Genomic DNA, 144,179 nt, shown 5'->3' on the forward strand with positions numbered 1-144,179 from the left:
CGTCGGGCATGCATGTGTGTAATGTCCTTAGGTTAGTTAGGTTTCAGTAGTTCTAAGTTCTAGGGGACTGATGACCTCAGCAGTTAAGTCCCATAGTGCTCAGAGCCATTTGAACCATTTGTGTTGACAGCGCTGTGTAGCACTATGCATTGGATCTCTGACTGCACTTTCTTTGCAAAAGATTCTGTGGCTGGTTGGACTCGCTGTTGGAAGTTAATCGGCAGTAGTGTTGGGCAGTTGGAAGTTAGTCACCAACAGTGATGGAAGTACTGTTGGGCAGTTGGAGGTGATGGATGTTAGATGTGAGAAGTTAGCACTGATGGAGGCTAAAGGTCTGAAGTGTTAGCGTAGGCTAACGATCTGGAAGTATCCGTCTTGGAGATTGAAAATTATTCATAACTATATATCATTGTAGTGGATGTCAGCGACAATTTATATTCGTGTTTGAACTGGATGTCACATTATTTAGGTAAAAAAATACATTATTTGGTCTGCAACAAAATCTTTCCTTTGCTAACCACATGCCTATTAGTAGTTAGTGGCTTTAGTAGTTAGAATTTTTTATTTAGCTGTCAGTATCGACCCTCGCTGTGTAGCAGTAGTTCGCGTAATGAAGATTTTTGTTAGGTAAGTGCTTAATGAAATGTATAGGTTGTTGTTAAGATTTCTTTTTAGTTAGGGCCATTCTTTTTAATTAATTTATTTGAAGTCAGGCTGTAATTTCTTTGAGCAGTCAGACTACGTTCACTAGAATATTGTGACTCAGTGTTGACATGATAAGAAAAAGTAGTGGGAAAGTAGGTTCAGTACGTTCAGTTTTACTCAGCTGTTTCAGAATCAAATAACGTAGAAGTTTCATTTTCTCAGTCATTCAGCAATTTAAGCACAGACACACACATTTAAATGAAGAAATTTCACCACCTCTGCAGTACGTGAAACAGAATACAGCGTTAGGTACCGGCTTCTCATAAATTCTTCTCCTTCAGACACTGAATTTCACTCCCATGGGAAACACATTAAGTCACAGCCAGCTGTGATCATAACTTACACCCTCTTGTCTCATAATACTGCCCATACACTAACCCATGAGTTACAAGGACAATTGTAATACCTTCTCATCACGCATAGGACAGTTAAAGAAACCCAGGACTGCAGATGAGGAAGAAGAAAGGAACCCACAGCCAGCCCTAAAATGTCATACTGGCTAAGAATGAATCTATGGAGCGGCAAATTCACTAGTGATTCTGTCTTTCTATTTATAAGGCTTCAGATCTGTTACGTTTCTGAGACTGAGCTCTTTCCCAGAGCTGCGATACGTCAGCCTTTGGATACTGTCATGTGGTTTACTATGACCTCGAAGATACCGTGATAAATCACCTACAATTTCTTTATTTCAGCATTTATATGGTTCGATGTCTCTTTGATATTTACCAAATCTTACTTCAAAGCTGATGGGCTTGTCTTTATTTTTTCTCTCATCAACTTTGCAAGACGTGTATATTTGTATTGTTTATTGTCAGATCGCAATTTATGAAAGATGTTTATATTTTATTAATAGGATTAAGTAGGAATAATTTGTATTTGTCATGCTGGAAATAATTGTGGTAGCAGGGAATGTCTGCACCAAAGTATTATTGACAAGAGAGACCGCAAATTGATATAATTTTAAAAAGGGCGGGAGAGACCGCGTATGGATACATTTTAAGAAAAGAGCGGGAAAGACATCGCATTTATACATTTTGTAATGGTAGCAGGGATTGTTTGCACCAGAAAGCATTGTTGGCAGGAGAAACGGCACTTTAGCGTTCGTAGGAGGTCAGTAGTAAGCGAGAAGTGAAGCGAGTCGGTAGCAGGTCTGAAGCGAGAAGTTGCGAGGAGCAGTGTGCCTGCCAGCCACTAGCTATGATTTACAAGAGATTATAAACGGATGTACAGAGACATCAGCTAACTACTATAATAAGAGGAACTAATATTATTGAATTAATTTTTTGAGAAACTCAAGACTACAGAAGGTATGTTTGCACATTGCTAGTTGTAAGATTATTGTAAAATGCAAGTCCCATTTGAACGTTTGTAAAATCACTTCATTCACAATATAATTAACTTTTGCCAGCAATATTGCATTTCTAATTATAATCCATCCCAAAAACCATCAACGTAAAACTTTGCAAAATTTTATTGTTGTCAAGAAAAAGTTTAACTATGAATTATGTAATTTCAGTCAAATTAATTATAGAATAATGTCAGCTTTGCTATTAAAGAATAACGTCAGCTTTGGTAGTAAATATAGCCACTTATTATGAAAGCCCACCAGCAGCTAATAGAGTATAGTAAAACAGAGTAAGTATATTCATGTCGCAGTTCGATGTAGCAGTCAGATGGCGATCCAGTAACAGTAAAAAAGGTAAGGAACAGTTTTGGGTTATTGCAGATAACGACTGAGGGCCACGAGGACGACACATTCTATGTTTCGTCGAAATAATCAGAAAATCACTTTTAATAAGCAGCAATTAAATTTGTGTGCGAAGATAGAGAAAGAGAATAAATTTCAAAGGGAAGATTTCATTTGTTATTATTAAGCAAGAGATAGAAATCCTAAGGAAAGGTTTCATAGGTTATTGAAGAAAGGAAAGTTGGCGAACACAAGAGGTATAGAGGAGACGGGAAGGTTTCAACTTTCGTTTTCAAAATTTCCTTAACCAACCTGTTCTCTTGCTGTAAATTCAGTTCTCTAATAACTGGAAACTGTGCTTTCTCAATTTTCTGGAACAAGCGAATATGACTGGCGCAAAAGAAATGATTTTCATAACAATGTGTATTGCACAAACTGTTTAATTCTTCCATTATTGTTTCAATAATGTTTCTTTGCATAAAGTACCCAGAAGTCTGAACACAGTTGTGTTACTTCTTTCCAAATGTCTCTGGAATATTATAGAAACGATGATGGTGGGTATTCATCAGAAACAAGGGTATCGTTATGAGCGCTACAGGGAAGTGTGATAGGACCGCGCTTATTCCCTAATGATCTGTTGCACAGGGTGAGCAGGAATCTGAGGCTGTTTCCTGATGATGCAGTGGTGTTCATGGAGGTTCCGTCGTTGAGTGACTGTAGGAGGACACAAGATGACTTACACAAAATTTCTATTTGGTGTGATGAATGGTATCTATCTCCAAATGTAGAAAAATGTAAGTTAATGCAGGTAAGCAGGATATACAAACCCATAATATCCGAATACAGCATAAGTAGTGCGTTAGTTGACCTAGGCATAACGCTGCAAAACGATATAAATTCGAACGAGCTTGTAAGGATTGTATTAGGAAAGGCGAATCGTTGACTTCGGTTTGTTGGAAGAATAATCGGAAAATATGGTTCATCTTTAAAGAATGCCGCCTATAGAAAAATAGTGCGATCCATTCTTGAGCATTACTCGAGTGTTCGGAATCGAGAGCAGGTTGGATTAAAGGAAGATGTTGAAGCAGTTAAGAAATGAGCTGGTGGATTTGTTACCAGTGGGTTCGACAACTCGCAAATATCACGGAGATGCTTCGGGAACTCGAGTGGAAATCCCTGGAAGGAAAACGACGTTCTTCTCGAAGAACATTACTGAGAAAATTTGAAGAACTGGTATTGGAAGCTGACTGCAGGGCGAGTCTGTTGGAGCCAACGTACATCTCTCATACAGATCACAAAGATAAGAAAAAGTAGGGCTCCTACAGAGGCATATACACAGTCGTTTTACATCCCTCTATTTGCGAATGGAACAGGAAAGGAAATATACACAGTCGTTTTTCCTCCCTCTATTTGCAAATGGAACTGCAAAGAAAATGTCTAGTAGTGGTAAAAGGTACGCTATGGTACGTACCACATGGTGACTTGCGGGGTATCCATGTAGATGCAGAGTTGTGTCCCATAACAGGACAACAGTATTGTTGCACTCCATAATGTTCGAATACTCGTATACCTGGATACGACCTGCTGACACTTCTTTGACCATTTCAATGTATTGAATTGTATGGAACTGGGGACCTAGAAACGACAGAGACTCTTCGTCCCCGCCGTAGCCCTCAGTGGTACACAATCCCGCAACAGGCTACAGCAGTCCACTCACCCCACCGCCGCCACACACTGAACCCAGGGTTATTGTGCGGTGCAGTCCCCAGTGAAGCCCACCAGGAACGTCTCACACCAGATGAGTGTAACCCCAATGTTGCGTGGTAGAGTAATGATGGTGAACGCGTACGTGGAGAAAGTGTTTGCGCAGCAATCGCCGACACATATGGAAAACCGCCTTAAAACCATCCACAGACTGGCCGGCACACCCGACCTCGACATTAATCCGCCGGGCGGATTTATGCCTGGGACCAACACATCTTCCTGTCCAGAAAGCAGTGAGTTGGACCGCACAGCTAACCGGGTGGGCTCTTTGACCATTACTCTAACAAAACTCTAGCTTCGAACTTCTTAATTGTCTGCCAGACCTCTGCAGCTTGTGCTCCCCATAAAAAGGATTTACGAGTTAGTGCCTTCAGTTAAACGATATCTTCTCCTTTTCATTACAATATCTAGGTAAAACATCTCTAAAATCTTTCAAAAAATCCGCGGGGTAAATTAGTCATGCTGGATCAAACTTCAGAAAATTCTGAAGTTCAGCTAGACTGCTTTCCACCGTCACAGTCACTGACCCAAATGTGAAAACTCAGACACACTGCTCTACATTTCGGTTAACGTCTTTCAGACTATCTACTTAGTTCCGGTTCTTCACATGTTGCCACTTACCGCAACCTACGGCTGAATTAATCAATTCTTTCAATTAATTCTAAAGATTAATTAATTCCTGTACAATCCTTCCCTATCTGTCTGTGATTCCTACTACAATTACAGCCAACCTTTCTCATCTGTTCATTACAATGATTCTCCGTAACCTGAACCGTAACGTTACAATCACTTTCGTTTACTAAATTTAATTTATTAACTTTTTCCTCCGATTGCGAAAATACTTTTTGTATCCCCACCTACATGGCTAGAAATGAGAAAAGAATAGAAGAGCTCGCAAAGAAACACTGAGGAGCTCATCTTTTCCACATACCGTTCGAGCGTCGTTGAATGGCTAAGAAATAGTCTGTCTCTCGTTCTGTGTACCCTCTGCCAAGCACTTAAGTTAAAACTACACCGCACACTGCGCATCACAACTAAAGGGTCACTTTAGAAATCCCGTAATTGTCTGCCGTTGGGAAGCATAAGTTCGAAATTTGCTCGAAGGTGTCAGCAGACTTCCTCTGTAATGGTGCATAGACCTGGCACCCTGCGTCGTCACTCCCAGGCTCGACAAAGCTTCAAACAGCGCAAGTTCGACGGTTACACACACAAAAAAACCAGAACTCAGAAGTTAATGTGACATGTAAGGTGGGTTAATGATATCACATTGGCATCAAGTTACACCACAATTCTACCCAACGCTGACGTGGTCGTGCCACACGATTGGAATGTCGTCACAACTTTGCTTGCCCACATTTCACCCCCTCTTTAGCCGCATCTGCGCTGGAGATCAGAATAGCAACAACCACCATTGAAATCACACGGGTGGCAGAAGAAAAGATTTCACACGCTCCGCCACTCAGAATCGACACGAAAAGGCCGCAGGGCATAAAGAGTGTCAGTGGAACCACCCTTTCGTTGGGGCGTTGACTGCCGCACAATTTTCGCTCGGAAACGACGGTTCTTAGAGCGATGAGCAACGGAATGACGTTCTTGACAACCTTTGACGCTGTTGACACACCTGGACGTTTCAGCCCCTCTCTAAGGACATTTTCGGGCGTCAACTCCATCGAATGCCATCGCATCACTTTGGAGGCAGTGCGACCGCTATTTTTGCTGTTGTGTACATGTTGAAACCGCTATTGACCGTTCAAAAATCATTCGACGAGATTCTAATTTGATACAAAGCAGCAGAGGGTACCTCTGCTTTTTCAGCCCTTCGGTTTCGCGCCCTCCTGTAATGTGATCGTGGAGGGGTGCGACACTGACACCTGCATGAATACACTTGACCACTTTACTTTCCCTCCCCCCTTTCCCAAAGCTAGTTGTCTGTAGGCGTCTAGGACTACTCCAAAAATTTTATCTGTAAAGGTGCATTTTCAAAATTATTAATAAATGTGGGTGGCTTCTCACAAGGGTGTTTTCGAACTGAATGTCTTAGAGGATCCCTTTGCCGCTTAATTCACACATGTGTCAATGTCGCATCCATCCTTGATCAATCATGAGGGCTGAAAAGAATAAGCATCCTTTGGTGTTTTGGATCACGTTCAAATTTCATCAAACGATTTTGAATGCTCCCTATTAATTCCAAGTAGTAACTGAGAGCAAAAACTGCAGTCACACTGCTCTCTAAAGGGCTGTGATCACGTTCAGTGTGGTTGCAGCCTCATAATATTCTTACAGAGGATTGAATCGATTGGGGTGTCAAAGATCGTCGTCCTGTTGCCCACTGCACTGATAACTGTCGTTTTCGATGGAAAAATTTGAGATAATCAACGCCCCAACGAAAGGATTTTTCACTGACACCATTTATTCCAGCCCCTTAGCCCATTTAGTGTCAGTTCTGAGTAGCAGTGTGTCGGAAATCTGTTCCTTGGCCATGCATAAGAAAAACGCGTAATTTTATCGCTGGGTGTCAGTAGGGGGACAAAGCTGCCATGAGCGCCTTTTGTTGGTGCGGGTCGCCTGCATCAGGGGCAAGTTTGCCCCTGAGTGCATACCTGCCCCAGATGCAGGCAACCCGCACTAACAAAACGCTCTCGTGGCGGCTTTTTCCCCCTACTGGTGTCGCCATTGTGACCTGCATCGCAGAAGTGTCAAAAGAAGGAGTGAATTGGCGGTACAAGGGGATGTGACGACCTTTCTGTCACATGACATGTCCACAGTGTCACTGGGCAGAATTGTGGAGAAATTTGGTGCCGATATGATATTATTAACCTACCTTATACGTCACATGAACTTCTGAGCTCTGACCATTTTTGAATATGTCAATATCTTGTTGTTTGAGACGTCATCGAGCCCTAGGTCTACGGCGCAGGGCGCCACGCTTTTGCACCATTACAGAGGAAGGTTGGAGAGATGTTTGTGCCAAATTTCAGACTTATGCATCGCAAGAGGAAACAATTAATGCATTTTTAAAAACTGTTCCTTTAATTGTTTCCCACAGTATAGTTTGCATAGTAGGTTAGATAGAGATGCTTCTGAAAATGTATGTACATGTTGATAACCAATCGGTTTGTACTATCTTGTCTTCTCCTGTTTAATTAAAATCATAGAATACAACCCGCAATGCTGATATTTTGTCTAGCGATCAATAGGAATACTGCACAGTTGCTGTATTCGTCTCTTAATAAGAAGCCACCAGCTTCAGGTAAAGCACATTCTGCGATTATGATGAACACCGTGGTGATCAGTTATGTAAAGACACTATGTAACAAAGTTAAAACGGCTTCATTTATTAAAAATTCCTTTCAAGCTGTTCATGACAGTCTGAGATGGGTTCTATGGAAAATGCTTCAGGTAAAGTCATTTTTTTATCAGCTGATGGCTTCTTATTTAGTGACCAATGCAGCAGTTGCACAATGCTCCTATTGATATGGTTGCATTCCCCCCAAGCAACTTCGTGTCACAAGTTGTTTGAAGCCGTTTCTCTAGATACTTATGTTCTTTGAGTGTACTAAAGAAAAGCCCCTATCAGATGCTGTAATTAACATAAATAGTTAGATGTTTAATATCTGGTGGCCATATCGGCATACAACACCAGTGTCGCTGGCGTACATGGAGGTGGTCATTCACCAGGAGTTAGCTTGTCGCGTCTCTGTCATAGGGGTCGTCCAGCTACGGCAAAATATAAGAAAGGTCGCTGGCATAGTTCTTGCACGTGGCGGAAACATCCCCAAGCAGCTCGTCCCGATTAATATTTTTTTGTGTAGCGACTGCTGGGTTGCGAGTTGCGAGTGCCTGTGGAGTATTAGCGGGATTTTCACTGAAGATTGTCATTCCTGTGGTTGATAGGATAAGGACGTAAGAGCCTGTTTGGTGTTGCAAGTCTTTATTTCTGTTATGTCCTTTCCATGTAGAATCTGTATCATAAAGCTCGGTCCAGGGACACTTCTGTGTAGCTTCCTAATCGTATCCTGTTTCTAAAGTACAGTATATTGCCTTCTTAAATACTGTACGCTGATTGGCGGTTACTAAGGAACAGAAACATCAGTGGACAGGAATAATTACAGACAATGATAGACAACATGAGATATAGTATATACGTAACAGAAGTAAAGTGGCACATTTATAACGGAAAATGGAACGTATTTCACCACTTGGGAAACCAGGATAACAGATATAAATAATGTTCATGTTTGAAATGGATCAGACTCCCAACATAAAAGTGCCCTTCTCGGGCACTAATGCACATTTTGCACCTGGTATCCATGCTATCAAGCAGTTCCACTCCTCTCTCAAGGCAGTTTTCAGTTCTTGCGCGCTTCGGAGAGCGGGTGCTCGTTAAGAAACATGTCAGACAAGATCATCCCAGGCATGCTCTATTGGCTTTAGGTCCAGGAAATGTGCAGGCCATTCCACACTTTCAGGATCTTTACGTTCCAGTGCGTCCGATACCTCGGCGGTCTTGTGCGGGAGCGCATTGTCGTCCATAAACATAAAGTCGGGACCTACCGCACCCCTAAACAGACGGACATGATGCAGAACAAAGTCCTAGCAGTACCACTGTGCTGTAACGGTACGTGGCGCAAAGATTCGTAGCGAGTCCGGCCGCTGTGCGTAATGCGTGCCTATACCATAACGCCTAAGCCATATCGATGACTTTCATGAACATTCTGTTGTGTGTAACATGTTTCCCTCTCTCTCTCCACACGAACTGGTGGCTAGAATCAATTGCCGCAATGAAGCAGGATTCGTCGAAGAACATCGTTCTGGACCACTCTTGCTGGCCTCTATAAATATGCTCCCTACACCAACAAATTCTTTTTCGATGATAGTGTGGTTGAAGTGGGATGCATTTAACAAGTTTCGGAGCATACAAACTAGCTTAATGTAATAATCACGAAACGGTTTTGTCAGAGACATGTAGCAGCTGTAAGATCTGCAGGGATGTCTGTTCCTTTTCGCCACCAGAGCTACGTATCGATCCTCTTGGCCGTGTGGTGGCTCGTCTGTCACCATCGGCAGGCTTTCGCTTAGCAGTTCCATATTCAGTGGCCTTTTCTAATCGCGAGGTGACACTTCCGGACACAGCCATTACTTTGGCTACAGTAGTGAACTCTGATCGGCTTCGAACCGTCTCGCAGCTCGTCCACGTTCGTAAACGGTCAAATGATGTCTTGCTGACACGTTGCCATACCACATCGAATGCCGGACTAACCGTTTCCACAATAACCTTTGCCGAACAGCAAACTCCATGAACTGCCGAATGCATACACAGCGTACGAGAACAGGTTCCGCTGTAGTTAACACGTCTCGTCCTCTACATTTACTTTTTCTATATTTGGTCAGGTGTTCCGTAACAGTTATCGGTTGTTCAGTAGCAATTGGCAGTTGCTCCTTAGACTGTTTTAATGTAGATGGTGGCACCACTTTCTATAAAGTTAGCAACACGCCACATATTCTCACGGGTAACACTAAGTATCTACGGCGGGGCTGGTGGCTAAGTTCGTAGCATTTTTCCATAAGTTTAATAAAGACGACAGATGCACATAACAGAGACTTTAGTCATCAATAACATACTCTCCTTCACTGCTTACAACAGTCTGCCATCACTGGGTAACTTTTCGATTCCGTGACAACAGAAAGCACTTACTTTTGAGGCTAAAAACATGTCGAGCCATGTTCGCAGCTCATTTTCATTCGGCAGTGAATTTCCTTGAAGGTTGTTTAATAGAGAGCGGAAAAGGAGAAAATCTAAGTGCAAAAAATGAGGTGAATTACGTGGGTGGGGAGTGACTTCCCAATCGATCAACTGTATAGTGTTCTTTGTCAGGCTAGTCGTTTCACTCTCTGACAATAAATGTCGGCAATGGTGGTGACACCTCGTGGAAGCAGTTAGCAGTACACCGAACCGTCGCTGTTCCACCAGGTGCATAACATGACCTTCTTCTGATGCGCGTAGGTCTTCATACTGGGAGTTGTTGTTTGTGCTCAACAATTCCTTTCTTATCCTTACGTTAGCATAAAGACGCCATTTCTCGTCACCAATAAAGATACAGGAATGGTCGGTGATGCTCACGAGTCAATTGATGACCCGCTGATTTTTGTTATTTTGCCTTAGAGTATGCAGTACCCGTACATCCGATTTTTGAATCATCCCAGTTGCATGCTGATGTCTTACGAAAGTGGAATGACCTCAGTTGATGACATTTGCCAGGTCTGTAGTACTCTGAAGTGGATCATTGTGGATTAATTCGTTTAACCGAACTACACGGAAGCGCCAGAGAAACTGGTATAGGCATGCGTATTCAAATACAAAGTGCCGGCGGGTGTGGCCGTGTGGTTCTAGGCGCTTCAGTCTGGAACTGCGCGACCGCTACAGTAGCAGGTTCGAATCCTGCCTCGGGCATGGATGTGTGTGGTATCCTTAGGTTAGTTAGGTTTAAGTAGTTCTAAGTTCTAGGGGACTGATGACCACAGATGTTAAGTCCCATACTGCTCAGAGCTGTTTGAACCATTTTTCAACAAAGACAAGTAAACAGGTAGAATACGGCGCTGCGGTCGCCAACGCCTATATAGGACAACAAGCGTCTCGCGCAGTTGTTGGATAGGTTACTGCTGCTGCAATGGCAGGTTATCAAGTTTTAAAGGGAGACGGAAGGCAATTTTAATCCCTATTTTGCCAGTGCTGTTTTACTGCATATATATATATATATATATATATATATATATATATATATATATATATATATATGCCTCAAATTACAGGTAAAATGAACATAATACCGCTAATGGTTTTAATGAAAAAAAATTATTCTTTCACTAGTAAAATTTAACTTTTTTGTACATTAATTAGTATAAAACAGTTTCTGATTGTTTGGTGGTTCTCAATTTACTTGTGATAACTTATTAACATCTGCAGTACAAATTGATCAAATTTCTTGTTTCTAACCACATTAGTTTACTACATACTGGTACCTGAAAGTAGAAAAATGTAGTTTTGAGAAAAATCCATTTAAAGTTTAATACTGCAGTTCTAGTATAGTTATTGATCAGAATTACTTACCACTAATATTTTCCTGCACCATATTGAGCATCATCTCAATCATACTGATCTTCTTTTCTTCTCTTGGTCCCTCTTATTTTCTGTTTGGCTTCTTTTATGCATTTTAAATTAGCAATATCTGGTTTGAGGATTCTCTCTTTATCTATTTGCACCAAGGATTTTGCAGTATTTCCACTAGATTTTATGCCCAATAATGACAAAACATCCAGTTTTCTAATTACACCATCATTGAAACATAAAATAATATCATAAAAACCAAATTTGATGGTTGTAAGGTGAACAAATACAGTTTTCGGTAACCGGTTCCAAGTGACAGAATTCACACATTCATTTAAATTTTGGGTTTTCCCATGAAGACATTTCTTCAACAAGGTATCTTTACAAATGTCTCTAAATATAGGTTTAATTTAATTCATTACTGATGCAGGTAAGGAATGTTTGCGGTCATATCTGGCACTTCTCCTGTACTTGCACCAAGTGTCACGATCATTCGGGCAAAGAGCGTGCGTCAGGAAAACCATCATATCTCACGAAAAAATTGTCGTATTTATATAAAACAGAAACTGTTTCACACAAAAAACATCAGGCATTTCAAATATGCTAAAATCTAAAACTCGAATATTTGAAGCTCACTTGCCTTCCGTCTGACTGAAAGTGGTGTTACAGTCGGCGCAGAAGCGATGGGACACAGCATCTCAGAGGTAGCGATGAAGTGGGGATTTTCCAGTACGACCGTTTCACAAGTGTATCGCGAATATCAGGAATCCGGTTAAACATCAAATCTCTGACATCGCTGCGGCCGGGAAAGCATCCTGCAAGGATGGAACCAACGACGATCGAAGACAATCGTTCAACGTGACGGAAGTGCAACCCTTCCACAAAGTGCTCCAGATTTCAATGCCGGGCCGTCAGCAAGTGTCAGCGTGCGAACCATTCAACGAAACATCATCGATATGAAGTTTCGGAGCCGAAGGCCCACTCGTGTACCCTCGATAAATGCACGACACAAAGCTTTACACCTCGCCTGGGCCAGTCAATACCGACATTGGACTGTTGATGACTGGAAACATGTTGCCTGTTTGGACGAATCACGTTCCAGATTGTATCGAGCGGATGGAAGCGTACGGTACAGAGACAACCTCATGAATCAATGGACCCTGCATGACAGCAGAAGACTGTTCAAGCTGGTGGAGGCTCTGTAATGGTGTGCGGCGTGTGTAGTTGGAGTGATATGGGCCCGCTGATACGTCTAGATACGACTCTGACACGTGGCACATAAATAAGCATCCTGTCTAATCACCTGCATCCACTCATGTCCGTTGTGCATTCCGACGGACTTGGGAAATTTCAGCAGGACAATGCGACATCCCACACATCCAGAATTGCTACAGAGTGGCTCTAGGAACACTCTTATGAGTTTAAACACTTCCGCTGGCCACCAAACTATGATTCCATAATGCTGTTTCGTCGGCTGCGGAAATGTCCTGGTTCAACGCGTTTGCCTCATTTTTGGTGCTTCAGATACCATTTCTCTGAATGTGCTTCCTTCTTGATGTTTATACAAAAAAAAAGTAGTTGAATAACTCATTTTTGCTGGTCACTTGCAAATTATTATAACGGGGACCTATACATTGTTCCACCGTCACACACTGAGAGTTCACTGCCGACTGACTAAGGTCAAAGACGACTCCAGCGTCATAACATTTCACACAACACACAAGCTTCCACTTGTAACCAGTCTTTTTGATATTCTTCGTCATATCTACTAATATTAATCAATATACTGTCACTCTCGAACATATAAGCAAATTAGCATAAAATAAGGCAAATTACGATTCACAAAAAATTTACAACCTCTCTCATTAGATTTGGTATCGACAAATCCGGTAGAAAATAACACATCTCCCAGATCCATTACACTCTGTTGCTGACACCGCCCTATTGAACTCAGACAGAAGACCATATTGGAAATGTTCCGATCTCTCCATGTGGCATTCCATTTTTTGGCGTCTACAGTTGCACTTACTATCTCCAAATGACAAAATGACAAACTGTAAACTCAAATAGCAACGGTGAACTACAAAAAATATAAATAAATCGATAGCAACTGGAATAACAACATGCGAAACTGAAATGCTATTAATATGTAGTGATACAGAAAAACCTTACTCTTGCATCAGAGCAACACGGAATGAGATACCGTCATATCTATCACCCAGACTCAGTCAGGCGCTTTGACCAGCAAGGCTAGAGTCGCTTGTTTTAGCAGAGGTGTCAGTCCTATGTCCTACATTTCATTGTTTACATTCCCGCAAATGTAATAATATTGCACATGCATAATACGTAAAACTCAGGTATTTCCTAGTCTTTCCAGTGCTGCAGTTACGATGGTCAGCAATGCAGTTGCATGATTTGAAGACGTCGTTAGTTCCAGACAGAAGAGCGTCCTTATGGAAGAGCCGCCGGTGACTCGGTGGCGGTGGGGCGGCAGCAGCAGCCGCCTCCAGGCTGGGGTCCGCCGGCTGCGAGCCCCGGTGGTTTACCGGAGAGTCGGCCAGCGGCCGGCTGACTCGGCGCGGAGCGGAGTGGCGTCCTTCGGCGGACCGGTTCGGCTAGGCGCGGGCTATCGTCGTTAAACTGAAGAGATAATTCTCGGGGAGGCGATCCTTTACCTGGGAACCGGGAGTTAAGTTCCATACATTCCTCGGCAGACAAATTTGAGGAGCGCCGGCGAGGACTCGCCGACCGTTTTTCTGGCCCGGCCGGCCGCCGCTGTAGGGGCTGGGCTGCTCCCAGACGCCGCGGCTCCGCCAAGCGGCGTTCGCGGAGTGTTTGCGAGAGCCGCGCGTGGCCGCCGTTTCCACTTCTTTGTTACTCCCGAGAAGAAGACGTCAAGTGCTGTGACCCGATTTCCAGGCAACTTCCCTCAGCTGAAGAGGAGTCAAAATAACTGAAGACCCGTCTCGATTTTTCCACTGATACTCGATCGTTTCTGGCAAATGACGGTCGAAGTTTTCGAGGCACTGTGTGCGTCTGCTAGCGGATGATTTCGTCAACCTAAATGGTGACACAGTGGCGAACATCGAGTTCTCTCGATTTTCCACCCCGTGTTTGAAACTCGATTATAGATTGTTTTTCTATTTTATTTGTACTTTTTTTCATTTATCTTCGGAAGTCCGTAGAACGTCACTACTCGAATGTTTCTTATCATCTACATCTACATCTACATGGATAATCTGCAAATCACATTTAACTGCCTGGCGGAGGGTTCATCTACCCACCTTCACAATTCTCTATTATTCCACTCTCGTAAAGCGCGCGGAAATAATGAACATCTATATCTTTCCGTACGAGCTCTGATTTCCCTTATTTTATCGTGGTGATCGTTGCTCCCTATGTAGGTCGATGTCAACAAAATATTTTCGCATTCGGAGGAGAGAGTTGATGATTGGAATTTCGTGAGAAGATTCCGTCGCAACGAAAAACGCCTTTCTTTTAATGGATTCCATCCCAATCATGTATCATTTCTGTGACACTCTCTCCCATATTTCGCGATAATACAAAACGTGCTGCCTTTCTTTGACCTTGTTCGGTGTACTCCGTCAATCCTATCTGGTAAGGGTCCCACACCGCCGTCTCCTTAGTAGATCTGTTCCATTTTCTAAGTGTCCTGCCAATGAAGCACAGTCTCTGGTTAGCCTTCCCCACAACAGTTTCTATGGGTTGCTTCCAATTTAAGTTGTTCGTTATTGTAATACATAGGTATTTAGTTGAATTTATGGCTTTTAGATTAGACTGATTTATCGTGTAACCGAAGTTTAACGAGTTCCTTTTAGCACTCATGTGGATAACCTCAGACTTTTCGTTACTCAGGGTCAACTGCCACTTTTCGCACCATTCAGATATCTTTTCTAAATCGTTTTGCAGTTTATTTTGGTTTTCAGGTTAGGGACTGGACAGCGTTGTATTAATTGTTTAATTACTACTGGGTTTCACAACAAGTGTCATGCATTTATTATACAGGGTGTATGAAACAGAATCATCTGATTTGGCACGTCTATATTTCTGCAACTATAAACATGAACAATGAACTTTGTTTTTTGGTGAACGGAAAACTCAAAAAGTTTTTTTCATACCTTCTCACAGGTGTTCAATAGGTCCCCCTTGAGATGCACGGCATATGTAAATGCAATATTTAGATTGGTCCCACACTGCATAGTGCATGTCTTCAGTTACAGCTTCCACAGCTGCTCTTATGCAATTTATCGGTTCTTGCATTGTTGTTGATAACGGAGGCACGTAAACAGACTCTTTTATAAACGCCCACAAAAAATAATCACATACAGGATGTCCGGTGACCTCGGAGGCCAGTAATGTAAGGCTGAATCATTTGGTCCATTGCGATTGATCCATAGTTCAGTAATCCTTTCATTTAAAAATACCCACATTTCCAGATGCCATGCCGGACGGAGTGGGCGAGCCGTTCTACGCACTATAGTCTGGAAACGCGCGAACGCTACTATCGCAGGTTCGAATCCTATCTCGGGCATGGATATGTGTGATGTCCTTAAGTTAGTTAGGTTTAAGTAGTTCTAAGTTCTAGGGGACTGATGAGCTAGGAAGTTAAGTCCCATAGTGCTCAGAGCCATTTGAACCAGATGCCAGTGTTACGTTGCCCCATCCTGTTGGTAAATGAAGTCGTTCGAATCAGTCTCCAACTGTGGGAAAATAAAGTTCTCAAGTATTTCTAGATATGTGATTTCTGTAACAATGTTCTCGGCAAAGAAAAATGGACCATAAGCCTTTTCCCGTGATATTGCACAAAACACATTAAATTCTGTAGAGTCCCCCTCATGTAAAACTTCATGTAGCTGTTTCGTACCCCATATTCTCACACTATGACAGTTCACTTTTCCATTTAAATGGAATGTTGCCTCCTCACTAAACACTAAGCGTGGAAGAAAACTGTCATTCTCCATCACGCAAGAAACGAAATTACAGAACTCCACACGTTGCTGTTTGTCACCTTCACGAAGAGCTTGCAGTAGCTGAATTTTGCATGGTATCGTTTGTACACGTCGACGCAACACATGCCAGGCGGACACAGCTGACATCCTGAGGTGTCGACCTGCACGGCAACGGATTTCTGCGGACTCCTCGTGAAACTATGGCGCATGCGTTCGACGTCTGCCTCAGACACTCGGGGACGGCCCGGCGATTTGCCTTTATACAAACAACTTGTTTCTCGGAACTGTTTATGCCATCGTCTAACGCTCGTGCTGTAGGAGGATCCACATCATACCTAGTACGAAAGTCACGCTTAACAGTTATTACTCCTCCGCACTGCGCAAAACGTAGAACACAAAACGCTTTCTGTTGTCCCGACACCATTTGTGATGGAACTGAAGTGGGCGCACACTGCTGCTACCTAGCGGGAACCGTGTAAGACCCGAGATTTGCTGTTCCCAACGGTAAATCGTTCACGCACACATCTCAAATAACATGTTAAGATTTTCTTAAAGCTGATTATCGTTTTTGATCCACCCTGTACATATACAATATACCTGTGTCTGGCATTTGCAGGGGTTACAAACCTTTTAAAATCTCATATTCTTATATTTCATTCTTATTCTAATTCTTATATTTTATTCTTCTGTTTATTCTTCAGAAAGATTTGGTGCAATCCTCTGGCTGATACCGATCAGGGAAACATTGGAAACATAGGAATTCCAAACAACACGAGCGTCCCACCAAGGCGGGTTTCACGCAGTGACATTTCTTCGTATGAATGTCAGTCGGAAAAGAAACGTCGTAAATATTGCTGATGATTTCACAAGTTGGCAATAACTTAGTTGCAAGCCAAACATAACAGACCACTTAGTCGAAAACAGGCGCTTGCAACTAATAGTGAATAACGGTACATTACAGGAATTTCAAATAATTTTCTCGTTAATTCACTTTTTTAGCTCAATCACCAGACGTACAATTAAGAGACGAATAAAGACAATGTTTTTCAGAATACGTTCAACATTCGCGCAATAATGTTCAACGTACATGGGTAGTAGATAAATGAGAAAAAAACGAATAAAAATTATAATCGGCTTTAGAACGCGGGACACAAAACTGTGTCATCGCTTCAGCTGAACTACTTACTCGCTAAAAGACACATAAAATGCCTCGGAAACTTTGACCGTCGTTCGCTTATTTTGCCACCTTTTCCACTGAGCAAAGTTTCTGGGAACTCGGACTTGTTGTGTTCTTCTCGTCAGCACCAATGAAGCAACCACCGACTGTGTACCACGAACCTACTGCACAACAGAATTTCTCAGTAGATTTGCTTGCGTTCATGAGTCTGAATCACTATTCCAAATTACATTCGTAAAAACGTAAACGTAAACAGAAACATTTGTTTAATGATTTTTCATATATTCATATAGGCTACATACATAGACAAAAGTTTTGCATCTTCCGATATATTATGCAGGATTGTTACTACTTTGACTGTTCCTGTACCGATCTGAAAGTCAAATCCTGAAGTTATTTGTTAACATTCACACAGTTACCTACGAGTGAATATCCGCACCAGAGTGAGCAGCAACGTTTCTGTTGAAAGTAAAGCACCCGTAGGTAGCATCAGAAACGTCTGTGGATATGTAGAGAGAATGCGCCACGAAGGACAATCACGAACAATGATCGGATCTGTATCACCATGTTATACGGAAAAAGCTTTTCAGCCAGTTAAGTTACTCTACTTGTTCACCGGGGTCAAAATAATGTGGTGCGGAGATGGAATCGGTTCCAAATGACGGACAGTGTTGACGATTTGCACCGCGGAGGCCGTCCACCTTCGACACGTGCACAGGATGTTCGACATCTACGACTATTTGAATCAAAGGGACCACGAGCGGAGCGCTCCAGAACTGAATTGGGCGTTCGAAGAGGCTGCAGCGTGTCACGTATCGCATGATTCCATGATGCGAATATCCATTCCTGATGACCATGGCGAGCGCACCATAGACTCCGTTGCAAATGGGCAAGGAATCATGCGGAATGGACGCTCCAGGATTGGCGACATGTGTTATAAAAACTCTGATCTATCTGTACACAGATAATCGCAGACAGCGTGTGTGGAGACAACCCGGTAATATCGCACGCACCCAACACAGTGTCCAACATACGGAGATGGTATAGTAATCTTCTCGGATGAATTGCATGAGTCCGCCGTACATCCCTAATGGTTGCTGGCATTCTCAGTGTCCTACGATAAAGGGACGAAATCCCGCAACAAATAGGGGACCCTGTCGCCAACATTTTGATGAGAAATTCGGCTTGATGGATGATAACTCGCGTGCATGATGCTGATCTCTTGAACAAGTCCTTCAGCTCGCGAAGGTCACCACAATGGAGCTGTTTGCCCATTCCCCAGGCATGAATACCAATCGAACAAGATTGGAGTCGATGGTGCTGTTTTTGGATCTCCACATCGACCACGTATTCTGAGCGACTTGCGCAAAACCGCCGATGAAGAATGGAACACTTTAGACAAGGACTGGCTTGAAGACTTCATCGGTCATCTACCTTGACGGTGCCTGAATCCAAGCAAGGGGACGTTCCACCACGTACTGAGGTTGCTCAGGAGCGCTGTCCATGGGAGACTGGCGTTTTTGACTTTACGTGAATGTTTTTCCTTTTTTTCCTTGATTTTCTGATCTGGGCAAGCAGGAAATGAATATGTAGCGTGCATCTGAGTCAATATTTATTTTACGTGCCATGAATTTCCAAATAAACGTTTGATGCAAAACTTGGTGTGTATGCGCGCGCGCGCGCGCGCGCGCGTGTGTGTGTGTGTGTGTGTGTGTGTGTGTGTGTGTGCGCGTGTGTGTGTCTTTGTGTTTGTGTAGTCACTGTAAAAACATACCATTTTTATGCACCAGCAGACATGTTGCACACAATAACTGCAACGTTTTTATTATCCACAATTAGAGTGATGCATAAATGCTCAACAAATTGTGGTGGAAACGTACAAAGACGTCTTTGTCAATCGTGGAGATGCTTACTGACGAAATAGCAACACCACAAATTCCAAGACTACTTACGAAATGTTACTTCGTTGTTACACAGGATGTATAACAACATGCGTCAGAAACTTTAGCGGTTTATTCTTGTCGTCAAAACATTGCAACAAGTTCACAGAACGTGGGTCCGAAAATCTTTCGCTATGGGGATGTGCCAGATATTCCCTGTAGTGACACCTCGATGAGTATTTTACTTCAAATGTCCATCTTTACTCATTTTCTTATTTACTGTTACTCATGGCACTTGTTTTGTTTTGTCTGATTATCGTTTGTTCTGTTGTAGAGTAACTTCCATCACATCACAGCGATGTATTCAGTATCTCAAATATCGGATACGCTTTACGTGTACGGACTAGCAGATGCGAATGCCTACACAGCACGTCAGTTTTATGATCAAAGGTACACGTGGAGACTCTAACTTTGTGCAGGAACGTCTGTACGACTCCACCAAGCTTTCGAGAGACAGGATCATTTGAGTTGATTGTTGGAGACGGCGGGAGACCATGCGAAGTACGAATGCTTGAGCCTGAACAACAGGTTCTTTGTACTGTAGATAAAACTCCATCAACTAGTACAAGGAGAAATGAAAAAAGGAGAGGCATTAATCACATGACGATTTGAAACATTCTGCATGATAATCTTCTGTGCCCGTCTAGCCTTCAGCGGATGCAATGATAAAATGACGCAAAGTTTCACTCAAGAATAACTTCCAGTCAAGGCAAGTGTTGTATTTCTTGAGTTCTTAGCATGTATCTTATTCACGGATAATGCTGACTTTTCACACAAAGGGATCTCCACTTATCATAACTGTCGCATCTGGGCTCATGAAGTGCGAAAAGGCAGGCATCAACAGAGACTGCACAAGGGGTCATCAGGAACGCAAATAACAGATTTTGATGGGTCTCCGATATGTTGTAGAGGGACATTCCCTGAGTATGAGGCTATCCGCGTTTTTAGCGACGGTCTTGGTTTTCAAGAAAATTGATTTTGAAGTTCACTGCACGCTGTAATACACGTATCGTTCGCCATTTTCCAACAAAGAGAGCGTGGCTCAGCGGTTAAGGTCTACAGCTACCCCGCTGGATGTATTGTGTTCGGATCCTTTCCGTGTTTCTGCTTTTTTCTTTTTTAATCAGAATAGTCGGACATTTTTATATTTCATTTTACAGAATATCAACAAACAATGTACATTGTGTGAAATTATTAAGAAATATTAAATTTTGCCGCAGTAATTTAATTTTCGTGTCATTATTATAAAATCTTACTCGCAATCACCTGCATCGCTTGTTATGCCACAACAGAAATCCGGATGATATTTGTCGTTAACGCAAACGAAACACAATGTTTTACAGAACCAAGCACATTTCATAAAAGCTACTGTCTCGCATCTGCACGGAGTTTTTAAGAGTGATACCGGAAAACATTGTTCATTTACGTTCAAAAAGCTTACTCTTTCATCCGTTAACTTTGATGCGAACCATACGTATATGATCATATTCGAAAAAGGAGGTGCCCTACATTGATGTAAAATTAATGAATGTAGTTTTATGGAATCGACCTTCGACGCGTTTGCTCTGTTGGTCTTCAACATACTGGAAACATTCCGAATTTTCTTCGTGAAAATTTTAACCTGTCGGTAAAAATATACAAGGCTGACAAAGTGCAGTACACTTTGGTGGGATAACTTTTACGGTGCAGGTGCACGCTTTCCTCTCATCCACGAAGATGTGATCGTATACGGTCAGATCAGACTGCCCATCCCACGTACCAATGATGTATAAAAAATTTTCCTGTCCCACATACGGAAGAGTCACAGATTTTCAAAAGTTTGCGCACAACAGTTTCTTGAAATTCCCTAATTTCGTGCAGGACACAAATTTTCAAATTTGAGGGTTAATTCATCCACTCTTTTCCGAAAATTAGGGCCAAATTTTTCCGACGGTTCCTGCATACATAAAAAAAACGTACGGTATCATCTTTCCTGACGCAGTTAGAGTGTACTGTGCTGTGTACGAATGATATATCTTGATTAAATCTTTTCTCTGCACAAGAACGGTTCGGTTCTTGCCCCTTTCTCCGAGAGGGATCTATTGTACGATGATTGATACTGACAGCCCGTTTGATCTGTGCTGATTACCAATAATTATATTCATTTGTGTGCGGAATTCTGCCGCAGCCTCTAATACTTCTTCCATCGTTGTACATTCTTTGGAACTGATGAACTTCGTAATCTTCCTTTTTCTGATTTTATGCTTTTGTTTAAATTGTTCAACCCAAGCCGAGCTGGTCACGAAATTAAAGACTTCCGATAAGAGTGGAACAGCAGCGTTCATCGCCCATTGCTGTAAATTTCTGGTTATCACCTGCTCGCGGAAGAAATTATAATATTCTCATAAGCCAGTCTGCCGGCCAGTGTGGCCGAGCGGTTATAGGTGCTTCAGTCTGGAACCACGCGACCACTACGGTCGCACGTTCGAATCCTGCCTGGGACATGGATGTGTGCGATGTCCTTAAGTTAGTAAGGTTTAAGTAGTTCTAAGTTCTAGGGGACTGATGAACTCAGATGTTAAGTCCCATAGTGCTCAGAGCCATCACAAGCGAGTCTCTTTCTTACAACGTATTTTACATATACGAGGGCGGTTCAGAAAGTAACCTCCGATTGGTCACAGTGCGGGTTGTGGGGGGAGTAGCGACGCCATCTGTGCGTTCACGCACTCAACAGGTCAGTCGGCATCAAGCCGTGGTCGAGTGAACGTCGTACCTGCGCTAGTTTAGTTTTTGTGGCAGTTTGAAATGTGTGCTGCAATAGAAAACCCCGCCAAATGTGAAGTGCGTGCTGTCATAAGGTTTTCTACAGCCAAAGGATATTCTGCAGCAGCTATTCATCGTGAGCTTTGGGCCGTGTACGGACCAAGAGTTATGAGTGAAGGAGTTGTCCGTGAATGGGTACGTTTATTTAAAAGTGGACGAGAAAACGTTCATGATGAAGAGAGGAGTGGTAGACCATCATTGGTGACTGACGAACTCGTTGAGACAGTTGATGCAAAAGTTCGTGAAAATCGACGTTTCTCAATGTCGGAGTTGTCTACTGGTTTTCCACAGATTTCTAAGACTCTCTTGTACGAGATAGTGACAGCAAGATTGGGTTACCGTAAGTTCTGTGCACGATGGGTGCCCAAAATTCTTACCGACCACCACAAAACTCAAAGAATGGCCTCTGCATTAGACTTTCTGTCACGTTATGAGGACGAAGGAGAACCATTGTTAAACAGAATCGTGACCGGTGACGAAACCTGGATTAAGTACGTGAACCCTGAGACAAAAGAACAATCAAAGATGTGGGCACATTCAAATTCGCCTACCAAACCAAGAAAAGCCTCGCAAGATTTTTCTGCCAGAAAACTGATGGCAACGGTGTTTTGGGATGCCAAAGGGGTGTTGTTGGTTGAATTCATGGAAATTGGTACGACCATTAATCAAGACATGTACTGTGAAACAATAAAAAAGTTACGACGGGCTATACAAAACAAACGCCGTGGTATGCTGACTTCCGGTATCGTTTTTTTGCACGATAACGCCCGTCCTCACTCTGCTCGCAGAACAACGGCCCTTCTTGAGTCCTTCAAGTGGGACGTTATCAACCATCCACCTTACAGCCCAGACCTGGCGCCAAGTGATTATCACCTCTTCATGCATTTGAAGAAATGGCTCGGGTCACAGCGGTTTGATGACGACGAAGAGCTCAAAGATGCGGTCACAGGCTGGCTCCAGGAACAAGCGGGTGATTTTTATGCAGAAGGAATTTCAAAGCTTGTGAAGAGACACGATAAGTGCCTCAATCGCTATGGAGAATATGTAGAAAAATAGTGCAAAGATGTAGTTGTAAGATGTATATATTAAAATATTTTTATTTAACTTGGTGTATTTTTTTAAATCAACCGGAGGTTACTTTCTGAACGGCCCTCGTATTTTGATATGATATGGCTATTCCAGATTCTGTCCCGCTTCGACGAACCGTTCATACGCCTCACGATCGACAGTGTTCCATTTATCACGACGAGTTCCACCTCGTTTCACTTCCTCTTTGTATCGATATAGCACTGATTTGTGTTTTAATCGAGACACGCCGTGGGACTGCAAACTCTTTAGGCTCCATTTCAGATGAGCTACTACAAGAGCGACTGTTCGTTCTTTGTGGGATAAAGGCACATAATCTGATGGGTCATGTGCGAATTCGCTGGCGACGAAATCGCAGTCTCCCTCTACTCCCGTATACTGCAAAGTAAATAGATTTACGTTATGTCGATTCGTCCGCAAGAAAGAGAACATCCCCATAAAAATGAAACTTACCGCCTCATATTCATGCACCTCGTCTTCTTCATTGATGTTTATTAATTCATCGCCATCGATAATCCGTCTCTCGGCCAACAGGTCTTGTATTGCGATACATATTTCATTGGCAATTGCAATTGAACTAGCAGAAATCGTGCTGGGCTGTGCATTTGCTAGAAGATTTAAATCACGAAGCAACTTTTCGGCGTTTTTGATGGAGTTAGTGATTTCGCCTCTCGATTGTTCTTTCAGCTCCTCTACCTCTGATGTATCTTCTTATGGCTGCACTTCTGTAGACACTCTTGGTTCGCCTATTTCGCTGTATTCTTCGAACACGCACGGCACTAACAACGAGCTGCGAGCAACGGACGTTGAAGACAAATGCATACTAGTAGTTCAGGAGCTAGGTCACCGCCGTTTTTTGACCATTGCTGTACATGTTCGTATACACAGAAGACTGATCATGCGAACTCTGTGTAGTATGAAGTTATATCGCCGTAGCCAAATAAAAGGCGGTGACCAGAGCGATACACTGTCACAATACACAGAGCGCGCACCGTATGTCTGCACGGACAGTCCGCTTTCTGTTTGACCGAGCCTACACAATTTAAACTTCTTAATAATTTCACACAATTTACACTGTTTGTTGGTATTCTGTTAAATAAAATAGAAAAATTTCGGATTATTTTCATTAAAAAACAAAGCAAAAACATGGAATGGATGCGAACAAGGTACCTCCAATGTGGATCTTAATCACTGCACCACCCTCACTTGGTTGGAACATGACTAACGTTACGCGTATTACAGCGCGCAGTGAACTTCAAAATCAATTTTCTCGAAAACCAAGGCTCGTCGCAATAAAAGCAGATAACCTCATACTCGGGGTATGTCCCTCTACAACATGTCCGAGACCCATCAGAGTTCGTTATTTACACTTCTGATGGTCCCCTTGTCAGCCTCAACACGTGGTGGGGAATCATTCGAGATCATTTCAGTGCCCCTATTTTCTTCCACAAAATCTTACTGAACAAAAGTAACTAAAGGTCGAAAGAATGATGATATTGTGCTGAAAATCCCTACGACTTAACCAAAAATCGTTGATACGGCACGCGGATACAGTAAGAGAGTATTGGCTATCACTGTATAGACAGACAGACTGTTTACGAATTATTCGCAATGCACACCGAGCAAGTGGCTAGCAAGTTGGAGTCGCGTTTTCAGGACGACCGTGCAAATCCGCGTCCGGCCATCTTGATCTTGTTTTTCCGTGGTTTCCCGGATGGTCCTTTGAAAGAGCATCATTTTAAATGGCACAGTGGATAATCCTTCCTTAATGGGGGCTTGTGCCCCGCCCCTAATGGCCTCGTTATCAACAGGGCGATAACCTCCAATCCTCCTTCCTTTTCCTCCCAACACAGTAATATCATCTGTCATCTGTTCCCACTTTCACTCGATATGTCTTCAAATGAATATGTCCGAAACATTCTTGCTCAGAGGTTCGTAGCGAAGCACGATTACGGGAAACTGTCAACGAACCGTTGGTAGCCACTCACTGTTTTGCTAGGAAGTTAACAAATCTTTTTCAAGTCAGTTCTGCGTCGTTTAGAAGGTTGTGTCGCTTCTCTTAAGGTTCCACTCATGTTACTTAGCTGCAAATGAAATGAATCGGAGATTGTATCATGAGTACATTTATTCTGTGACTCCATTTTCTGCTGTAGCAAATTTTGAAAATCGGATTGTGTTTGCAATATGTACTATATTGTGTTTTGTTTTGGTACAAGCAACAGAGTTCCTTGTACGTGGATAGCCATTCTTTAAATACACCTCTTTGTACGTCGCTATCAATCTTTCCCCTCATGCCCACATTGAAATAGTCGCGCTATCTACTTGTATTCATTAATCTACAGCCTAGCTTTTTTTTTATTAATTCGGTACCTAAATATTCAAGTTCTTTCTGTAGTACATTCAAGTACGTGAGGCCACCAACATGTACGCCATTTGTGGTATTTATGTGTACAGTGCGTAAAGTTACGTTTGCTGCATCTAGTGGCTAATAAAGTGATCACTTTGCATCCTTAGTGTCTTTGAGGATGTTGCGTTTAATGAATTCGAAGGAAGTTCCAGGTCTGTGGGCAGACGTTTGTCTCGCAGTAAGTGCCGGACGGGTCCAAATAACTGTCAACGTAACGGCCCCCATAACAGTGTCATTACAGGGAGCAGCCTATTTTCAAATTACGAAGCGAGGTGGGGGGGCCGTATCTCACCTTCTGGGCTCTTTAGTGTGAACGGCGTTCACAGAAATGTTTGTTAAGAATGCCCATCTGCGGCTTCCCTTGTTGCGACCGTGTTTATGTGACAACTGCTTTGACAATTGCTGCATTCCTCACTATTCTTCCGTTCGTTACTACTGTAACCAGCTAAGGTACACACTGGGAAGTTACTGTCAAGTGGAGCTTCGCGTACGTACATGAACGATACGAGCTGACAGCGTAGAAAGGCTAGTTGACGTTCAGTCGTAAGTACAAATGACCATCGTAATTATACAAGAATCTCGTGAGCTATCATAGTATAGCGGATATTATAAATGTTACAGTTGAAACTCTTAGGATGGAACTTTGAAACTGCGTGTCAAACGAAAATCTTACTCAAAAATGTTTGTTATTACCGTTACTGTACAGCTTGTACACTATAGTGGTAATATGAACTTACATGTTTCTATAAGAATAAAGTGTCTCAGTTTATATCTACATCTACGGCTATACTCCGCAAGCCACCGTGCGGTGTGTGGTGGAGGGTACTTTGTGTACCAGTGTCACGTTCCCCCTTAGTTGTTCGCGAGAAGAACGATTACCGGCAAGCCTCCGTGTGGGCTCGAATTTCGTCTTCATGGCCTCTTTGCGAGATATACGTGGAATGAATCATTATATTTTTTGACTCTTCTAGGAACGGACGCTCTCGGAACTTTAGCAACACTTGACACCGTGATGCAGAACGCCTTTCTTGCAGCGTCTGCCATTGGAATCGGTTGACCAACTCCGTGACGCTTTCGTGCTTGCTAAATGAACCTGTAACGAAACGCGCCGCTCTTCTTCGCATCTTCTCTATTTCCTCTGTCAGTCCGATTTACCACGGATCCCCTACCGACGAGCAATATTCAAGTATTGGACGAACAAGTGTTTTGTAAGCCACTGCCTTTGTTGATGGATCACATTTCCGTGGAATTTTCCAATGAGTCTAAGTTTGGCATCTGCCTTATTCGCAATTCATTTTAGGTGGTCATTCCATTGCAAATCACTCCACATGCAAATCCGAGGCATTTCATGAAAAACAAGAGCTTCTAGTGATTGTTCTGCAATTTTCTAGCGAAATGAAAACAAGTGCTTTAAATTCCGATTACAGTGTCACATTGTATTATGATCAAGAACAGCTATTGCTACACTACTTTCGAGTACGAATGTTAACGATATAATATGCATTCAGTGTGTGCAACACCGGTTACTCCAGTCTGAATCTGAAAATCTACAAGTGAGAGTGACTATCAGTAATATACACAATAGCTTTCTGATCAAACAATCACTACAGATTGGGTAACTGTTGCTTATTAAACCTCTGTCTCGTTAAAAAATGTTACTCTTGAATTACGCGAAAAGTTTTCCAATGAACACTATTTCCTAACTCCAGCTCACGAAGTTCATTTAGTTCGAAGACTGATTCTTACCTGAGCAATGGACAACTCAGCTCTGCTCCGTCCTGCTTTAGTATATAATATGAAACACCTAACTACATGTTCCTGAAAGAAATCATTGTGCGGCTGACCGCCATCCAACTCATTTATGGCTCCTTTGCAAAATAAATTAATTTCTTATCAAAAAATCCAACTAGCTGTTGATGCAATATTGTTAGGCATGACAGCACAGTTGTGACAAGATTTAAACTGTGAGGAGAAACTTACTGAGATGATGGCAAATATATGAAAAGTTGATTTAAATTCAAATTGCATTACAACTTTTTATAACACTCGAATGCATCACATTAACTTAAAAACTATGCTCTACCTTCGGCTTTGTCACAAACAATGAAAAATTATTGAGACAAACAGTACTTAAGTTACATGATTATACGCCTTGCTTACAAAATACTTTTAACTGAAAGAGGGGGGGGGGGGGGGGGTTCAAAAATGGTTATAAAACTCAGACCACATCACCGATCATTCGCCATGGATACAAAAATGTAGATATCGTAGAACAAAAATGCAATCTTTACACTGCAATAACTCACGGTTAGCGCTTGCGGTAAATAACAAGTCTGTTCCAGATGCACCGCCACTATATGAAAGCACCTCAAAAACCATCCTGTGTTCTCCGTTACGCGGTGGAGCATCTCAAAGAAAAATCTCTGTTCAAGCATCCGTCATCGAGGCTCCTCGCTCACCGAACACTCGACTTTCTCTCGCAGGAGAATAACAGTGACGTCTTCTGTTCCTGACGAGGAAACACAACCTCTGATAGCCAAAGCGTAACGTGTCACTTACGTGTTCAGGTATCAAAGAAGCTCATGATGGCAAGCACAGCAAACACATCTACCATTACGCAGATGCTTCACGGTGACATAAATAATTTCAAACGCAGAAGCGGTTACCTTATTTACGAAGAACGCCAGTACGTTCTATAGTACACTGGGGAACAACTTCTCGGTAAAATACAAGTGCTTCAGGTCAGCGTTACGTGCTTCTCGCAGAACGAGTATTAAAATCCAAATAACTTATGTAAAAACGTGTTCTTGTATGTGAGCCCTTAATTTACTGCTATTTTATTTTTGTAAAAATTAATCTGTTCTCTATGGTGATAAAGGAAAAGCTACTGTTCCACCCGCAACGAAAAATATAGGGAAAAATATGAAGAGCATAACTAACTTATTATCTCTGTACTTACCTCTTAAGGGGACGACTTATGTGTCAAGTGAAGAAGCCAATCCAGAAAACTGTACTGATATAGCAGAACGTTATGAAGAAACACCGTTGCATTGTAACACACTTGAACCTGAATTGCAATTTGTGAGGACAAAGCGGACGGTGGGACCACGCAACTGCAGAAACTACGTAGTTTCAAGTTTCGGATCAAGTTTCTTGCAATGTGTATATTGTTTTCAGGCAGGCAGGTACTCTTCGCGCTGTTAATGGATGGGATTAGCTCCTCCTTAACACATTTCGACTGCGTACAGAAATCAAAAGCGACTGAATTTTGGCATTGGGGAAAAAATTAAGAAAATTAAAAAGAATTGGGGAACTCTTTGTGTTCGTCCAACCTCTCGAACCTAGACAGGGATTTAAAGTTTCCAGAGGAGACCAAACATTTAACTGGCGCACAGACTCGAGAGTTCCTTGAAGAGACGCCTCGTAGAAAGTGGGTTCAAGACAGTGCTAGAGTTTCAGAGAGAGTGTGGAACGAAGCCTTGAGGCCGGAGGCAGATGATTCTTTGCGAGCGAAGCACTGCTGAGACAATGCCAACGTTATCTTTGTCATGTTCGATCCTAGTACGTGTGACTGCCCGTCCAGAATTCCATAATGTGATAGTTACCTCATTCTCCTCAACCCGCGGGCGGAAATAATGTATGGAGGGTATTTATTATGGAATAGTAAATGTTGTAGGAGGTAACAGTATAAATTAATTCGAATAAAATATTCCATATAACGTATGTGCAACGTTTATTGATTTCAGAGATACAGCTGCTTAAAAAGGTAAGTTTCAAAAAATTCCTGGATATTAAAAGTGTATGCCGGTGCCCGACACGAACTCGGATCTTTTGTCTTTCCTAGGCAACTACTCTACCATCTGAGCTACCAAAGCACGACACACGACCTGTCCTTACAGCTTTACTTCCACCAATACCTCAGCTGGCAACGGCCTTGCCGCAGTGGTTACGCCGGTTCCCGTGAGATCACCGATGTTAAGCGCTGTCGGGCGTGGCCGGCACTTGGATGGGTCACCATCCAGGCCGCCATGTGCTGTTGCCATTTTTCGGGGTGCACTCAGCCTCGTGATGCCAATTGAGGAGCTACTTGAGGGAATCGTAGCGGCTCCGGTCAAAGAAAACCATCGTAATGACCGAGAGAGCGGTGTGCTGACCACACGCCCCTCCAATCCGCATCCTCACCTGAGGATGACACGGCGGTCGGATGGTCCCGATGGGCCACTTATGGCCTGAAGACGGAGTGCCTTTTTTAATACCTCAGCTATTTCTAAATTTCAAAGAAGCTCTTCTGCGAAACTTGCAAGGACTACCATTCCTGGACGAAAGGATATTGTTGAAATATGGCTTAGCCACAGCCTGGAATGTGCGCTGCTCTGAAACTTCCTGGAAGATTAAAGCCTTATGCCGGTACGAGACTCGAACTGGTTACCTTTGCCTCTCGTGGGCAATTTCATTCTAGAAAAAACCAACAGGATGGGGCTAAATCATGTCTCTGCAATGTCCTATCTTACAGGAGTGCTGATCCTGCAAGTTTCGTGGGAGAGCATTTGTGCAGTTTACAAGGTAGGAGTTGAGGTACAGGCGGATGGACAATTGTGAGGCAAATGAAGACATTGTGGATGACGTAGCAGATGTTATTCAGTTAGCAGAACGTAATCCACTAAGATGCACATGCATAATTTCTACACGTACCGGTGTTTGACAAACAAGAATGTGGTGGAGATTAAGGTATGCGCCAGATGCTGTCATTATTTACAGCGGATTCAGTAAATTCGAGAGGGAATGGAAGTAGATGACTGATATTTTGTCGTTGGCTTACTGTAAATTGTGGCTTTTACTGATGATACTACTCGCTTTTCCAAGATGACATGTGGTCAGTGGACACATTATCGAATCCTAACACTCTGCTGAAGACAAACCGTCAGAAAAGATTACGTTTCTTATCCACCAAAGTCCCCAGAAACTACCGCTTTAGATCCGCGCCTGTTGGATCGGATCAAGGACGACGTCTACAATGAGAAAGCAAACAGAAGAGATAAATCGATCTTTCGGATTACGTACAGTACTGCCCCCATAAAAGTATGCCAAGGCGACCTCAGGGAAGCCACACTTAATGTTGGCTAGAGAAATCGAAAATACTTTGAAGTTAGAGGTGAACTTAAGTATTTGCCTTTGCATTGCTTGTTCTGCATTTGGTTACGTTTGGAGTATGTGGGTTACATTTTAACAGCTGTATTTCTGTAAATAATAACAAATGGAAACGTCTTTTATGGATGTTTTACTCGAATAAGTGCGATCTGTCTCCTCCTAAATTATTGAGTGTTCTTCCTTAAACACTCTGTGGTTTTGTGCGTGTACTAATGGCATAGATGGCCTTCATGCATATTTCTTAAATTTTAGGAAACTGTACTAAAACTGTAACAGAAGCAGAGTTATATGATGTGAAACACGGCTATTTACTGCCCTTAAATAGTGACTGGAATTTTAAAAGAGAAAACGACTGTCTGGAATATCTCTTTCGGTGTAATATTACATGAAGTGAGTGGAAATTACGACACTTGGAAGGAATTTCCTAAAAAGCTGCTCTGTCTTATGATCAGAAAAGTCTATCTTATCCATAGATAAGTCAATGAAAAAGTGTCAAACGAAGTGGAAACGCAAAGGTAAGTAAGTACGCCCCATTGACGTCAAATAGCGCAAAATCAGCGAGTGGGTGGGTTACTGTCTAGGTAATAGATTTATCACACCAGTATGTTGTGCCTCGTTCTGGGCGTACTTCTATTGCTAAGAAAAACCGGACAAGTACGAGTTCGATTCGCGGTCTGAGGGTTCCGTACAAACATAATTATGTATATTAATAGTTCGTCTATAGGTTTTGATGAGAGAGTACGCAAGTATCAACATATGTGACATAGATGGCCGAACCTTTTAACTGCGGTGACTTAGAAGCTGAGCACTTCAAGACTAACAACCGACCGTAGACCTTAGTGTTTGACATAAATTTCGATATCTGCACCCATTCCTGAAAAACATAGTCTTAACAGATGGCCATTTCTTTTGATTGCATTCACTTAGAAGCTGTCCGAGCCGATAACTAAGTGGTCAGTGCGACGAAATGCCATGCATAGGGCCCCGGGTCGGATTCCCGGCTGGGTCGGACAATTTCTCTGCTCAGCGACTGGGTTTGGTGTTGACTTCCCCATCATCATTATCTCATCCCCATCGACGTGCAAATCGCAGAAGTGGCGTCAATTGAAAAGACTTACACCAGACAGCCTGTCTACCCGACGGGAGACCCTAGCCACATGATATTCCATTTTCACTTAGAAGCTGACTACCACCTTGTTGTCTCTGGCACTGGTGGCCAAATCGCTTCGCAAACATCATTGGTGAATTCTAGAGAACTGCAACGAGTGCTGACAGTTAGCTGCGTGCTGGAAGCTCCGTCGTGACAGTAATCCGCCAGGCTGCATTGTTGTGTGGAATAGCGGATAAAACTGCATTGAAGACAATCTGAACATAAATTCTTCACGCTACACCACATTCTGCTTTTAAGCTGGAATTTTCAACGTGTACCGTGCAAGGTGACGCAGTGGTGAGTCAGGCACACGCCAGAGGCAAAACTAGCGCAAACACGGCCGACACCAGCAAAGGTACCACGTGCGTACGGCACAGTAATTCTTCAAAAAACTATGGGTACAACTATGCATCAGGCTTACACTATCGGTCGGTATGTCGTCCACAGGATAACTACGACGTATGGTTGGCTGGCAATTTATTTGCTTATGAACGTCGAGTAACCGCTGTTGATTTTTGTGAACTCTTCAGCAAATCCCATGACATGTCATTAGGAACGACTCCAAGTTCTCTTTGATACCATGCCCCAAAGATTGGAGGCTCGGATTACAGCACTTGGATGCTTAACACCACAGAGATCTGAGAGCAGAACCTGGAACCAAGTTACAACAGAACATTCCATATTTGGGGTTTATGGAGTACTGACTTTTAATGCTTTATACTACGTAATTACCAGCACAGCTTCAATCTTAATCTACTTAAAGGAGCCCAGTGGTTGGATGAGGGTATAAAATGTAAACAGCGGGTAATCAGAGACTATATAAGGCATGTTAAAGGGATGGAAATCTGTCACTCGATGCTACCAGCACCTTTATTTAATTAAGCTCACGATACACGTGTCCGAAGCACACAAAAAATAAAAGATAAAATCGTGAAAATTACATCTAGCACAAATCTGGAATTTTTATTTTTTTGTTCTTGTTTACGTCCTCCTTGCTACCAAACGTCATTTTCTTTTTTTCTTTTTCTCTCTGCCAACGCTGCCGAAAATACTATTTTTAGGATTTCAGAGCTGACAGGGCGCGTCTCATGTATATAACTATTTACCGAGATTGGTTCCGTCTGCCGTAGTCATCTCGAGAAACAGAAATTGTCAACTACATCGAAACCTCTAGTGGCCTCCGAATTTATAGACGCATTATGTGCTGTGTATAGTGCACCACCATTCGTCACTTGAGCCCAAATGCACTGTTGTCTCTGACCGATAACCGCATTCTCGGTTGAAGGTAACTACAGATTGTTATTCTCTCAGTGCAAAGTCGAAATCCATATTTTATAATAGATCTTTACATCAGGAGAGTAACGATCTATTACTTCTAATCGACAATGATGTTATCAGTCAGTGACAAACATGCATTCTCCATCACACGACGAATTGTGGTGTCCTCCACAGAATGTATTATAGTTCATAGAGAAAACTGAGAGGCGTTAATCAAGAAGTTGATACTGGAAATGCCTTGCGCTTACTAGGACAATATTTCGTATTGAAGTCAGCGGTGGTTCTTAACTATAAATTCCCTAATTATGTGGCAAACAGCTCATTGGTGGACCTAAGTTTTCTAAAAATATGCATATGCTAGTCTAAGGTCAGCATAAACCGAGTTTTAGAATTGGTCAAATGGCTCTAAGCTTACCATCTAAGGTTATCAGTCCCCTAGACTTAGGGCTACTTAAACCTAACTAACCTAAGGACATCACACACACCCATGCCAGAGGCAGGATTCGAGCCTGCGACCGTACCAGCAGCGTGGTTCTGGACTGAAGAGCCTAGAATCGCTCGGCCACAGCGGCCGGCCCGAGGTTTAGACCGTATACCCTTTCCGCTAGAAGAATAAGGGACAAAAATACGAAGGTGGCTTGATGTGCCTATTTCGTTTCGCCATAAAAGATTGGAACTAAATATGAAAGACCTTAAGGTCTGGAACATCAGTGCACATGACTTCCATTTTTGCTGTACGTGACCCTGTTAACTACCAAGTAATGTATGTAATGTCTGAGTGATTGATTTAAAAGACCCTTCTGGCTCTTGTGATCAATTGGAAACAACAAAACGAACAAAGTAAATCAGTTTTCCGTGCAATACTTGTAACTGCATATCACTGTGCAATTCAGCACATCGGCGAATGTGCCAATCATGCCCTGGAAGACAAATGACAAACCACGCGGGTCAACCCTTCAGTCACGGATGGAAACGTCGAATAAAAAGAACGTTAATTTGACTGACTGCTTGAGAATGTAGGCACACCCGAGCAACAAACGATATTTTCCCTACATAGCTTAGCGTGAAAGAAACCCAAGGAATATCATTACACACATGCTGCATTTATCTTTCTTCCCCCCTTCCTGCCTTTTTCCAATTACTGCTCTTAGTGCCCTCTGTACACTGTTCAGATATAATATTTCCGCGTATTTTCTTTATAGATTCTGAATTTGCAATTGCGACTAGTGTATATGAAGTTCATTAATGAGTAGCTTCCACCAGTGGTCTGCAGAGGGTTAAACTGCCTAGTGTCCGAGGTAGAGAATGTACCTTGTGTTCTCAAGGTGCGATCCACAAATACCGTGTGGAAAGTACCAGCCCGAAGATGCAAAAATGCTCGTCTCCATATCGGCCGGCAACCCCTTATTACTACTTGACTCTTTGCCTGTCTCCCGTGTTTGGAGGTATTGTTATAAATACTGTGATAAGACTTGTAAACAGTCGCAATTAGAAATTCCAGCCTATAAAAGTTAAGACACTGTTGTGTTTTGTCCGGCCGAAGAGGTATTGCAAACGCCTGCAAATATTTTTCTTTAGTTCTTCATACAGTGTAAAACATTTGCTAGAGGTCTGAAGTGTTAATCTGGGCTGGAATAGCAGCAGCAATAAATTCAACATAAGATGAGACTTGATCCTGTCTTCAAGGAGAGAGAAAGAGAAAAAAAAACCGACTGCGACATAATCGCGTGTACAAACAGTGATCCAACACTGTAAAATCCTTTTTTATTCCAGTCTCTGATCACAAATGAATTCTTTAGACGATGACCGGTTTCAGTCTGTGATGACCATCTTCAGATCTGAAATATATAAATACATACATCTGGTGAGCAGTGTGTCTTTCAACATAAAACAGCAACATGTATCACAATATACTGTCATACACCAGAGAAATGTACAGATAAAATATGGTATAACGTACCTTTTTTACACCATGTCCTAAAGTGATACGGCCATAATGGCATCGTCAAAACATATAATCAGCATAGCATCGTCACATAGATTTAAAATATGGTGTAGAATAGGCCACATCGTCCACGCGAGGTAGCCGTGAGGCCTGAGGTGCCTTGCCACGGTTGGCTCCTCCCGTTGGAGGATCGAGTCCTTCCCCGGGCCTGGGCGTATGTGTCGTCCTTAGCGTAAGTTAGCTTAAGTTAGCTTAAGTAGTGTGTAAGCCTAGAGATCGATGACCTCAGCAGTTTGGTCCCATAGAACTTAGCGCAAATTTCCAAATTTAAGAAAAAATCTGTAAATGTAATTGCTATTTCTGCATTAACTGGCCGGCTGGAGTGGCCGAGCGGTTCTAGGCGCTACAGTCTGGAGCCACACGACCGCTATGGTCGCAGGTTCGAATCCTGCCTCGGGCATGGATGTGTGTGATGTCCTTAGGTTAGTTAGGTTTAAGTAGTTCTAAGTTCTAGGGGACTGATGACCTTAGAAGTTAACTCCCATAGTGCTCAGAGCCATTTCTTTGCATTAACTGCCGTTTTTATGACCTATATATCTTCCATATACATTATTTATTTATTTGTCGTATGACAATACAGACACATAAGAAACAGACAAATCACTAATATAACAAACGTTAATAATTGCAAACCAACATTACTAATATAACAAAGTTTACGGATTACAAACAAACATCAAGTCTATTAATATAATCTATCGACTCTGGAGTTGCGAGCAGGAATTCGTCGGGGCTGCCATTATAGGCTCTTCTGGAACACTCTTCAACAATGTGGCTGACGGTCTGACTTTCTCCGCAGTCACACTGAGGGGATGGTATTTTACCCCATTTATACAGGGAGTATGCACATCTGCCACGACGAGTTCTAATCCTATTTAGAGTGAACCACGTTTTGCGTGGTAGGTCAAAACCAGGTGGCTTTTGTGTGATGCAAGGCATGTTATGATTCTGCCATGCGTTCCGTTTTTCAGACCATGCGTTTGTGATACTGAAACCTTCTTGTACACAGTTCCTTGCTGTTCTTGTTGGCGGGTTCCTAGATCGAAGCCTATTAGTGTTTGCAGCCTCAATGTCTTGGTGGATTGGCAGGATTCGATGTCAACCTGAAGGGAACGGAAGAATTATGAAAGGTTCAGTTGAGTTCCGAGACATGTTGCTATTATAGCGAATAGGACTAATAAAGATGGTGTAGGCAGCAGTAAATATTCGCGTTTGAGCTTGACACTGGAAAGGAATTGTAACCTAATCCCACAGTAGTGTCTAGGTTTCCGCCTCGCTAGTACGAAAAAGCGTTCCTCCAGGCACTTTCCGAAGCTGCACAGAACTTGGTAGCTGAAGCGAAACACCGCAGAGTGCGGTCTAGTGCGGTCTGTGGCTCCCGCTAAACTCGCGCGTTAACGGACCCTCCTTTAGCGAAGCAGCTGGAGAACCTTGATGGCGATCCTCGGTTGCAATGCGACGCAGCTGTTTTGACGCGCGGCCCGCGGCGTGCACCTGAGCTGACGGACGCCGGCGCAGCTCGGCTGCCCGTGGCACGACCCACGACCGCTCAGCTCAGCTCAGCTTAGGCGGGCCGTGTTCAGCCAGCGGAACTGATCTGCATGGGGAGGCGCAGCCGGCCGGCCAGCCTTCTAACTTAACCAGAACGGCGCCGGTCATCGCCTGACTGGCTGTACGGAGTCCGTGGGAAAACGAAACCGGAGCGGCCTAATAACGCAACCGCCACGCGATGCCCAAGTGCAAAGGTAACGCCGGTCTCACCCGGCTGCAGAGCCGGAGCCAACAGGCTGCAAATGTAAGCAGCTGACTCTGGCACTTGTGCAGACTATCATTATGTTACTGCACCGAAGAGCCAAAGAAACTGGTACACCCGCCTAATATCGTGTAGCGACACAGCGAGCACGCAGATAGCCGAGCGGTCTAAGGCGCTGCAGTCATGGACTGTGCGGCTGGTCCCGGCGGAGGTTCGAGTCCTCCCTCGGGCATGGGTGTGTGTGTTGATCTTTAGGATAATTTAGGTTAAGTTGTCTGTAAGCTTAGGGGCTGATGACCTTAGCAGTCCCATAAGATTTCACACACAATTGAGCATTTTTGAGCATGCAGAAGAGCCGCAACACGACGTTGCATAGACACGACTAATGTCTGAGGTAGTGCTGGAGGGAACTGACACAATGAATCCTGCAGCGCTGTCCATAAATTTGTAAGAGTACGAGGGAGTGGAGATCTCTTCTGAACAGCGCGTTGCAAGGCATCGTAGATATTGTCAATAATGTTCATGTCTGGGGAGTTTGAGGGCCAGCGGAAGTGTTTAAACTCAGAAGAGTTTCCTAGAGCCGCTTTATAGCAATTCCGGACGTGTGCGGCGTCGCATTGTCCTGATGGAATTGCCCATGTCCGTCGGAATGCGCAACGTACATGAATGGAAGCAGGTGATCTGACAGGATGTTACGTACGTGTTGTAAGTAGGCTGTTTAGATTTTTATATTGGTTGCGGCACGTAGCGCTTTGTATGAAAATCAGTGACTGCTGTGTGCAGTCTGTGGCTGGTTGGACTCAGTTGGAATATTCGCTTGTGTAGTGTTGAGCAGTTGAATATGAACAGCGCGTAGCGTTGTGCAGTTGGATATGACCTGCCAGCAGTGGTGGTTGTGGAGAGAGAGATGCGAGGGTTTTGAGACGTTACTATAAGCGATCAGGACGAGTGTCCGCCAGAAAAAGGAAATTTGTAAAGATGGCTCAAAATGATTCAAATGGCTCTGGGCAAGATGCGACTTAACATCTCAGGTCATCAGTCCCCTAGAACTTAGAACTACGTAAACCTAACTAACCTAAGGACATCACACACATCCATTCCCGAAGCAGGATTCGAACCTGCGACCGTAGCGGTCACGCGGTTCCAGACTGAAGCGCCTAGAACCGCTCGGCAACCAGCGACCGGCCTTGTAAAGATGGCTGTAAAGAATTGTTAGATATATATGATCACTTTTGAACATTATTAACGTAAATAAATTGTTTGTTCTATATCAAAATCTTTCATTTGTTAGCTATGCCTAGCAGTAGTTAGTGCCTTCAGTAGGAATCTTTTATTTAGCTGGCAGTATTGGCGCTCGCTGTATTTCAGTAGTTCAAGTAACGAAGATGTTTGTGAGGTAACTGATTGATGAAAGGTATAGGTTATTGTTAGACAGGGCCATTCTTTTGTATCGATTTTTGGAAGTCAGATTGCGTTGCGCTGGAAAATATTGTGTGCCAGTGTAGTGATGATCAGAATAAATAAAGAGAGAACTGTCTGAGTACGTTCAGTTTTACTCAGCTTTGTATCAAATAACGTATAAGTTTATTAGCACGGTCACTCATAATTTTTCCAAGGGGACGTTACAGTCTCACCCGTCAGAGTCGTATCTAGACGTATCAGGGGTCCCACATCACTCCTACTGCACACGCCCCACACCATTACAGAGCCTCCACCAGCTTGAACAATCCCTGCTGTCATGCAGCGTCCATGGGTTTGTGAGGTTGTCTTCATACCCGAACACACCCATCTGCTCGGCCGGCCGGAGTGGCCGTGCGGTTCTAGGCGCTACAGTCTGGAGCCGAGCGACTGCTACGGTCGCAGGTTCGAATCCTGCCTCGGGCATGGATGTGTGTGATATCCTTAGGTTAGTTAGGTTTAATTAGTTCTAAGTTTTAGGCGACTGATGAGCTCAGAAGTTAAGTCGCATAATGTTCAGAGCCAGTTTTTGAAGCCATCTGCTCGATACAATTTGAAACGAGACTCGTTCGACCAGAAAACAAATTTCCAGTTATCAATAGTCCAATGTCGTTGTTGACGAGCCCTGGCGAGGCGTAAAGCTTTGTGTTGCGCTGTCATCAAGCGTACACGAGTGGGCCATGGGCTCCGAAAGCCCATATCGATGACGTGTCGTTGAATTGTTTGCAGGGTGCCACAGCACTAAAATCTGCAGCAATTTGCGGAAGGGTTGCAATTCCGTCACTTTGAACGATTCTCTTCAGTCGTCGTTGGTCCCGTTCTTGCAGGATCTTTTTTCGGCCGCAGCGATGTCGGAGATTTGATGTTTTACAGGATTCCTGATATTCACGATACATTCGTGAATAGTCGAACGGGAAAATCCCCACTTCATCGCTACCTTGCATATGCTGTGTCCCATCGCTCGTGCGCCGACTGTAACACGACGTTCAAACTCACTTAAATCTTGACAACCTGCCATTGTAGCAGCAATAACCGATCTAACACTTGTTCTCTTTTATAGGCGTTGCCAACCAGAGCGCCATATTCTGCCAGTTTACATATGTCTGTATTTGAATATATATGCATATACCAGTTTCTTTGGCATTTCAGTGTATATTCCACGTGTTACAAAACTTACCAGAATCGCCATGTGCCAAGACACACACTTCGGCTACCGCACGAGACCGAAAGCAAACAAAGGGTTGAGTAGGAATTAATACGTAATCAGTCGGGTGGCAAATTGGGGACCCTTTGGTAATCAACAACTCTCCTTCTGTGTGTTTGTGTGTGTGAATTCCTAAGGCACCAAACTGCTTGGGTCATCAGTCCCTAGACTTACACACTACTTAAACTAATTTATGCTAAGAGCAACACACACCATGCCCGAGGGAGGACTCGAACCTCCGGCGGGAGGGGCATCGCAGTCCGTGGCATGACGCATCTAACCGCTCGGCCACTCCGCGCGGCAAAAACTCTCCGATGTATCCGTAACGTACTTACCAATTTCATTTGAAAAATTCAATCGCATTTTAGTCTGTTAACGAAATTTCTGATAGAAACGATACTTTCTGTTAATATGTTGCGACATACGAGGAAAAAATTTACTCCAACTTGTAGCAACCGTCAAAAACCGCTCTAGATTTTAACGGCTGTCTTCTTCCTCATGGGAAAAGTAGTGAGAGAATAAAATCTGACTTTCCGACGGTTGTGACTGCACCACTATAGGAAGCCTTTGTGCGAAAAGACATGTGGTCCGTTACGGTGACTCAACGGGCAGGCTCTGTCTCCTTGGCATCTCTTGTATTTGATAACGGCTTTGTTTTTAGAAGTCGAAAGTCTGTCAGAATGTGGCGAAAACCAGGTCTGGCTGTCGCTGCGTCCAGCCACACAGTATGAGCTTTGAGGTGGACCAGCAGCTTCAGCCCTCGTCACTGTCGCAGGCGCGTCTTGCTATAGTCATACACCATCACGCAGTAGTAGTAGTTTAGTTCTCTAATACTTTTAAAAGAATACAGCAATGTCATTCTGTGGTGTCACCGCCAGACACCACACTTGCTAGGTGGTAGCCTTTAAATCGGCCGCGGTCCGTTAGTATACGTCGGACCCGCGTGTCGCCACTGTCAGTGATTGCAGACCGAGCGCCGCCACACGGCAGGTCTAGAGAGACGTTGTAGCACTCGCCCCAGTTGTACAGCCGACGTTCATAGCAAAGGTTCACTGACAAATACGCTCTCATTTGCCGAGACGATAGTTAGCATAGCCTTCAGCTACGTCATTTGTTACGACCTAGCAACGCGCCGTATTCATTTGATATTTATTATGTGAAGCATGTATCATCAAGAGCGATGTTCTACAATTGTGGATTAAAGTTAAGTACTCCCAGAACTACGTTCTTTTCTTTCTAGGATAATTACTTTACCTTGTTCCAGACCTCACGCCAATCTGCGTGAGCTTAACGCGTGCCTTTCAGCTATCTCCGAGTGGCTTGGCTGTCTTGCCACGCCACTACACATTCTAACACGCACTTTATTTTGTTTACTAGGCGAGCAAAAGAATCTCACGCTATGACTGAAGCTCAATGGTATCAGCCATGTGGTGAGATTCACCGAAACTTCTCCCTTCATCATCAAGATCTTCGAGTGGTTCAGCACTCTTTCTCGGTCTTCATCACAGTTCTGTGTACCTATCTATGGTCTTGTAGTGGCACTACCCAGTATTTTAGGTAAAACTATTAAATCTTCACTGTAAATGACTGAAAGTAGCTTGGACGCAACTTTGGAGAATTGCGGTAACAGTACTGGCCGTCAGCCATGGTATATCGACATCTATGGCTGTGGGCTGGAGTCCTGACGCAGCACCACCGGACACCGACCTGTCCAGAGCTCGAGGAGAGGCGTACCTGCCTCATGCTGAATTGAAGATAATTAAGCTATATTGTTTAACTGTCGACAGCGTTTCCACTCGTTCCCCACCACATACGGCATCATCACAAACACACTTCTGCCTACGCAGGTGCCACTACAGAGTGGTCCATACAGAGTGGTGTCAGGAGAGCCGATGTCGTAGCAATCAATAGCGGAGAGTGTGCCACTCCACAGCACGTCGTTCGAGCCACAGCCCGAAGGGTCGTTGTTGGGGCGAGTGAGACTGTTTTGTTCTTGTGTAGTTTTAATCTTGGGGTCGAAGTTCACAGGACACGATTTGACGAAGTTACATTTACGAAACCAAAGGAACATGTGGAATTGTCGCAATTTAGGGGAAATTGTAAAGATGAATTGTCAGTACCTGTGCATTGCACTCACTGTAATTTATTCTGGCTTTCTACACCTTGTGCTGAATCAGAAGTGGAACTGCTTTACGTCTAACCATCCGGTGGCTCATGATTACAGAGAAGAAATAACTCGGACGGAAACTTGGGGACTAACTGTTCTGCGCGTATTGTTTCGTTCCAGGGTAATTTTTATCGTGGATAATGGACGCAGAGGAAAAATAAGAGACACGAGGTGTCACCAGTGAAGAAGCGAAGCGGTCATTAGCGGATCAGGCGGTGAGAGCAGATAATGTGGTTATGTTTAATGATCGAGCAGGAAAGAATCACGAGGTAGAAGTGTTGAAGTCGCAAATTCTAGGAGTGGATCCGACTATGAAGAATCTTGTTCCTTCTTTCTCTGGTAGAGTGCCTGAGGATGTGCTGTCATTTATAGAGGATCTTAAGTCACCAACTGACATAGGGGTTTTTCGGAGACACAGGTGTCGCAGATCGCAACGTTGCGTTTGTCAGGAGAAGCAAAATTATTTCTTAGGCTGCACAGAAGCACTACGAAACGCAGAAACTTTTGACCAGTTGAGACAGGGGTTCGAACAACAACGAGACGCATAATGGTGCACGGTTTTTTCGCGAACAGTGAGTGATGGTATCTGGCAGACATAATGAGGCAGCAGAAGACTTTTGTGGATAGAATTAGGGAAATGAACGTTAACGCGTACAACATTTCATTAAACGAGGGAATAAATAAAGTGGTGCTGTAAGAGGCAGAGCAACGAGTGTTCTATACTTTTTTGTAAGGTCTGACACCGGAAATGTCTAGGAGAAAAAAAATGGTTCAAATGGCTCTGAGCACTATGGGACTTAACATCTGAGGTCATCAGTCCCCTAGAACTTAGAACTACTTAACCTAACTAACCTAAGAACATCACACACATCCATGCCCGAGGCAGGATTCGAACCAGCGACCGTAGCGGTCGCGCGGTTCCAGACTGAAGCGCCTAGAACCGCTCGGCCACACCGGCCGGCTGTTTATGAGAGTGCGCACGGGACTACCTTAGGATCTTCATGAAGGGGTTATGTTTGCTTCGGAATACGAAGAAATCGATAGGTCGACAAGGATAAGAGAGTAGAAATAGCTACTTATATAGAATATTAAGTCTTTTAATTGGGGTCGAATGGGACATGTAAAAAGACAATGTTACCTAAAACGGAACCCACAGCACAACTGAAGTAACAGGGATCGCAAACAAATGGCAGTAGAGGAGATTTTGGTCCACGTTTAGGTTTTCGGGGTAATGGTAGAGGTAGTCCAAGGAATAGAAAGGGTCCATTAAAGTTAAGCCGGCCGTTGTGGCCGTGCGGTTCTAGGCGCTTCAGTTTGGAACCGCGTGACCGCTACGGTCGCAGGTTCGAATCCTGCCTCGGGCATGGATGTGTGTGATGTCCTTAGGTTAGTTAGGTTTAAGTAGTTCTAAGTTCTAGGGGACTGATGACCTCAGAAGTTAAGTCCCATAGTGCTCAGAGCCATTTGAATCATTTGAACGATTAAACTTGGAAGTGAGACCCAGGGCTGCTGACAGAAGTTCCTGGTAGGAATATCAATCAGTACGAATGCAGAGGCGGAATGTGTTGTAATGGGTGTCGTGGATGGAAGAAAGTACAAGGTATTGTGGGACACAGGATCATATGTGTCAGTAGCCTCGAGAGAATTAGTGGGTAAGAGGCAGTGGGCAGTGGAACCCACCACGAGTTACGTGGGATAGGGGATAATGATATATGACCATTGCGGTCAGCGGTTGTGCATTTTTCGATAGGGACAATCAAGTTTAGGCAGTGTGTGGAAGTGGTGTCTCATGTAAGTGAGGGGTACAGCATGATCCTAGGGTCAGAGTTTCTGCATCAACATCATGCCATAACCGATCTTCGACCACTTATAGTGGAACTCAGTTGGAGGACATTCTAACTAGGTGAAAATGTTCTTAACGTTAACAGGCCACGAGGAGTGCCTAGTATACAAGACGGTCCAATTCAACCATGTGCAATAGCATTAAGGCTTGATATGCATGGTTGTGTGCCGAAAGGCACAGAGAGTTTGTAGAACATCTGGGGAAATGCTTAGTTACTAAGTGCATTCAAATAATTCAAATTGGGATACATGTCTAGCTTTTGTCGCAAACGCATATAACTCTAACGTACATATTACCACTTTGTTATCACCATTCGAGGTAGTGTAAGGCAAAAGATGCCATCAGCCTTCGACATAACTGACCAGAAGAATGGCAGAAAGGGAGAAAGAGTCCGCGATTTTGCAAGAGGGTTGGGTGGGGTTGTTTGGGGGAAGAGATCAAACTACGGGGTCATCGGTCTCATCGGATTAGGGAAGGACGGGAAGGAAGTCGGCCGCGCCCTTTCAAAGGAACCATCCCGGCATTTGCCTGGAGCGATATAGGGAAATCAAGGAAAGCCTGAATCAGGATGGTGGGACGATTTTGCAAGAAACGTAAAGGAGTTACGGAACAGGATACAAAGAGTACAAAGCCTTTGGAGAAACAGGAAGAGACAGTGAGCCTCGCGGAGACGTTACCAAAAAATGGTTCAAATGGCTCTGAGCACTATGGGACTCAACTGCTGTGGTCATTAGTCCCCTAGAACTTAGAACTACTTAAACCTAACTAACCTAAGGACATCACACACATCCATGCCCGAGGCAGGATTCGAACCTGCGACCGTAGCAGTCGCAAGGTTCCGGACTGCGCGCCTAGAACCGCGAGACCACCGCGGCCGGCGAGACGTTACCGCAGTATGAGGTGCGCCAGTGGGTGATGTCGAGTGCACATACGCCGAAGTTGTCGAGTCCATATACGCCGAAGCGAAAGACAAAGAAGTTTTTAACATGGTACCACGGCCCATACTAAGTAGTCGAAACTACGTCACCGGTGAATGTGAAACTGCAATTATCACAAGCACGGCGATTGTGCATGTGGAACGTCTGCGACCATTCATGAGCGCGCCAGAAATGATTCCATCAGGACGCTACTAAAGGCAAGGAAGGATATTACGACGAAAAAGCGAAACGATGTGCAACGGGAGAGGGAAGTCCGGATACCTCAGACTCCTTATACGTTAAGATGAAGAGAGTAGTTATATGTATCGATTTGTATGTGTAGTGCAGGACGTAATGTTGACTGTAGTAGGGGTAGCCTATATATTTATTTGTGGTAGTCTTATCAGCAGAACAGTAAGACGATAGTTGTTCAGAACACCAACCTTCTTGGTGGAGGGAAGGTGATACAGGATCCCTGTCCTCAAGTTACCAGGCGAAGGAGAAGAAGAATGCTAGTTTTGGCAGTACTTTAACTCGTCGCCGAGGGCAGAGCACCATCACTGCAAGAGCATCACCTGAACGGTGGAGTGTTGTTTTTCAGACAACCATATGTGCTACTCTCTAGCCATAAATTATCTTTAAATATAGTATTTAATATATAAGAGTTACGAAATGAAATCAGGAGGCTGAAAGGAGTATTTTCAGAGGTGCTAGAATTGGCTATTACTAGTGGGAAGCAGGGAATGGTCTCAAAGAAACTTAGGAACCTGCTCAGGGCATATTCACGTATAAGGAGCAGATGCAAGATGTGATTAAAGTAGTTCCGTACGAGCTTAGGAGAGTAAAAAGGGGATGGATAGATGCTAGGAGTAGAAAATTGATCTTCAGGATAGCAGAAGGAAGCGACATGAGCAAGGGGGTGAATGCAGCGGCAGAAGCCGCAACAGCGTTAGTAGAAGCGAATAAGGTGACTGTAAAGTGACATTCCAATCAAATTACAAACTTGGAGAGCAGCGTGCTGAAGAACACACGCATGCTCCGCCAGCTGACTAAGAAATTCATCGATTGTGCCAGGACCTTGGCTAGTACCCTGAACCACGATTTGGAGGCAGTGCGAGCACGTATGCAGGTATTAGATGCAAGGTTAACCTTGGAAATGTTATTGCGGTAACTAGGTAATAATATCTGAGATGCAAGGGTGGAGGTAACAAACTTAGAGGAGGCAGTCCATCAGGCGCTAAAAGGTCAATTAAGTCCTGTCTTGCTGTCATCCGACCACCTTCTGAACGGATTGAGGAAGGTGCAAGAAGAGTTCCCATCGCAATTGCAACTAGTAGTGGAACCGAATAGTCAGAACTTACCATTTCATTTTACTTTCATAGTGCAGCTGTGGGTGTAGTAATAGACAGCACGTGATAGTACATGTTGGTAAAAATGCCAGTAGCTGGGAAACATTAAGTATTTGGATGTTGCACAGTGCACACTTATCTTGTGAAGCTAGTGGCAGTTGGGAAATGTATGAAAGTAAGCGAAAAGTCGTGTTTCTACTAGCAGAAGACGGACATCGACACTTGGAGATGAGCGAAGGCAAGTTCCAGGAATGTCAGAATGTGGTGGTCACCATATGCTCAACTTGTGAGGTTATAATGAACCGGTATATACACAGCCTGCAACTATTTAAGGGAAAACCGGGCGAACATCTTCGCTCAAACCTTATTTGCGGAGAGCAGGGTTCCACTGGGTTTATTCAGTGTACAATGACACGGTGGTGGTCGCTAGTTGTTATGAGTTGGGGAAACTCAAGGTGTCAAAACGTTTGGAATCCCGAGGCAGCGGACTACTAATTAACGGGACTAAGTGTGATATAGTAGGACCTACATTTCACGGCGACTCTATTTAATGTGACAGAGCCACAGCTGTACTGGCCAAACGAAACACTAGAGATCTTAGCCAAACAGGACCTTACCTTTCTAAACGATACTTGAGAGCGAGGCCTGAACCGTTCCTTAAGCCAAATGATATCAGCCCAAGAAGGGCGGGTAACTGCCGAATAAAAGCTACAACATGTAAAGCAGTATTGGAATAGGAGACGTCAAGTAACAGTGGCTTTAAGCGTCATAATTCCTAACACCATAGTGATTCTGATTTTGTTCTGCTTAATTTTTTTTTTTATTTCAGGCGATGTAGCATGAGGAAACATGATCCTGGGATATTATATGTTGTGATAGACTGGACTCCCAGGGCAAGAGATGGCAGATAGATCGACTTATTTCATTTAGTATTTACGTAATAGACAGGGATGGACAAGTTGTGGTAAAGTACAGTTAAAGAATATAGTTGTAATTAGAGTATTGAGTCAGAATATGACCCAAGGGATCGGGTCTTCTGCATGGAATGAGGCAGTTTAGTGGCATTACCCAGTATTTTAGGTAAAAGTATTAAATCTTTACTGAAAGTAACATGGAGGCCGCCGCGGAGTATTGCGGTAACAGCGTTGGTTGTCAGCCCTTGTAGGGCACAATAACAGATGCGCAAGAGAGCTGCGAAGCTAGGAAGCTGAACACAGCAGCAAAGAACGATGTAGTAGGCCGGTCTTGCCACCACACTAGAGCGAGTCTGTTTGTTATGGGCAATGTGACTAGGCACCAGGTTTCAGAGAAATAGCTGGACAGCAACGAAGTATAAATGAGGCTGAATTTGAGGACAGAACGTCATTCGATTTGGGGACTTGGTCACTGCTGACTAGCCACACCACGACTCTGGAACATCGTCGAACAGTGAGATGACAGGGCAACGCCAGCAACAGTCTGCGGTTCGAAGGCAGGCTGCGTCTTCTGCCGTACTTGGTCCTGCACGGGACTTCACGCCATAGCTCAGCCGGCCTGCTGTCCGCGGCTGTTGCCGCTGACGTTGAAGCGCAGGGAGGGACTCGGCGTCACAGTGCCAGCCACCATCCGCCGCCTGTCCGAGGAGCGCGCCATATCATGGAGAGAAGAGCAACGGGGCCGCAGCCTGGCGTGTCGCTCCACGGGGAAGCGCCGCTGTGGCAACTGGATGTGACCTTGCCTTCGCCGCTGGGCCGGAGTCCTGACACAGCATCGCCGTGCGCCATCCTAGAAGCCGACGCCAGCTGCAGTGTCCAGAGCTCACGAGGAGAGGCGTGCCTGCCCCGTGTGGAACTGAAGATATAATAAAGTTATACTGTTAAATTGTCCATAGTGTTCCCACTGGTTTTCCACACACGCACCACCTCCTACAGGGGTGTCAGTACAGAGTGGTCCATACAGTCTCAATACATGTTCTCTGTGTCATCTGTCATTTTGTAACTTCAATAGAAATTGCCCACGGCTTAACAGACCTAAGACCAAAACACTGACACTCAACGTAGGAATTATCTAAGTGACATGGATATTGGTAGGCGTGATGAACATACTGAGCGGTGGTAAAATTTGCTGCTTTGAAGAGCGCGCCGCAGGGCGTAGTGTGAAGCAGTCGCCCTCCGTTTCTGGCGGTGGCGCCGCTGTGGCAATCGCAGCTTTGGTGTCTGGTGGGAAAGAGGGAAATGTTGCTGTTCACGTGCATTTAAGGGGTCGGGGTCAATCTCTCGTCCCCAGCTTGCTAGCCTGTATCCTGTCCGATTTTGTTAGGCAGTTAGCGTCTGTCTGTCGTTCGGAGTGCTAGTATGTCTGTCGTTCGGATCAACCTTTAAAGCCGGCAAAATGAGAGTCTTTCCACTCCGCCAGTAAGAGAACTCAGCGAGTGGTCGCCCGGTCGGGGCTTAGTTCCTGCATCTGAGTCTGCGCGCTAGGCCGCTAGTCTGCTCGAGTTTCCTCAGGAAATGGTCATTGGTGGTTGGATCGATCGGTTGGTCGGCCGCGCACTGAGACTCAATTTGACCTGTCGGTCTTGAGCGTCGGCGCATTTGAGGTCGCCACGTCAGTCCTGTGGGCCACGCCGTATAGCGAGGGGTAGTGGCATCGCGGTCGACACGAGAGCAACAGGAGTCAACCCACGACATCAGTCTGGCCCGTGAGAGCTGCGACGCCGTGGTGTAACTGATTCTCCGAGCGCATCTGGGTCCCTTCAGTTACCATCTTGTGGAGCTAGGCTCGGTCCTTTCCTGGTGCAGGAATGTCGTTTTGCCAGTGGGCGTGTTTCCTCTGCATTGTTGGGTCCGAGGCAGTGTTTCCGCCGTCGTGTGTTTGGAAGTGAGTTGGAGACGCACCAGCAGGGCAGTCGCGACGGAGCAGCAGTCGCGGACGGAGCAGCGGGCAGTTGGTCGGTTGGTGTGGACCAGGAAAGACGGGAGATCGGCGCGCCTTCCTGCGTCCGTTGAAGCGGCTGGCAGCGGACGGTTCGGGAGAGCGATTTGGGGGTGCTGCCCCAAGTCTTCTTGAGAAATCGCAGTTTATTAGAGGGTAAGTGATGGTGATATGTTGTGTGATTTACTCTTGTTAAATTTTGTTTTCTTGGTCAGTCTCTCGTCCCTAGCTTGCTCGTCTGTCTCTCGTCCGCATTTGTTGGGCAGTTAGTGTCTGTCTGTCGTTCGGAGCTGGCTGTGTCATGTTTGTCGGAGTTGGAGTTAACGAATTTATTGCTTGGAGTGTAAAACATATACAGACAGACAATTTATTATAATTTCAGAAAATTGGATGATTTACTCAAGAGAAAGGGATTCACAAACTGAGCAACCCTTAATGCCCTTATACAAGGAGTTACTAGGCTTGGCATTGACTGACAGAGTTATTAGATATCCTCCTTAGGAATATTGTGCCACATTCCGCCCATTAGAAGTGATAAATCTTCGAAATATCGAGCTGATTTGGGGACCGCACCCATAATGCTCCAGACGTTCTCAGATGGGGCGAGATCTGGCGACCTCGCTGGCCAGTACGCTGGTAAGCACGAAAACAAGCAGTAGAAACTCTCGCCAAGGTTGGCTTGTCATGAAGGGCAACAATACAGGGTGTAGAATATTGTCGACGTACCGTTGTGCCGCAACGATGCTGCGGATGACAACCAGAGAGGTCCTGCTATGAACATTGATACACTACTGGCCATTAAAATTGCTACACCACGAAGATGACGTGCTACAGACGCGAAATTTAACCGACACGAAGAAGATGCTGTGATATGCAAACGATTAGCTTTTCAGAGCATTCACACAGGGTTGGCGCCAGTGACGAAACCTACAACGTGCTGACATGAGGAAAGTTTCCAACCGATTTCTCATACACAAACAGAAGTTGACTGGCGTTGCCTGGTGAAACGTTGTTGTAATGCCACGTGCAAGGAGGAGAAATGCGTACCATCACGTTTCAGACTTTGATAAAGGTCGGATTGTGGCCTATCGCGATTGCGGTTTACCGTATCGCGACATTGCTGCTCGCGTTGGTCGAGATCCAATGACTGTTAGTCGAATATGGAATCGATGGGTTCAGGAGGGTAATACGGAACGCCGTGCTGGATCCCGACGGCCTCGTATCACTAGCAGTCAAGATTAAAGGCATCTTATCCGCATGGCTGTAACGGATCGTGCAGCCACGTCTCGATCCCTGAGTCAACAGATGGGGACGTCTGCAAAACAACAACCATCTGCACGAACAGTTCGACGACGTTCGCAGCAGCATGGACTATCAGCTCGGAGACCATGGCTGCGGTTACCCTTGACGCTGCATCACAGACAGGAGCCCATGCAATGGTGTACTCGACGACGAACCTGCCTGCACGAATGGCAAAACGTCATTTTTTCGGACGAATCCACGTTCTGTTTACAGCATCATGATAGTCGCATCCGTGTTTGGCGACATCGCGGTGAACGCACGTTGGAAGCGTGTATTTGTCATCGCCATACTGGCGTATCACCCGGTGTGATGGTATAGGGTGCCATTGGTTACACGTCTCGGTCACCCCTGGTTCTCATTGACGGCACTTTGAATAGTGGACGTTACATTTCAGATGTGTTACGACCCGTGGCTCCACCCTTCACGCGATCCCTGAGAAACCCTACATTTCAGCAGGATAATGCACGACCGCATGTTGCATGTCCTGTACGTGCCTTTCTGAATACATAAAATGTTCGACTACTGCCCTGGCCAGCACATTCCCCAGATCTCTCACTAATTGAAAACGCCTGGTCAATGGTGGCCGAGCAACTGGCTCTCACAATACGCCAGTCACTACTCTTGATGAACTACGGTATCGTATTGAAGCTGCATGGGCAGCTGTACCTGAACATGCCATCCAAGCTCTGTTCGGCTCAATGCCCAGGCGTATCAAGGCCGTTATTACGGCCAGACGTGGTTGTTCTGGGTACTGATTTCTCAGGATCAATGCACCCAAATTAAGTGAAAATGTAATCTCATGTCAGTTCTAGTATAATATATTTGTCTAATGAGTACCCGTTTATCATCTGCATTTCTTCTTGGTGTAGCAATTTCAATGACCAGTAGTATAGCATACCAGACCATCATTCTTGACCGATGGGTCGTATGGCGAGCGACAGTTAGGCTGATAAACCATCGCTGTCCGGGGCGTCTCTAACCGCGTCTTGAGTTGCAGTCTCATTGACAAGAGAAGAAACGTCTTCATTGACGACTCTCGCCCTTAAATGAACCCCGACAACCAGCGAGGACGCGTCTGGAGGCGTGCCAGAGACGCCCCAGGTAGCTGTTGGATAGAAACCAGTCTGTTGCCCTCCATAGAGCTCGACAACCAGCAGTGATGGTCTAGGGTGTCACTTCTTTTCATAGCCGGATATCTTTGATTGTCGTCCGCGGCACATTTACAGCAGAGCGATACGTCAACGATATTCTGTACCCTGTATTGTAGTCCTTCATGGCAAGCAATTCTAGGATTTCATTTCAGAAAGATAATGGCCGCCCGCACTGGACGAGATTTCCACTGCTTGTCTTCTTGCTTGTCAAACCCTATCTTGGCGTCACCGGATCTCTCTCCAGCTGAGAACGTTTGGAGCATAATGCGCCGAACCTTCGAGCCAGCCTGGTTCTAACTCACTAATTTGACATAATTTGGTATGATATCCCTCAGGAGGACATCCAACAACTACATCAAAAAATGGTTCAAAGGGCTCTGGGCACTATGGGATTCAACATCTGAGGTCATCAGTCCCCGAGAACTTAGAACTACTTAAACCTAACTAACCTAAGGGCATCACACACATCCGTGGTCGAAGCAGGATTCGAACCTCCGACCGGCGCGTCGCGCGGTTCCAGACTGTAGCGCCTAGAATTGCTCGGCCACCCCAACCGGCAACAACTACATCAAACAATACCAAGCCGAATAACTGCTTGCATAAGAGTCAGAGGTGGACCAACACGTTACTGACTTGCTCGATTTTTTAAGCTCTTTCACTTGAATAAATCACCGAATTTTTCGGAGATTTTAGTCATTTGTTTGTATATGTACATCAAATTTACCAATTCCCCTCCCATTCGGATAATTGCTTCGTGCTGCGTCATCTTTGTGCTAGTGTTTTCTGTTTTGCTCAATCCTGAGTTCAGCATATATCTATTTATTACTCCATAACCCTTTCCTTATTGGTGTTGTAATATCCTCTCACTTTGTCAGTATCAAAAAAAAAAAAAAAAAAAAAAAGAAAAAAGAAAACAGTGGCCCATTGCATTAACAACGTTGGCGACGCCTTACACAGTCGCATAATGGATACGAAATCAATTTAAAATGCCATCGGCCTCTTAATGTATACCGCACGTGCAAACCGGGGCAAGAGCATTTAATTTTTTCCGCCTGTAGCTGCAAGAGCTGTAGAAAACTTTGGGTGAGGTAACGCAAGCAATCCATCTTATTCATTCGACTTTGTCAGTGAGACAGATCCAGTCACATGGGCATTTACGGCTTCTGTTCGTATTGTCCGTTGGCGTTCGTCTCAGAATCTTCAGCCTACGATCGTTCAGCAATTTTCCTGACGTTCCGCCAGCACGCTCTCTCCCGCCACCTCTCTCAGATGAAGATCCAGCGTCTTATCCAATCCAGCATCTTCACTGGTTGGAAGCCTGCATTGCAGAACACTAGGCCTTACCGCGAGGTTCGCATTCTTGGTTTAACTTCCTCTAAAACCTATCTGGGAACGAAACGTTTGAAGCCTTTTTACGCCCACAAGCCTGTATAAGTGCAGTACCTCGACATGGTAGACAGAGGAAGACAGTCTATACAATATGGTAATTCGCGTGGAGAACACTGCAAAGAGCTTCGAGTTCGCGCATTTATCAGAGATGTAGCACAGGTGTTAGACGAGTTTGGGTCCACTATTACTGTATTATTAAGCTGAGGAAACGGCAGGGAAGCAAAGAACCGTATTGTAACTCTGTAATACTAAAAAAATTCACCGCCAGGTACCGACGAACTTTCACGTTTACGGAATGAGCCAGTCATCAGGTATCCTGCGTGGACAAAGCGTGCGCATGGAAAACGGTAATTAATGATCATGTTGTGATGACACTGAAATTCGGTGAAGGGTCTTGATCCACGATTTCTTTTTCGCACTGGTGAATTGAAGAGCAGTGTAAACAGAAACGCTTTGGACAACACTATGATCTTCACACACCGGCCTTAGTCTGAAACTGTGTTTTCTCTGTATGATAATCTCACCACCCGAAGAGCAATGATCATTTGCACTGCAGTTCAAAAAAATCAGATGGACCTGCCGAACTGATATCAAAACTTCGAACTGAATCCCTGTCGACGTTTTGGAAACCACTGGAGATGTCTGAAGACTGGTTTGATGCAGTTCTCCACGCCACTCTATCCTGTGAAAGCCTAATCATCTCTGAACAACTACTGTAACTTACAGCTTTCTGAATCGCTTACTGTATTCATCTCTTCGTCTCCCTCTACAATTTTTACCCTCCTCACTTCCCTCCAGTACCACATTGGTGATCCATTGATGTCTCAGAATGTTTGCTGTCAAGCAATCCCTTCATCTAGTCGAATTGTGCCATAAATTTCTTTCCTCCCTAGGTAGATTCACTAGCTTTTCTTTAGTTACGTGATCTACTGCTCTAATCTTCAGCATTTGTTGGTATTACCACATTTCAAAAGCTTCTATTCTCTTCTTATCTAAATTACTTATCGTCCACGTTTCTCTTCCATACATGGGTACACTCCTTACGAATACTTCTTAGCACTTAAATCTGTATTCGATGTTAACTCTCTTCCTCAAAAACGCTTTTCTTGATTGCGATTCTACTTATTACATCCTTCTACTTCGGCAGACATCATTTATTTTCCTGCCCAAGTAACAAAATTCGTCTACTACTGTAAGTGTTTTGTTGCCTAATCTAATTCGCTCAGCATCATCTGATTTAATTTGACTAAGGGAATAATCGAACAAATTTCAGTTCTAGAGTATTTGCCGTGACAGTAGCAAAAGGAAACGTTACACGTTTCTGGTTATGTTGCTGGTGTCTTTGAAACGAATGACAATAAGTGTCTTTTATTCTTGCGCACATACTACAAAGGCTTTCAGAAATTCCCGTCACAAAGATCTAGGACTTCTAGAGGGGAGCTAGTAGATAATACACTCCTGGAAATGGAAAAAAGAACACATTGACACCGGTGTGTCAGACCCACCATACTTGCTCCGGACACTGCAGGAGGGCTGTACAAGCAATGATCACACGCACGGCACAGCGGACACACCAGGAACCGCGGTGTTGGACGTCGAATGGCGCTAGCTGCGCAGCATTTGTGCACCGCCGCCGTCAGTGTCAGCCAGTTTGCCGTGGCATACGGAGCTCCATCGCAGTCTTTAACACTGGTAGCATGCCGCGACAGTGTGGACGTGAACCGTATGTGCAGTTGACGGACTTTGAGCGAGGGCGTATAGTGGGCATGCGGGAGGCCGGGTGGACGTACCGCCGAATTGCTCAACACGTGGGGCGTGAGGTCTCCACAGTACATCGATGTTGTCGCCAGTGGTCGGCGGAAGGTGCACGTGCCCGTCGACCTGGGACCGGACCGCAGTGACGCACGGATGCACGCCAAGACCGTAGGATCCTACGCAGTGCCGTAGGGGACCGCACCGCCACTTCCCAGCAAATTAGGGACACTGTTGCTCCTGGGGTATCGGCGAGGACCATTCGCAACCGTCTCCATGAAGCTGGGCTACGGTCCCGCACACCGTTAGGCCTTCTTCCGCTCACGCCCCAACATCGTGCAGCCCGCCTCCAGTGGTGTCGCGACAGGCGTGAATGGAGGGACGAATGGAGACGTGTCGTCTTCAGCGATGAGAGTCGCTTCTGCCTTGGTGCCAATGTTGGTCGTATGCGTGTTTGGCGCCGTGCAGGTGAGCGCCACAATCAGGAATGCATACGACCGAGGCACACAGGGCCAACACCCGGCATCATGGTGTGGGGAGCGATCTCCTACACTGGCCGTACACCACTGGTGATCGTCGAGGGGACACTGAATAGTGCACGGTACATCCAAACCGTCATCGAACCCATCGTTCTACCATTCCTAGACCGGCAAGGGAACTTGCTGTCCCGAAAGGACAATGCGCGTCCGCATGTATCCCGTGCCACCCAACGTGCTCTAGAAGGTGTAAGTCAACTACCCTGGCCAGCAAGATCTCCGGATCTGTCCCCCATTGAGCATGTTTGGGACTGGATGAAGCGTCGTCTCACGCGGTCTGCACGTCCAGCACGAACGCTGGTCCAACTGAGGCGCCAGGTGGAAATGGCATGGCAAGCCGTTCCACAGGACTACATCCAGCATCTCTACGATCGTCTCCATGGGAGAATAGCAGCCTGCATTGCTGCGAAAGGTGGATATACACTGTACTAGTGCCGACATTGTGCATGATCTGTTGCCTGTGTCTATGTGCCTGTGGTTCTGTCGGTGTGATCATGTGATGTATCTGACCCCAGGAATGTGTCAATAAAGTTTCCCCTTCCTGGGACAATGAATTCACGGTGTTCTTATTTCAATTTCCAGGAGTGTATTTTGAACTCGAACTGAAGTCTGGAAACGCGCCGTTTCCGTACTACAACAGAAATTGTTGATAACGCTACTACTTTCATAAGTTAATTATTAGTCGTGATGCCATACATCATTTGTTTTACGGTTACACTCATCAATAGGCAGAGAAATTGCTTGTGCACCCGTAGACGGGTTCTCTTCAATACAGCACGGGTTGTTACAGTACGGCTGTCCGCCGTATCCTTGGAGCACGAGTCACGCCTGTTGACGGTAAAGGTAGCCTTTTCCCTAGGCTGTTGCGTAACTGTGACGAAATGGGTATGCCATGGGGTCGGACATCATGGAGATCGATCCTGATAAAGGCGACGACCAGGTCTTCCATTATCTTGATATTTGCCATTCAGAAGGACCTCAGATTATCGTTGGGCCTGAGAGCTGGCTAAAACCCGCAGTAAAAAGCTCTGAGATATTTAGTGAGTCTTGGAATGTCTATCCGCAAGACTGATTAGACGTAACAGGAGGGGAGTCGACAAAAATATTGTCTCTACTGAGGTTGGAATTGAGTCTGATAGTAAAGTTATCTGGTCGCGCATAACTGGCCTAGATGAAACCAAGTTAATTGTTGGATTTTTTTGCCGAGCACCGTACTCCGCTGTGACAGTTGTAGAGCCATCCAAAGGAAGTACATGGTCAGATGTGCATAAACACCCAAATCACGCAATAGTTATTGGTGGTGACTTTAACCTACCGAGTGTAGACTGAGACATGCATAGATTCGTTGCGTGGAGTACAGGCAGACAGTCTCGAGAAGTACTTTTGAACACTTTTTTCGAAAACTGTCTTGAACAGCTAGTTCGTCAGCCAACAGCAATAGAACCATCTTGGACCTTGTAACTACAAACTGGCTCTACCTAATCGATGGCGTCAGTGTAGAGACGAGGATTAGCGATCATGATGTCATCATTGCGACTATGATTAAGAGGGCTAGGAGAGTGTATCTGCTACAAAGATCAGATAAACCATTGTTAGCATCTCACTTAAACAATGAACTGCAATCATTTAGTTACAGAATGATGGCCGTAGAAGAATTTAAACAGACTGTAAATCGTGCCCTGGACAAGTATCCACCGTGGTTTATTAACGAAATTCGGCAAATGCTGACGAAGCAAAGGTTGTTGCACTTCCGGCTCAAAAGAGGACGCGCAAATGACGACAGGCAAAGTTTAGTAGAGATTCGTGGGTCTGTGAACAGATCTATGCGGGAAGCATACAACAACTACCACCGTCACACCTTAGCAAAAGATCCGGCAGAGAACCCGAGAAAATTCTGGTCCTATGTAAGACCGGTAAGCGGGTCCAGAGCTTCCATTCAGTCACTCGTTGGCCCGTTTGGTTTGGCAGTGGGAGATAGCAACGCGAAAATCGAAGTTTTAAATTGAACGTTCAAGAAACCTTTCACGCAGGATACTCGCACAAACGTACCGTCGTTTGAGCATCCCGTATGGATGCCATAGTAACAAGCGTCCCTGGAGTAGCGAAGCAACTGAAAGAGTTGAAAACTAACAAGTCGCCGGATCCGAATGAAATCATAATTCGGTTTTGCGAAGAATACTCTACGTCGTTGACCCCTTTCTTAGTTTGCATTTATCACTTATGACCAGAGCAAAGTGTCAAGCGACTCGAAAAAAGCGCAGGTGACTCCTGTGTATCAGAAGGGTATAAAAATGGACCCGCAAAATTACAGACCAATATCCATAATATCGGTTTTCTGCAGAATTCTAGAGAATATAATAAATATCCTTGAGAGCGAAAAGCTCATGTCCACGAATCAGCATAGCTTTAGAAAGCATCGTGCATGCGAAATCCAGCTAGCTCTTTTCTCACATGGTATACTGCGAAGTATGGATGAAGGGCCACAGGCAGATTCAGTATTTCTAGATTTTCGAAAGGCATTCAACACGGACTCCACTGCAGACTGTTAACGAAGGGGCGTGCATACACAATAGCCTCCCAGATATGTGAGTAGCTCGAAGACTTCTTAAGCAATAGAACCCAGTATGTTGACCTCGACGGCGAGTGTTCATCAGAGACAAGGGTATCGTCACAAGTGCCGCAGAGAAGTGTAACGCGTGAGCTGTTATCCTCTACATATGAGGGCTATTCGGAAGGTGAGGAACGATCGGTCGTGAAATGGAAACCACTGTGAAAATCTGGCGATTCTTTTCACAGACTTTTAGGGCAGCGTCATTAGTATGTCCGTCGATCGCATCAAGACTCTCTTTTCAGTTGTGAGCCGGTAAAGGTGCCTAGAACAACGATGTCTCCCGCCAAGTAGGAGGGCCCGCTGAGAGGCTTCACCTTAATGAATGTAGCCCACCTAACTCATCTGCCACGCACTTCATTGGCCTCTGAGCACTATGAGACTTAACATCTGAAGTCATCAGTCCCCTAGACGTAGAACTACTCAAACCTAAATAACATAAGGACAGCACACACATCCATGCCCGAGGCAGGATTCGAATCTGCGACCGTAGCAACAACGCGGTTCCGGACTGAAGCGCCTACGCACTTCATTCTTAATGGCAATTCTCAGCCGCACTCATCAGGGGCAGTGAAGACGCTCCTGCAGCCTTGTCGATGGAAAGTGTTCGATCACCCACAACACAGCCATAATTGGCTCGTCCTGAGTGTCATCTCTGTTCACATGAAACGCTGGATATGAAGACAACACTAGGGCCCAGGCTACGGGCTATAGACCAGCGTAGAGAATTATCAGACAGCACAGGCGGCTGCCTGCTATGACGATGGTGTTGGAAATTTGGTATAACGCTCCGACAAATGTCTAGGTCGGAGCAGAGAATATGTAGAGAAGTACCTGGAAGGTGCAGCTAAATGTCCGAAGAAAACAGTTTTGATTTTCACTGTGGTTTCCATTTCAAGACCGATCGTTCCTTACTTTCCAAACAATCCTCGTATATAAATGGCTTGGCAGATAGGATAGGCAGCAATCTGCAGTTGTTTGCTGATGATGCTGTACTGTACGGTAAAGTGTCGGAGTTGAGTGACTGTAGGAGGACACAAGATGACCCAGAAAAAATTTCTAGTTATTGTCATGAATGGCAGCTAGCTTTAAATGTAGAAAAATGTGTGTTAATGCTGATGAGTAGGGGAAACAAAACCGGATAGATCATTAGTAGTGTCCCGCTTGACACAGTCACGTCATTTAAATATCTGGACGCAACGTTGCGAGGCGATATGAAATGGAAAGTGCATGTGAGGATTGTGGTAGGGAAGACTCTGTTTATTGGAGGAATTTTACGAAAGTGTGGTTCATCTGTGCTGGAGACAGCATATAGAACGCTAGTGAGATCTATTTTTGAGTACTGCTCGAGTATTTGGGATCCGCATCAGGTAGGATTCAAAGAATATATCGAAGCAATTCAGAGGCTAGCTGCTCGATTTGTTACCGGAAGGTTCGATCAGCATGCAATTGTTACGGATATGCTTCGAGAGCTCAAGTGGAAATTCCAGGACGGGATATGACGTTCATTTTGAGGACTACTACTGAGAGATTTTAGAGAAATGGTATTTGAAGCTGGCTGCAGAACGATGCTACTGCCGCAAACATACATTCTGCGTAGGTACGACGAAGACAAGATATCAGAAATTAGGGCTCATACGGAGACATATAGACAGTTGTTTTTCCCTCGCTCCATCTGTGAGTGGAACAGGAAAGGGAATGACTTACCGTACTGTGGCTTGCGTAGTATGTACGTATATGTAGATGTAGATGTCGGCATATTCTGCAAACATGTACTCAGCCTTGTCCCTCTAACACTCACTGATGCGTGAATGAGGCTCGAAACAGGTCAGAGAGTTAGGACAGACGTCAACTGACATCAGCCGATCGGAAGAAACCACCACCCTGCATGACTACCCCATTGCATACCTACCTAGAAAGCGTGTCCTCAAACGGCTATAGCATGGAAACTGTACGTTTCCGGACATCGGATCCTATTCAAAATATTCTATATTCACTGCCTTCTACACGTCCTAGATGTTTGTGACGAGAATTCCGAACACCCTGTGTACATGAAGAGGAGCATGCTAGCAGCAAAATTGTTCCGTAAGAACATTCGTAATGTAGTCAATGGGTTATTCGTCCCCTACGTGCGAAATATGTCGAGGTGTCTTCACTTTTTTGATAAAATACTGCTTCTGATAAGCATGTGTTGTTAAGGAAACGAGCTGCATAAATTTACCTCAGAATACTCATGCTTTTCTACAAAACAGCGCAAGTCTTAAGCACAAATATAGAACTGCATTATCATCAGTGATATCATCAATGATGAGATAAGTTTCAGTAGTAAAATTTTTACTTGCTAGAAGATAAACACAGCCCGGTTTCGGGACCTGTGTACCACCTTCAGGTGCATATAAAATGTGAGTCCATATATGTCGAATAACAGACGCTAAATTAGGTTAAAATAGTGCATCCCTAATTTAGCCTCTGTTATTCGACTTTTGTGGACTTACATTTTATGCGCACCTAAAGACAGGACTCAGGTCCAGAAACCAGAATGTACCTTCATTTTAAGGAATAAAAAGTTTTCCAACTGTAGTGGATCTTATCATGGACGACTGAGTTGTGGATGTCCCGTCAAGAGAAACTTAAATTCATTAACCCAGGCTGCTGTGCATCGACTGACTCGTAAGTCTGGCGAATTGGCTGATTGTGAGGAGAGCAGTGGGACTCCAGACGGAACGGCTACCTGTCTGTCACAGATTGTATGTAATATTGAACAGGATTAATATGAAAGTTGTTCAAACGGTAGTCACCACTGGGACTCACTCACTTCATATGAGGAAACCTATAGAAACAAAATTAGTATTGAAACATTCTTAAACTGCGTAGCAGGCCGAGACTCGAACTCGGGACCCTTGCCTTTCGCGGGATTGTGGGCAAGGGCGCTTGCCCGCCAAAGGCAAAGATCCTGAGTTCCAGTCTTGGTCCAGCACAGAGGTTTAATCTCACAGGAAGTTTGATATCACCCACCTCCGCTACAGAGTGAAATATCCGAGTCGTGGTGAGGAAAATTGCTGTTTTGAAGAGCGCGCCGCAGCGCGTTGTGTGAAGCAGTCGCCCTCCGTTTATGGCGGTGGCGCCGCTGTGGCAATCGTAGCTTTGGTGTCTCCCTCTGGTGGGAAAGCGGAAAGGTTGCCTGTTCACTTGCATTTAAGGGGCGCTATCAGATCGCCACTTGGTCAGTCGGTGTGAGGCTGGGCCAGTCTCGAGTCACCAGTTGGTGGTCTGTCTCTCGTTCGCATTTGTGCGGCAGTTAGTGTCTGTCTGTCATCGGAGTGTGAGTATGTCTGTCGTTTGGATCGAAGTTTAAGCCAGAAAATGAGAGTCTTGCCTCTCCGCCAGTAACAGAACTCAGCTAGTGGTCACCCGGTCGGGACTGAGTTCCTGCATCTGAGTCTGCGCGTTACGCCGCCAGTCTGGTCGAGCTGCTCGGGCAACGGTCATAGGCGATTGGATCGGTCGGTTGGTCGGTCGCGCACTGAGACACGAGATGACTTGTCCGCCTTGAGCGTCGGCGCATGTGAGATCACTACGTGAGTCCAGTGGGCAGCGCCGTGAGACGGGAGATCGGCGCGCCTTCATGCGTCCGTTGAAGCGGCTGGCAGCGGACGGTTCGGGAGAGCGTTGGGGGTGCTGCGCCAGGTCCTCGCCAGGAATCGTAGTTTATTAGAAGTTAAGTGATTGGAGATATGTAGCTTCACTAACTTGTTAAATTGTAATTGTTTTCTTGGTGAGGTCACCAGCCGCTTTGTTTTGGGGTCATCCCACCATTCTTCTCCGTTTGCCCACCCGCGGAAAGGTGGCTATTTGTGAATTGGGTGGTCCGTTTTGCCCTTATGGAGTCGGGGAGGCTTAGAGCAATCTGCGGGTCGGGTTGTTCAGTAATCCCCCTGTCAATGTGCCATACGTTAATTGCTGCCTCTGTCATGTTTGTCGGATTCGGTATTAACGAATTTATAGAATTAAGGTGTAAAGGCCGAATTCCTGAAATATGTTTTTATCTTGCCTATCATCTTGCGAGGCGGTATATGTGTAATGTAGAGACTGTTGTACATTTTATGTACGTCTGAATTTCATGGGTTTTATTTAGTCAGTTTTATAGAGTTGCCATCCTTCCACCGTAAGAGTCCTTTTAAAAACAAATTGCAGTTTCGGTGTGAGTGTTTGTACCATTACCATCCCTCTTACGGGGTGCATAGTTAATGTGTTTGTGTGAGTTGTTAAAATTTTTATTTTACTCTGGTGTGTTGCAGATTGCACCAGTGTAGTCTTTCAGAGATTGTTGTGAGCGGTCGTGACTACGGCCGTGTTGGAGCAGCAGGCTTCTCAGCCCGAGGGCTGATACTGTCAATATTGTTCTTTCTGCCTCTAAATAAAATTGTAACTTGATATTTCGAGGGTGCTTTTCTGCTTATAAATTTTAAAATCTGTTTTGATAAAGCTTTTATGAATAAAATTCCCAATTGTTAAAGGTAATTTCATTTTCATCAGTTACTCCCTGACAATTACTTCCACGTTCACCTAGTGTGATTGAATGCGTTAATGTTCTTGATGAATCGCTAGTAAATAAAGTAAATTCTTTAAGAAAAGATTTTGAAAGTAAATTCACGGTTCAATATCCATTCTGGAAACATAGCCCAGGCTGTTGCTAGACCATGTCTCCACAGTTTTCTTTTATCCAGGAATTCTAGTCATGCAAGTTTCGCAGGAGAACTTCTGTGAGGTTTGGAAGGTAGGAGATCAGGCACTGACGTAGGCTATGCTGTTAGGACGATGAGTCGTGTTTTGGTAGCTCTTTTTCAGGCGCATGCTCCAGAGCATTGGGGTGTACCCGGTGTGAGAAGAGATTGAAGGTACAGTACAGGATGTACTGTTGTGAGATATTAACGGTAATCACAGGATGTTTAACCCTCGATGAACGAAAAGACGAGATGGACAACTCGCCCTCAGACTGCAATGACACCCCTGAAAACAAAAAAACAAAAAAATTATAAAATAATTGAATTGTACACTTTTCTTTCTCCCTTCGTTTTTTTAGAGAACGATCAGAAGCGTGTTTCGTTTTTCTGTGCAGGCAGAGCCTGAAGTGATGGCAAAATGTCGTCGTAGTTAGATTATAGGGTGAAAGTGGCAGTGGTATTAGACATTGTTTTTGTTTATAGGTTATATAGGTTTTGGGGGTAGTATTGGTGTCAGGAGCCATCGCCTGAAGTGAAAGATATACTTACATGGATATGATGTCCTTTCGGTCATTCTTGAAAGAACAGAAACCATTGATGCCCTGCAGCCGTCTAGAACGAAATTTGAATTATATTAACACCTTGAGCTGCTGAAGGGCGTTGATATATATCAACGGGGACAGGTGAAAACGTATGCCCCGACCGGGACTCGAATCCGGGATCTCCTGCATACATGGCAGACGCTCTATCCATCTGAGCCACCGAGATCGCAGATGAATAGCGTGACTGTAGGGACTACCTCGCGCACGCCTCTCGTGAGACCCACATTCTCACTTTTCATGTCCACAGATTACAATCGAAGTGTCGCACCCCATCACACTCATTGCTCGTGGAAGACATTCTTACCAAGTCCCTGCAGTCGCGCTATTCTTCTGTGCCCTCGGTGGCTCAGATGGATAGAGCGTCTGCCATGTAAGCAGGAGATCCGGGGTTCGAGTCCCAGTCGGGGCACACATTTTCACCTGTTCTCGTGATATATATCAGTGCCCTTCAGCAGTTGAAGGTGTTAATATAATTCTAATCTCGTTGAAGCGAAAGAGGTCTAGGAAAAAAAAAGTCTATAGAGTACTTGCTGGCGAAAGGCAAAGGTTCCGAGTTCGAGTGTCGGTCCGGGGAACAGTTTTAATGTGGAGGTGAGTTTCATATCAGCGCAGACTAATCTGCCAAATGAAATATTCATTCAAGATTCGATCTGCATCCACTGCTGATTGAAAGTGTCGCCAGCAGAGTTCGAGCCGCCAAAACGGCCAATGGTGGACACACCCCATATTAATGTCGCTTAATTTATGTCCGAATATTTTTGATCAGGTAGTATATTCCACATTGACGTTGAAAAGTAGGTTATGTGTTCCCTACCAGCCATGAATTCCATCACCTTTACGCGTAGTTATTATTGTTTCAGAATTTGACACAACAGAGGAGGCTGAGAGCGTTCACTTCCGGGAAGAGGCGCCCACGGCAGACTACCGGAGGCCGGCCCGCTGCTGCCGCCGCCGCTGCTCCCACTGTGCGGCGACGCGACAAATGGTGGGGTGGCGCGTCGCGTCGCGGAGGAATCCGGCGGTGGTTTATGGCGGCGGTAGCGGCTGCCGGCGGCGTCGTCGACTGCCCGCTGCGGCCACAACTCTCGCGTCACCGAACAGTCCGGCCCGGCCACAAAAACAGACGTCAGCGCCGATCGCCGATGGCCGCCCAGATACGCGGCTCCCCCGTAAACTTGTCGCCGGGGCCGGCGATTAATCTGGGCGAGCCGCGCATATGAACGCGCCCGTCCTTTGTGCGCTGCCCGCTGCCCGCTGCCCGCTGCCAGCCGCCAGCCAGACATACGGCCGGCGACGGCCCGGGCACAAACACATCTCGTACGCTACACGCACTCATATAATACGCGCGCCGTGGGAGACGCGGCGCTGCTGCGAGAGCGCCGACTCGGGCGACTGCTGCAGTCGGCGCGTCCGTCTTTCCACTGGGCGGCCGGCAAGTCATCTCTCGTAAATGAGGCCACGGATTTCAAGAGTGTTGTAACCTAGAACGGGCCTGGTAGCCACCGACAAGCTCCTCGTTCCAGGGAAACTTGCCAAATTATGATTCCCCGCAAAATTTCTGAGGACAGATATGAGGGTTAGAACTTGAATAATGGCAACAATTTTTTACAACCAATACAAAATACGAGGGTGGTTTGAAAGGTTCTCTGAACCATCACGAAAGGCCAGCTCTAGCGCAACGAGTTGTTCACGTGATATTCTTTGGACTATTGCCTGTAAAAACGTGCCACGTCAGTGCTCTTGGAAGAGAGCTGTGGCGGTGACGTGGCTCTGTTGTTGTTCCCGCTTAGTGATTTGAGAAGATGGAAAAAATCGAGATTCGAACAGTGATTAAGTACTTCGTAAAGAAAGGTATGAAAGCAAAGTAAACTACTAGCCACCAAAACTGCTACACCAAGAAGAAATGCAGATTATAAACGGATATTCATTGGACAAATATATTATACTAGAACTGACATGTGATTACATTTTCACGCAATTTGGGTGCATAGATCCTGAGAAATCAGTACCAAGAACAACCACCTCTGGCCGTAATAACGGCCTTGATACGCCTGGGCATTGACTCAAACTGAGCTTGGATGGCGTGTACTGGTACAGCTGCCCATGCAGCTTCAACACGATACCACAGTTCATCAAGAGTAGTGACTGGCGTATTGTGATGAGCCAGTTGCTCCGCTACCATTTACCAGACGTTTTCAATTGGTGAGAGATCTGGACAATGTGAACCTGCAATATGCGGTCGTGCATTATCCTGCCGAAATGTAGGGTTTCGCAGGGATCGATTGAAGGGTAGAGTCACGGGTCGTAACACATCTTAAATGTAACGTCCACTGTTCAAAGTGCAGTCAATGCGAACAAGAGGTGACCGAGACGTGTAACCAATGGCACCCCATACCATCACACCGGGTGATACGCCAGTATGGCGATGACGAATACACGCTTCCAATGTGCGTTCACATCGATGTTGCCAAACACGGATGCGACCATCATGATGCTGTACACAGAACAGAACCTGGATTCATCCGAAAAAATGACGGTTTGCACCCAGGTTCGTCGATGAGGACACCATCGCAGGCGCTCCTGTCTGTGATGCAGCGTCAAGGGTCGTAACACATCTCCGAGCTGATAGTCCATGCTGCTGCAAACGTCGTCGAACTGTTCGTGCAGATGGATCTCGACCAACGCGAGCAGCAATGTCGCGATACAATAAGCCGCAATCGCAGTTGGCTACAATCCGCCCTTTATCAAAGTCAGAAACGTGATGGTACGCATTTCTCCTTCTTACACGAGGCATCACAACAACGTTTCACCAGGCAACGCCGGTCAACTGCTGTTTGTGTATGAGAAATCGGTTGCAAACTTTCCTCATATCAGCACGCTGAAGGTGTTGCCACCGGCGCCAACCTTGTGTGAATGCTCTGAAAAGATTATCATTTGCATATCACAGCATATTCTTCCTGGCGGTTAAATTTCGCGTCTGTAGCACGCCATCTTCATGGTGTAGCAATTTTAATGGCCAGTAGTGTACATTCATGCCGATTTCCAGAATACACTGGGGTACTCTGCTCCTTCATATTCAACTCTTGCCAAGTGGACAACTGAATTTAAATTTGGTCGGGAGAGCTTAGATGATGATCCGCGCAGTGGTCGGCCAAGATGTGTCACTACTCCATGAATCATTGCATAAGTGCACAAAATGGTCACGGACGATCGCCGATTGAAAGTGAGTGAAACTGCTCACGCATGCCAGATGTCATCTGAAAGGGTGTATCATATTTTAACTGAAGATGTAGAAATGAAAAAATTATCTGCAAGATCGGTGGTGTGACCCTTGACGCTGTATCAAAAACACATTAGAATGCACATTTCGGAACAATGTCTTCGGGTAAACGAACAAGATTTTTTACTCCGGTTTGTGATCACAGATTAAACTTGGGTGCACTACTATACGCCAGAGACAAAACAACAATCAAAGCAGTGGAAACATTCTGATTCTGTTTGTAGATTACCTACCACTGGACCAACAATTACTGGAGAATACTATGATAACCTCCTGGACAAACTGCAACAAAAGATGCGCGAAAAAAGACCAGGTTTTGCATGGAAGAAAGTCTTCTTTCATCAAGACAATGCGCGCCCGCACACATGTGCCTTCACCATGGCAAAATTACACGAACTAAGGTATGAATTATTGCCACACCCGCCTTATTCACATCATCTGGCTCTGTCAGACTTCCATCTCCTCCAAAAACTGGAAACTTTTCTTGGTGGACGAAGATTCACGTTAAACGTAGAATTGGTAGCCAGATTTGACAGCTATTTTGCAGGCCTGTGGGAAACTCCTTTTCGACATGGGATCAAGGCACTGGACCATCATTGGACCAAGTGCATTAAACTCAATGAGACTACACTGAAAAATAAAAAAAAATCTGTGATATAAATACTTTTTTTCTCTATCGTTCCGAGAACTTTTCAAACCACCCTCGAACACATCTCAAGAAAAGTTTTGCATCGCCCCTTTATTTCGAAATTAGTGGCACAGAAAAATATAACAAAAATAAAAGACTCTGAGGCATGAATATACACTCCTGGAAATGGAAAAAAGAACACATTGACACCGGTGTGTCAGACCCACCATACTTGCTCCGGACACTGCGAGAGGGCTGTACAAGCAATGATCACACGCACGGCACAGCGGACACACCAGGAACCGCGGTGTTGGCCGTCGAATGGCGCTAGCTGCGCAGCATTTGTGCACCGCCGCCATCAGTGTCAGCCAGTTTGCCGTGGCATACGGAGCTCCATCGCAGTCTTTAACACTGGTAGCATGCCGCGACAGCGTGGACGTGAACCGTATGTGCAGTTGACGGACTTTGAGCGAGGGCGTATAGTGGGCATGCGGGAGGCCGGGTGGACGTACCGCCGAATTGCTCAACACGTGGGGCGTGAGGTCTCCACAGTACATTGATGTTGTCGCCAGTGGTCGGCGGAAGGTGCACGTGCCCGTCGACCTGGGACCGGACCGCAGCGACGCACGGATGCACGCCAAGACCGTAGGATCCTACGCAGTGCCGTAGGGGACCGCACCGCCACTTCCCAGCAAATTAGGGACACTGTTGCTCCTGGGGTATCGGCGAGGACCATTCGCAACCGTCTCCATGAAGCTGGGCTACGGTCCCGCACACCGTTAGGCCGTCTTCCGCTCACGCCCCAACATCGTGCAGCCCGCCTCCAGTGGTGTCGCGACAGGCGTGAATGGAGGGACGAATGGAGACGTGTCGTCTTCAGCGATGAGAGTCGCTTCTGCCTTGGTGCCAATGATGGTCGTATGCGTGTTTGGCACCGTGCAGGTGAGCGCCACAATCAGGACTGCATACGACCGAGGCACACCGGGCCAACACCCGGCATCATGGTGTGGGGAGCGATCTCCTGCACTGGCCGTACACCACTGGTGATCGTCGAGGGGACACTGAATAGTGCACGGTACATCCAAACCGTCATCGAACCCATCGTTCTACCATTCCTAGACCGGCAAGGGAACTTGCTGTTCTAACAGGACAATGCACGTCCGCATGTATCCCGTGCCACCCAACGTGCTCTAGAAGGTGTAAGTCAGCTACCCTGGCCAGCAAGATCTCCGGATCTGTCCCCCATTGAGCATGTTTGGGACTGGATGAAGCGTCGTCTCACGCGGTCTGCACGTCCAGCACGAACGCTGGTCCAACTGAGGCGCCAGGTGGAAATGGCATGGCAAGCCGTTCCACAGGACTACATCCAGCATCTCTACGATCGTCTCCATGGGAGAATAGCAGCCTGCATTGCTGCGAAAGGTGGATATACACTGTACTAGTGCCGACATTGTGCATGCTCTGTTGCCTGTGTCTATGTGCCTGTGATTCTGTCAGTGCGATCATGTGATGTATCTGACCCCAGGAATGTGTCAATAAAGTTTCCCCTTCCTGGGACAATGAATTCACGGTGTTCTTATTTCAATTTCCAGGAGTGTATAATTATTTGCAATGGGCCAGTATCACAGAAAAGAGCGTTTGTATAAGAATAAAATTATCTCTTTCCCACTCGGGATATTTGCAGCACTTCTGATCACCTTCAAAACATGGTGGAACGTCCAATTGCTAGGACGCCGACTTCATGGAATACCGTAGATGAGATCATCACCTGGTCTAAACTGTCCAATTTTTCAATGACGATCCTGTGTACATCATGAAGAGTACATTGTCATTACTGAAGTCCAAAAACAGCTCGTTTAAGTCGATTTCTCATATGTTCGTTTGGGTTCATGTCCGAGAAACAGGTAGGCCGCTCCATTCTGGTGCCACCATTGGTTGCAGAATCCCTGTACCATAAACTAGTGAGATTGCCCTCAACAACGACGAGAAGTAGTATGCCTCGAATGTGAACCCACATAATGCCTCCCCAGAACATCACTCAACCTCCGTTTCATTGCGCATGTGGGACACAGTGTTGCAGGTGTTCGATAATACCGGGTTGTCTCCAAATACGTTGTGCGGGATCATCAGGGCACAAACTGATCCTTGTTTCGTCTGTAAGCAGTACCTGACGCGTTCATTCTACAAGACATTTTGGCCATCCTTAACGGAGTCCATGATACCGTACGACGTGGTCGTCGGGAATGCAGATTCGAATCATTCCATAGTCTCCTAAGTGTTTGATGTGATAAACGATGTCTTCTAACTCGGATTTCAGCTATGGAGCACTGAATCCACTGTTCCTTTGACTCTAAAGTCGCGGATATCCTTCACCCTGTGCTCTTTCAGAACGAGGACGGCCCTGATGGAATGATTGCTCAATACAACCCGTCATCGGGACCAAGTCCACCCCACATCACTCTGACTCTGGACACGTCGAGCAATTTCCGTGGTTGACAAGCCTTCTGTGTGTAACGAGACGATGCGGACCCAATGATTAGTTACAATTGTCCTTCGTGGCATGATGGATGGTCCCTCCACTGACCCATAGACGACTCTAGTATGTCCCTGCGGGTGCTTTACTTTCAACAGAAATGCTGCAATTCATTAGTGTGTGGCGCTTTATGCGTAGGCAGCGCTCAGGGCAACTGTGCGTACCTATACAAACATCAGGGGCGACCTTCCGAACGTTATAGGAAAGTTAGAACAGAACACACCTGCATGACGTATCTTTGTGATGCAAAACTTTTGTTTGCGCGTGTAAATACACTGAATCGCAAAAAAATACTAGTTTAGGCATGCATATTCAAATACAGAAATATGTAAACATGCAGAATACGGCGCTGTGGACGGCAACGCCTGTATAAAACAAGAGGTGTCTGGCGCAGTTGCTAGATCGGTTACTGCTGCTAAAATGGCCAGTTATCAAGATTTAAGTGGGTTTGAACGCGGTGTTACAGTCGGCTCACGAGCGATGGGACACAGCATCACTGAGGTAGCGCTGAGGTAGGGATTTTCCCGTACGACCATTTCACGTGTGTAACGTGATTATCAGGAATACGGTAACACAACAGATCTCCGGCATCGCTGCGACCGGAAAAAGATCCTGCAAGAACGGCACCAACGACGACCGAAGAGAATCGTTCAATGTGATAGAAGTGCAGATTTCAATTCTGGGCCATCAACAAGTGTCAGCGTGCGAACCATTGAACGAAACATCATCGACATGAGAATGAGATTTTCACACTGCAGCGGAGTGTGCGCTGATATGAAACTTCCTGGCAGATTAAAACTGTGCCGGACCGAGACTCGAAATCGGGACCTTTGCCTCTGCAATATCCTTTGTTTCAGGAGTGCTAGTTCTGCAAGGTTCGCAGGAGAGCTTCTGTAATGTTCGGAAGGTAGGAGACGAGGTACTGGCAGAACTAAAGCTGTGAGGACAGGACGTGAGTCGTGCTTGGGTAGCTCAGTTGGTAGAGCACTTGCCCGCGGAAGACAAAGGTCCCGAGTTCGAGTCTCGGTCCGGCACACAGTTTTAATCTGCCAGGAAGTTTCATCATCGATATGGGCTTTCGGAGCCGAAGGCCCACTCGTGTAAACTTGATGATTACACGGCACAAAGCTTTAGGCCTCGCTTGGTTCAAAATGGCTCTGAGCACTATGGAACTTAACTTCTGAGGTCGTCAGTCCCCTAGAACAGAACTACTTAAACCAAACTAACCTAAGGACATCACACACGTCCATGTCCGAGGCAGGCTTCGAACCTGCGACCGTAGCGGTCGCGCAGTTCCAGACTGTAGCGCCTAGAACCGCTCGGCCACTCCGGCCGGCGCCTCGCTTGAGCCTGTCAACACCGACATTGGACTATTGATGACTGGAAATATGTTGCTTCGTCGGGCGAGTCTCGTTTCAAATTGTATCGAGCGGATGCATGTGTACGGGTATGGAGACACCCTCATGAATCCAAGGACTCTGCATGTCAGCAGGGAACTGTTCAAGCTGGTGGAGGCTCTGTAATGGTGCGGAGCGTGTGCAATCGGAGTGGTATGGGACCCCTGATACATCGACATACGATTCTGACAGGTGACACGTACTTAAGTATCCTGTCTGATCACCTGCATCCATTCATGTCCATCGTTCATTCCGACGAGCTTGGGCAATTCCAGCAGGACAATGCGACACCCCACATTTCCAGAATTGTTACGGAGCGGCTCCTGGAACAGTCTCCCAAGTTTAAATACTTCCGCTGGCCACGAAACATCCCAGACATGAACATTACTGAGCGTATCTGGAATGTCTTGCAACATACTGTTCAGAAGAGTTCTCCACCCACTCGTTCTCTTTCGGATTTATGGACAGCCCTGCAGGATTGGTAGTTTCAGTTCCCTCCAGTACTACTTCAGACATTAGTCGATTCCATGCCACGTCGTGTTGTGGCTCTTTTGCGTCCTTGCAGGGACCCTACACGATATTAGGCATGTGTACCAGTTTCTCTGGCTTTTCAGCGTACATGTTTCAGAGTTGTACTACCCGATGTGCAAGTGGAAGTATACCCATAGTAGCTGCTAAACGATAGACGGGTGCTGCAGCAAGTGTCGCCGCTATTTTTATGCTGGCCGCAGGCTGTGTTCCAAAAACTGAAGAGCAGGACAATGGTCGAGCACATATGGCGAAGTTGTAACTGATTTGATCGATTAGTGGAGCTGGGGAGTGTTCGACCACACACCACATTCTATGGACTTACGAGCGTGTGAATTCAACTTTTCCTAAATTTAAGGAAGCACTTCATGGCATCCGCATCTGAACCGTTACACAGATTCGTCGAGCAATAGACGGTTTTACTCGAACTATCAATACAACTGGAGTTGCTAAGAGTATCCTACATTGGTGGCAACGAGCTATACACCATGCTGGAGAATACTGTGAAGGACAGTAAAGCTTTGAAAAGTTTTGCAAAGTAATAGCTGGCATTATTAAGCTAGTTGGACCCAAGTTCTAAACTTCTAAGTCGGTCATTTAGGCTGTGGGCAAAACCCATTTAGGAGAAATAAAGAAGTTATATTAAATTTCAACCTCCAGTTGCATAACTTTCTTTGCTTATGCAACTGAAGGCTGAAATTTAGTATAATTACATTTTATATTTGCTGACTCTGCTGCACCAAGCTAAAAATATTGAAAGAGAGAAAGACTAGTCCATTCTTTAAGATGCGTGGTGCGGACGTGTGTTAGGGGTCTTCTTGTTTTGACTCACTCCCGTGCTAGTAAACGAAAAAACGCATGCAGGAGTGGCGTGGCGTGGCACGTTCCTTCAACTTTCGCGCCACGCCCATTTGCAGATACGATTAGCGCTCCCAAGCTTCGTCCTCGAGTTTACACTAAGCACTGCCCTGGTTCTGTCTCGGGGATGTTATTGTACGTTGACAGTGATGCGGTTGGCAGAAAGCTCCTGTTTGAGTTCAATAAATAGAACAGAAGAACAATTCAATGACGATCACTACGTTGGTGCGTAGCTGTAACTATTCAGTGATTCGATTCTGGCGAACTTCCCGACTTCGGGTCCATGCGCGGTATCCACTTTTGTAAAATGAACAACCCCCTTCAGTCAAACTTGTAATTTTATTTCAATTCATGATTGATTTCGTGCCCGGAAGGCTCATTTCAGGCGTTTTGACAGTCTACATCGAATATTTTTTCTAGATTTAGGTTAATTCTTGTCCTGGTAAGATTACAATGACTTATTACAAAGTGGGGACATTGTGACAATAAGTTTCCAAACTAACAAAAATCGAAATTAACTTACTGTTTCCAGTGATGGGTACATGGTTCTTGAAGTGTAGTATGAGGAAACATGTTTATATACACATATACACCTTTAGTTTTACAACACAATTTGTAAAAACAAGTCGAAGAACTTCACATGTAAAGACGCCGTATCTTCACAAATAACACCCGTGTTATTATTCCAAAGGACATACAAACCCATTACGTTGTTGTTGTTGTTGTTGTTGTCTTCAGTCTAAAGACTGATTTGATGCAACCCTCCATGCTACTCTAGTCTGTGCAAGCCTCTTCATCTCCGAGTAACTACTACAACTAGCCGGCCAGAGTGGCCGAGCGGTTCTAGGCGCTTCAGTCTGGAACCGCGTGCCCGCTACGGTCGCAGGTTCGAATCCTGCCTCGGGCATGGATGTGTGTGATGTCCTTAGTTAGGTTTAAGTAGTTCTAAGTTCTAGGGGACTGATGACCTCAGATGTTAAGTCCCATGGTGCTCAGAGCCATTTGAACCATACTGCAACTACATCCCTCTGAATCTGCTTACTGTATTCATCTCTTGCCCTGCCTCTATGATTTCTGTCCCCCAAGCTTCGCTCCAGTACTAAATTGGCGATCCCTTGATGTCTCAGAATGTATCATACCAACCGATCCCTTCTTTTAGTCAGGTTGTATCATAAATTTCCGTTCTCACCAGTTCTGTTCAGTACCTTCACATTAATTACGTGATACACTCATTTAATCTTCAGCATTCTTCTGTAGCAGCACATTCTCTTCATGTCCAAACTGTTTCTCGTCCATGTTTCACTTCCATACATGGCTACACTCCATACAAATACTTTTAGAAAGGTCTTCCTGACATTTAAATCTATAATCGATGTTAAAAAATTTCTCAGCCTCAGAAACGCTTTCCGTGCCATTTCCAGTCTGCATTTTATATCCTCCCTAAGTCGACCATAATCAGTTATTTTGCTTCCCAAGTAGCAAAACTCATTTATTACGTTAAGTGTCTCATTTCTTAATCTAATTCTCTGAGCATCACCTGATTTAATTCGACTACATTCGCTTATGTTGATATTCGTTTTATATCCTCCTTCCAAGATACTGTCCACTCCGTTCAGCTGGTCCTTCCTTTGCTATCTCTGACAGAATTACAATGACATCGGAAAATTTGAAGGTTTTTATTTCATCTTCTAAACTTCAATTCCTACTCCAAATTTTTTTCTGTTTCATTTACTGCTTGCTCAGTGTACAGACTGGATAACATCGGGGATTGGCTACAATCCCATCTCACTTCCTTCTCAAGCACTGCTACCCTTTCGTGCTCCTCGACTCTTATAAATGTCATTTGGTTTCTATACAAACTGTAAATACCCTTTCGCTCACTGTATTTTACTCCTACCACCTTCAGAATTTCAAATAGAGTATCCCAGTCTACATTGTCACAAGCTTTTTCTGAGTTCACAACCACTATAAACGTAGGTTTGTCTCTCCTTAACCTGTCTTCTAGAAGTCGTAGGGTCAGTAATGCGGCGCGTGCTTCTAGATATTTCCGGAATCCAGATTGATCCTCCCTGAGGTCGGCCTTACCGGTTTCTCCCTTCTTCTGTAAAGGATTCATGTTATTATTTTGCAGCCGTGACTTGTTAAATTGATAGTTCGGTAATTTTCACACCTGTCAACACCTGCTTTCTTTGGAATTGGTATTATTATATTCCTCTTGAAGTCAGAGGGTATTTCGCGTGTCTCGTACATCTTACTCACCAGATGGAAGAGTTTTGTCAGGGATGGCTCTCCCAAGGCAATCAGTAGCTCTAACGGAATATTGTCTACTCCCTGGGCCTTGTTTCGACTTAAGTCTTTCAGCGCTTTGTCAAGTTCTTCATGCAGTATCGTATCTCCCTTCTCATCTTCCTCTGCGCCCTCTTCCATTTCCATAATATTGCCCTCAGGTACATCTCCCTTGTATAGACCCTGTATCTTTCTGCTTTCCCTGCTTTGCTCAGGACTGATTTTCCATCTGAACTCTTGATATTCATACAGGTGGTTCTCTAAAGATCTCTTTAATTTTCCTGTAGGCAGTATCTATCTTACCCCTAGTGACGCATGCCTTTATAGCCTTACATTTGTCCTCTAGCCATTCCTGCTTACCCATTTTGCACATCCTGTCGATCTGGTTTTTTAGACTTTTGTATTCCCTTTCGCCTACTTCATTTATTGCATTTTTATATTTTGGCCTTTCATCGATTAAACCCAATATCTCTTCTGTTACCCAAGAATTTCTACTAGCCGTCGTCTTTTTACCTACTTGATCCTCTATTGCCTTCCTTTCCATTGCTCTTATGAATGGCTCCCTAATTCTCCCTCTGAAACCCTGTACAACCTCTGGTTCTTTCACTTTATCCAGGTCCCACCTCCGTAAGCTCCTGCCTTTTTGCGGTTTCTTCAGTTTTAATCTGCAGTTAATAACCAATAAATTGCCAGAGTCCACATGTGCCGCTGGAAATGTCTTACAATTTAAAATCTCAGTCTAACTATTATATATCTCTTCCACATACACAACCTTCTCTCATTATTCTTAAATCAAGTGTTAGCTATGATTAAATTATGCTCTGTGAAAAATTCTGCCAGGCAGCTACCTTTTGCATCCATTCTACCAGTCCATTTTCACATACTACTTTTCCAGTCCCCTAAGAGTATTAAATTTTCGGCTCCCTTCACTATCTGAATAATGTATTTTACTTCAGCATATATTTCTTAAATCTCCTCCTCATCTTCGAAGCTATTTGGAAGTTGTACTACCGTGGTGGGTATGGGTTTCGTGTCTATCTTGGTTACTATAATGCGCTCACTATGCCGTTCATAGTAGCTTACTCGCATTCTTATTTTTTTTTTCATTATTAAATCTGCATTACCTCTATTTCATTTTGTATCTATAGGCCTCTATTCACCTGATCTGAAGTCCTGTTCCTCCTGCTACAGAATTTCATTAATTCCCTCTATATCTAACTTTAACCTAGCCATTTCCCTTTTTAAATTTTGTAATCTACCTGCCCGATTAAGGGATCTGACAGTCCATGCCAGTTCTCTGATAACGGCGTCCTCCTGGGTAGTCCCCACCCGGAAATCCGAATGGGGGACTATTTTAACTCAGAATGTTTTATCTAAGAGGATGCGATCATCATTTAACCATACAGAAGAGCTGCATGCCTTCGGGAAACATTACGGCTGTAGTTTCCCCTTGTTTTCAGGCAATCAAACTACCAGCACATCAACAACTGAAAAAGGCTGCTGCCCCTCTTCAGGAACCAGATGTTTGTCTGACCTCTCAATGGATAGCCCTCCATTATGGTTGCACCTACAGTATGGCTATCTGTATCGCTGAGGCACGCAAGCCTCCCCGCCAACGGCGTGGTCGATGCATGGTTCAGGGCGGTGGGAGAGGGGCTTAAGTCCTTAATTTATTAGTAATACAGTATATCATTCACAATACAAATATTTGTAGATACAACAAATGTGGATTATCTTACCAGATGGTCGCACTGTTAAGTATATGCCCCTTCAGGAAAAAATCAACTTTGTTTGTTCATTCAACATGATTTTATTTTGTGCGTCATCATTTACAGTTGTTATAGTGGATCAAGTTTTTTACCATGGTTTTCTTTGGCGTTCAGTTAGGCTGTTTTGGTTGTCACCTAGTCTGTGTCTGTTGAGTTACATGTGGTTGGCTATTGTGGATTTGTCAAAGCAGTTAAATCTAAAAGCATCAGTGTGTACTTCGTATTGCGTGTAGAAACTCCTTCCTCTTTTGGCTATGTAAAATGCACGGCAGCTGTTGCATTGTAAATGATGTATTCCACTATGTTCTGTTATTGGGATGTTTGTGTTTACTGTGTGAGTTCAGTGGTTTCTGTGTCTGCGGTATGCACATAATGACATTTGATTATCGGTGTTCCTAAGTAATAGAGACTGCTTGTGAAGAAATGTGTTGTGTCAGTTGTTATTACCATAGTGCTTCCGTCACTAATGTTCGCCTGTGTTTTGTTGGACAGTTTGTCAACAGATGTTTCTGAATACCCATTATTTACTGCAGTTCTTTGATTGTATCAGTTTCTTGAATTAATGCTTTGTGTTTCAAAAGTAATGTGTGGGCCTTGTTCAACATGGATTTAAATGCGGCATTCATGTGTGTGTTTGGATGGTATGATGTCTGTGTAGGTTGGTTTCCTGTAAATGTTGACCATTAACTATTATGAAGTCTAAGAAATTTATGTCCTGATTTGTTTCATATTCAGATGTGAACTTTATTTTATTGTGGAGTGAACCGAATAATGTAAGATGCTCATCACGCTCTTTTGTACCATCAAATAGGAGTAGAGTGTCATCCACATATCTTCTTTAATATACAATTTTTTCAGCAAGTTTATTTTTCCCTTCCAGAAATTTATTTTCTATGTGTTCGTTAATGTATCAGCGAGGAGGCTTCACATATTGTTATCCATAACTAAGCTTGCTTTCTGTTTGTACATTATATCATTAAAAGAGAAGTAGTTATGGGGTAGCACTAGTTCTCCAGTCTGGTTATTTTTTATGTTTGATAAGGTTCTTTCTAACAATTTCAGCTGTCTCATTCACAGGTACATTTGTGAATAAATGAACATTGACAAATGAGGCAAATCTAGCTGATCTGGGGATTTTTACTCCTTTGAAGAGCGTTGTTAACTCACATGTGTTTTCTAATTGCGTGTGTAGTTTCAAAAGCTTAAAATTCTCCGAGGATGTTATTTAATAGTTTGGGAAGGTTTTATGGTGGTGTATTCTTGGAGTTAACAATCGTCAGGTTTGTGGATCTTTGATTGTGTTCTAAGATTGGGGCAGTGGGGCTCATTATGTGCAACTTTTTACTTGTTTATCAAACAGCAGGAAGCTACAGTGGTTAGACATATTCTTTAATTTTTTTTGTAATTTAGTTGTTGTGTCACAGTTCAATTCAGTTATATTGTTTTCTGAGAAAAAACTAGGAGCTTTACTAATGTAATCATGTCTGTAAATGACAACAGTGGAATTTCCTGTATCCACCATTACAGTGGTAGTGTCATGTTCACTGAGTTTATTTTCAACTGTTTTAACACTCTGTTTTCTTTAAAGATTGTATTGGAGCCGTGTTTTATTTTTTCTCTTCTTGTTGGACACTTTCATTAATATTATGTGCTAGGACAACCTGTCCTTTGTGGTTCAAGTTGGCCATATCAGCAGATTTATTTGTATTTACCATGTGGCTTTAAGTTATGATTACCGAGCACTCGTCTGATGCTGTGTTTAAGACCTTACTTCAAAAAGGTTTGTCCTGTGCTTGTGAAACTAATGATGGTTTTGTTTATAACTCTTTCATAGAAATTCTTTGTTTTGAAAGTTACACTATTGTGGGCACTGGGGTATTTCTCTTAAGGTTCTCGAGTTTTCTTACGTGTCTCTCAGCTAGAGCAATTCTAACTTTTGTGCATAAGACTGTGACATATTCACCTACATAATTCATTTCTAATGAATGTATCATGTTAGTTAACTCAAGATGAAGGTGGTAAAGAAAGGCATCTATTAAGTTATTCGTTATGTTTGGCTGAAGATGAGCCACCAGGGCTCGAAGTGGATCGTGCATTGAAATTGAATAACGATTGTGACTGAAGGCGGGTGTTCTTTATTATACGGAAGAAATACAGTCACAGGAGAAAAACTGGCAGAAACTCATAAAATTAAGCTACAATTTTACTCTGCCGGGATGTTTCTTATTACTAGTAGTTCGCCAGTTGACAATACTGAAATGAGAGTAGTTAGATTACAAATAACTGTGCTCGGTGGCAGCACCGAATACAGGGAAATTATTATTTGAAGAGACGTCTGAAACAACGAGAGAGCCCATGGGTGAGAGAGAAAATCAGTGAATGATGATATACAGAAACGACTCAGTTACATATCAAATATCATGAATTACACTGAATTCAGAGGGTCAGGTTTTGTCATAGACGCTCATGGAGGGAAGAGGCTGATCAGGCGGGACCAAAAGCGGAGGTATTATTCGGAGTTATGAGTTTCCTTCACGAACGTTGTCTTTTTTAAGCGCGAGTGTAAGGGAGGTAACGGCAGCAATTTTGCTGTAGTTCAGGAATTTTTACGTGTTGCAAAGTCAAGTGTAGGTATGACTTGCTCGAAATGACTAATTTTATTCGACAGTATCCTTGAGTGAAGCCCGCCAGCTAATAATTAGCTAAAGGAGACGGCCGAAGAAATAACCTTGGCGAGATTTAAGAAGATGGGAATCTGATATACTGTTAGGTTACAAGATATTGTGTTTCATATTGGAATGACATACTGACCTTCTTTCTCGACTCTCACCTAGAGAATTTCTTATCCGCTGAGATTTTTCAGTTCGTTACAAGGAGATAGTTGAAGTTTCATCAGACCTTATAATAGCGTATATCGCTAATCCAGCGCACGAAAATTGGTATTATTTTGGGAGCTTTCGTAATACGACAAAGCGGCCATCGCTGGCGGGGGGTGGCCGAGCGGTTCTAGGCGCTACAGTCTGTGTGTGACGTCCTTAAGTTAGTTAGGTTTAAGTAGTTCTAAGTTCTTGGGGACTGACGACCTCAGATGTTAAGTCCCATAGTGCTCAGAGCCATTTTTTGAAAGCGGTCATCAGTAGCAGAGACGTAAACATTTTAACCCTGTCTTTCTGATCAAAATGTGGCAAGCAACTCCAACCAAAAACTGGCTCACTGTTACGAAAGTGCGGAGAGTTAATCGGCGTGCTCCGATTAACAGTTCTTCGTCCGCAGCGGTGCAATTACTTTGCGTAATAGAATCGCGTGCGTCACGTACACCTGGAGATCTTGGACCGAAGAACAGACGGACTTTCGCAACTGCGCTCGGCTAAAAGGTGGGAAAATGAGCTTTTACAAGCTTCGAAACATCCCCTTACAAAAAATTTATGAATTACTGTGCTGGTAAACCCGTTACGTTATTTGATTTTCAAACAGCTGAGCAAAACTGAACGTACTCAGACATTTCTCTCTTTACTTATTCTGATCATCACTAAACAAACACACAATATTTTTAGCGCAACGCAATCTGACTTTCAATAATCCCTACAAAAGAATGGCCGTGACTAACAGTAACCTATACCTTTCATGAATCACTTACAAAAATCTTCGTTACTCGAACTACTGCAATACAGCGAGCGCCAATACTGCCAGCTAAATAAAATATTCTAACTACTGAAGGCACTAATTACTGATAGGCGTATTTAGCAGATGAAAGATTTTGATAGAGAACAAACAATGTATTTACCTTATATATATATATATATATATATATATATATATATATATATATATATATATATATATGTGTGTGTGTGTGTTCATGATATCCACTATTACAAATTTCGTTTTTCTGACGGACACACGTCCAGATCGTCCGCTCTCAAAATTCTGCCATCTCTCTCCCCACATCCACCACTGCTGCGCAACGCTACGTGCTGGCGGCTCACCTACAACTGCGCAACGCTATGCGCTGTTCACATCCAACTGCCCAACACTACAATAGAAAATATTCCAACAATGCAATCCAGCCACAGACTGCACACATGCAGAGCGCTATGTGGCGCTACCAACATAAAAACCTAAACAGCCTACTTACAGCTTACCATACTCAACTCTTCGCCGATGATATCTCAGCGCTACGAAAACGTAATTCCCAGACCACTACCAGTCATAATATTTGCTTACTTAAATTATTTGATGAAGCAACATGTTTCTGGTTATAAACATCTTCTTCAGGCTACAATACAAAAACATTTAACAAAGGAACTCATAAGAAGTAAAGTTGATCTGTACAGTCTTGACGTGTGCTATGGTCATCCTGCGGCGAAAAGGATGCAAACTGCTTCGAACTGAACCCCGATGATCAAAGAAAACGTGTCTGGAGATACCCCAGATAGTGGTGGCATACCAACCTGACTGTCACCTGCCGTACGGCCTGACATCCTGGAATGATGGATTGGCGTGTCATTGCATATCATAACAGAACCTCTTTGGTTTTCATCCGTGGCAGCAGTACATCGACGATACGCTACGCCCTTCATGGCAAGCCATCCTAAGGTTACATGTCAGCAAGATGACTACCACCTGCACACGGCGAGGGATTGTGCTGTTTCTCTTTGTGCTTGTCAATCCCTGCCTTGCCGAGCAATGTCGCCGAATGACGCTCCAATTGGGGACGTTTAGAGCATTATGGGCAGTGCTCTCCAACTCAACCCGCGATTGTGAACATCTAACGCATCAGGCATCAGTTGGACAGAATCCTTCAGGAGGACGTTCAGCAACTCTACCAATGATTGCCCATCCGAATAACTGTTTGTATAAGAGCCAGAGGTGGAGAAACGCGTTATTGAGTAGCTGAACTTGTGAAGCTCTTGCTCTTGAAAAACGCATCATATTTCATCTGAAATTGTAATCATTGGTTTGTTCTATGCAGAAGCATTGGAATGTACAGATTAAGAAAGGGTGGAAACAATTGACTGAGTGACAGGTACGTTACATGACGCAGATTTATTTCAAAAATTTCACAGCTTATGAAATTATAATTGTGTATTCCATAATACAATTGCCTTTATCATTAAACACCTCAAAAGAAAAAATTGTTGTTCTGAAACATGATAATTATTAAAACCAGCAGTAGCTCAAGATTATTAAACTCCACTTAAAATAGCCGGCCGCGGTTGCCGAGCGGTTCTAGGCACTTAGTCCGGAACCACGCTGCTGCTACGGTGTCAGGTTCCAATCCTGCCTCGGGCATGGATGTGTGTGATGTCCTTAGGTTAGTTAGGTTTAAGTAGTTCTAGGGGACTGATGACCTCAGATGTGAAGTCCCATAGCCATTTGAACCATCTGAACCACTTAAAACAATTATTGAATAAACAGCAAAGAATATGACTAAATTTAAAATCATTCTACGTATGTAGAGGTATCACAAAATAGATTTTAACAAGTCAGTATGTTACACTGGTTGTACCCAGAACACCAACCAGTAACGAGCGTTATAGTATACTAAGCAAATTCTGCTCACTTCACCTCGCAGTGAGAGCAGTATTACAAGTAATTATTATCAACCAAAATTATCAGAGAAGCTTCCTTCCGTTTTGCAACGGTCGTTCAATTTCCAGGTGTTGTTCGCTACATGCAGACAGACGTCTGATAGATTTCCAAATCCTTCATACAGTATACAAAATATCTCATAGTACACCTGAAACAGAGCAGTATTAGACAAGGCACGACAATATTTCACTAATGTATGCGCTCAGCGCAAGATTATCATAAATCAGCAAAACAAGCAAGTACATTGTACATGTTTTTAATGCAATACCGGCAATGGCTACCACTGAATAAAGAGGAAAAAAAATTAATACCACAATAATGAAGATAAGCCTGATGGTAAATGCGTAAACAGTAGTGAACTCTGTACTTCAACTTAATACAGATTAGCAACAAACACTCGAGGCGGCTATGTCCGGAGCACGAATAAAAGAATACGTCTGCAATCCAAGTGTACATCGAAGTCTCATGTGGGGCATCAAATCTAGCAACTGCTTCACGAACAATTACGGTACTTGACAGCGAGAAACCATAACCTGAAACACAAAGATCATTACAACATAGTTAAGGCAGACAAATTCAGCATGTCTTATTCGTTCACAAACTTCAGTGTTCAGCAAGCTCATGCTCAATATACTCAACGACAACGTCCAGTAAGACACAGCATGTAAACAAGGTTTCTGTGCTGACCGTGCATACATCGAGACGCGTGCTTGTTACTTGCTCGCCGTCACTGCTGTTCTTCTACGCTACGCTGGCACAGATAAAGCCTCACTTCAGTAAGAGAGATCAACCTCAGCATTGGCAGAGAGTATAGCCAACATAATTATAGTGCGGAACACGACACAGTCTATATATGTACATCACATCTGCCGATATCCGTCGTATTCGTATTATTCCTTTATGGTGCGTCATTTGTACACGGTGAATCACCTAAACCCTGTTCAGAAAATATTGCTGAAATGGAAAGTGCTATTGATAGTTGTTTCCGCGGAATGATTTCGTAGTCAGTGGCTCGTATTGTTGGCCAATAAAGAGATTCTAATAATACTTAGAAAGTGTAATTTTCTGTGGAAACACACTTTTTAAATGAAAAATGCCTGTTGAGATTAACAGACTAAATATGGGGTAAATCAGAATTTCAGTGGTTATGGATGCAGGGTTCTAGTGCTAGTCGTTTACGAGATATCGCATTTTGAAAAGTTTCCACACCGACGTTTGTTTGTGCCATTCAACCTATATAGTTGCTAGGTACGATGTTGTTATGTTTGCTTACAGTGTGCTTGTGTGTTCCTTGAGAGCAATGCGACTTGCTACTCAGTGTGTGACAGTCCAAGCAGGAGGTCCTGAGTGGAATATAGGATTTACCAGCGCAGACAAAGCCGACAGACCCATGGTGCATGGAGAGAGTAGGAAAAAGGCAGTTCGTTCTTGTACGGTGTGTGCTGCAAGATATCCCAACAGACATCAACCATCTCGGCAATTATTTATCAACCTCTTTATCCAATTACGTGAAAGTGGTAGTGTAGCACCTACACGACGTAACAAAAGGAAACAAATGACGACAGAAGATGTGGAAATTAACGTTCTTGCTGCTGTTGCAGTTAATCCACAAATTAGCTCCGGCGAAATCGCACGAAAAAGTGGCAAAAATCCTACGCGTATTCCAACGCTATAGGATCCATCCCTACCACATCTCTCTCCACTAAGAGTTGCATGGAAATGATTACGAGAATCGTGTTAACTTCTGTACATGAGCACTCAGATAGGACACTCCAGATATATAGAGTATCTTGATTAGTGATGAAGCTATATTTACCTATCATGGCCAGGTAAACAGCCGAAATATGCACTAATGGCCTGTTGAAAATCCTCGTTGGCTCCACCAGGTGGAACTTTAGCGTCCATGAACTTAAGCGTGTGAACCATCAGCTCTAGACGGAACACTGAACGTGCACAAATATCGCAGCCTCCTGACAGACCACCTTCCACGAATGCTAGAAGACGTGCCTCTGCAAACTAGGAGGTACCTGTGGTAGCCACGCGATGGCTGTACAGCCCATAGTGCACGAGCTACCACAGCATGTCTTCACAAATTACTCCCAGATCGTTGCACTGGACGCAGAGGACCTGCACCTTGGCCGACTCGTTCTCCAGATTTGACGTCTGCGCACTTTCCTGTGGGGAATGCTGTCTATAAGGACATTCAAAGTACACGACGAATTACTCGAGCCAGCTCGGATATCTCCGCTGAAATGCTGGCACGTGTACAGCAGTCGTTCCATAACAGACTAGTAGCGCGTATCCCAGCGGGTGGCGGTGATTTTGAACACAACCTGTGATGCTCAGTTCTCTCGTTAATAGTCAGAATCCACATAACTAGTGTATGCGTTTACATCTGCATCTACATGGCGACTCTGCAAATCACACTTAAGTGCCTGGCATAGGGTTCACGGAACCACCTTCAAAATAATTCTGTTTTATTCCCGTGTTCAACAGCGCGAGGGAAACTGAACACCTAGATCTTTTCGTGAGAGCTCTGACTTCCCTTATTTTATTATGATGATCGTTTCTTCCAGTGTAGGTCGACGTCTACAAAGCATTTTCGCATTCAGAGGAGGAAGCTGGTGATTGAAATTTCATGAGACGTTTCCGCCGCAACGAGAAATGCTTTTATTTTAATGATGTCCACCCCAAATCCAGTATCATGTCCGTGACACACTCTCCCTGGTTTCTTGATAGTTATCACTGTATAAGTGTATATGTATGGGTGTGTCTGTGGGTCACTTAATCACTGGATGATAATATATATTTATATTTTTATAATTATATTTTATGATTTTGGTTGGGGTGGCTTTAAATATTGTGGGCTAGCATGAGACTTTTAATTAACTTATACCGCGATAACACTCGTACGGACATCGGCTGCCCCGAAGTACGTACGATATAATATTTTTTAAACACAACGCGCGACTCACCGCCTTCTAATAAATAGTTTGCGTGAGCGCTGCTATTTAGAAAAGAAATTATGCGTATTCTTACGCAAACTGTAACTATTAATATGGGTCTCAGGGGCTACTGGTTATTTATGTGCCAAATTACATAAAGATTATCTGAGATATTACGGAATCTAATGATTTCTTGTTCATTATTTGCAAGGCAAAACTGGAGAGAATCTCATCTGCCGTTAGGCGGTCAAAATGAAACGTACTGAACTCACTCAGTATTCTAAATATTAATAAACGAAATCTATTTTGACTCTTTTTAACTTTGAAATTAATGGAAGATCAAAACTGAGAAGTCTCTCGCATGTACATTTAATATTATGACATGATATTGTATTTAAATAATACAGTCAGTGCAATGGCCGACTAAATCCTGCTAGGGGAGATGAGCTCCCTGCACTACGAAGTTCTGTAAAAATTTTGTTAATTATAATTAATGGTTGCGATCATGAGAGGTGACAACTAAGTCAATAATAAACACTTTCTAAAAACAATTTCTATTATATTTTTTAAAAATACAGATAAAACTTACGATAATTATCAGACAGCACTACAATGGCGGCCTACCGCTAGACGAAACAAAAAAAGGAGAGATGATTCAATCAAAGCATCTTCATAGCCTATGTTGCACAGAGATTATACCAAAAAACTGTGTTATGTTAATTACATCGATATTTGTGTTTTTATAATAATAACCTACGTTCTTTACTATTTGTTATACATCGCGCACACGTACACAGTCTTGAAATAATTTATAATTCACACGTCTCATAACAAAAACTTACTTTCCGTTTCTCCAAATGTCCATTTATTATGATGATCGTTTCTTCCAGTGTAGGTCGACGTCTGCAAAGCATTTTCGCATTCAGAGGAGGAAGCTGGTGATTGAAATTTCATGAGACGTTTCCGCCGCAATGAGAAATGCTTTTATTTCAATGATGTCCACCCCAAATCCAGTATCATGTCCGTAGAGATAAAAAGTCGTAGTATAAAAACGTGCTGCTCTTCTTCGAACTTCCTCGATGTACTCCGTTAATCCTATCTGTTAAGCATTTTACACCGCTTACCAGTACTCCAAAAGAAGACAGACAAACGTGATGTAGGCAGCCTGTTTAATAGATCTTCTAAGTGTTCTGCCAATAAAACGCAGTCTTTGGTTCACCTTCCCCACAACATTTTCTATGTGTTCTTTCTACTTTAAGTTGTTTGTAATTGTAGTTCCTGGGTATTTAGTTGAATCTACGGCCTTTAAATTTGATTGATTTATTGTGTAACCGAAGTTTAATGGATTCCTTTTAGCATTCATGTGGATGACCTCATACATTTCATTATTTAGGGGCTATTGCCAATTTTCGCACCGTACAATTATCTTATCTAAATCGTTTTGCAGTTGGTTCTGATCTTCTGATGACTTTACTAAACGATAAACGACTTTATCGACAAACGATTGCAAAACAAACTTTCGTGAGGAGACTGTAGAGATAAATGATCTCCCTCAATGATGTAGAAGAGACCGCCTTTCAGAAGCTGTATTGTGAAACTCTCATTCCTTAACAATTACAAAAATCTTTACAAAATTCATTTCTTACAAACACTATTCTGCCATGTAATTAGTTACTGAAATGGTAAAGAAGTGGAGAACTGCACTTAGCGGAACACAGTCATTCAAAGCAAAGCAAGATGTGCTTAGTCTAGTTGCATTTCCGTGTACTGCACCTGGGGAAGGTTTATTTTCTTCAGCGAGCGTACGGTTGGGCTGCATTTTAATATTCATCACTTTCGAGCAGTACCGATTTTCCGTTGACACAAGGTAGGTCACAAAAGTTTGTTAGGTGAAGTTTAACATCAAAAATTTATTATCAGATTCATTTTACGTAAGGTTCAGTTCGGATTTAATTTCTTTGTCGTACAACCTTATTCTTACAGCGTAGTTTTATGTGTTCGGGTTTGTGCGATTTAGAGTTTGAAATTTTATTGATTAAGTTTTGCTACTCAAATTTATGGGCCATTTTCACTGAAGCTTTTCGGACACTTTTTATTTCAATGCTTGGCTTGTAATTTTACGTAAAATATTTAGTGTGTTGGTTTTTGTGTGTTGGAACTGCAAGTCACATACTGTGACGTCACGCATTGTAGCGCTGTTCACTGCTCTGCACGATACAGAATGTCACAGGGTAACTTACTTATAATCACACGGTTTTAGGTTCGCTAAAAGTTAATTGCAATACAGTTATACAGTTTCAGACGGATTTGGCGACTCTCTTTTACCGGAGCGCGTTTTCGTAAGCGTATTACTTATATGGTGCAGGTTCAAGTTTCGAAACAAACACACACTGAAGTTAAAGAATAGGACAATATTTTGTATACATACACTACGACAACAAAAAATACATAGATAAAGTTAAAATATATGTAACAGAATGAAATTTTAAAAATTTGGGAGATCGTACAGGAAATTCGGAATATTTTGATACAATTAGTCAACAGTAGAGTACATAATACGTTATTTCGAATAAGTGGCTTCTATACAGTAGAGTAAACGTTCAATATGATGCCCACCAGCTTTGTTGCATGATGTGCAAAGACAGACCGAGTTTTGTCTGATTGTAAAATCCCATACTTTCCGCAGATGATATAAAATGCTGTAGATGTATTCTAAAAGTTCCTGTATCGTTCGTACTGGTGCTGAATACAAAAGAGTCTTTAAATAGCCCCAGAGGAAGAAGTCAAGAAGGGTGAAGTCAGGGAAGCACATAAGTCAAGGGACTGCACATCCCCTTCCAATTACTCCCTGCCTGAAGGTTTCTTTGAGATATGCCCTGGCCCGACCATCAACAAGCATTGGAGCACCAGCGTTCTGAAACCTCAGACTCGTGCACTGTTGCAAGGGAACAGGAAACATACTCCAAAAGATTAGAAAGGCGTTACCGAGAAAGTTTAGATATCATCAATCACTCAAATGAGCTGGTAAGATGTGTGGTCCAATAAGGTGATCTCTCTGAATCCCAGTCCAAATGTTCATTCAGAATCTCAGCTAGTAACTTGTCCAACAGGTAGTCATGGATTTTCAACATCCCAGTAATGGTTTCAGAAACAGACCACAGGTTCCTTATATGAAAGAGGTGCTGAATTTCTTCCTCTATAATTTCCCAAATTTTTAAAACGTCATTCTGTTATACTCTGTATATGCATATATACATTCACATGTGTAAATATAGTACACACACACACACACACACACACACACATATATATATATATATATATATATATATATATATATATATATATATATATAGAGGCAAACATTCCACGTGGGAAAAATATATCTAAAAACAAAGATGATGTATCTTACTAAACGAAAGCGTTGGTATGGTGATAGACACACAAACAACAGAAACACACACACAAAATTCAAGCTTTCGCAACCAACGGTTGCTTCATCAGGAAAGAGGGAAGGAGAGTGAAAGACGAAAGGATGTGGGTATATATATATATATATATATATATATATATATATATATATATATGTATTATATATATGCAGCCGATCCTGGCACACTTTTTGATATCAAATCGATATGCTAATTAATTAAATTGGTCGATTAAACAACCACTGCCCCTCCCTCCCCTTTAATCTACTGTTGAGTTGATTGAGTTACGACCCCCTTGGGATACTTATTGCTATGCAACAGTGTTTCGTCCTTTGTCTGAGTCAGGGTCGTTTCAGGAAAGCAGGAAATCATGAAGGATGTACTAGAAATGTTCAGACACCAGATTTGCAGTGCCATTGATGATTTAAAGGGTTGTGCGGCTGCTACATGATGGTGTTCCAGCCCACGTCGCCATTAACGTCTGGACAAATCTTGATCGTGTCTTCTGTGGTCAATGGATTAGACGCGAGGATCCAGTTGCATGGCCTGCTCTTCACCAGATCTCAACCAGTGCGATTTCTGGTTATGGGGCCATCTCAAAAGTAGCATGTATGCAGAGCCCATTCCAGATGTGGAAACACTGGAGCAGCATATTCATGAAGCCTTTGACATTGTCTGGATTCCAACTGGTCAATGTGAACATGTAAGACAGAACAATCTACGGCATTTGTACACATGCATTGAGGCACATGGAAGCCAATTTCAACACATACTGTAACTGTGGCAGCATGGTACAGCGAGTATTACACCGCAGTCTCTGTAACAATGTATGATTAAATAAATGGTCTCCAGCATGGAAGTCATGCATTTCCAGACGTAAGTGCACTAGACCTTTTTTGTTCTGTATCCTCTCATCGATCGATCCCTACATGTGTACACGGTGGAAACAATCAGCCTGTCTAGAAAACAGATACAGTCTGCGTGTTGACATCATGTGTATATGGGGATCCCATTAAATATAGATGTATTGGTTCTTCAGAGCAGATGGCCAGTGATCAAAGTCACTTCCACACACCTGCATAAAGTTTTGTCACCTGTTCTGGAGATAGACCATGTCCAACAGACTATCAGTCACAGTAGAGGGACTGGAATTTCCAGATCAGAGGAGTGCCAACACTTTATGCTTTGTTCAGAGGCTGTGAGAACAAATGGAGGTTCCTCAGGTGTGTAGGCACATCACCTTGGTTTGTGGCTTTGAGGCACAGGTGATACAACGAGAAGTAGCCACTTGGGAGAGAGTGAAGGGGGTTTCCCAGGTGCTGAACGTCAAAGGATGCTGACTTCAGTCCATGGTTGGTGATATTTCAAAATGGTTCAAATGGCTCAGAGCACTATGGGACTTAACTTCTGAGGTCATCAGTCCGCTAGAACTTAGAACTACTTAAACCTAACTGACCTAAGGACATCACACACAAACATGCCAGAGGCAGTATTCGAACCTGCGACCGTAACGGTCGCGCGGTTCCAGACTGCAGCGCCTAGAACCGCTCGGCCACCCTGGCCGGCTGGTGATATTTAGTGTCGTGACCTGTAATTAGGATGTTGGGCAGTTTTTGACCTCTGTAATGTTCATGTGTGCATGTGATGGCCAGCAGTGCCCGGACGACAGATACACACTTGGTTGGCCCAAACTGGTGGCTGATATATTGCACTTCATACCATTTCTCGGTGCTTACAATTATAACATCATGGAAAGGGGTGCAGTGAGGGGAGGAGTCCTGCCTCCCACAAATTGATTAAATAAGGGTTACGCAAATTGAATTGAACAATATATTATGGACACTGATAGGGATTTTGTGTCATAAGATTCTTCCTCTCCAACACAGACTGAATTTTTTTCCTGCCGATCTCCATATGGGTGAGGGGATGGGGGAAGTAGGGGAGGGTAGGAGAAGGCTAGGGGTTTCCCAGTGACGGGGGGGGGGGGGAGAAAATGACTCAAAACTGAATTGGGGAGGGGTGACAAAAGAAAAGTGTCCCTTTTCCCAGAGGTGATGGAATGTTCCTCAGAAGGATGGATTATCCCCAGAAGCTCATAAGTCAACATAACAATAGGTATCCCCACAGAGTCATACATCAACTATCATAATAATAGGATAAGGATGGGTAGGGGCTTGGGTGCTTTCAGGGATCCATTTAATTAATTACCATATCAATTTGATACTAAAAGTGCACCATTACTTATAATAATCGTCGTCGCCTATGGTTTTGTATGTATCAGCAGTGCCGGGAGTCCGTGTTTTATACTTGTGAACTAGTGTATTTGCTCCCTTTTCTCCACTGGTCAAGTCCACATGTCACGCGACGATTTCAAGCGTACAGTATTCAGTTAAATGGACAGTGGCGGAAACTCACCAGTCAAGTCTCCAAGCACACGGAAATGGAGCGTTCACAGATGGCATCACAGGACTCGCTGGAGAATTTAAAGCGAGTATACGAAGCTCACTTCTGATCTCTACTATTTCACCATGTCAGTGTGTTATGCACCCAGTTAGGCTGGTTGCGGCCAGAGAAGTTACGTGACTACCACTCATTATATTTACTTAACACCCTCCTCACTGCACATGTAGCTCAGTACCTTGCATCACAAGTTAAGTACCTGTCACTTCATTATAATGTAAACACAAAGTCTCACTTACCTAGTACCATACTTATGCACACCCAAAAAACAAAAACTTTCGGGAATCCTTCTGCGTTGCTGCCGTCGGCCTCTGGAACAAGCGGCTTTGCACTCTGCGCTCAGTTAAATGCCTCACTGATTTTAAGCGGAAACCGAAACATTTTTGTACCATCATAACGTTTCACCAAAATTTAGCGGATATGGCCAGTTTTACTGCTGTCAAACAGTGAAGCAAGTGTTCCCATCTTCTCCAGTTTACGTTTCTCACGCTTCTCATTTCTCAATCAGACACATCACTTTATTTTGCCCTTCATTTATTAATTGTATTTTATCACGCTCTTTCTCTCCCTCTTCCATCTTTTCTCTCATGACCATTGCTACTAGCCTTTCTAAAAAAATATACCTCCCTGTAACTTGCTCTATTCCCGTAATGCTGAAAGTGTGTTAACTGTTTTTATTTTATTTCTCTTTCTTCATTATTTTTATTTCTAAATGTTTTATAATGTTGCATTTTAGGTATAACTTATAACATGCTTGTCATGATAAATGTAATGTAAAGTATGTAGACAGCCTGGTTAGATATAAGAAAGGTTCTTCTTGTCCTGACCTTTCCACGTTCCATAAATCAGTAAGTCAAATATACTGTCCGCCAAAAAGACGTGAAGTACCCATAAGACATGGTGGGATGTCAACGTAACTTCACACCTACACACCATCAGTAGTTACTTAAATTATTAAAGTTGGAATTCTCTGTGACAAAAAGAACGGCCACCAGGGTGCGTTAGTGTTGTCTGTGTGTAGTGTTGTTACCAGGACTGATAAGGTATACAAGGGGGATGAACAGTGTAAAATTTTGAGTGATCACTTTGAACTATACAGGTATACCGCGTACTCATTTGAGAGTGTTATCAACGTCTTACAGAGTTTGAAAGAGATTTCATTATGTGTCTCCTTTTACCAGGTTGGCCGAATCATACAAAATGTAAGTTTGTGGGGCATACATATAAAACAGTAACCAGATTTTACACTGCATGGGAAAGTGGGGGCCGGAATATTCATGGTCGGCCATATGTGACCACCACAAGGTAGGATGGCCATATTGTGCATCAAATACATCATAACCCCTCATAACTGTTGCATGGGGGCTTAATTATATTTTTAGAATGCAAATACTTTTTATTTTTTGATTTAGTAGCTGTCTGTTCGGTTACGAAGTCTCGTAAACGATTGGCCCTGACTAGTTTTAGTACGCAATCTGACTGCATAGAACAACAACAAAGAATGAAAGAAAATTTCCGCTAATACAATTAATTAATTAAGTCCCCAGCAACTATAAAACCTACGAAACCAAAACACAAGTGTAATTGTTCTGTGTGTGGAAGTGTGATTCAACGTACACATCTGGCACGGTTCTTCGTCAATAAGACAAGATATTTTGAACACCATTTATACTGAAGCAATTTAAAAAAATATAAATACTATAATTGCGTAAGGAAACCAGAATTACACTCTAATACAAGAACACAAGCCAGATGCTTTGTTGACTGAACCTGTAATGACGCATTATTTAAGACATTGAAATAATAAAAAGAAAAGGGAATTTTTTTTACCTTCATATATATTGACGAAAAGCACTCTGATCATTACAATATCTCCATTCGAACAACATCTGCTGTCTAGCCCATCAAACAACTGCATAAAACATGGAACAAGCACTCCCTACTACAACATCTCAACACCGACTCACTACTACCACATCTCGATAAGCACTCACTACTGCCACATCTCGACAAGCACTGCCAGTGGAGGCGGCGAATAAAACTCTTTGGCGCAATCTCTGGCGCTGTGGCTCAGTGTAGCCACCTTTCACTGTGCCTTCCGTTCGAGAAAAAGTAATGGAGCCCCAGCAATAATCTATACTATCCTGTGGTATTGGTCAGTGTGCAGCAGCACGTGGACTACGGAATTACTTCCCATGCGATGGCTGCCGTTAGCACCATAACACAAATGGCTGCATTTGGAATGGTACCATGACTGGAAAGGATGGCCAACTTAACTGGTGATGCTGCACTGAATTCAGCGATGAACTGTGGTTCTGAACTACCCCATATGACCATCGTTTGCTAGCGGCGAAGTGAGAGATGCTATTGTATCAATTTTTTGGAGAGGCACGGTAATGTTACTTCCAGCGTTGGTGTGTGGAGCCATCAGACGTGAATTCGGGCAAACAACTGGTAGTGGTTGAGGTGTCTGTGATGGCATAACGGTGTGTGACATAGATGCCCTGTGCTCATGTGTTACCTCTCATGCGACACTGCTGTGGTACCATTTTCCAACAGGACATTGCTCGTCCATACGCAGGACTTGTTTCTGCCAACTGCGCGACGTTGAGGTACTCCCAACAACATCCCAATATCTATCCTCTATAGAACATGAGTCAGACCAGCAGGGACATTAACTCAGCGCCAGTGGCAGTATCCAGGATATCAGCGACCAGATATAACATTTGTGAGTCAGATTGACTCAGGAGAGGGCACCAGAGCATTATGACTCTCTTCTCAAAAGAATCGGTGCACGCATCCAGGCCGGAGTCAGTGCTACATCATACTAAGCGGCCTCAAATTGCCAAGTTATTTGTAAATTTAACTCGATTTTGTAATCACTAAAATAACTGATGAAGTTTCTTTTCGTTTCCTCCTCCTCTTCGCGATGGTTTACTTTTTTTTGTGAGGGAGTGTATGTAGAATAAATGGTCAGATGTAAGGACTTAACTTATGGCCCTAACCTCAGCACGTTAAAGAAATCAAAACATGAAATGAACAAATATGGATGCTCATTCACGTATTTGTTAAACTTGCACCCATTTGGACTCTAATCCAGTCGCTAAACAGGGTACTGATGATTTGATTGTTCTTAGTAATAACCATACGTTATAGTGAAATGCAGTGATGTTGTTCTTCCGGTGTATCCAGCTTTGATTCCATAAGGAACTGTTGTACACAGCGACCATAGAATATAAGGAAGGAGAAGCACACAGCTATCAGTCGCAATCCCGTTAGTTTCTATTACTCTTGCATATCCAGATTTCGGCTATAAATAGCCGTCTTGAGTGCATTTGAGTTACAATCCAACCAACTCAAGGCAGTACATGTCACCATATAATCTTATCCCGTGTGCCTGCAATCTAGGTATACAGGAATAATACACTACTGGTCATTATGATTGCTACACCATGAAGATGATGTGCTGCAGACGCGAATTTTACCGACACGAAGAAGATGCTGTGACATGGAAATGATTAGCTTTTCAGAGCATTCACACAAGGTGGGCGCCGGTGGTGACACCTACAACGTGCTGACATGAGGAAAGTTTCCAACCGATGTCTCATACACAAACCGCAGTTGACCAGCGTTCCATGGTGAAACGTTGTTGTGATGCCTCGTGTAAGGAGGAGAAATGCGTACCATCACGTTTTTGACTTTGATAAAGGTCGGATTGTAGCCTATCGCGATTGCGGTTTATCGTATCGCGACATTGTTGCTCGCGTTGTCGAGATCCATTGACTGTTAACAGAATATGGAATCGGTGGGTTCAGCAGGGTAATACGGAACGCCGTGCTGGATCCCAACGGCCTCGTGTCACTAGCAGTTGAGAAGACAGGCATCTTACCCGCATGTCTGTAACGGATCGTGCAGCCTCGTTTCGATCCCTGAGTCAACAGATGGGGACGTTTGCAAGACAACAACCACCTACACGAACAGTTCGACGACGTTTGCAGCAGCATGGACTATCAGCTCGGAGACCATGGCTGCGGTTACCCTTGACGCTGCAACACAGACGGGAGTGCCTGCGATGGTGTACTCAAAGATGAGCCTGGATGCACGAATGGCAAAACTTCATTTTTTCGGATGGAACAAGGTTCTGTTTACAGCATCATGATGGTCGCATCCGTGTTTGGCGACATCGCGGTGAACGCACATTGGAAGCTGTATGCGCCATCGCCATACTGGCGTATCACCCGGCATGATGGTATGGGGTGCCATTGGTTACACGTCTCGGTCACCTCTTGTTCGCATTGACGGCATTTTCAAAAGTGGACGTTACATTTCAGATGTGTTACGACCCGTGGCTCTACCCTTCATTCGATCCCTGCGAAACCCTACATTTCAGCAGGATAATGCACGACCGCATGTTGCAGGTCCTGTACGGGCCTTTCTGGATACAGAAAATGTTCGACTGCTGCCCTGGCCAGCACATTCTCCAGATATCTCAGCAACTGAAAACGTCTGGTCAATGGTGGCCGAGCAACTGGCTTGTCGCAGTACACCAGTCACTACTCATGATGAACTGTGGTATCGTGTTGAAGTTGCATGGGCAGCTGTACCTGTACACGCCATCCAAGCTCTTTTTGACTCACTGCCCAGGCGTATCAAGGCCGTTATTACGGGCAGAGGTGGGATCTATGCACCCAAACTGCGTGAAAATGTTATTACATGTTAGTTCTAGTATACTTGTCCAATGAATATTCGTTTATTATCTGCATTTCTTCTTGGTGTAGCAACTTTAATGGCCAGTAGTGTAAAAACAAAGGGCTTGCGACTGATATCTGTGTGGCTCTGCTTCCTACTGTTGTATGAATGAGTTCTTTAAAATAAAGAGTATGCGGCGAGTTTCAAACCAGACTCATTAATTTTTGTTATTCTCTTGAATCACATATCACATATACAGCTAAATCTCAAGACCCACACAATATATCAGTAGCCTTTTGTAAGACTTCGCACGCGGCCACAAAGCGCAGTGCCCCTAGGCTGCCCAGCGGGTGTGATGAAGTGCGCCGGCGCCCACCTCTGGGCAGGCAGCCGGCAGGGAGCAGAGTCCGCGCATGCGCGTCGCACGCGGCAGCGGTCCCCGCGTGTCGCTTTTGGCAGAGACGGACGCGCCGCGGCGCCGACACGCCGCACCATGAATAATTCAGCGGCCGCGGGCAGAGCCACCTCGCGCACTCTCGCCCAAAGGTCACCGCGCCTGCTCCTCTCTGGTCGTGCTACCGACACAGTCAGTCCATTCGAAGCTATTGTGCCATTCTGCGTGCTGATGGCCGATTTCCGTCGCGTGGGAACATTCATCATATGAAGCAGCGAGCAGAAAGGACCACTCGAAATCAGCACAACACCTTCCCCGTCTGCCATTTCTGGTATCAAGATAGAGAAGTTCGATGGAATCGTAATACGTTAATTGCAGTTACCTATCATAACAGAATATTATGTTGCTATTAGTGATTTATTAGTTTTTATTTATAAACTGTAAAACGTTACCCTCATAACATACTCCATCCGGCAGACCTCGGAAGCCAGATGATATCGATCGGACGCTGTGTCATCCTCAGCCGACAGGCGTCACTGAACGCTGATATGAAGGGGCATGTGGTCACCACAACACTCGTTGCAACCGGAGCCTCTACTTCTCAGTCAAGTTGCTCCTCAACTGGCCTCACAAGGACTGAGTGCCCCTCAGGGGTCTGAAGACCTGGACGGTCACCCATCCCAGTGCTAGCCAAGCTCGACAGCCCTTAACTGTGGTGATCTGACGAGAACCGGTGTTACCACTGCGACAAAGCCATTGGCTTCGTAACATACCTTGAAATGTCATACAAACATGAAGTAATATACTGTAACGTTTGAAACGTCCCCTTTGAACAATTATACATAACTGTGCTTAAACTGACACACAATATTTTGTTAGCGCAACGCAATCTGACTTTTAAAATTCCCTACAAAAGAATGGCCCTGACTAACATTAAACTATACCTTTCACAAATCACTTACCTCACAAAAATCTTCGCTGCTCAAGCTACTGCAATACAGCGAGCGCCACTACCGCCAGCTAAATAAAAGATTCAAACTATGGAAGGCACTAACTACTGATAGGGATAGTTAGCAAATCAAAGATATTAATAGAGAACAAACAATGTATTTACCTTGATATCATCATATATAAATATAGCAGTTCATGACAAATTTCAAAACTCCGCCATCTCTCTCCCCACATCCACCACTGCTGGCGGCTCACCTCCAACTGCGCAACGCTACGCGCTGTTCACATCCAGCTGCCTAACACTACAATGGCGAGTATTACAACAATGCAAAGCAGCCACAGACTGCACACAGCACAGCCAGTGATTTTCATATTGAGCGCTACGTAACGTTGCCAATAAGAAAACATAAACAGCCTACTTACATAGAGAAAACATAAACAGCCTACTTACATAGAGAAAACATAAACAGCCTACTTACAGAGAGAAAACATAAACAGCCTACTTACATAGAGAAAACATAAACAGCCTACTTACATAGAGAAAACATAAACAGCCTACTTACACGTTTGATACATTAGGAAAAGAGGCACTTTTATTTCTTGTAGTAGCTGACAAATCTAGCATTGACATTCTTTCTGCTGTGACTGTTGATTTGGAGCGAGGTCATACTTTCTTATATGCAGCGAGAGCTAAGCGTTAACACCGGACATTGCTTAAGTATCAGCATTTATTCTGCAAACTGTTATATAATATGAAGAGAAATTCCGATCAACAATATCCTATTGGCTATCCGTTTCAAAACTATCAATAATGTGTCCAGAGTTCTGATAACTATTCTCACCCTCCTTTTTCGGTTAAACATATGTCTAACGAGAAGTAAAAAGGAAAATTTCGCGTAATTTAAATAGTGGCTGATCTTTAATTTCTATGTGAATCAGCTTCATTTTCTGTGACAATACTTGAAGAAAAATTTTGTTCTCATGCAGTCAAGCCCATATTTTATATGATTTAAAGTCTCTAATAATTTCAATTTGATACAGACTTTTGTTTATTTGCCATCACATCGTTAAGCCATCCTTGCACTGTCTGAAAGCAAAAGTTAACACGACTTTGCCGTCAGGCCTTGGACTATTGTGTGATCAGCGAGCTACATTCTTGGTTATAAGTCAAGTCTTATTGACAAACAGCTAAAGTAAAGCTATTAGCCGCGCAATGATTTCTTTCGAGGACATGCAGCAGGGCGTTTTATTCTTGTCATTAGGGTAGAGCAGAACAGCGAAAAGCACGGTTTTCCGTTGTACAGGTAAATATCTATTGTAGGACCAAGGTAAACTTTGTGAGGAAAAATTGGGAATCAGTGACCTTTTGTAGACTTTTCATACGGCGCACAAGTTGCATTTTCTAACAGCATACAGATTCATATGCGACATTTGACCGTTATAGTTTTTGATTGTTGGCCAGGTAGTTATTCACTATATCACAGATAGCTATTCTTCCATTCGATTATTAGTCATATCAACAGCGACAAGTTCAGTTTGGAGAAACTGAATTTCACGTATTTCATGAAATCTACACAGTTAATGTTCAAAAGGAGTACAGTTATGACACTTCTAGGTCACGGCATAATGGCGACATTGTAATCAGAATTTAGAACACTTCGTTCTGCATTCCATGTAGTGTATAAAGCTACACCACGTAAACAGTTACAGACATACAGTGAAGTTAACACAAGAAAACTTACAGAGGTGAGTCAGCTGGAGCTCTGGGTTCACTATTCTCGTTTTCTTCGCTTGTGTTCTCTGTGTTCCGCGTATTTCTCACATAGCACACGGGAAGTGTCAACCACTTACTCTGAGAGTAGAACATATTCCATACGTCTTCAATGCTATTCGTTGTATATATTCCAGTCTCCGTCTTCCCCTACGGTTGTTGCCCTCTGTCGCTCTCATTTGTACCACGTTAAGTTTATTCCCAGACGTGTTAATACAATATTTGTCATAATGGAATTTATGCTCCGTTCCCATGCTCGCAGAAATATTTATTGAATTAAAAGGGCCTACCTTACTGCATGAAGACAAATTCTTTATTCTCCAAACATATTTTACCACCGTTATGTCATCTTCGTTTAGTGAACTTTTCTTTTAGTGCTTCTATTGTTATATACGTGGGCTGTCGAACGAAATCAGCGACTGTTTATATTTATACAGCACATCATAAATGCTACACTTGATCTGTTCTGAGCTGTGCTTGATTAGTACTGACCTGATAATTGAGTTTTTGCCGTTATTTTTATGTTTAAAAAGACGTTTCGTCATACTCAGTGGTAAATTCTGGTAGTAATTTTACTGCTGTTGCTTGCACGCACTGTTCACTATAGCTTTCCGTTACAGATACACTCAGCGTTTCTCTGCTCAGATTAGCATATGTGGGACTTAAATGTGCGTGTAAGCAACAGCAGTAAAATAACAACCAGAATTCGACAATACATACTACAGACATTGCTTTAAACATAAAATTATCAACAACAATCCGTACAGTAGTCAAACCAATGAAGGACATCTCAGAACAGATCAAATATGACAGTGATGACATCCATTATTAATATAAACTTGTTGCTGATTTCGTTCCACAGCCTTAGGGCCCACATATGTTGCAAGGGGATAACTTCGCGGAAAATGCCACAGCTGTCGTTAAACATGTTTGGAGAACAAAACAAAATTTATTCCGGTCCATTGTGGCGCAATGATGCAGCAACTTTCTATTGTGGTTAATATTAAAGGCAATGCTATGTTTCAGAATACTCTTTATTGACACAAAAACGACGCGTTTCACCTGGGTAGGGCATCGTCAGGTTATCTGGTGCGATGGGGTCACCAGTAACAGCAGCATAAAGCTCCAGAGTACACTTTGCATACACACTGTGAGCGCAGATCGGCCACTTGCACCTTGTTTCGGGACCATGTTTCCAGTTATGAGCGTGGTCTTACTCTCCACTACTATGAGTAATGACCCACACCGCATGAGATAACCCGATTATGCCTATCGAGTGATACGCGTCGTTTTTGAGTCAGTAAAGAGCTTCCTGCAACATAGGACACCTTTTTAATATTAATGAAACACATCTGTAAAATTAAAACAAATACAGCCCTCAGTCGCGAAAATGAAGTCTTTTTGACCTAGGTTTCGGCCACTTCTAAGATTGCCTTCATGAGAAATAAAACATTTAAAGCTGGCATTTCACGTATGAAATAAATAAGAAGCGATAACGCCTTAGTCACAAAATATTTCAATAGAAAACGTAGAGGCAGGCCTCTATGTCAACAGTATAGGCGCAAGCAAGAACAACAGAACAACACAGTTTAAGACAGCTCAAGACTCAGCTGTTGCAAAGGAATCTCGGCTATGTAACTTTCTCATATACAGAATAAGCCAGCCTACTACCTCTAGAATGTTTGTCGCTGAAAAAGAGATTTGTATGTATAAAAGGGCAGCGACTAAAGTTGAAACTTCCCCTTAGAAAAATTAAGAATGACAGTGCTGGAAAAACTCTTACGTTATTTGATACAGAGACTGCTGAGTAAAACTCAACGTACTCAGACAGCTTTTTCTTTACTTTTTCTGATCATCACTAAACTGACACACAATATTTTAGCGCAACGCAGTCTGACTTTCAATAATCCCTACAAAAGATTGGCCCTGACTAACAATACGTTTCATGAATCACTTACCTCACAAAAATCCTCGTTACTGGAACTGCTGCAATACAGCGAGCGCCAATACTGCCAGCTAAATGAAAGATTATAACTACTGAAGGCACTAACTACTGATAGGCATAGTTAGAAAATGAAAGATTTTGATAGGGAACAAAAATGCATTTACCTTAATAGCGTTCAAAAGTCATAATATATATATTTTTGTGATATCCAATTAAACAAATTTCCTTTTTTCTGACGGACACACGTCCAGATCGTCCGCTCAATACTCTGGCGCCACAAACTGCACACAGCGCAGTCAGTGATTTTCATACAAAGCACTACATGGCATTACCAACATAAAAACCTAAACAGCCTACTTGCATAGCCCACATGCCACCACAAAAAATTTACAAATTGTTTTGAATTTACGTGTAGTAATGAACAGCGTATAGTCAAAATCATCATGACGGCGAGTCGCATATCGGTCATTGTTACGTCGTGTCGGCGGTTCCATCTCAAAATTCGGTGCACCTTGCCATTTGTGGCGTTTCCGTATTTCTAAGACCCTCTTCCCATGTTGGAGCGCGAGTATCCTCTGAAATATGTAATTCTTGTGTCAACTGGTCTTGTACTTCCCGGATTTCTCTTTTGTACTGTGTACTGATTTGATTCTGATTTTGTTTAAATTTCTTAATTTGTTCATACTCTTCTGTGTCGGTGAAGGCTACCGGTCAGGTGTCATTCAGATCATCATCTACCTTTGTAGATAAGTTAGTGAACTGATTCGAAAGTTCGGCTACCCCCTCCGATAATGAACTGATTTCCTCCATGTGCTTTTCTGAACGAAGTTTTAATCCATCTACTCTGTCCTTTAAGTTTTCCTAAGTTTTTACAAGTTGCTTAAGCGAATCGGTAGATGCAACTGAATAAATTTTATCCCGCAAAGTATCGTGATTTTCATGAACAGTAGTTTGCAGTTCCTTTACAGCTGCTTCGTGATTCTGTAATGCATTTTCATGAGGCAAAAAAATAGGTTGAAAATGCTCATAAATTTGTGTTTTTACGTCATTACAGACTTTTTGACATTTCGATTCGATTTAAGTAACTCAGCAGTTAAATCTTCACGTGTTTGTTCAAGCGTGGTGTCTAATTTTTGAAGCTGTTGCTGTGTTTGTTCCTGATTTTGTTCCATTTATTGCTGTGATTGTTTTGATTTTGCTCCATTGCGTCTAACTTTTGAAGCTGTTGTCCCATCTGTTAAATTAATTGTAATAACAATACACTGGTGTCTGAAACATGTTCCAAAAAAATGGCTAAAATGGCTCTGAGCACTATGGAACTGAACAGCTGAGGTCATCAGTCCCCTAGAACTTAGAACTACTTAAATATAACCAACCTAGGGACATCACACACATCCATGCCCCAGGCAGGATTCGAACCGGCGACTGTGAAACATATTCCTTTGTACTTTTCGGCAGTGCATTTGCACTGGCAACATTCGAATTTTGAAAAGCATAAATTGTGTCTTGACTTGATTGAGAAAAAGTGGAGGACGCAAAACCCGAATCTACAGTATTTGCTAGATTGTGTTCTGTCATTTTGGGTTCCTGGGGCGATCTGTTGCCGACCGATCGATCGACAGTACTACCCTCTTCACTAGCTGTTTCACTGTCTACACTGTTATTTTTTGCCTGTTCCATTTCCCTATGCACAATTACCAAAATACTATTATGAATATTTGTTAATTCATTACATGGTGGCGCAAACACAATACTCTCATATTCACTGTCATTTCTCAGTTTACTTTGGTGCCTAGTGTTACGTTTTTCACACTCCATAATTGTCACAATATTTCACACGATAACACAAAAAAGCTAAATTTGAAGAGCAAAATAGGAAAACACAGTAATATAGCACTGAAAATAATATCTAATTAACTGCAAGTGTGGCTGCAAAGTACTAATTGCAAATCTACATGCATGCCACAACTGTTTTAATGTACAACAATGAAAAACTACAACTACAAAGAAAACTCTCTCTACAATTACATGCTAGCAATAAACAATAATTACACTAATTACACAAACTACAAAGAAAAATTAGAAGATTCCAGTGAGGTATCCTGGCAGGGTCGCCATATGAGATGTCCACTTAGAAGAATTAAGAATGGCAGTGCTGGAAAAACTCTTACGTTATTTGATACAGAGACTGCTGAGTAAAACTCAACGTACTCAGACAGCTTTTTCTTTACTTATTCTGATCATCACTAAACTGACACAATATTTTAGGGCAACGCAATCTGAATTTCAATAATCCCTACAAAAGAATGGCCCTGACTAACAACAACCTATCCCTTTCATGAATCACTTACCTCACAAAAATCTTCGTTACTCGAACTACTGCAATACAGTGAGCGTCAATACTGCCAGCTAAATGAAAGATTCTAACTACTAAAGACACTGACTACTGATAGGCATGGTTAGCAAATGAAAGATTTTGACAGAGAACAAACAATGTATTTACCTTAATAGCATTCAAATGTCATTATATATATATATATATATATATATATATATATATATATATATATACATAGTTTTGTGATATCCAATTAAACCAATTTCCTTTTTTCTGACAGACACACATCCAGATCGTCCGCTCATAACTCTGGCATCTCTCTCCCCACATCCATCACTGCTGGCAGCTCACCTCCAACTGCTCAATGCTATGTGCTGTTCACATCCAACTGCCCAACACTACACTAGCGAATATTTCAACAATGAGTCCCATCAACCACAGACTGCACACAGTGCAGTCAGCGATTTTCACACACAGCACTATGTGTCATTACCAACATAAAAACCTAAACAGCCTACTTACAAAGTCTTTATGTACATGTCAGAATCATTTCACTCTAAGCGTAGAATCATTATGGGATACTTTGCTTGTAGAATGTTGTGGCACTTTAACACTAGAGCCGCCGGAACTAGTACAATACATAGAACCGCCGATGTGGCCAAAGTGACCACTTTCTTTGTAAGTACATGCTGTGCTGTTTAATGTAAATATTAATGACCTTGATAATAATATATCACTTTAATTACGTTTAATAACAGTATCATTGTATTTTACAACAACAATGGGAACATAATATTACTAATATTAAAGAACATGGTTTACAATATTTATCTGCAACCATACTAACTGTATTGCAGTAGTTTTAAAATTAATATAAATTAATCTTACTGGAGAAACGAAGTACCCATGAATATGTTAAGAGAAAGACCAATCATAAAATATGACATGTATAGTACCTAATCCTACTTACAAACATTACAAACTACTGTCTTTATTACTTTATATGTACACGGCCCACAAACATATCTCTTGCATTTACTGTACACTTCATTTGTCTTGTTTCGCCATTTCCTGGTTTGGCATAGTTTTCTTACTTTCGCAGGAATTTCCGCTTCTACTCTTTCTTCATCACCATGGTCCTTTTCTTTTCTATCCCGTGGCATCCTCTCCTGATTTCTGGTTTCTATATAGGCTCTATGTAATTCTTCTGCTAGATTTAGGATGAAATTCCACCTACTTATTTTGATCCCTGTCACTAACTTGAAAATTATCCATGCGTTGATGGCTGCTAAATCAAGGATATTGTGAAATACGTGTACAGGCCATCGACGAGTACCAGAGCGGACAGAATATTTCCTCGTCATCTGGTCCAAGACATCTACAGCAAATTTTATGCTATTGTAGAAGCTCACTGTTTCGGGAAGGTGTTTCGAATTATTTTGTATTTCAACATCTGTGTGCATGGTGCTATACAGGAGACCATTTTTGTTCTTTTTCCCTTGGTAAATAGTCAGAGTACCACATTCCCTCTTCAAGAGAACAGACGCATAAAGAGGAGTTTTCATCTCTTTATATTGTTCCGAATTTCTTTTCGTGCACGGTTGATAGTGTCGACAAGACTAGTTTTCTCTTTTTCCAGTCTCTCCCCAAGTGTGACCTTAGTGAAAAAATTATCAGTAGTCACATTTCGCCCCTTACTGCGATATGGAACTATCAACTTCATTACTACTTGTTTTGGAAGTTTCCCATTAGGTGCCCTCTGTTCGTTCTTTCCTACATAAGGGAACCCATTACAAAGATATTTTGTTTCTACATCCGGTAGAAGCCAGAATTTGATTCCGAATTTATAAGGCTTATTCGGCATATATTGCAAATATGGACACCTGGTTCTGCTGGGGAAAAGTTTTTCATCCACAGTGACATTTGATCCAGGTATGTAATTCAACTGACAGTTTTCTATAAAATGGTTCCAAGTCGTTGATATAAGTGCAAATTTGTCACTTTTCAAACGTTCCGATCGTGTATTTTTTTCATCAAAACGCAGATATTTGAAAATTTCTCGAAACCTGTTCCTGCTCATTGTGTCAGTGAAAAATGGGGCTCCCCACTTTTTCGACCACAGCTCATCTACTTCAATACATCTGGCACTACAACATATGCATCTAATTCTTCTAAATGCAAACTCCAGGAATCATTTCCAAGAAGCCGTTGTGCCTCTGCTTCTGTGCATTTCTTTATGTGTTTCAACATTGACTGATCAATTAAAAGGCGCCAGGCACTCGAAACATTATCATTTGAGACGTGCCGCTTTGCGTGTAGAGTAGGTCCCCGTGTTTCTTTCAATATATTCTGTTGACCTATCCTACATGGAGTAGTGACACCGAAGTCTGCTACAGTTCACTCCGTGATCCCGTCCTTCCCCAGGAGTTTTGAGCTGTGTTCTGGAAGTGAACCTTCACTTCGTTCTCCTCTTCTACGTCGATTCTGTATTGATCCACTTACAGGAGGTGCAGTTCTTTTATTACCCAGGGTAGGTCGTTCTCTAGTATTGTTTATACTACTGCTTGGTCCTGGTTCAGCAACTGCGTGAGGAAAGAGACAATTAGAAAGCTAAAACTCATTATAAAGATAACATACCACACAATAAAATAGCAGTAACAGAAGTAACAGTAGAAGTGTCAGCTCTATTATAATAGTGATCATTATTCATATAGTAACAATAATAATAATAACAATAATAATAATAACAATAATAATAATAACAATAATAATAATAATAACAATAATAATAATATAAGTTAATGTAAATAACCTTCATCTTCAGTCTCGGAGCTGTCACTCTCCACATTAGCGACAGGTTGATAATCTTCATTGTAGAATCTTCCACAAGGTCCTCAACTTCAGGATCATTTTCAGCATCCGATTCATCGAAAAGTGTGACAATTTCTTCATCTGAAAGTGGCGGTGGCCGTGGTTTGTATCGTTGTGACATCTGAGCCATGTCTACTGCTCTGAGACCAGTACTCAAATAATCAGTCTTGTTTATGCGAAACCCAATAGCAAACAATAAATGACATATTGCATTGTTGAGCTTTTAAATTCAAACAATGCGAATAGACTTTAGTAACCAACATATTTAGTACATTGTTGACGAGTGCTAAGAATAAATCCGGGGGGGGGGGGGGGGGGGCGTGACACACAACAATCTTCAAATAATCTGTTTTCAAATATACATGTAATGTGGTCAAAGTGACCACTCGGCGGTTTTAAGTATAAGTGGTCATTCAAAGAAAACTGATGAAGGTAAAATAAATATTGGAATATTTATATGATCTACACAAACAATTAGGAGAAGTCATTAACTCACAACAGCATAGATTAGAAATTGACCAAATAATAACATGTTACAATATAAAAAGTGGTCAAATTGACCACTCGGCGGTCCTAGTGTTAAACTGAATTCTGCATGTGCTGACTATTTTCTGACAGTCTAGCGCAGAGAGCGATGCTTGTCTGCAAGAGTGCCATTCATTCTAAAGCAGCTAGTGACAGTGCACGAAACTAGGTCAGATAGTTGTCACTTTATTCACGAGGCATGCCTCACTATCAACAGACGGTTCGCGACTATGTTATCACTCTCGTCGAGGAAGGGAACTAGTCAACGGCACATGCAGCAGCACGGTATTGTGTTCCTATGAACACTGTGCAGTGGGGGATACAAAAGTATGGGAAAACTGGAGAATTCAGCATGTGTCTGGGAAATGCACTTCGGCTTTTTCAACATCCGGATGATGGAGTGGTGAAGACATCATGTTTAAAACCGTTTTGAGTTGAAATGTCCTGAAATACGTTACGGTATTTACCAATCGATGAATAGGGTTAGCTGTCAGTCGCCGCAGGGTGAGTTGCAAAACAGTAGTGTGGCGATGAAACAGAAGCGCCAAGCCCAACATCGACTTCACCTTGAAACACGGCAGTCGATTTGCATGACTTATTTAATTTGAGAATGAATCAGCAATAGGAAGTTGGTAACGGGGTGGAACCCAACAGCAATGTATTGTTTACGTATACTGGATTTCAGTGGCTGTTTTAATCGAGCACTTTCTTGATTCATGTCCTGTCGTTTAACGCGGTGCTCGACTCTCATATTTTCTGGATGATTTCTGTCTGTGTGAGAAAGCTCAGTGCACTGTATTTGAAGCAGGCGCGGCAATGATTGTAGCGAAAATAGTGGCCTTTTTAGCCGTCAGCCTCAGGACGGAAGTCGGGATACCGGGGCCAGCCAAGGCAGGTAGCAGACCATTGTGCATTTTAGAAATGAGGTCTGGCCGGTGGCGCAACTGAAGACACGAGGCAACCCTAGCAGCAGGACAGCGGAAATCTCTCACGTTTTGCAGAGAGCCTTTCGAAGACAGGCATCTTGCAGTTTTCGAAAGAAGCACCGTTTGCTGAAAATAGTGGTCCATCCTTGTCAGCAGCTTTCTAATTTCAGAGGATCTCTGATGCAAAGCTGATTGCTAGCTGCGAAAAAGCGCCATCGGTAAATTTGCCAGAAGGAGATGAAGCTGAATCGACAGTTTTTTAGATGGGGGAAACATTGTGTAATGTGATTGGCATTTTATAGCACTGCACTGCCTTGGTTGGATTTTGTGTGCTTGAAGGATAGTCGCCAGTGGGCGGTTATGCATGTATATTCCATTATCGGCGTGCCAGCACTGTTTGGTGGGAGTAATAGCAGGGCGTAAGATTCTGTGAAAATATTAAGGAGTCAGTGGTTAGACGCAAAGAGTGAACCAGAGTCCGTGGCCAGAAGCGCTAGTGACTGCACCACTGGAGTTTGTTCAGAGACGTGGAGCTGTGTGCATCGTGAGCACAGCAACCCTGTATTTTCGACACGGACAACAGCACACATATGTTAGCAGATGAGCGGGCTGCAGATTTATTGCGACGGTGGTACCACCCTTAACCTCTTCTGCAGGATGCCAACATTCTGCACGGCTGTCGGTGAATAATTACCCTCAATAATTTACGTTATCCCCTAACGTTGTTCGTATTAGATTTTTAGCCTGGATCTTAGAGGCATGTGTTGCCCTTAATTAGTTTCCCGGGTCAGGGTAACATTACGCACGCAGGGAGATTCATACCCTGATTGTGTTTGGCATCGTGAACGTCACTCGTAACTGGTGAAACATGTTTACCAACAAATCAGTATTTCATTTAGAAAATGAAAGTTAGATGAGAGTATACAGGTCGCAGGGTTCACGTTTCGACCCGACAAATATATCTGTACTGAAGCCATCTTACAATTGTCTCATGTGTCAATACTCACCATTTTATGCACCAGTTGTTAAATGAGTGAAAGATATGTTTCCGTCCTTTGTTACCCCGTTATGTACTCATCAGTACCAGCTGAGGAAATGACAGGCGTTCTAGAAACCTTCTTACATGAGCATGATGGAATACCTGATACTGAAGCAGTTGAATTTATGGATTTATGGAAGTTCGTCTTATCGTTCAACTATTTTCAGTTTAATGGTAAGTTTTATGTACATGAGAATGGGTTAGCAATGGATTGTGCATTAGCAAGGCAGATGATGGACATAGTCTTGAATGCATATCAAACAATTTTTTCCAAGGAAAACTTCAATTGATGCTTTTACTGAACACCTCCAATTCATATCTGTGTAAAAATGTGTTAATGGAGAGATTGTTACTTTTTCTGAACATCTACCACTCATTTCTGTGCAAACCTTCACTTTAGCATCTATAGCTAGGCCCTCCATAATTTGCATTAACCCCTAACATTGCGCGTATTAGTTTTTTAGCTTGGAGCTAAGAGGCCTGTGTTGCTCTTAATTAGTTTTCTGGGTCAATGTAACAGAAGATATGTTGACAATATACTTACTGCCGGCCAAAGTGGCCGTGCGGTTAAAGGCGCTGCAGTGTGGAACCGCAAGACCGCTACGGTCGCAGGTTCGAATCCTGCCTCGGGCATGGATGTTTGTGATGTCCTTAGGTTAGTTAGGTTTAACTAGTTCTAAGTTCTAGGGGACTAATGACCTCAGCAGTTGAGTCCCATAGTGCTCAGAGCCATTTGAACAATATACTTACTGTGTACAAAGGTCTGAGGAAGAAATAAATGAATTGGTGAATGACTTTAACAAATGCGTAAGAATATAATATATAAAGTGGAGCATGAGTAACAGGGATTATTTTTAAGTTGTTTTCATGGTCAAGCATCAGAATAACAAGCTTGAGACAGGAATACTTAGGAAACCCATATTCACATCTGCAGTAATTGATAAGGCTTCATGACACCCAAACAAACATAAATTGGCTTTCTTTTAAAATTCTGTGCTCAAAATTGATTCCATCCTTCTAAGTCCTAAGAATTAATAAGAAGAAATGAAAACACTTAGGAAAATAGTGTTGGAAAAAGGTGTTGACGTGGGTTTGATAGGATTGCTACAGTGGTAGGGCACAGAAACCAAAAATGGGAGACACATTGGCAGAAGTATAGAGTCGTCTCATATTTGTGAACTATCTCACATAAATTGGCAAGGTTATTTAAGAAAAAAGGGATTAAAATTACATACAGGATGGTAACAAACTGGAGCAGAGGCTGAACCATAAGATTGGCATGGGGGAGAAATGGATGGGGAAGCAGAGTTTATGAAAAAAAAAAAACTGTCAGGATTGTAAAACTGTGAATTTGGGCCAAACAGGTAGAAATTTTAAAGTGAGGTTTAAGAGAATAATAATAAATAGAATGGATTATAGGTAGCGGTGAAGTAGCTCTATAATGAGCAGCATTCACTGCGTAGCATTGTGGTAGCGTGCATCAGTACCACAAGCGTCATAGCAACGGAATTGCAAGTTTGTGTGACATCGATAGCTGTCGCGCGGGATCTGGTTGACTCCATCATGCTTGGAGTCACTTAGCGATGTGACACTGCGTAAACACCTCCTGGTTGCTGCTCAGACTTCATCGTTGGCGCTTTAGTACAGAGATACGTTCCCTTGTGGGCATTGTGATAGCTGGACCCTCTTTCTGCACTATTTGTAATGAGTCTTCGAATGTTTTGAGAAATACAGCCCCACCCCCCCTTGCCGCCCACCCCATGCTCTCACCATCCATGAATCTTCCAGTTTTCGATGTATGCCATTTGCATCTATTTGATTTTGACAAGGTTGGCTCTAGATGTTCATGGTCAAGTCATGCAGCACTACTAATTTTCTCGAAATCCTCTCAGCGACATCAGTGTCCCATTAAATAGATGGCTGTCAAGGCATTACTGTCATTGGCTATGTAGAGAGCTATCAACTGAGAAAAATAAATTGCACTCTAATGTACAGGAATAAATTCACCAACATGAGCCTGCTTACGTGCAGGTATTTTACTACTCGTACAGTGATTTTTAGGCAGTGGCACAGTGGAACAGTAGCAGCTTCCTTTGGCTGTTTAGATTCAATAGCTATATTTATTTACATTCATCTCCAACCCACACCAGTCGTCAACACTCTATAAGGGCTATAGCATTCTGGCTTCGTAGGCCTCCTTTAGATAAGAGTCTACACCTAAATACATACTCTGCAACCCACTGTACACCGAACGGTGTGGGCTATGTCATAACAATGTTATCGATATCAGTTTCTATTCGACACACACATGCTGACTGAGTGCACATGCTTGCCTATACGCCTCTGTATGTACCCTGAGTCTCCTCTATGATCGCTACGCCAGATATAGGTTTGTTAAGGGAGAGAATGTAGGAGAGCAGATTCCCAGTGCAATGACCAATGCAGCCTTATTGCTGCACCTTTAATATACAAATACTGCATGAATAAAATTTGCTGGACAACAGCCGCAGTTATCACTTATCAAATGATTATATATGTACAGATGCATGTCCTAATCTTCTCTATCGTATTCCAGTGATTACTACGCTAAGTCTACGATGGTGGTTGTATAATGATGTCAGAGTCTTCGTTGAATGTGTAAGTAGGCTGTTTAGGTTTTCTTAGCACTCTGTATGAAAATCACTGGCTGCGCTGTGTGCAGTCTGTGGCTGGTTGGCATTGTTGTAATACTCGCCATTGTAGCATTGGGCAGCTGGATGTTAACAACGCGTAGCATTGCGCAGTTGGAGGTGAGCTGCCAGCAGTGGTGGATGTGGGGAGAATGATGGCGGAGTTTTGAAATTTGTAAGACTGGATGTCATGAACTGCTATATATATTATGACTATTAAGGCAAATACATCATATGTTCTCTATCAAAATCTTTCATTTGCTAACTATGCCTCTCAGTAGTTAGTGCCTTCTGTAGTTTGAATCTTTTATTTAGCTGGCAGTAGTGGCGCTCACTGTATTGCAGTAGTTCGAGTAACCAAGATTTTTGTGAGGTAAGCGATTTATGAAACACATAGGTTAATGTTAGTCAGGGCCACTTTTTTGTATGGATTTTTGAAAGTCAGACTGCGTTGCGCTAAAAATATTGTGTGTCAGTTTAAGCACAGTCTAGTATAATTTTTCAAAAGGGGACGTTTCATATGGTGACCCTGCCAGGGTACCTCACTGGAATCTTCTGATTTTTTCTTGTAGTTTGTGTAATTAGTGTAGATTTTGTTTATTGCTAGTGCATAATTGTAGAGAGAATCTCCTTTGTAATTGCAGTCTTTCATTGTTGTACAGTAAAACAGGTGTGGCACGCATGTAAATTTGCACCAAGTATTTCGCAGCTTGCAATTAACTAGATATTATTTTCAGCGCTATGTTAATGTGTTCTCTTATTTTCTGTGTTATCGTGTGAAATATTGTGGCAATAATGGCGTGTGAAAAACGTAACACTAGGCTCCAAAGTAAACAGAGAAATAATAGTGACGACGAGCGTAGCTTACCAGCACCGCTGTGTAATGAATTAACAGACATTCAAAGTAGTAATTTGGTAACTGTGCATAGGGAAATGGAGCGGGCGTCAAATAATGGTGTACACAGTGAAACAGGTAGTGAACAGGGAAGCATTATCGATCGATCGGTCGGCAACAGCTCGCCTCAGGAATCGGGAATTACAGAACACAATATTGCAAATACTGTAGACTCAGGTTTTGGGTTCTCACCGTTTTCTCAAATGAGTCAAGACACATTTTCCGCTTGTCAAAATGTGAATGTTGCCGGTGCAAATTCACTGCTGAAAAGCACTCAGGAACATGTCTCAGACACCAGTGCATTGTTATTACAATTAATGCAACAAATGGGACAAAAGCTTCAAAAGTTAGACACAATGGAACAAAATCAGAGACAAACACAGCAAAAGCTTCAAAAGTTAGACACAATGGAACAAAATCTTCCAAAGTTAGACACAATGGAACAACACCAGAGACGCAATGGAACAAAATCTTCACACCACACTTGAACAAACACGTGAAGATTTAACTACTGAGTTACATAAAATCGAATCGAAATGTCAAAAAGTCTGTAATGAAGTAAAAACACAAATTTGTGAGCATTTTCAACCTATTTTTTTGCGGCATGAAAATGCATTACAGAATCACGAAGCAGCCATAAAATAACTGCAAATTATTGTTCATGAAAATCATGAGACCTTGCAAGCTAAAATTGACTTAGTTGCATCTACCGATTCGGTTACGCAACTTGAAAAAACTCAGGAAAACTTAAAGGACACAGTAGAAAGACACATGGAGGAAATTAGTTCATTATCAGAGAAAGTAGTTGAACTTTCGGATCAGCTAAATAATTTATCTACGAAGGTAGATGATAATCTGAATGACACAAAACCGGTAGTCTTTAATGACACAGAAGAGTGGGAACAAATTAGGAAATTCAAACAAAATCAGAATCAAATTAATACGCAACACCAAAGAGAAATCCGGGAAGTACAAGATCAGCTGACACAAGTAATACAAAAATTACATATTTCAGAGGACACTTGCGCTCCAACACGGGAAGAGGGACTTAGAAATACGGAACAACCACAAAATAATAACACAAGACACTTCGGAAATTATGAAAGAAATTGGCAAGGTACACCGAATTTTGAGATGGAACCGCCGAAACTACGTAGCAATGGCCGACATGCGACTCGCCGACATGATAATTTTGACTATAAGCTGTTCATTACTACACGTAAATTCAAAACATTTAAGAATTCTGGCAATGACATTCATCCACAAGCATGGCTCCATCAATTCTCTCATTGTTTTCCTCCCAACTGATCGTTAGAACACAGATTAGAATTTATGTGTGGCTACTTAGAGAATGAACCAGCTGTAAGAATGCAATCGAATATGCACGATTGTCACAGTGAAGGAGAATTTTACCATGCCTTCCTCTCAGCATATTGGTCTCAAGCTATACAAGACCGAGTAAAACATAGCATCATGATGATGAAACACTTCGAACAATCTGAATTTTCCAGTCTTGTCAAATATTTTGAAGACATGTTGCATTAGAATCAATATCTTTCAAACCCATACAGCCCTTCAGAACTCATCCGCATTTGCTTAATCAAATTTCCTGAACATTTACGACATATTATTTTAGCAGGACGTTGCAAAGACGACATTGAAACTTTTCAGGGACTCTTACAAGAATTAGAAATTGACATAGACAGTCGCGGGATGCGAAAACAGGAAAACAATCACTACAGGAAACATCCGTCACAATTCCGTGACGACAGAAACAATAACTGGACAAAAGTCTACTCTTACAACGCAAATCGTGACCAAAACAGACACCACCCGTATGACAACCACTGGCAGAGTAATAATAGTTACAGAGAAAGTAATGAAAATGACAGAGATTACCATAGAAACAGACAATATGGGAACAAAAACAGTTATTATCAAGGGAGACAGAATAACTGTAGACACAACGGTCCAGCGCGCAGTTATGATTCAGGGAGAAATTCTCCACCATGTGACCGACAAGAAAGAAACTATGGAATCTATCGACATGACGAGAGATGATATGATCGTAACGACAGAGCTGAATTGCATCAGAACTGGCGGGATTCAAATAGAGTAGGGCCCTCTCAACAAGGTAAATTTGTAGAAGTTAGGTCTCCAGATCCCATTAACGACGCACGCCAACAAAGAAACAGACAATGACTCGCACCGCAGGCAGACACCTGCGACGGCTGGCTCAGAGAAAAATAAAATAGACGCTAACCTTGAGAAAAATTCCAGCATTCTTTACCGACATATACAACATGATAATTACTTTGAAGTTGAAACTCTGCGTACTAGAAAGGGTAAAGGATTGCACCACATTTCACATGTAAAACCGTTTATTGAAAGATAATCTGCTTTTTAACTTTGTCTTTGCCATATAAATTTTCACTTTACATTACTAGTATGCATTGTCAGACTTAGAATCTGTTAACATGCAACAATGTTTGAAGTTAAATATCCAGTCAAGAACCAAGAGAAATTATTTAAACAGAAATTACGAATGCATTGTTATAGTGAGCAGACGACACAGTGTTCTTATTTGTACATTCTTGCTTGTTAGTTGCACGATCACGTAACGACTATAAGGCTCACATACTTAGAACATTTGCCAGTACTGCTAATGAGATTTTAATGCAACATTTTGGTTTACTTGAAAATACATTCTGGATTTAAAGTACTTTCTGTGAGATACCAGATGACACAGTGGTTAATTTATGTGACAACTACACGATTTTATCACGACGCTACTAATGAGTGACAATTTACAATGTTGCTTTTGCAGTGTTTCTGTTTTATATCTGCACAGTTTTTTGAATTCTTCTGTAAAGTAAAACATGTTTTAGTAGTAACTTTTGTGGTATAGCTACAATGAGACAGCCTTTTCTGTAGCACAACAATACGTTACAGTACAATACTTTCTTCATCACAACAATAAGCATAACAACTACGATATCTATACACAAAGCATTTCACTTTTGTTTATCGCGAGGTAAGTGAGGTAAGTACATTGACTTCTGCAGAACTTAGCTTTCGGAGGACGATAACTACGAGACTTCCACAGAGATTATCTTACAACATGACTCACAGTTTAGCGCTACAGTACACGTATTTGAGTGATTAATTTCGCACTTAAAACATTTATTTTTTTAAGATATTTGAAGTACAATGATACAAGGGTTTTCCGTGATACATTTCATTCCATTGCTGTAATCTGTAACACCTGAGGGTATAATTACATTAATCCTCAGGGGGGTACACGCTTACTTTGTGTACCATGTGTTTGGCAAGCACAAGGAGCCCTAGCTAATATGGTATTGGCTTATACAACTTTACACATCGGTACCATATTTCTCTAACACATAAAATACACAGCTATCTGATTATTTAAACAGAGAAACAAACAATTTTTACTACGTCAGTGACAGATGTTTAGCAATTACACAGTTGGATAACTTCACACTTATGAAATTGTATTTCGTCCGTATTTTGTGAACTGTTCGTATATATTCGGAACCATTGTGATACTATGAGAGCCTTGAATGATGTATTTGGTATGGGATCATGATTTTTAAAGTACGTTTGAGGTAGATGACACTTTTAACATGAGCAGACAATTTGTTTTAGGTTTTGAAATTATTGAAGGAAGCTGCGACGATTTTGAGATTTGGCTGAGGTTTCATGATGTTATGATGACAATGTGTATTACGCTGTTGCTGTATGTTTATGATCAATAAGCTGATGCTATATGAGGAATTTGATTATGCTACGTATTTATTATGATGAAATATTGAAGAAGTGCCGACGAATATGCATATGTGTAATAAGGTAAGTAATAATGAGTAGTGGTTAGGGACTCTGACTTGTGAAAAAGGATGTTGTAAACCAAGAATCGTACTTTAAGAGTTATGAAATGTATGTAAATGCGTGAATGTATTACAATGCCAACAAAAATTTAGGATTATGTTTCTACAGATTTGTAACGCAAATTCTAGACCTGTGAAATTTTGTGTATGAGACTGTCACTGTAGGGCAAACTGGTGCCGTAAACATTTCGGTAAGAAAGCCAAGTGACCTTGATGTAATGTGTCTTGAGTGGCCAGCTGTGTCAGACGCCTGGAGAAAACGCCATTAGTGTGTGCCTTTTCAGAGGCACAGGTAGAAAAAAAAAGAAGGCCATTATCCTCGCTATCAACATTTCTTTGTCGAAAGCATCGCAAATATGACACGCTCAAACTTGAAAACATATAATTACACTGTGGAGCTCTTAATTTATGATTTTTCTAAAATGCCTAATGAAATGATGAGAAACATTTTACATCTATTGTTTTTCTAGTTGAGAGATTTGCTCACATTGTTTAATATCTAGTTTCTAGCTGCACTGCAGCATTGGTTAAAATTGAATTTTATAGATGTACTAATATAAACATTTTCTGTCTACAGATCCAGTAAATACTAATTTTGTAATACACTTCCCAAAAAATGAGGGAGCACAAAGACATTTCCCTTCACAGGAACTGCATACATAATTTACTTTTCAAGTACTTGGTAATTTTTATGGTAGAATAAGTTGTGGTGCACCACTTTAATTGCATAGACATTAAGATGTGAATAGACATTTCCCTTATCTGCATTGTTGTCTTTAGTGTAATATTTTTTCTGCTTGAGCTATGTCATATTTAGGTATAAGTTATTGCTTTTGCTGCTGCTGTTTGCCAGGCATAGTGTTACTGAATTTCACTTTGTATTACTCTGTTAAGCCAGTTTTACTACTGTTTTAATTTTATTGTTTGCTGCACATTGCCTTATATTAGTTGTAATATTGCAATTGCTTTACTGATTTCTGTAATGCTGCTTGCTTCGCCAATTTCATTTTTTTTGTCATTGCTGTTTGTATTGTTTTGTGCTGCTGCATTGCCTCGCCCCTTAGTTTATGCATCTGAGCTCAGTAGATTTAAGTTAGCTTAAGAGGGGGTAGATTATATAAGAGAATGAGTTGCGATGAATTGGAAGAAATGCATTGAGAAGTTATACGAAAAAAATACAGAAAGCAGGTATAGGTAGGATTTTCTTGGAAATAAATGATGAGGTAAGATAATGGAAAATAAATAATGAGGTAAGAAATATGTGTACATATAAATACAAAAAGCATGCTTGGATAGGATTTTTTTTGGTGGAAACAAATGTTGAAATAAGACGAAAGATCTATGGAATGAAGTTTTGGGTTGGACTGCAGTACCAAATGTTACACTGAGAACGAACACTGTCCTTTCTTTTTGTGTTATCCCACTATGTGTTTGGGTACCCTTGTGTATTTGTTTTCTTCCTGTCTCTGTGTAATGTTTGATAGAATTTTTTCTCTTCTAATACTAAGCTACATTCACTATGATGAGGAATACTGTTATCCTCAAATATAATGTGCATTAATAATATATTATTTACTTTGTAAAGATGTTTAGACTTTATTTATTATGTTTTATTTTAATGCACATGTGTGAAATTAATGTTTCGAAAACTATTCCCATTATTTTATATATTCACTTATGTCATAATTCCTGTAACACTGATGTATCTGTTTATTTCGATTCTTTTGTAAAGCCTGTACTGCAAATGTTATCTGTATTGCTATGTTCTTTAATGATGTATTTTGTACCTTTGTAATTGTATTCTTATGTTATAAACTTGTAATTGACACCAGTTCATCATATTATTAACTTGTAAGTTCCATTTCACTGCACACGTTTCTGTCGTGGTATATGGACAATATGTGAGAAGTAAGGAATGTTAGTGTTTGCACGTGTGTGAATAATTCAGCAAGGGACTGGATAACAGCATTGCTGGTTCTAAGGACTATTCCAAAAACTTTGTGAGTGCACAAGTGGTGGTTATGGACTTGCTATAATATCCGCAAGACTCTTCAATGGTGATTGTGCACCTGCACAGTCACAACAGATGGCTGCTGGCCATCTCTACAAGGACTACAGTGGGTCTGCATCTTTGATGACCCACCAATACCATTATCTCTACTACAGTGGGTCTGCATCTCTGGTGGCCCACCAATACCATACTGTCTACCAGGACTACAGTGGGTCTACTCTGTGATGACCTACCTACCAATATTCTTCAAAACTTCGAATGACTCTACTGTGGGTTTGCTCTGTTGTGGCCCATTACCTGTCTGCAGGGCAAGAGTCAGCACTGTCTTTCCGTTAGAAGGACAACACTACTTCTTCAAGACTGCATGGAAATCCACTACTTCTGTGTGCATTTTCTTTTAGTGCTCAGACTTTGAGAAAAACATTGCGATTTTACTGTGATGAACGATCAGGACTGTCTTTATGGACTGTGAGAAAATTTTAGCTTTTGACCAACATTGTATCAATACGTGTGTGCATTTGATTTCTTTGTTATTGTAATCGTGACAAAATTTTAACAAATATGTATTGGCCAGTGCCCAAAACAATTTGCAAAATTTTTTGTGAGGAGCATGGGGGCTATGTATGAAAATCACTGGCTGCGCTGTGTGCAGTCTGTGGCTGGTTGGCATTGTTGTAATACTCGCCATTGTAGCGTTGGGTAGCTGGATGTTAACAGCGCGTAGCGTTGCGCAGTTGGAGGTGAGCTGCCAGCAGTGGTGGACGTGGGGAGAGAGATGGCGGAGTTTTGAAATTTGTAAGACTGGATGTCATGAACTGCTATATATATTATGACTATTAAGGTAAATACATCATTTGTTCTCTATCAAAATCTTTCATTTGCTAACTATACCTATCAGTAGTTAGTGCCTTCCGTAGTTTGAATCTTTTATTTAGCTGGCAGTAGTGGCGCTCGCTGTATTGCAGTAGTTCGAGTAACCAAGATTTTTGTGAGGTAAGCGATTTGTGAAACGCATTGGTTAATGTTAGTCAGGGCCACTTTTTTTGTAGGGATTTTTGAAACTCAGATTGCGTTGCGCTAAAAATATTGTGTGTCAGTTTAAGCACAGTCTTGTATAATTTTTCAAAAGGGGACGTAAATGCATAGAGTTTCGTTAGAAAAACACATCATTTTTCTTTTTAAATTGCATATACCTCCATAACACGATTCTAATAGCAGTTTCACAGAACTTCGTGATACTACATATTGAATCATTTACATTGGAGCGATTGCTACACAGATCAGTCACAAACACGGACGATACATAGCTACAGTAAGAGTACGGTTAGATTTAGCGTTAAATCGCAGAATTATTCATTCCCCCTACGTGCTATTCAAGAGTGGACTGACCATGACGTCTCTCTGTTTGGGGATATATATATATACCTGATTGCTTATCCCACAACCTGCGTAACACACAGCTGGACACCTGGGCAGAGCAACTGATCTGAGCTTGCGATAGGTTATCGGAGAAGTGCAGCTATGGAGACAGCCGTGATCTGAGTCTAACAGAAATGGTTGGATTTGATCGTTTATTTACAGTATGCATTTCGTTGTGACGTAGTTGATGACGCCCCTTGAAAATCGGTAGCCTGTGATGTGTGCCCATTAGAGTTTACCATGGTCGATTCCCTTCGTAGTACCTAACAGAGATGCTTCTAACGTATGGTGAGGCCGAGTATTGTTCCGTAAAGCCGAAGTAACTTACAGAGAAAAGATTCGCCGTGGATTTCATCCCAGATCGAAGCTATTTATGCTGTGCGCAGAAACATACATGAAGCTGGGCGCACAAGTCACAGAGAACTGGCAAATACCTCGAGAAAGAAATGTGTAGACAAGAGATGGCGTTGGGTAATGTGAGAGAAGACTCATCGGTAATTTCTTCAGATAATCTGCTCAAAGACAAAGTAAGGTAACTGTTGAAAGTTACACATAAGAACTTCAGTTTTGCACAGAAAAATGCACACTATTGGCCCTGCACTAACGTTCAGTACTCACCTACAAAAGCAGAAACCCAAGATTCTGTTCGCATCTATGGAAACGAACATTCGTATTCTTACAGTATTTCCATTTCGAAAAATTGAGTTTGTTGATCACTCAGTCCCAGGAACAGAATGAAGACATTTTCATTCGCCATTTCCTTTTTCATCTAATAACACTTTCTGGAAAGTGCTGCATTCAGCCAACAGGTTTCCCAAGTTTATTTCGAAGAGGTGCTAGGAAACACCTCCTCCGTTCATGGGAAAGTCTTCAGCCATTAAGTCACTCTTGTAGACTCTGGCCACAACTAGCTTAGTTGAGTTACGAAATAAAATGAATCCCTCAATATCAGGATGGACAAAACCAAATTGCCGGATGATTTCCGCCAATTTTGCTTCCCATCAAGCCGCCGCACAGCAACGACCGCCGGCCGGTGTGGCCGAGCGGTTCTAGGTGCTTCAGTCTGGAACCGTGTGACCGCTACGGTCTCAGGTTCGAATCCTGCCTCAGGCATTGATGTGTGTGATGTCCTTAGATTAGTTACGTTTAAGTAGTTCTAAGTTCTAGGGGACTGATGACCCCAAAAGTTAAGTCCCATAGTGCTCAGAGCCATTTGAACCTTCTGAACAACGACCATCAGGCCAAATGCCATAGCACTAAGGAGAATCTCAACGTTCCTGGGGAAATTCGGACCAATGTGGATTTACATCAGGTCCAGAATCCACCACTCGACCCTCTCGTGTGTATTAATTCTGCCACACTGAGGTACGCCAGTCCATCAGAGTTTGGGCACACACGCTCAGTTTCGGCTAGCGTTGAGGCTATTTCCCCTGCTTAGTAGTTTGTGTATGAGGACGCGTACGATAGGTAGACTTAAAATGATAGTTACAGCTCCTTAACAAACACGTTACGTCCGTTAGTAACAATTACATATGATATGTTAGGGGTGGTATTTTACTTTCATTCTCGTTCTTCTAGCATTGACCAACTTTGTAGTCATCGGCTGAGCACAATAACCATTTTTTAAAAAACCCCAAGGAAAAGCAGAACGAGTCTTAAAAAATAATAGCCTAACGAATGACACGAGGTGTCTCAATCCCTACGCCATCTTTGTGAAAAATGGAACTAGCACAGCATATTAATGGCTTGCATGTCACCGAGAAACTATCATCTGCCAGAAACTAAATAACCACGGTTTTTTGGCAGAGATACAAAACCCCTAGGTCTTCATTTACAGCTACACCTACAAATACATGATTACTCTAAAAATCACAATTAAGTGCCTGGCAGAGTGTTCCTAGAACCATCTTCAAGTTTCTTCTCTACCGTTCCACTCACGAACAGCGCGCAGGAAAAATGAACACTTAAATCCTCCCGTGCGAGTTCTGATTTCTCTTAAGATCATGTCTCGCTAGGTAGGTGGGCGCCAACAAAATATATTCACTCTCTGAGGGGAAGCACGTGACTAAAATTTAATGAGAAGGTCTTGCAAAAACGTCTTTGTTTTAATAAATGCCGCTCCAATTCGTGTATCATATCCGTGGCACTCTCTCCCTCATTTAGCAATAATGCAAAACTAGCTGCGCGCTCCCCTTCTTTGAACTTTCTCGGTGTCCTCCGTCAATCCTGCCCGATGTGGATCCTACACCGCACAGCAATAGTTCAGAAGAGGGCGGACAAGCATGGTGTAGGCAAGCTTTGTAGCAGACCTGTTACATTTCCTAAGGGTTCTGGCAAAAATTCGGAGTCTTTGGTTTGCTTTACCCACAACACTATCTATGTAACCGTTCCAGTTTAAGTTGCCATAGTTGTAATCGCCAAGTATGTAGTTGAGTTGAGTTTACAGCCTTTCGATTTTTATGATTTATCGTGTAACTGAAATTTAACGGATTTTAGTATTCAGTACCCTTTTCATCATTTAGAGTCAATTGCCAATTTTTTCTCTATACAGATATTTTGTCTAAATAACTTTGCAATTCGTTTCCGTCATCTGATGACTCTACAAGACGGAAAATGACAGTATCATCAGCAAACAATATAGGAGGACTGCTCCCATTGACTCCTAAATCGTTTATATAGATCAGGAACAACAGAGAGACCATAACACTCCCTCGGGGAACAACAGATATTGCTTTTTCTCGATGACTTTAAGTCAGTTATTACCAACTATCACCTTCCTGACAGGAAATCACGAATCCAGTCATACAACTGAGACTATGGCGCATAGACATGCCATTCAATTAGAAGGCGGTTTGCGACGGGCAGAGTCGAAAGCCTTCAGGACATTCAAAAACACGTAGTGAATTTGACATCCTCTTTCTATAGCACTCATTACTTCGTGAGAAAAGACAGCTAGTCGTGTTTCAAAAGAATGATATTTCCTGAACCCATGTTGGCTATTTGTCAACAAATCGTTTTCGTCGAGGTGATCCATAATGTTCGAGCACGGTACACGTTCCAAAATCCTACTGAAAATAGACGTTAGTGATACAGGTCTGTAATTCAGCGGATTACTCTTATTTTCTTTCTTGGGTATCGGTGCGACTTGCCTCACTTCCCAGTCTTTGGATACGGATCTTTCTACGAGCGTTCGATTGTGCATGATTGCTAAGCGTCGAGCTGTTGTGTGAGCATACTCTGACAGGAAACTGACTGGTACACAGTCTGGTCTGTAGGCCTTGCCTTTATTAAGTATTTTACGCTGCTTCGCTATACTGAGTGTATCTAGTTCTTAAGTTGCTCATGTTCGCAGTTATTCTTGATTCGAATTATGCAATATTTATTTCGTCTTGTTTTCTGAAGGGGTTTCGGGAAACCGTATTTAGTAACTCTGATTTAGTGAGACTGCCATCAATAACATGACCACTGTTATTGTACAGCGAAGGTATTGACTGCGTCTTGCTGCTGGTGTACTTAACATACAACCAGAATCTCTTTGGGTTTTCTCCCAGATCTCGAGACATGTTGATGATGTTCGGTTTGTGGGGCACTCAACTGCGCGGTTATCAGCCCCCGTGCAAAGTGCCAATTTTTATACAGTCCAATTTTTTACACAGTTCAGTCGAGCCACTGTTACGAATGATGATGATGATGATGATGAAATGATGAGGACAACACAACACCCATTCCCCGGGCAGTAGTCTTCAAAATGGACTCTGTAACGGAGATATGTTGCAGGCAGAGGGCTGTCAATGAGTTTATTTTGGCGAAAAACCACAGCATCGTACATATAGGCGTTTGCAGAATGTCTATGGAATTCTGGAGTTGAACAAAATCACGGTGAGTCGTTGTGCGAGGCGTCTGTCATCACAGCAACAAGGACGCGCACACCAGTCCGATCTCCAGCGGCCAGCCGGCTGCATACAGCTGACTCCTGCAATGTGTTCATAGCCACAACAATGTAGACGAACTTCACCTTCCCCATGACAACGCAAGGACTCACACATGCCTGCGTGTCGGGAGGGGCTCACAAAAATTTGATTGTAATGTTCTCTCACATCCACTCTACAGCCCAGATCTCTCACTTTCCATCTGTTCGGCCCGATGAAGGATGCACTCCACAGGAAGCAACAAGTGGACGATGGGTAGATTACTGATGTAGCAAGACGTTGGCTCCTCGTCGGCCACTAGAGTGGTACCATACAAGCATACAGGCCCTCCCAGCAAGGTCGTGTAAGGTAGTCGCAGTGAACGGATATTATGTTATAAATATGGTTTTCTAGCGAAAATAATAGGGAATAATATCATATATTGGAATCTTGAATAAAACCAACTTAATTTCAGGGACAAATTTAACACCGCTCGTATAAATACACACATGGCCGCAGCTCACACGTGATAAACACCTCGTGTAAAATGTCATAATACATAAAAAAATAACACTTGATAATGAGAATTCTTTACCCGCCAGGTTAGCCGCGAGAGCGCTAATGCGCTGCTTCCTGGACTCGGGTAGGCACGCCGGTCCGGGATCGAATCCGCCCGGCAGCTTAACGACGGAGGTAGGTGTGCCTGCCAGCCTGGATGTGGTTTTTAGGCGGTTTTCCACATCCCACTAGGTGAATACCGGGCTGGTCCCCACGTCGCGCCTCAGTTAGACGGCTCACAGGCACCTAGACACATTCGCACTATTCCATGGATTACATTAGACACAGACAGTTGGGGTACACTAATTCCGTCCTGGGGGTACAGGGTGGAGGCAGGAAGGGCATCCGGCCACCACTTCAATTATTATTGCCAAATCCGATTAACATGCCGACCCTGCGTCATTGCGGGAAAAGGCACAAGCGAAAGAAAGGATGAGAATTATTTCTCGAAACGAGTCGTGCAGAAAATCGTGAGTGACAACAGCAAATATTATTATGAGAGAAGCAAAACCAATGTTTTCACTGTCGCAAGTTTTCATCAAGCACTCCTAATGGATGATTTAACTGTTACGGCACATTATTAGTGTATGAAGAAAGGCTGCATAACATGAATGACGCGCAGCGGTAGATTGCGAACGAAATGCGTATGTTAGTTGACAGAACAGGCTGGCGGTCAGTATGGTAAGACGGCGTGTTTGCACAGGTGTTGGTACCTGGCGCAACGCCGCCTCGCTCTAGTGCAGCCGGCCCCGCCACGGCGCAGCACGGAGCACGGAGCTCGCGCGTCGGTGGGAATGGCCTGGGAACTGGCCGCGGGCGACGGCGCGCGCCGCTCCGCGCCTGCGCACTGGAGCGAGGCGGCCGGCCGGCCGGGCGGCTCGTGAGGCCCCCGGGCGGCCCCCACCCCACCCCGCACAGCAGATCTCTCCGCCGGACACACCGCACCGGCGCCGCCGCAGCACGTGCACTTGTCGGGGATCACAGCACACTACGAGAGCCTCCTCGTGTTTACTCACTTGTCCAGATCACATTCCTGTATCACTTTGTCAACTACACAACTGTCCAAAACCTGTGCGTAATCGGGAGAAAAGGACGCATGCGTAACACATCACTCCTGGTCCTGATACAGTTGAGAATCATACCTGTAAGTGTGACAATACACCACAAAATACCGTTGATAATGAGAATTATTTCCCGAAACGCGTCGGGCAGAAATTAAATAAAAGAAAATCATGACTGGCAGCTGAAAATAACGTTGCCGCTCAAATTAGCGACCAGCGCTAGCAGACGGCCAAGGCCCGAGAATACGTTACGAAACATACACTTACGGAAGAAATAGCAGCACCAAAAAGGACTTGTGCGATACAGATGGAATTTGGTAGTCGTGTTTGTACATCTGAAAAATGATATCAAGCAAATTTCGCTACAGTCGAATAAGGGAGGTGCTAGTAGCGCCACTGTGAGGACTCATATCGAGTTTCACTGTAACGATCGCGAGTGTTAGTTACGTTTGAGACTGGATGTGGTGAATTTATCTAAGTCAAGAAACCCATTAAGACGACAAAGATAGCATTATCAACATCTCACTGAGTCTGAACGAGGTCGTGTCATAGGGCTACGACAAACTGGATGTTCCTTCGGCGATATTGCAGAATGACTTGGCGTGAATGTAGCCACTGTACGTGATTGCTGCTTGCTGTGGTCACCAGACTCTGAGGTCGCAAGAAGACCGGGCTCCGGACGGCCACGTGGCACTACCGAGAGGGAAGACCCTCGTGTTCAGCGTATAGCTCTGGTCCATAACGCTCCATCTCCAGCAGCAATTTGAGCAGCAGTTAGCACCACAGTGACCCAACCAACTGTTACAAACTGGTTACCTCGAGGGCAGCTGCGAGCCAGAGGGCCTGTAGCATGCATTCCATTAATCCCAAACCACCGCCATTTGCGACGTCAGTGGTGTCAGTCGAGTGTTCAATGTAGGGCACACTGGAGGTCTGTTATGTTTTCTGATGACAGTTGATTCTGCCTCTGTGCCAGTCACGGCCAGGTGTCGGTTGGAAGGAGGCCAGTTAAGAGCCTGCAATCGCCCTGGCTCCTTGCTACACACAATGGAACAACACCTGGAGCTATGGTGTGCGGTTCTATTTTGTGTGACAGAAGGAGCACTGTCGTGGTTATCCCAGACACCCTGACTGTAAATCTATACGCCAGTCTGGTGATTCGACTTGTTGTACTGCCATTCATGAACGGCGTCCGGAGGGCTGTTTTCCAACAGGATAACGCTCTGCCATATTCATCTTTTGTGACGCAACGTGCTCTACATAGTGTCGACATGTTGCCTTGGCTTGCTCGATCAGATGAGCACATACGGGCATAATCGGACGACAGCTCCAGCTTCATCCATAATCAGTATTAACCATCTCTGTACTGACTGACCTTGTGCAACAGTCATGGAACTCCATCCCACAGACTGAGATCTGGCATCTGTACAACACAATGCATGCACGTCTGCATGCTAGCATTCAACATTCTGCCTGTTAAACCGGTTATTAATGTACTAGAACTTGACATTTGCAATGGCTTAAAATGGCTCTGAGCAATATGTGACTTAACATCTGATGTCATCAGTCCTCTAGAACTTAGAACTACTTAAACCTAACCAACCTAAGCACATCACACACATCCATGTCCGAGGCAGGATTCGAACCTGCGACTGTAGCAGCCGCGCGGTTCCGAACTGAAGCGCCTAGAACCGCTCGGCCACAATGGCCGGCTGCAGTGGCTTATCTCGTGCTTACGTTAACCTGTGTTACTCACTTAAATATGTTATCTAGACAAATGTATTCCCGAAATTTCATTACTTTACATTAATTACTTATTAGTGTCGCGATTATTTTCCCGTCTATGACATACAGTATAGACAAATAGGAAGTGCAGGGAAGCTAAGACGAAATGGCTGCAGGAAAAATGTGAAGACATCGAAAAAGATATGATTGTCGGAAGGACAGACTCAGCATACAGGAAAGTCAAAACAACCTTTGGTGCCATTAAAAGCAACGGTGGTAACATTAAGAGTGCAACGGTAAATTTTTGTTTGCGACTATGAACAATTTTGTCCCAGAAGAAAAATAAGATAGTTATCATCATCCAGCATGACGTGTGGTCAGGAGCTTTCCCTTTGTTGTCAGGCGAATACCGGAACTGGCGGCTGTTCCCGGCGGAGGTTCGAGTCCTCCCGCGGGCATGGATGAGTGTGTTTGTCCTTGGGATAATTGAGGTTAAGTAGTGTGTAAGCTTAGGGACTGATGACCTCAGCATTTAAGTCCCATAAGATTTCACACACATTTGAACATTTTTGAACCGGAACTGGAAACGCCCTCCCAAAGTTCACCAATTGAGATTCCTCTGCCCCACTCCCAGCCTTTCGGAATTCTTCACTGGCAAAAACGAAGTGCTACAGCAGCCCAAACTCTTCTCACGATTTGGGAATGAAAAACGTACAGAAATAGTCACAAAATTCGGTGATGCGTCCTGTCCTAAACGCGTGCGTCCACAGATGCCAGATTGAAATCTCCCACTATCAATATGAATGCGTCTATAGATGCCAAATCGAAATTCTCCGTTATTAAAATGCATGTACACTCCTGGAAATGGAAAAAAGAACACATTGACACCGGTGTGTCAGACCCACCATACTTGCTCCGGACACTGCGAGAGGGCTGTACAAGCAATGATCACACGCACGGCACAGCGGACACACCAGGAACCGCGGTGTTGGCCGTCGAATGGTGCTAGCTGCGCAGCATTTGTGCACCGCCGCCGTCAGTGTCAGCCAGTTTGCCGTGGCATACGGAGCTCCATCGCAGTCTTTAACACTGGTAGCATGCCGCGACAGCGTGGACGTGAACCGTATGTGCAGTTGACGGACTTTGAGCGAGGGCGTATAGTGGGCATGCGGGAGGCCGGGTGGACGTACCGCCGAATTGCTCAACACGTGGGGCGTGAGGTCTCCACAGTACATCGATGTTGTCGCCAGTGGTCGGCGGAAGGTGCACGTGCCCGTCGACCAGGGACCGGACCGCAGCGACGCACGGATGCACGCCAAGACCGTAGGATCCTACGCAGTGCCGTAGGGGACCGCACCGCCACTTCCCAGCAAATTAGGGACACTGTTGCTCCTGGGGTATCGGCGAGGACCATTCGCAACCGTCTCCATGAAGCTGGGCTACGGTCCCGCACACCGTTAGGCCGTCTTCCGCTCACGCCCCAACATCGTGCAGCCCGCCTCCAGTGGTGTCGCGACAGGCGTGAATGGAGGGACGTGTCGTCTTCAGCGATGAGAGTCGCTTCTGCCTTGGTGCCAATGATGGTCGTATGCGTGTTTGGCGCCGTGCAGGTGAGCGCCACAATCAGCACTGCATACGACCGAGGCACACAGGGCCAACACCCGGCATCATGGTGTGGGGAGCGATCTCCTACACTGGCCGTACACCACTGGTGATCGTCGAGGGGACACTGAATAGTGCACGGTACATCCAAACCGTCATCGAACCCATCGTTCTACCATTCCTAGACCGGCAAGGGAACTTGCTGTTCCAACAGGACAATGCACGTCCGCATGTATCCCGTGCCACCCAACGTGCTCTAGAAGGTGTAAGTCAACTACCCTGGCCAGCAAGATCTCCGGATCTGTCCCCCATTGAGCATGTTTGGGACTGGATGAAGCGTCGTCTCACGCGGTCTGCACGTCCAGCACGAACGCTGGTCCAACTGAGGCGCCAGGTGGAAATGGCATGGCAAGCCGTTCCACTGGACTACATCCAGCATCTCTACGATCGTCTCCATGGGAGAATAGCAGCCTGCATTGCTGCGAAAAGTGGATATACACTGTACTAGTGCCGACATTGTGCATGCTCTGCTGCCTGTGTCTATGTGCCTGTGGTTCTGTCAGTGTGATCATGTGATGTATCTGACCCCAGGAATGTGTCAATAAAGTTTCCCCTTCCTGGGACAATGAATTCACGGTGTTCTTATTTCAATTTCCAGGAGTGTATGTTCAGATGACCGATTGAAATTTCCACCTATCAAAATGGCTTGTCCCGAAAAATTACGTTCTATGATTTGTAAGCTTACTTCGATATGTTGCAAGTTTGCTGGTGCGCATGGCAGGTGGCGACATAATACTGAGGTGACCAAAGCCATGGGATAGCGATATGCACATACACAGACGGCCGTACTATCTCGTACAAGAGGTATAACAGGGCTGTGTATTGGTGAGGCTGTCGTTTGTGCTCAGGTGATTCATGTATAAATGTATCCGACGTTATTATGGCCACACGGTGATAACTAACAGACAGAGAGTGCGGAGTGGTTGTTGGAGCTAGATGCACCGGACATCCCATTTGGGAAATAGTTAGGGAATTCAGTGTTCAGAGATCCACAATTTAAACAGTGTGTCGTAAATTTCAGACATTACCTGTCACCAAGGACGACGTAGCGGCCGACGGCCTTCGCCTAAGGACAGAGAAGAGTGGCGACTGCTTAGAGTTGCCAGTACTAATATACAAGCAACACTGCGTGGAATAACCGCAGAAATCAAGGTGGGACATACGACAAACGTATTTGTAGGGACAGTGCAGTGAAATCTGGCGACGATGTGGTGTGGTAGAAGAAGACCGACGCGAGTGTCTTTGCTAACAGCATGACATCGGCTGCACCGCCCCTCCTGGGTTGAAGACCATGTCGGTTGGACGCTAGACAGCTGGGAAACCGCGACGTGTTCAGATGAGTCCGATTTCAATTGGCAAGAGCTGATGGTAGGGTTCGTATATGGCGCAGACCCCAATGAGCTATGGACCCAAGTCGTCACCAAGGCACTGTGCAAGCTGGTGGTGGCTCCATAATGGTGTGGACTGTGTTCACATGAGATTAACTGGGTCCTCTGGTCCAACTGAAACGATCATTGACTGGAAATGTTTATGTTCGGCTACTTGGAGGCCCTTTACAGCCATGGGCTTCATATTGCCAAACAAAGATGGAATGTCTATGCTTGACAACCTGCCATGTCAGGAGGCCACAACTGTTCGCTATTGGTGGGAGGAACATTGTGGACAATTCGAGAGAATGATTTGGTCACCCGTATCGACCGACACGAATCCCATCTAACATTTATGGGACTTAATCACAAAAAAAAGCTGGGCCGGCAACACTTTCGTAAGTGTGGCGGCTATAGAGGCAGGGGCCTTCCAGTGACTTGTTGAAACCATTCCACGTAGATATTCTGCATTATGCCGGGCAATAGGATGCTCAAATTGGTCCAAATCGCTCTGAGCACCATGGGACTTAACATCTGAGGTCATCAGTCCCCTAGAACTTAGAACTACTCTAACCTGACTAACCTAAGGACATCACACACATCCATGTCGGAGGCAGGATTCGAACCTGCGACCGTAGTGGTGGCGCGGTTTCAGATTGAAGCGCCTAGAACAGCTCGACCACAACGGCCGGCCAAAAGGATGTCCGAGACGATCTTAGAAGGTATCCTATGACTTTTACCACCACAATTTAATCACTTTCAGAATTTCTTTTTGCAATAAGTAGAAATCCTGACAACAAGAAAAATAAACAATTTGCTTTAGGGAGAAGGATTGTACATGCACATTCTATGATCATACCAAAGGCTAGAGGACACCTTTTTAAACAGGATCGTGACTAGTTAAGCAGTGTTGTGTACAAGGTAATCTCCCGATGGCTGTTGGTTTACTTGCTGTATGATAAAACTTTATCGGAGGCATTTACAGAAGCCAGCTCATATGACAGCCACACGCCACTGTAGGGAGTAAGATGCGTAAATACTCCATTCCCTTCGTATCATACGGCTGAATTTGTGGTATGGAAATTCCTCCAGAATGACAAAGAAACGCGGCTGGAAGGGTGCGGCCGAGTTATTGGTCTAGCCGGGACATTAAGGGGGCTCCCATTCCGAGCTGTGTCGAGCCGGGAACCCTGGCTGCGGAGAGCCGGCGGGTCGGCCGATGGCGCGCTGATAACATCGGATTAGGCGGGGTGCTCATTGTTTGGTTTTGACAAATGCGGCGCCCTCGGTATTAGTCGTGTCGCTGCCCCCCGACCGACGGGCCCTGATAAATGGCCGCGCCGAAATACCTCGGCCGGCGACCGCCGCCCCCAGCCGCCTCCCACGCCACACCTGCCCCGTCCGCACTTCAAAGGCGCCGCCGCCTGCGCCGTCGCTTCTGCGGCCGCTCTCTGCGATTAGCAAGCTGGGGCGGCGGACGCGTGTCCCACTTCTTGTCGACACAGGCGGGACGCGGACAGGCCCCACTTATGTCGGATTAAGACTGTGTTGTGCGGTTTGTTATCATTACTGAAAGAAGAGTGTCAAAGAATACGTCGTCAAGTGCCCGACGACAATAATCCGAGCTCCCGAGCAGAGTCAACAAGGATCTCGAGAAGATCAGATCAGTGTACTTAACACTGAATCTTTAAGTAGTGACTTCCATATTCGTCGCTTTGATACAAGTAAATGATAACTAAGATGGCCGTGAAAGCATTATCTGTACATCACGTCGTAACGCCGCCAGCACAGCAGAAAAATGACGTGCTTCTACACTGTGATATAAGATTAGATCATTTGAGATGGATGTGCTCCAACTATTTTGAACTGTTTCTATGGACTTTCGTAGAATATCTGACATCTTCTTCAAAAATCTGCCAGTTAAGTCTTTTTGTGTTTTCATGATATCGTGCTGTGAGTTAAATCTGTGATATCTCACGGTGCCCTTCTTTGTGTGCAGTCACTATCCCCTCTTATTCTTGTCTGGTACTGACGCCATGTACTTGATGAAAATTCGAGGGTAGGGGCTTGTAAGGTGGCTATAATTTCGCACCTTACAAGCACTCATCCACATACTTTTTCGTGATCTACAACCACATTAGGTATTATTTGATAGGTTGTACATCGTATATATGAATATATAAAGGAGACTGACATTGTCACGTACGCCTTGTAAATAATTGTTAGCGCTTATTGCATGAAAGGTGACGGAGTGTCTATATTATCATACTAGTAGAGGTTGGAATGACAGTGGATATGAAACGGCAGGCGGAACTCAAGCCCTGGGTGGAAGGCCCACACAGGTGTGTTGGTCCTGCATAAACACAGGAACTAGCAAGACGGAGGTTAGAACACCTGAGCGCTGGGGCACAATAGAGTCGCGACCGGCCAGGATTGTAGCCGGACGGGAAGGATCGGAAACTACGAAAATCTTGGACGCAGCTGAGAGGAACGAGGAAGCGTCATCTCCGAAATCACGCAGGCTGGGTTATTTCCAATGATTTTTACTCAGAAGTGTACCATTGTACGAGTATAGATTTTTCCTCGCAAACTTTCCGCGCTGGACGACAAAAGACTAAAATATGGTTGCTCGGCGTTCGGAAGAATCTGTAGAGAGGAACCATAGTCCGTGGTTTCGGGAGTGTGATTCGTTTTCGGACTTACGAGGGTGGGGAGCCGAGCCTTGCTGGGAAGCCAGCGGTGGAGAGACGAGGTCTTCCGTTGTGAGCGCCCGTGTGTGACGGTCGCTCGATATGAGGTTTGTTGCTACACACGGACTTTGTGTGTTTGCTCTCAGGAGAGTTGATAGTTAGAACAGTTAGGCGCTGTACTGCTGCGAACCTGTACGATTCTGGACTTCATCTCAGGCTTGGAAGTCGTCTTTGAGTAAGCAGCGCTCAGTAATTGAGAGCACTTCCTCTGCCTATACTTACGTTGAGACGTTATCTGAACTCCGTCCTGGTGGCTGAGAGTTCACGTTTCTCGCCTGTAGAACACAGAGAGGAGAAGACAGTATTAGAGTATATTAGTTAGAGGACCGCCTTCTACCGTCCTAGTATTTGAAAGAGTTTATTTGTGGCTGGAGTTCTTCCATCGTCGCAGACGAGTATGAGAACCATCACTTCGACGCACCGGATGCAATACATGCGGTGATATCGCAAATTGCTTCGGCTTATTAGGGCTATAAAAGCTAAATAGCTGTGATCATGTTAGTTTATTTCCACTGAGGTTCCACACCACCGTAGATCATCTTTGTTTGTAGTGTCTTCTAGTGTTCGTATGTAGATGATGTCAGTCATTTCGTATTATTGATATTAGACGGCATAGTCATAATAAGGGGCAGAGTTGGGCAATTGATTATTAATTTTACTTAGGAAATGTAAACTTTGTAATCTAAATTTATTTATTTTCAATCTGCAATAAATATATAAGCAGGAACAACGTTTATCATTTAGTAGGATTAGTTGCCTTCAGTATCCATTTATGTTCAGATTGTAATTTACAGAATTAAAAGATCCTAAGATCTGATTCAGGGGATAGTCAGACAAGGCCAAATCTTCATTTTAGCGTTTATTATTTTCCGTTGCGCGTAGCCATTTTACACCCGCCTGGAGTAGCATCATGGAAGTGTTGCGTAAGCTACCTCCTTTATAGGCTGAATCGAAACCTGTTAACGACGAAATAGTCTAAGAATATTAAAAGACGAAACAGATTAAGATACGGACGAACATAAAGCTGCTTTCTTCAGGTCATCTGTAAAAGCAATCTGATATGAATACCACAAGGCAGTGCACTATAAGCACCTAATACATAAAAAACTTTCGGGTTCGTAAATGTTTCGACACCGATTACTAAATTTCCGTCATTTCCGCCAACAGCACCCGCACTGCATCTAGCTACACTTGGTCCACAATAATATGTTTTTGTAACATTTCCATCTGAAGATGAGCCTGCAGTATCTCGAAAACATATCCATGGTTGAATAAATCGTAAAAAAGCGACAAGTCGCATATTTATTACCAGATAAATGCCAATTTGAATCACAGTCGCAGTTCGTCATCCACAATGGATATACTGTTAGTTTTGATAAAAACTGTCTGTTGCATTTCTGTGCTTCTTGGCGACGAAAACTTTTATCAGTGGTCTTCCTCTGATCAATTTAGAAATCTGTTTGGAGGCTCTTCGCACCATGTGCAACAGAGAGATACAATCTGAAGTTAGCGGAAGTCATTATGGAAAACATTTGTCACAGCTTCGTCTATCCCGAGAATGTGACGTTTGTGATGTGTACCTGTTGTTGTTGCGGTCTTTAGCCAGATGACTGGCTCGATGCAACTTTCCACGCTACTCTATTGTGTGCAAGTTTCTTCCTCTCTGTATAATTACTGTAACTTGCATCAATTTGAACCTGTTTACTGTATATCGTACGGTCGTCTTCCCATGCAATTTTTTACCCCCCCCCCCTCCTGACTTCCATCCATTTCTAAATACACGAGTCCTTTGTGGCTCATAAAGATGAAAACGACCCCTGGCACCATACATTTCTTTTTTTCGCTTCAGTACTTCCTCATCACTTACTCGATCTACCTGTGTAATCTTCGCTAGCAGCGCATTCAAAAGCTTCTCTTCTCACCTTGTCGTAACTGTTTATCGTCCGCAGTTCACTTCTGTAAAAGTCTACGCACCTGAAAAATACCTAGAAAATACATCCTAACATTTATATTCGATTTTAACAGACTTCTAGGTTTCAGAAATGCTTTTCTTGTCATTGCCAGTCGGCATTTCACCTCCTCTCTACTTCAATCATCACCATTTGCTTTAATGCCAAAATAGAAAACCTTTCTACTACTTTTAGTTCTAATTTCCTCATCCAGCTCCCTCAGCATCATGTGATTCCATTCGATTACCCTCAGTTACCCTTGTTTTATTTTTGTAGATATATTATAAGCTCTTTTCAAGACACTATCGATTCACCGTAACTGCTCTTCCAAGTCCTTCGCTGCCTCTTACAAAGTCAACGGACAACTACAAAGATTATATTTATTTTCTCAGAATTTTGTTCTTCTTTTCAATTTCTTCTCGATTTCCATTATTGCTTGTTCAGCGTACATATTGAACAAAATTGGTATAAGCTACAACATTGTCTCACTTGTTCCTCAACTACTGCTTTCCTTTCATGTTTTCCGACTCATAACTGTATTCTGGATTCTGTACAAGACGTACAGACCTTTCGCTCTCTGTACTTTAACCCTGGTGTCTTCAGCAATCCAAAGAACGTAGTCCAGTCACCATTGTCTATAAATTTACAAATACCATAAACGTAGGTTTGTCTCTCTTCAACCCACACCGCCAGAAGATAAATGACAAGATCAATAATAATTAATGTAGAGTATCGAAATTTCTGTAATATTTTTGTCTAAGTAACATATTTAAGTGATCAACACGGCGAGATCACAGGTAAATGTAAGTGCGGGTCAAGCCATTGCAAATATGAAATGCTGGTACATTAATAATCAGTGTAACTGCCAGAATGTTCAATGCAAGCATGAAAACGTGCATGCATTGTGTTGTACAGGTGCCGAATGTCAGTTTGTGGGATGTAGTTCCATGCCCGCTGCACGTCGGCACTTCGTAGAGAATGCTTACAACGGCGGTATGTAGGCGAGCGTTATCCTGTCGGAAAGCACCAACTGGAATGCTGTTGATGAATAGCAGCGCAACTGGTCGAATCGCCGGACTGACGTACAAATTTGTGGTCAGAGTACGTGGGATAACCACGAGAATGGTCTTGCTGTCACACAAAATCGCACCCCTAACGATAAATCCAGGTATAAACCCAGTGTAGCACGTAGACAGGTTGGTTGCAGGCCCTCAAATGGCCTGCTTCTAGCCAACACGCGGCCATCATTGGCACCGAGGCAGAACCAGCTGTCATCAGAATACACAACAGACCTTGCGCCTGCCCTCCAATGACCTCTCGCTTGACACCTGTAAAGTCGCAAGTGTCGGTGGTTTGGGGTCAGTGGAATGTGCACTACAGGGCATCTGGCTCGGAGCTGTTCTGAAAGTAATCGATTTGTAAAAGTGCGTTGTGTGACTGTGGCGCAACTACTGCTCAGATTGCTGCTGGAAATATCATACGCCGAGCACGATGGTATTCCATCTCGATAGTGCCATGTAGTCGTTCGCAGCCCAGTCTCCGTGCTGCCGGACATTCTCGTCGCCACTATTGACAACAGTCGTGTACGTTGGGTACGTTTCTGAGAAGAATTTCTGCAAAATCGAAGAAAGAACATCTCGTTTCTCGTAGTCATATTACACGACCTCGTTCAAACTCAGTGAAGTGTTAATAATGATGCCTCTGTCGCCTTAAAGGCATTCTTGACTAAAGTCAGCTCACCAGGTCCAATCTCAAAGCTAACTAACGCTCACGACCGCTGCAGGGTGTATTTAAAGCAAAAGTGATTTGCATCGTCATAGTGGAGCTAACTGTTAAAAGACTTTTCAGATGTAGAAACATAACCACCAACTTTCGTTTACGTGGAACAACTCCTTGCTGCAGTTGCGGTTTTTATTTATTTATTTTTTTAATTTAAGTTCATTTCCTGACAAAAGTCGTAGTGTCAGTATTATTGCGTCGCGTGTTTCTACATTTCTTCGGAATCGTGACTGACTTTCCCCAACGTTTGTCCCCACCAGTTATTCCAGACACTAAATAATTCGTGACTGTATTTTCCACGTGCGACTTATGAAACAGAAAGTTATGTAATATTATTCACACCTTTCGGCACTATTTTTTGGGCACATTGTTATCATAACTTTTTTACTTTAATATTTTTTTTTAAGTCTGAAGATTTTCGCCCGTTCACGTGTTACGCACCAAAGCAAGCAGTTACGTTACAGCTGGGGTTTTCCAGAGGATCTCAGAAATTCGAACGGAATAACATCTACTCGAGAGAACTTGTTTCTACTTAAGTCTTGGAGTGTTCTGTCAATTTCTTCTCACCGTATCTTATCTTCCAGCTACTCTTCATTTACTGCGTCTACCGTTTCTGTAATGTTGTTCAAATAAATGGCTCTGAGCACTATGGGACTTAACATCTGAGGTCATCAGTCTCCTAGAACTTAGAACTACTTAAACCTAACTAACCTAAACACATCAAACACATCCATGCCCGAGGCAGAATTGGAACCTGCGACCGTAGCGGTCGCGCGGTTCCAGACTGAAGCGCCTAGAACCGCTCGGATACCGCGGCCGGCTGTAATATTGCCTTCTGGTTCATTTCTCTTGTATAGCCCTTCACTTCCAACATTTCCTTCTTTGCTTAGAACCGGATTTTCTTCTGCTATCTTGATATGAAAATAGCTCCTTCTCTTATCTCTAAAGGTCACTTTAATTTCCCTGTAGCTGATTTTTCTCATGTTGAGAAATGAGAAGGAGCGATGCGTTTTACTTCGTAGAAAGCTTTCTAAAGCCAAGATCGAGTAATTACTTCTTTAGTTTCAACAATCTGTTTCTACAGACTTCGCTGGCTCTAAGGTGAATAATAAATGAACGGGACATGTCAAGCTACCGTGAACGGATGTGCTACTATGCATTTTATTGTATTGCGGTTTCTATTACGAAACTTTCATCTGTGAGCCCTACATACATGGGTATGGCCACATGCACTAGGTGCTTTTTGATTTGAAATGTTTTATTTCTGACAAACCTCGTATAATGTGCTACAATTTATGCTCTGTCATGTACAGTACAGCTTGGCAATAAGTTCGAACTCACAACGAACTCGTTTTTTGACAAAAGATTTGAAGACCTAAAGATGAAAACACACTCTGTTGAAACCAGTTGTGAAAATAAAGAACTATTTACGTGACCTTGGCCTTAGAAAGTTTTTTCCCTACAGTTGCCATCTTGCTGCGCATTAGTCATTGCACGCTCCCACAGATTTGCATACATCGTCTAGCCATATCCGCTTAGTCATTCTATCCATCCTGTGAATTGCATTTTTTAGATATCAGTATTCACTTTTGCATTCTTCATTTGCGCTTTTACATTTTACTCTTTCGTCAATTAACTACAATGTGTCGATTGTTCTTCATGGATATATACGGGGTATAGTCTTTTTGACTATTTGATGGCTTGCTGTATTGTATGGATACTTGCATGAGTATTTGCGACTGGTGTGTTTTGTTGCTACTGGCGTTCGTGGAAATGATTGGAAGGATGAAGGCAGACCTGGAGTTGACAAATTTTCCACTCCTCCATGTGACCCACTAAGAAAGAACGGGTCTGGAATTGTAGCCACAACTCTAGACCACAGTACGAAAATCATGAATTCTGCTCCTGTCGTCTTGCATGTTTTGGAAATGAGATTAGTTCAATGACTGAAATAAAAACAACATTGTTCCCATCTGAGAGGCACATTCTTCCATTAATTTCACGAGTTGGGTCGTGGTTAAAAGCTAAAAGAGGATCTCTCACCCACTCCCACCTGTTTTCCGGTAAGGAACTTGTTTCGGGACATGACGATGATGTCATGTTTAGGCGTCGTACTGACGTCAGAAATATAACATCGTTCACGCACAAACATATTCTACTGATCATGCAGTTTGTATAGCTGAAATATGGTTTGTGTCGCTACTTCGAGAAACTTTGATAATTGTAACTCAATTAGCCGGTTCTGTTTCTAATCGTTGTTCTCCTGTAACTTTCCAGACAGCTGATCATTCGCTTAAGACCTGTTCACACTGATCTACGAAGCGTCCTGTGTCACCCGACGGTGAGTTCCGCCGTGTCTCCAGGGTCCCGTGGCTCTTGGAATTTCCTCTGGGCTGTCACAGACGCCTCCCTGACCCTACCGCCTCCACCTGCGCTCGAAACCAGCAATTACCGTCCCCACCCCCAGCGATGATTGTGGCATTGTCTTTATCCACGTTCACAGCACGGCACCGCTGTCCGTGTCCCACAGGTGACTGTAAGTAAGAGCAAATGTTCGTCCCAAATTGTGCACAGCCGTCATCGAAAGTTCCTTTCCATCTTTGTTCTCCGCATAATTCATGTCCAAGCTGCCTTTGTGTTCAAGTCACAGAAAACTAGTTAGAGAGCTTAACATATTTCTCTCTTTAGGTCTTTGGTCTCTCCCGTTTTAACAGCCTAATGATAGTGCTTTACTGCAGTATTAATATTACGAAGTATCACGCCTTCGTACTCTCGATAGCAAGTAACATTTTCTTCATCAACAGTAAGCCGATAAGCCACGGGTCTAATTTTAGTGCTGGTGCATGACTCAGTCGATGTTTATGTTAAGTACCAGTTTTCATGCATGCTTAACATTTGTGCGCAAACGATGTTTAAGCCATCTACAAGGTATAAAAACTCAATTAAATCACAGGGTCGCCACCAGCCCAAGGCCTCCTTAATATAGTAGACCCGTTCAAAAGAAATAAGAGTACGTAATATTGCTAAATAAACTCAAAAATTAATCAACAGCTTGTCTTGGGCCGCATTTTAAACAAGGCTAGTATGTTATTTAAGGCACTAAAAGCATAAACTTGCAAATTAGGTGGTTATTTGGTGAGCTACAAAGAAGATAACACCACATGAGCTTTTACCTAACACATTCACTCAAAGACAGAGGCAAAGAATCGTGGGTGTTCATCCTATCAATATTCGTAACTGGTGCTCGAACATGAAATACATTATTCTGATTTGATAAAATGAAATTACGCTGCACATTTCAAGTAGGCATACTTGAGGGGTAAGGGCGGAAAAATAACAGAGAACAAACGACTTCATTCATCCTATCTAGATCCACACGAAAAAAGACGAAGTTCGGTGGAAAAAATCATCACCATTACGTCCATGCTCAAACCGCAAAGAGGTTTATGCCGATTGAAACATCTTTCCAGCGTAAATACCCGACGTGAGAATTCGCACACACAACATTCAGTGATACGAATTTACCACGTGGTGGTCTAAGTCACACATTTAACCGGTCCAAACAGAAATAACATAAAATCCTGAAATGTGTAGAATCAACGAGGGAACACGACTGAAGGAACGGACAGATCGCGAATCACCATCAATTGATGCCAAAACCCGCCAGGTGGAAGACCCCAATGGTTCAAGGAACACGTGGCCCCCAGTAAACAAAGGGAGTCACAAAAAGTTCCTGCAAAACACGAAAATTCGATAGCTAAGTCAATGCACCCAGCACTGATCAATTAAACAAGAACGGGCAGCGTACAGAGATGCAATGATGGAGCTGAAGGCTCACAGAATGAAGAACACGTGGGACGACATCAGAACACGGCATACACTATAAGAGGTGAAAGAAAAGTACAATAAGTGAAAAGAAATACCGCACACTCACGAAGTCACAATTACTCACACATTCACACAAGTTTAAAAATACCCCAGGTCAGCCTAACCAGAGGTGCGCACTCCACACCGAAATATTCCAAAAGAACAAACTAACTTAGACCACGAATAAAATCATAAACTCAACCACCGCCTATCATCTACAGAGCATAGCACATCCCGAAGAATTAATTGGAACACTTCAGTTAGGGTGAAGAGTTTAAGTATTCTTAACGAAGACCGTAGTTAAAACTACAACCTATCTCATCATTAGTAGGATAAGGCTTACTTAAGAGCTATGAACCACACTCACCAACAGCCACCAGCAGAATGCACCTCCGCTCAGAATACCCAGGAAACCACCAAGTGAAATGGAAGTAAGCAGAGGGGCCGTTTCCGCCACCAGCCTAGCAGACAGACAGATCTCGAACAAATGGAATGGACCTCTCTGCCCAGGTAAAAGATACAAGGGTAGTTAACCTGTGCTCCCAGAAGACAAAAAGTAGCTCAACTGCTAAACATAAAACAAACCGGAAAAGACATATGAAAACACCCATTCGCTCACATTATAACACGCAGAATGTAAGGTAAAGAAAGGAAATGGGAAATGTGGGTCTGGATTACACATGGGATGTAATTGGATCACATTATGTATAGACATACTGAAGCAAAGCACAAACTGCTTGCATTTAGCTTCGGACGAACATTGAATTTTCAGCAACTCCACTGCTTAGTTCTACCTGGAGAGTTAATAGAACTATGCTGCCGACAAAACGGTGCAGACAGTGACGTAAAAAGAATCAAATGGGACAGCAAGTTCAACGAAGCGAATTTACAGAGACGGTTCAAATATGAAAACGTATTCAAAAATTTCGACATTGTGAGTCGTGTCACCACAATGGATGTCAAAGAGGTGCAAGATCAGTCCATCACTGAGCAACGTATTCACTGCCTACATCAATCACCAACAGATGCAACCCGCAAGAGAATTCAGGGAATGCAGTAGCCAAGGAAGAGTGTATTCTAAATCACAAGCCTCAATGTGCAGTCTCCCTTTGCGATATATCACCGGTGTTGAGGTACTGGTTCATGCGCCTGTGGGATGAAGAGTGGCTGGGAGCGACAGACAATAACCTGCGGCTTGTAAAACTAACTACTCGGCTGTGACGCACGCCTATCTTCTTGCTGCCACTCAGGTGTGATGATGCACGTCCCACTCGCCTTCAAATCTGGCTCAGTCCGATGATGCATGACTTCCTCCTCTGGTGGGAGGTGGGAGGACACTCTACTGAGTGGAGTATATGCTGCACAGACTTAACTGAACCACATCTTAGCAGAAATAGTGGGGAGAATACACTGTGTTCCAACATTATAAATTACCTCGAAGGTGACAGTCTAAAAAACAAAACAAAAACATAAAAAAACATAACAAGCCCCTTATTGGTACGAAGTAATGAGTGCTATCGAGAGGGGAATTTCAAATTGACCCCATATTTCTGCCGTTACAGGAAGCTTTTCACACCGTTCCTCACAAGATGCTTCTAATCGAATTGCACTCTTATGTAGTACGACTGCATTCGTAATTTCCTGTCAGAGAGGTCACAGTGTGTAATAATAGACAGAGAAATCATAAACTAAAACAGAAGTGATATCCAGCGTTCTCCAAGGAAGTGTTATAGGCCTTTTTCCTGTTCTTGATCTGTATAAACGACGTAGGAGCAGCCGTCTCAGATTGTTTACAGATGATGTCATTTAGCGTCTAGCAAGGTCATCTGACGATCAGAACCAATTACAAAATGAAATAGATATGACACCTGTATGGTACGAAAAGTGGCAATTGTCTCTAAATAAGGATAAGTTTGAGATCGTCCACATGAGTACATAAAGAAATCCCTTAAATTTCAGTTACAGGATAAATCAAACCAATTTAAATGCTTCCAATTCGACTAAATACCTGCGAAATACAGTTACGAACAACTTAAATTGGAACTATCACGTAGATAATGTTGTGCGGAAAACAAACCAAAGAATACGTTCTACTATCGAACGTTTAGAAGATGTAGCAGGCCTGCTTAACAGACTACCTACGCAATGCTTGTTTGTCCTCTGCTGGAGTATTGCTGTGCTATATGGGATCATTAGCAGATGCGATTGCGGAGGTCATCGGAAAAGGTCACACAAAGGCCACTCGTTTTGTATTATCACGAAATAGGAGAAACGGTGTCACCGATATGATAAACGAATTGAGATGACTACCATGAAAACAAAGGCATTTTTCGTCGTGGCGAGATCTTTTCACGAAATTTCAAGCACCAACTTTCTCCTTTGAATATGAAAATATTTTACTGCCACCAGCGTACATAAAAATTATCTTTGTAATAAAATAAGAGAAATAAGAGCTCGTATGGAAAGACTTTTTCCACGTGCTGTTAGAGTGGAATGGTAAATAGTCTGAAGGTGGCTCGAAGAACGCTCTGATAGGCACTCAAGTGTGAAGTAAAGAGTAGTCATATAGGCAACATGGAGATGTAAGTATTTGGGCTGGCAGTGAGATAAATTTGGTATGACAATAAGGTTTCATGAGATTTCTAAATTGCTCCATAAATTATTAGGAAGAAGTTTAAAGATATGAACAGTGTGGCTGGCCCATTCTTGTCTTGTAAGTGACCAACCAGTCACACTATCCTGAGATGTTTGTTCAAATGGTTCAAATGGCTCTGAGCACTATGGGACTTAACATCTATGGTCATCAGTCCCCTAGAACTTAGAACTACTTAAACCTAACTAACCTAAGGACATCACACAACACCCAGCCATCACGAGGCAGAGAAAATCCCTGACCCCGCCGGGAATCGAACCCGGGAACCCGGGCGTGGGAAGCGAGAACGCTACCGCACGACCACTGAGATGTTGATTTTATTCTTTGTCGTATAGTTCAGTTAGGATTTTAATAAAACATTTTAACACCGCTAAAGTTAAAGATTTTAGACTTCAAAATTTGCTATGACTGGGTAGATGAATATGAGTGAAAATGGGAGAGAGTGACTAATTATACAGTAAGTGAAATAATGTTTTAGGCATTTTCGATTTTAACTTCTTTAGCTACATACCTCTCGGACTATTTTAGCAAGGACGCTAAGCGCCAATACACACAAACACACACCAACAATATATAACTTTAGTGACGTAACAGGGTAACATAATGAGAGACACTAAACAACTAAACAACCAACCAAAAATTCGCGAATAAAGTTAACGCTGTAAACAATATAACAATAAAGTGAAAGCCGACATCTCAGACTTGTTCATTTTAGACGAATTTCCACACCGTGACTGAATGCAACCACGGATCTACGATATTTCCGAAACGGGCAAAAACTTGATAGTTCCCCCCCCCCCCCCCCCCCCACACACACACACACACACACACACTCAAGTGTTCGAGATAGGGCGACAAACATATTAAATATTTTAAAAAAATCGATTTTTCAAACATATGTTCGTTTTATAGCACACTTCTTTCTGAAGAGTTTTATATATGAAACATGTATGTTCGAGGAAATGTAAGACATGTTATTTGGTCGTAAGTGTGCCAAAGTGCAGTGGCACGCTTCGTCACACAGCATTCTTCTATCGCACGTCATTGTATTTCGCTCTGTGAAATTCAGACGTGTACATTTTGTAATGGAAGCCATCAAACATATGTTCAGAACAATAGAAACTAAAATGTTCTGTGGTGTCTCTTCCATTCCCGGTCAGCCGGCTTGACATTCTAACCCTCCTCCCTTTTTTTAAAGAAAGAAAAAAAAAACCTGACAGTTTATACTGGGTGGGATTATTCGTGACCAGAATAATAAGAACTCTTCAGGAAATTTGTACTCTTTATTGCCTATTAGCTAATAACTTTCTCTCTTGTATGACATAAAATAAAACCAGTAAAGACAAGAGACAAGCAAGACAGTACGCATTTCCTTAATCCTTAGGTCTTAGTTTTTTTTCTCTCTAACCTCGCTACAGCTTTACACGGCGTGCTTTCCTTTCTGCGAAAGATTCTATGAGCTCATTAAAGTTCGTCAAACATTTTACTACAAGAAAAATCAAAATGTCGTTGTCTAACACTGAAACAGCTGTTAATACTAATAGAACCCAAGAGTGGTGTGGTTTCTCAGTTTCATTACGTCTATTTTGTCGCTGTCTGACAGATAAACGAAGTAGACCTTTCCAAGATTGCAGCAGTTGTAAAACATGCCAAATATGCGAGACTCGTTTGGCTCAAATGGTCATTTTTATCTACCTCATTTAGATAAATAATGCAACAGAATATAATTCACGAAGTATCAATATCAAATCCCTATTAAGCCTATTAGAAGCGAAAAGTTTTATGTTGGGAAACAGTTTCACATTCCATTCATATGCTCCAGTTTTTCGAGTATGAGATCGAAAAGTAGTAGTAGTATGAAATTCTTGTATAAATTTGGAATCTTCATATTTTTCCATGTAATTTGTGTGATGTCCCTGATTCTTCACCTTCCTCCTACTAACTATTGCT

The sequence above is a fragment of the Schistocerca piceifrons genome, chromosome 2 (assembly GCF_021461385.2).
Source record: "Schistocerca piceifrons isolate TAMUIC-IGC-003096 chromosome 2, iqSchPice1.1, whole genome shotgun sequence".
Classification (NCBI taxonomy): domain Eukaryota; kingdom Metazoa; phylum Arthropoda; class Insecta; order Orthoptera; family Acrididae; genus Schistocerca; species Schistocerca piceifrons.